Below are 116,029 nucleotides of genomic sequence, written 5' to 3' on the forward strand. Positions count from 1 at the left end.
AACCATAAGATGCTAATGTTTGTTTGTTATGCGCTGTTTTTCAGAAACAGGATGAGAGGAACTCATCGATCTGCACGATTGACTGGAGTACCACCTGAGGATGAGGGCATGAGCGCCCGTCCTCCAGCATTGCCTAGGGCAATGTCTAGCAGGTCAAACAGGGATAGAGTAATGAGAGACCCTAGAAGGTCTTTAGATCTGGGAAGGAGCATATCAGTTAGAGGAACAGTTCAGGGAGGCATGTCAGAGGATGTGGGAGATGTCATGGATGTGGAGCAGAGGAGGGATGGCAGTTTGGGGATGAGCATGTCAGAAGAGGGTATGGGAGAATCCCAAGGAGGCACTCAGGCCTCGGGATTTGTCCAGCCACCACAGTACCCACCCTTTCCACATAATCCCAGATATTCGATGGGAGGTACATCGGATTATCCTAGCTTCACCCCTTATCCCACACAGATGCCATACCCACCATACTACCCACCCTACACACAGTATCCCATGTACCCACCTCCACCATACTATCCAAATCCAGCAAACCCTACCACAGAAAATGTTGCACCTCCTCCGCCACCAGCAGCACCTACTGTCCCAGAAACCCAAATACCTCAACCTAGCTCATCTGGAGGGAGCAAGGTCAGAATGACTGATTATATGAAGTTGGGTGCTCCCCAATATGAAACCGGTGATGACCCGTTTGTGTACCTGGAGAGGGTCAAGACCATTACAGATGAGATAGGGGCGAATGACAGTAGAGCCATTCAGATGGCTGGGTTCACCCTAAAATGCAAGAAGGCCCGTGAGTGGTTCAAGGCCTATGTGAAGCCAAGGGTGGACAGTCTTTCTTGGGAAGAGTTTGCAAACGAGTTTGCAGGATGGGCCTTCCCTGATAGCTCAAGGGAACAGAAGATGATAGAGTTTGACCAGCTGAGGCAAACGGATGAGATGAGTATTGATGAGTACACCGACAGGTTTTTGGAGCTGTTGCCTTTTGCTGGGCAGAATCTGGATACAGACCAGAAAAAGTCAAGGAGGTACATCATGAAGCTCCACTCCAGGTATTCCTCCTTGATACAGTTGGCAGATAGAGAAAGCTTTCACGCCATAGTGGATATGGCTAGGAGGATGGAGGCTAGTGCTATCATTGAGGGCAAAGTTAAACAATCAGTAGCACAGCCTTCTGGTTCCAAGACCCCAGGTGGGGGAAGAGTGGACCCGGCATCCTTGAGTTCAGGCAGCAAGAGGTGGGGTACTACCTCCAGGAAATCAAAGAAGAGTAAATTCTGGAACAAGATCAAATCAGGTCTGGGATTGGGAAGTGGTTCGAGCTCTGGTGCAGATAATGCCGTATGTGCAAGGTGTGGCAAGCAACACTGGGGAGTGTGCCGGTTTGGGACGACAGCCTGCTACAGATGTGGGCAAGAGGGACACCTGTCTCGGGAGTGTCCTAGGGCAGTTCATACGGCACAGCCTCAGCAGACAGCATCAGGTAGTGTGGCGCAGCCAGTAGCTCCAGCTGCTACACAGGCCAGTGGCAGAGGCAGAGGGAGAGGGTCAGCTTCTTCCTCAGCAGGGTTCAGGGGTGAAGGTCCATCAGCTCCAGCCAGGATCTTCACCATGACACAGCAGGAGGCTAACACATCCAACACCGTGGTGTCAGGTAATCTCATCATTGGGTGTTCCGATGTGTATGCATTAATGGACCCGGGTGCATCTCATTCTTTTATTGCACCGAGAGCCGTTCAGAGGTTAGAGTTGATGGTCTCTGGGTTAGAGTGTCCCTTATAGGTCAGTGGACCCAAATGTGACCCGTCAATTGCAGAGTCAGTCTGCCAGTGTAGTCCAGTTTTTATAGAGGGAAGATGCATGTCCGCCGACCTTGTGGTTCTAGAGTTGACAGACTTTGACGTCATTCTAGGGATGGACTGGCTATCTACCCATGGTGCTACCTTGGATTGCAGGGACAAGGTAGTTAAGTTCAGATGTCAGGATGGGTCAGAGGTCGTCTTCAGAGGAGACAAAAGGGGCACACCTAGAGGTCTGATATCAGCTCTTCAGGCTCATAGGTTGCTTAGGAGGGGATGTCAGGGGTATTTGGCTCATGTGAGAGAGCTAGACAGTCAGATTAGAGAGCCCGCCTCAGTGCCAGTGGTCAGAGAGTTCTTAGACGTTTTCCCAGACGAGCTTCCAGGATTACCACCTGCTAGGGAGATAGAGTTTGAAATAGAGTTGATGCCTGGAACTAGGCCTATCTCTATCCCTCCCTACAGGATGGCACCAGCAGAACTGAAAGAGCTAAAGAAGCAGTTGCAAGAGCTGGTGGACAAGGGTTTCATCCGACCGAGTACCTCACCTTGGGGTGCTCCAGTACTCTTTGTGAAGAAAAAGGATGGATCCCTCAGGCTTTGTATCGACTACAGACAGTTGAACAAAGTCACCATCAAGAACAAGTACCTGTTGCCGAGGATCGATGATCTATTTGACCAGCTAGCAGGAGCTGGGTGTTTCTCCAAGATAGATCTACGATCCGGGTACCACCAGCTAAGAATCAGAGAGGAAGATGTACCGAAGACAGCCTTCAGGACCAGATATGGGCATTTTGAGTTCTTTGTAATGCCGTTTGGGTTAACCAACGCCCCTGCAACATTCATGGATCTCATGAACAGAGTATTCAGACAATACCTGGATCACTACGTTATTGTCTTTATAGATGATATCTTAGTGTACTCCAGGAATGCAGAGGAGCATGCCCATCATCTGAGGATAGTTCTGCAGACCTTGAGGGAACACGGCTTGTATGCCAAGTTCTCCAAGTGCGAGTTCTGGTTGAGGAGCATCTCATTCTTGGGGCATATAGTGTCAGAGAATGGAATAGAGGTAGACCCCAAGAAAGTAGAGGCTGTGACTAACTGGCCTGGACCCACTACAGTGACAGAGATCAGAAGTTTCTTGGGTTTGGCTGGTTATTATAGGAGGTTCGTTCAGGACTTCTCAAAAATTGCAGCTCCTCTAACCAGATTGACCAGGAAAAATCAGAGGTTCGAGTGGACCGATCAGTGTGAAGAAAGCTTTGAGGAGCTCAAGAAGAGGTTGACTTCAGCACCGGTGTTAGCTCTGCCGAATAGCAATGAGGACTTCACAGTGTTCTGTGATGCATCCAGAGTAGGCTTGGGTTGTGTGCTAATGCAGAACGGGAGGGTGATAGCTTATGCTTCTAGACAGTTGAAGAGGCATGAGTTGAATTACCCCACACACGACCTTGAAATGGCAGCAGTTATCTTTGCACTCAAGATGTGGAGGCATTACCTCTATGGGGTGAAATGTGAGATCTTCACAGATCATAAGAGCCTGCAGCACATCTTGAGCCAGAGAGAGCTGAATTTGAGACAGAGGAGATGGGTAGAACTGTTGAGTGACTATGATTGCAAGATCCAGTACCATCCGGGTAAGGCTAATGTAGTAGCTGATGCCTTAAGCCGGAAATCACTTGGCAGTCTATCCCACATTACAGCAGAGAGGAGACCGGTGGTGAAGGAGTTTTACAAGCTCATGAATGAAGGTCTACAGTTGGAGTTGTCTGGTACAGGTGCTTTGATTGCACAGATGAAAGTAACACCAGTGTTTCTGGAGCAGGTGGCTCAGAAACAGCATGAGGACCCAGAGTTAGTGAAGATTGCCAGGACTGTTCAGTCAGGCAAAGATAGCGAATTCAGATTCGATGATAAGGGGATCCTCCGCTATGGGAGCAGACTATGTGTACCGGATGACATAGGGCTAAAAGGAGACATTATGAGAGAGGCTTATAATGCGAGATACAGTATTCACCCTGGAGCCACCAAGATGTATCAAGATCTGAAGAGAGTGTATTGGTGGCCAGCTATGAAGAGGGAAGTGGCACAGTTCGTGTCAGCCTGCGAAGTGTGTCAGAGGGTGAAACTGGAACATCAGAAGCCTGCTGGAATGCTTAACCCGCTACCTATTCCAGAGTGGAAATGGGAGAATATAGCTATGGACTTCGTAGTGGGGTTACCGGCAACATCCAACAGACTAGACTCCATATGGGTGATTGTGGACAGACTCACTAAATCTGCTCACTTCATTCCAGTGAGGAGCAACTACTCTGTGGATAAGTTAGCGCAGGTCTACGTGGATGAGGTAGTAAGGCTGCATGGGGTCCCAGTGTCTATAGTATCAGATAGAGGGCCCCAGTTCACCTCCAGGTTTTGGCGGAGTCTGCAGAGTGCTATGGGTACCAGATTGGATTTCAGTACTGCCTTCCATCCCCAGACCGATGGACAGTCAGAGAGGACCATCCAGACAATAGAGGATATGCTCCGAATGTGTGTGCTAGATTTTGGCGGTTCTTGGAGGCAGCATCTACCCTTGGTGGAGTTTGCCTACAATAACAGCTATCATGCTAGCATCGGGATGGCTCCATATGAAGCTTTGTATGGGAGGAAGTGCAGGTCACCTGTTTGCTGGGAAGAGGTTGGAGAGAGGTCCTTAGCAGGGCCCGAGCTAGTAGAGATCACCAGCAGGGTGGTGCCCATGATCAGAGAAAGAATCAAAACTGCTGCAAGCAGACAGAAGAGTTATGCAGACCTTCGCAGAAAACAGGTAGAGTTTCAGGAGGGGGATCTAGTGTTGCTCAAGGTGTCTCCAATGAAAGGGGTGGTTCGGTTTGGGAAGAAAGGTAAGCTAGCTCCACGGTACATCGGACCCTTTGAAGTCTTGCAAAAGATTGGGAGTGTATCGTACAAGCTGGATTTACCTGCATCGATGGAAAGAATCCATCCGGTTTTCCATGTTTCCATGTTGAGAAAGTTTGTGTCAGATCCGGACAAGGTTCTTAGTGAGCCTGATGTGGAGATCCTAGAGGATCTCACTTATGTAGAGCAGCCAGTGCGGATTCTTGACACTCAGATCAGAAAGCTAAGGAACAAGGAAATTCCAATGGTGAAAGTCCTTTGGAACCACCACAATATGGAAGAATGCACTTGGGAGACACGGGAGTCCATGCTCCAACAATATCCCCATCTCTTTTAGAGGTTAGTATTTATGTGTTTTATGTGTTATATGTATGTATGTTATGTGTATGCTATGCGTGTATTAGTTGAGGAACATTCGGGGACGAATGTTCTTAAGGGGGGGAGAATGTAACACCCGGCTAGACTCCGGTATCGGAATTCCTACCGTCCGGTGGAATCTCGGATGTCGGAAACTTCTAGAAGGGTGAAAGCATGTTTTTATGAAATGTTTTCATGTTTTTAATGTTTTTAAGTACAAAATTAAATGAGTTTTGCATGAGTAATCCTTTGAGGAAAACCCAGGTTCGGCCGCCGAAAGTCAAGTTCGGCCGCCGAACATGCATGCGTTTTGGAGGCACGTTAGGCCCCCGAAAGCATGAGTGAGGGGAGTGCAGGTTCGGCCGCCGAACCTCATGTTCGGCCGCCGAACATTGCATGGATGCGGAGGCACATTCGGCCCCCGAACGTGGCCTGGCCAGCCACTATAAAAGGGTCCCTTTGGTCCGCACGGGCGAGCTTTTTCTCCTCCATTGTCGGCCAAGGTGAGTCTCCACCGCTCCTCCCTCAATCTTGAGTGTTTTCTTTAGATCTTTCATGGTTTTCACGGGTTTTAACTTCTATTTTGAAGATTTTCAAAGTTTTGAGCAAGTTTTGAGCTTGGAGACCCAAGGAGCTAAATCTCTCCCAACTCCAAGTTAGATCGCCTCTACTCTCGATCTTCAAGAGGTAAGAGTCGATTTCTGAGTTACATTATGTTTTAAACAAGTTTTATGCAAGATTTATGGGTAGAAATGCATGTTAGGGTATATGTTGAACTTATGGGTCTTTGATGCTTTGATGAACAATGTATGTTGGTTTTGTGTGTTTGAAGTGTTGTAGTCGGGGTATATGATAGTTTGAGACCCCTAGGTGTGATGTATGATGAGTATGCATGTTTTGGTTGAGTCATAGGCATGATTTATGGTTTTGGGAGGCAGGAGGTTCATTTGAACCAAGTTTCTGCCCGTTTGGCAGAAACCAGGTTCGGCAGCCGAAGGAAGTTTCGGCCGCCGAACCCCTCTTGTGGAGGCAGCATTCGGCTGCCGAAGGTGCCCCCGAAAGGAGACTTTCGTCTCTGTCTGGCACTTTCGGCCGCCGAAGGTGCCGCCGAACCTGCCTGACTTTCGTCTCTGGAGGGACTTTCGGCCGCCGAACCTGCCGCCGAAAGTGCCCTGTCCAGCCATTTCATGCATGATTTTCCTATGAGCTTTTCATGATGTTTTAGGGGGTTTTTGGGGAGTATATTAGAGTCTTGTTTAAGTATGTTTGGTCCCTCATTTGAGTCCGCCTGTGTAGGTTCGGACCCGAGGAACCGAGGACCCCAGCAGTGATAGCTGCTTCAGAGTATTGTCAGAGCTAGCCGAGGTGAATAGAATAAACCTAAATTTTTAAATAATGAAATATGAATTTTGAGCATAATCCATGCATCATGAATGCCATGTGAATATAATAGGTTGCTTGCATTAGTTCACGAATATGTTGCATTGCATATTTGATGATGATGATGATGTGGATGGGCATTGAATGATCCTTTAGTCCTTGATATGTTATGATGAGATATGGTATGGTATGTTTGCCGGTTGACCCATTCTACGTCCCGGCCAGAATAAGAGAAAGACCAGGTTGACCCATTCTACGTCCCTGGCATATTGGAATGTTATGTTATGTATGTTATGTAAGAGAAAGACCGGTTGACCCATTCTACGTCCCGGCACTTTGGATTGTAGGGGACTAGAGGTGACAATACCATCCTTATGTGATTTGTTTGTGATGTGTTGCATTTCATGTAAGCATGAAACTTTAATATAATGCTTTCTTTATTCTGCTCACTGGGCTCTTGTAGCTCACCCCCCCTCCCCTAATATCAGATGTGCAGGTACAGGGTAGACCAGGAGGTCAGCCAGAGTTATGAAGTCATAGATAGATTGTGGACATGACAAATGATTATGATGTAATGTAAAGTCTAGTACAGTTATGTATTTTCAAGTTATGATATTGAGGATAGAGTTGTGCTTGACCAATACAGGTTGTTAATCCCACTTGTATGTACATGGTCTTTATGATATGAGATATGAGGTTATGTTTCGACCAAGCTTATGTATGATGAGATACCCCATTGGAGCATTTGATGAGGGCTCCAGTGGAGGTTTATGATATGTTTATGTTTATGTACAGGTTGAGCTTGGTTGTTAAATGAAAATGTTTACAGGTTTATGAGTATTGTTGATCATGTATGGGATTAAACAGGATTACAGGTTATGTCAGGCTTGCTACGGGTCCCGGCGGCCTTATGCTGAACTGGATCCTAGCGCCGGTAGCGGTCCGGATTTCCGGGGCGTTACATAAGGCATTTGATGTCAGGCCGCAAGGCGGATAAGATCCAGGCCATGCGACCGAGAGCGTCAGTCCCATCTCATAAAAAGAGAATCACAGGCATGTGTTGTTGCTCTTATAATTACTTTCGAAAATCTAAAACTTTTTGTGAAGGCCCATTATAGGCGATCGAGACTTTTTGATGATCGACAAATGTAGGATGAGCTACGAAGTAGACAAATGAAGTTTGCAAGAAGCTCGCAAGAGCTAGAAAAATGCCCGAAAGTTCAATAGGCTGAAAAAGGCCAAGGAGCTCGTCAAGACTAGAAAAATACACGAAAGTCCGTTAAGGCTATAAAAAGCCAAGCAGCACATTAGGGCTGAGAAAATGCTTAGAAGCTCGCAGGGCTGAAAAATACACAAAAGCCTGTCAAGGCTGTAAAAGGCCAGGAAGCCCGTCAGCGCTGTAAAAAGCCAAAGAGCTCGCAAAGGCTAGAGAATTCCTGGAAGCTCGTCAGGGCTAGTTGGGGTAAGAAAATGCCTAAAAGAATGCCAAGGCTGAAAAATGCCTGGAAGCTTGATAAGGCTGGAAAAGGGCAAGGGGCACATAAGGGCTAGAAGATGCTCGGATGATTCCCAAGTAGAGGGAGCTCGAAAACTTGTCAAGGAATTACTATATCATTCAGATTAATTTTTGCTAGATAAGATCTTGGACCTAACTAGTCGGCAGGGTAAGTAAGAAGAAATTAAGGATATTATACGCTCAGTAGGCCACATGACCCAAATCATAAAGACAACTGTCATCTTCGAATCTAAAGAATAAAAAACTAGCGGGGGACCTCTGATGCTATATGAAACTCGCCCAAAGTAGGCAGTGAGCTGTCACCATAAGACATGGCCACGTGGCAATGATCTGATAAATCAATACGTAGTCCCACCTATAAAAAGGAAGGCCTGGACCACTATGGTGCCACCAAGAGAAAAAAGACCTTGGCACTTCAGTTAGGTCGGACAAACTTTCCCTCTTAACTTCAGGGCGAGACTCCATAAGGAAGTTACCATTAATAGCTACAAAGCTACAACTAGTAGATCCCCTTTACGCTTGTGATCACGTGATTCTAGATCAATTAGCCGCCGATGATCTCTTATCAATGAACCGGCTACATCATCACCGAATTATCAGGATTGCTATATATATCTCCATCTTCTTATAGTATAAAAGGAGAACGATCATAGAGGCAAAGATACACCATTCTCTCACACCAATACTCTGAATTCTAAAGATTATACTCACCCTTTCCTTCAACTTGCTGACTTGAGTGTCGAAATAGTTGCCTAAATACCAACCATCTCATATTCTCTATCTTGCAAGTGGACCAATCATAACACAACTCTCTTTCAATCACATCATCAATTTATTTTTAACAATATCAGTTAGTTCAATTGATAATAATGATATCCTCTTCTTTATTAATTAGAGTTTGATTTTGCTACAGAACACTTTAACACTATGTTTGTGAGAAATTCTTTTTAAAATAATATGTTTTTATAAAAAGAGCTTTATTTCAGAGATTTTTTAAATGAATATAATGAGTTTTTTTTTTTGCAATGTATGTAATATTTTTATATAGTCGTCAAAACTAAATTGAATCGATTGATTTAACCAAATTCAAAGAATTGATTTTAATTCAGTGTGAACCGACTGATTAATCAATCGGTCGATGAACTATTTGATTTGAATCAGATTTTTTAAATCGAACCAGTTGATTTTAATAAAAAAATAATTGGTAATGTTTGTAGCAAGAATCAAACCCTTACCACTAACATTCAATTTCATTAATTCAACCATTAAGGCTATTAAATTAATTATTATTTTTTTCACAACTAATAATATGTGCAAGTGATATTAATATAAGTAATTGTTGATATATAACTGATTATTTATAAAAAGAAAACTTTTTAAAGTCAAATTTAGAAAATTAATAGTATATAATAATTTGTTTTATTAACTAAAATAAATTATTGTATATTTTTCATTTTATTATCTTTTATAAAGTAAAAGAAAATACATAGTTTTTTTAATTATTTTGTTATAAAATTTCAATATATTTTATTTATTTTTATTAGTTATTACCAAATTTTAATTTTAAGTATTTTATTATATAAAATTGAATATTATTATTTAAAATTTTAAATTATTTTTTAAAAATATTTTAAATCTCAAAATTTAGGTAAATTTATTTTAATAATTAATTATAAGATATATAAAAGAAATAATCAGAATAAAAATATTATATTAATATTATAATATTTATTTAATAACCCTCTAATTTGGGTTTTTTCTATTTTTGGTTTTTTTGGTCTCTTCTTCAATATGCTGCGAGTAAGGCTCCTCTGCCCAGGCAGAGGTACTTGATGTCGGCGTCGATATGTTTACTTCAGTCTCGACAATTTAGCGAATCTGTATTTTTTATTGAGGAGGCTTTTGATTTGAGATCTGTTATGTTGGTTCTGTATGGTGCTGTAACTTAGCCCTCTGTTTTCCATCAATGATTTCTGGAAGTGTTAAAGAACAGTGGACCGGCGCTGGAGTGTGAATGGCTCTTAACAGCTGTTTTATGACTATAATAGACTGAAAATGTCATGTCACTGGATCTGATCTTCAGTTGTCGTTAGTATGGAGCTTGAGAAGTTCGGTTGTGTGCGTGGTGCTTCTTCTGTTTCGGTCTCTTTGTTGGCACTCCAACGATGCCTGGCCATTGGGGGGTCTGATCGTGAAAGTTATTCTGCCGATGTATGGCCTTCATGTGATATGCTTCGTTGTCTTCGATTTCTTTGGACGTGCAAAGTCCGTCTGTGCTTGGATTTCTCCTTTTCAGTTGCTGCCTGCACTAAGTCGGCGGTGCAGATTGGGAGATAGTTTCCAAGTAGTCTATTGGATTTAGTGGGCTTGCACTCTCTACTAGACTTTATTCATTAGTTTGTTTAAATTTACCATAATGTCGTATTTTTGCCCTTTTGAACTTCAATGCAAAGTCATTTGCAAAGGTAAAAAAAAAAAAAAAAAGCAAAAATTTAACAAAATTAATATCACTATATAAATTTATTAATATTTTAATTTTTAAAATTAAAATCAAGCAAGAGAAAATAAATTATATTTAGGCTAATGATAATATAAATTCTCAATTCAAGCTGATCGGACCGGTGAATTACTGTAACCCATTGGTTCGATCAGTTAATAAGAGCAATTTTCTTTTTGCTTTTTGGGGAAATGAATAAAAATTCAAAACCTCTTAAAAGGTATTTAACCCGTGTACAAAATTAATAATTACATTTTTTTTTATTTCATAACAAAATATAATAAATTTTTATAAAATAATTAATAATTAATTTTTATAAAATAAATTAATATTTATTTATAAATAATTAAATGAATTTTTTTTACCAGACTGCTGTTTTATATCTGTTTTGGTAAAAATGTCAGACAGCTGCTATTCAACTAATAGATCTTCTAAAATGCTACAGTTAAATAATTAAAAAATTAAAGTGGTTTATTTATGATTAGCTGCTGCTTTAAAATAAAAATTTTCAATATAACAAATAAATAAATGTATTTTTATTAATCAATTTATATATTGACATTAATAATTACATAAATTTTATAAAAATATTTAGCTTCTATTTATTTAAAAAATATTTTTTATAAAAAATATTTTTTAAAAAAATTTATATGTAAAGACCTTAATAAAAATATTAAGCGTAAAAAATAATTTTATTTTCAAAAAAAATTATTTTTCTTAAATAATTTACTTTTTTATTTGATTAGAAAAATATTTTTTGTTCATTAAATTTTTTAAATATTTTAAATATTAAAAAATATAGAAATAAAAATATTTTTTAAAAATAAATAAATAAAAATATAAATTAATTATTATTTATTATTAATAACAATTAATTTTTTCATTTTATAATTTTTTCTATTTTATGTTTATTATTTTAAAATAATTATCTATTTTTTTATACAATAATAATATATGAATTCATTATTATAATTCTATTTAATTTTATTTTAATTTTTAAAATATTTTTTAATATTTAATAAAATTTAATATTTTTAAAACAATTATAATAAAAAATTATTTTTTAATATAAATAAAATAAATAAAAATTATAAAATAAATAGAGTATTAACTAGCAGTTGTTTTTTATAGTTAAATGAGCAGGCTGTTACTAATTGAGAAAACGGAAATTGATGGACCACTTCCACTCTTTGATATTAAATAAATAAAAATTCAATTGTTCGTATGTGGCGTGGTCTACGTGCTTTTTCATCTTTAAATCTATCAATGTCTGATGCATTAACCCATCAGTCATCTAACCATCCAAGATAAGGTCAAAGGTATTACAGAAAATATGAAGAGCATAAAAGAAGGGAAACAGAAATGCAAATGCATGAATAAAACCAACCAAATATAATAATGGAGAAAAGAGGAGATGTTGCCCTTGGATCAACATCTTCTGCTTTGCTTCTATAAACAAAGCATGGGGTCTCTCCCTCAACAATCCCAAAACACATCAACACTTCTCATATCTCAACAATGTCTGCAACTCTAACAAATCTCTTCCTTCTCTCAATAACCTCCATTTTCTTTCATTCTTGTTCCTCCATTGATGACCAAGGCCAAGCTCTTTTGACATGGAAGAAGACTTTAAACAGCTCAGTAGATGAACTCAGTTCATGGAATCCTTCAGACCCAACTCCATGCAACTGGTTTGGAGTCCATTGCAATTCATATGGCAAAGTTACAGAGATAAGCTTGAAAGAATTAGATTTGCAAGGTCCATTACCTTCAAATTTTCAACCTCTCAAGTCTTTGAAGACTCTTATCCTCTCTTCAACCAATCTCACAGGCAACATTCCAAGAGAGTTGGGTGAATATCAAGAGCTCAGTTTCATTGATTTTAGTGACAATTCTCTCTCAGGTGAAATACCAGTGGAAATATGTAGGCTGCAAAATTTGCAAAGTTTATCTCTCAATACAAATTTTCTTGAAGGTGAGATTCCTTCTGAGATTGGTAATCTCTCAAGTCTTGTGTATTTGACTCTCTATGACAATCAACTCAGCAGTGAAATTCCAAAGAGCATTGGAGAATTAAGCAAGTTACAAATTTTCAGAGCTGGTGGGAATAAAAATCTCAAGGGTGAGCTACCTCAGGAGATTGGGAACTGCACCAACTTGGTTGTTTTAGGCCTGGCTGAAACCAGCATTTCTGGGATTTTGCCTTCTTCAATTGGAAATTTGAATAGACTTCAAACTCTAGCTATTTATACAACTCTTCTGTCAGGGCCTATCCCAGAAGAGATCGGAAACTGCAGTGAGCTGCAGAACTTGTATCTGTATCAGAGTTCTTTGTCTGGGTCGATTCCGAGGCAGATCGGAGAACTTAGCAAGCTTCAGAGTCTACTTCTTTGGCAGAACAGCTTATTGGGTTCAATCCCAGATGAGCTTGGAAGATGCAAAGAGCTTACTGTCATTGATTTATCAGAGAATCTTCTGACTGGAAACGTACCAAGAAGTTTTGGAAACCTTTTGAAGCTTCAAGAGCTTCAGCTGAGTGTTAATCAATTAACAGGAACAATTCCTGTTGAAATGACAAAATGTAAAGCACTCAATCATATTGAAATAGACAACAATGCCATTTCAGGTGAGATTCCTGCTGATTTTGGCAACCTAAAGAGCTTGACTTTATTCTATGCTTGGCAGAACAATCTAACAGGCAATATTCCGGAATCTCTATCGAAATGCCAGAATCTTCAGGCTATTGATCTGTCATACAACTATCTTTTTGGTTCAATACCAAAGAATATTTTTGGATTGCAGAATCTCACCAAGCTACTGCTACTTAACAATGATCTATCTGGCTTCATTCCTCCAGATATAGGAAACTGCACCAACTTGTATAGATTGAGGCTGAGTGGAAATAGCCTGGCGGGTACTATTCCATTAGAAATTGGAAAATTGAAGAATTTGAATTTCATTGACTTGAGCAACAATCATCTCATTGGTGTAATCCCATCATCCATATCCGGATGCAAAAACCTCGAGTTTCTTGATCTCCATTCAAATGGGATTGCTGGTTCTCTGCCAGATGCTCTGCCGAAAAGCCTACAGTTTGTGGATGTTTCAGACAATAGGCTTACAGGTTCACTGACTCATAGCATTGGTTCATTGAATGAGTTAACCAAGCTTATCTTGGCTAAGAATCAACTTTCAGGCAGAATTCCAGCAGAGATATTGTATTGCAGTAAGCTGCAATCACTTGATCTTGGAGACAATGGTTTGTCTGGAGAAATTCCAAAGGAGCTTGGTCAAATTCCAGCACTGGAAATCTCTCTTAATCTTAGCTGCAACCAATTTTCAGGTGTGATCCCATCTGAATTCTCTGGTCTCAGCAAGCTAGGAGTACTTGATATCTCCCACAACATGCTCAAAGGGAACTTAGATGTTCTAGCAGACTTGCAAAATCTTGTTTCTCTTAATGTTTCCTTCAATGACTTCTCTGGTAGATTGCCAAACACCTCCTTCTTCCGAAAGCTCCCGCTTAGTGACCTTGCTTCAAACCGAGGGCTCTTCATTGCCGGAGGAGTGGTCACGGCCACAGACAGCATGGGACGTGCAGCCAGCAATAGATCAGCAATGAAGCTTGTGATGTCCATTCTTCTCAGTGCCAGTGCAGTATTAGTGCTGCTAGCAATCTACATGCTAGTCCATACTCGAATTGCGAATAATATGCTGATGGAAGAAGGAACTTGGGAAATGACTTTGTATCAGAAGCTTGATTTCTCCATCGATGATATTGTTCGAAATCTAACATCATCTAATGTTATAGGCACAGGCAGCTCAGGAGTAGTTTACAAGGTCACAATTCCAAATGGGGATTTTTTAGCAGTGAAGAAAGTGTGGTCATCAGAAGAATCAGGAGCATTCAATTCTGAAATTCAGACACTTGGTTCAATCAGACACCGGAACATTGTCCGGCTTTTAGGCTGGTGTTCTAACTGGAATATGAAGCTGCTTTTGTACGACTACCTTCCAAAAGGAAGCTTGAGCTCACTCCTCCACGGTGCTGGTAAGGGAGGAGCTGAATGGGAAACTAGGTACGATATTGTATTAGGGGTTGCACATGCACTTGCATACTTGCACCATGATTGTTTACCAGCAATTCTTCATGGAGATGTCAAAGCCATGAATGTACTGTTAGGACCAGGCTATGAACCTTATCTAGCTGACTTTGGCCTAGCAAGAGTTGAGAGGAGCAATCCTGATGATGACTTAGCCAAACCAAGCCAGAGACCTCATCTAGCTGGTTCTTATGGATATATGGCTCCAGGTACTTGTTCTTTATTCAGATTTAATTATCTTGTTCAAATTTTCATACTATTAAATCACTAATCATGCTTCCTTTTTTCCTGGATTTGCTTAATTTTGCAGAGCATGCATCGATGCAGCGCATCACTGAGAAAAGCGATGTGTACAGTTTTGGTGTGGTGGTTCTAGAGGTTTTAACAGGAAGACACCCATTAGACCCAACATTGCCTGGTGGTGCACCCTTGGTTCAGTGGGTTAGGGACCACCTGGCAAACAAGAAAGACCCAGTTGACATTCTGGATCAAAAACTTAGAGGGAGGGCTGACCCCACAATGCATGAAATGCTCCAAACACTAGCTGTATCCTTTCTCTGCATCAGCACCAGACCTGATGATCGTCCAACAATGAGGGACATTGTTGCAATGCTAAAGGAGATTCGGCATGTCGACCCTGTAAGACCAGATCCGGACATATCAAAAGGAGGTTTAACGGCGGCTCGATCGCCAGACCCTGCTAGGATTCCAGTGTCACGAGGATCTTCTAACTGCTCCTTTGCTTTCTCTGATGATTCAACTTTTGATGGGTAAACATTTCAAGAATAGTTTTCAGAGATCTTATGATGCGATAATCAAGGTTGTAAAAGGTCCTTGGGTTGTAATTTTAACCATATTTGGCGTTGTAGATTGTCAGAACTAATTTATTTAAGAGTAAACTATGTAGTATATTATGAAAGGTTAAAAAGAATAAAAGAATGTGATTATGGTTTAATATATGCAGAAGCTGGACCAATCATCAGTAGTTTTGGATCTATGTGATTACAACTTAATGCAGGAGATGGGATTCTCTCAGAAGAACACCTTTACAGAAGAAGCTTTTCAGCAGTACTCACATGGGCCCACGTTTCTTACACCACATGTCCATGTGCTGTCTGAGAGAGACTTTCCAGAAATATGCAAAGAAACACATCCAAGTTAACCTTAAATTATTGACCCAAAAAAACAAAACAAAAGTTAACCTTAAATTAGAAGACTGTGTCCTAATTCAGAAGCATATGCGCTAAAACAAGACGATTATCCCTGTTTATGAATAGCAAAACAGTGAATAAGCAACTAGCTCACATGCTTATGTATTGAATTTGAGACCCACATGAAGTCTATAGTAAGGACAGACAACAAAACCAATCTAATCCTCTTGTAAGACTGACAATTCAGCTTAGCTTCCTACATTATTAAGACTCAACTAGATACTTTCAATTACGATGACTATTCAATCTGTATCAAGTAGATTCAGACATCTCTTCAACAGTCAGATCTAGCTGAGATATTTGCACTAGCTGGGTGCATGAATTCTTCCATTCTCGGTAAAAACAATGGTGATCAACCACATCTAGTTGTACCACTTTCTGCTTTGTCTGGGAGGTGTTTCCTAATTAGGATGGACTTTGTTCTGCACAGATTAGATGGCACTAGAGTACCATGACGAAAGATGAAATTAGACACAGTGAACGGATGAAGTGGACAACTTATTGCCAAAGCAGTGTAGTGCTAATGGAGAGAGCAACTGATCCACATTGAGCAATATTTCCTTCAGTGACAGTATGGGCCATTAGCCGAAACTTAGATGGCCCGAATTCCTTGTGCCATGTCAGGAGAGATAGACACTTATCATGCTCTAGGAAGAATACTGAGATTCTAACTTTTTCAATATGAAACTAATAACACCCCAGTTGAAACCACGATACTGAAGCCACCGAATGATTCTTGATTTACGTGTCTCCTCGGGAACATCCTGACCTCGAAGCCATTGTTTCGAAGCCTGAACAAAAAGATGATCCATTGAAAGCTTTGACAAGCCAAGTTTTAACTCTTGACCAGTGCATTCACCATCCTCAAAAACCAGTTTTACCGCCTTCTCTGCGTCTGCATTACTCACTCCTTTCCTGAACAATGCCTGTGCAAACAATTATGCTATAACGTTAGGGGTTGACATTGCTTATTGAAAATAACACATAATAGAATGAAAATTCACCAATTTTCTTTTCTCCCTTTATCTCTTTATCCTTTCTTTTCCAATTTCCAGCTCATGGAATCCACAAACTAGTACTCATCACTAATATCTAATAATCTTCTTAATATCAATATTTTGTGATAGTATAAATGCTAAAGTGAGCACCATAGAGCCATTGCGTTAAGTGACATTTTCCCACCAAAGCATTCCGAGTCTGAGTGGAGTAGTCATTTTACTTAGCATTCTCTACTAAGTTGCTTGCGCGCGCACACACACACATATATATATGAAAAACAAAATAGAACAAGACATTAGCAATGTTCGGTTTAACTTTTGAATGTAGTTGATAGCTGACTAGATCAACCTATTTGGTAAACATCTTCAAACTGCAATTGATGGCTGATAGACTATTTACCAATTGTAGTTCATATCAGCTCCAAATAGGAGCTTTTCTTATCATCTAATAGCTGATTTTATTTTATTTTTATTTTAACTATATTCCCTTTCAAAATTTATTAGCTACACTTACAAAATTTTTTAGTCTCCAAATTAATTTTTTATATCAATAAATTATTTATAATTATAAGAAATAATATAAACATATTGTAAATAAAAATTAAATTAGTTATAAAAATATGTAAATATATATATATATATAAATCATTATATTATAAAAACTATATGTTTTAGATAATAAAGAAAAACTTAATAAAGAAACTCCAAACTCCATGCTATATTAATATTAGCAAAATAGGATATAAGAAACTCAGACTCCCTGCAAAATGTAAGACTAAAGCATATAACAAAGTACCACTTGCTAAAGCTAGAACAAACTCATTGAATATGTATAAATATATTTTTGTTACCTAATATTTTAAAATAATAATTTAAAGTACTATAACAAAAAGTAACTAAAAAAAATTTGACTCTATATGGATAAAATAAATAGACAGATTTTTTAAGCAAAAAATATATATATTAGTAAAACAAATTTTAAATATTAAATTTGACAAAATTATTACTCCCAGATTGGGAGAAAATTTTTTAACAAAAATTTAACAAAATTAGTAACTAATATTAAGATTTTAATCATTTAAATATCCAAAATTATTAAAGCAAGCACTATTGCAGCTTTATATTTAATTTTTCACAAAAAGGAGGACTAGAGGTCATTTATATGCCCCTAATTTTAAATTCTATATTATAATATACCTAATATTAAAAATTTTGGATTAGCAGGGCCACCATGCTTCGGTTCATCCCTGCACTTGTCAACCTTAAGTGAAACTCAAAAAGCTATCCTTTGGTGTTGATGTCAAAAGTCCAGATTTCATTGTAGCTGCTCCTCGCATTACTCTCTCTCACTCTCTTTTTTCTTTCCCAGTGTGCGTGTGTGTGTGTGTGTGTTCTCAAACAGCAACAGCTTATTGACAAGTGTTTCTCAACTAGCATGGATTGTCAAATTTCACCACATAACTAATGAACAGGACAAAATTCTACCAAATGTGTTTCCATAGAAGTTTATTCAAGGAACACATTTAAGAAAAACTAACAATAGGAGAGGACTTCTTACTTGTTTTATCCGTTTGGGTCCCCAGCTTGAGGAAGACCATCTAGATCGAGAAAATGTTTCTGCGTACAAGCTATCATTGATCAACCCTCTACGACAAATGGAGAAAGTCAAAGGTGCATACAGCATCCGCTAGGGTCTATGATTTAATTCTTGTGGAAGAATAAGAATTCCTCAATAAAAAGAACAAATGTTATAACATGTGCAAAATGCACTATCCACATGTAAAATAAGAAAAATATTAGTCTGAAAAGCAATTCTTTTTCATAACAAGTCGTCCATACCTGCTCTGAAAATCGGTTATCAATGTCTCTATGATATCAGGGGGATATCTCTTCACATGTAATTTTTTCCTCAGCTCTACTGCTGTATATGCTCTGTAGGAAAAATAAATTAACATAAAGATAATAGCTGAAGACAAATACACCTCTAAGAATAAAATTAGAGAAGCTAATTATCTCTGGTTGAATTAGAATCATCCAGTTGATTCACGGGTCTTAGGTATCATATTACAATAATCCATGAAGTAGGACACAGATATTTATACAAAAGATATAAATACTTGTTAATATTTTCATTTTGTTTGGATGGTTGGATATGAAGAGATAATAAGAATAGGAAAATGTGAAGGACAAGAGTTATCCCTTGTTTGGGAGTTTAATGGATTCTTAAAAAAAAAAACGGATAAGAAAGGATTAATTATCCCTTCAAACCCCACTTTGCTTTCCCGTCAAAATTGAGGGAATACGATTTTTCCTTTCCCCAACATTAAAAATAATGTTTTTTAAAATATGAAAAATTTACCCTCAAAGTTTAAAATCCTTTTATATCCCTTCCAACTTCAAGCACAAAACTTAGCTAAACCTCTCATTTCTTTTCCTATCCCATGGATTAAAGACAATCCTTTCCTTTCCTATGCAACTAAAACCTCTAAAAATAGTGCAAGTTTTAATCTTAGAGATAAAATAATCCCTTGGATAAGCTTCAAAATAATAAACTAAGTGCTTGTTTAATTGAGCAATTGGGAGCCAAACCTAGACCAACCTTTGGCTTTCAAGGGACCAACTGCTGGCTTGGGGTGATTATTAAATATAAATGGGTGCATATGTGAGAATAAACTTAATAATCATTAAATCAAATATTTATATCAAGATTTTTATGCAGAACTAATTAAAGTATATATAGTGGATGCACAATGTAGATGCAAATATTTAATTTAATGGTTATTCAGATCATCCTCATATGCAGTTGAGATTACCACAGCCGTATCCAATATAGCTCTTGGAGTATGTCTTCATGAGTCAACAATCCAGGGTTCAAAACTATAATTGTATTTGACACTTCAATAACTAGCCTCTAACAGCTAATATTTGATTGTTATCATTTGACTGCCACCAATTTACTGTAGTTGCTGAACCAAACAAGATAAAGTTATTTAAAGAGTATCTAGACTAATGTCCAAACTTTATTAATGTTGAATGTGGATGAGAAGTAGTAAAGATCACAAAGTTATTGCACATTTTGTTGTATCCAAGGTTAATGCTACTCATTTCAAACCTAAATCCAACCAAATCAACATCTTTGTAATACGATTTTTAATTTTTTTTAAATAATCAAACCTAATTCAATGCATACTTTTATACTATTATAAAATATATTCTATTAAAAAACCAAAGAAAGCAAAGCAAATCAAATTAAAATATTTTGGTCCTATTTGGTTTGATTCATCATTCAACTTTGTTCAGCTTTCCATTGAAAACTTTTTAGCTAATTTACTTTTGTTAAATTTCAAACAAAGTTGAACCAAACCTAACCAAGTAATACTTAACCCTACATTCAAAACTAAAATTATTAGCAAATTAGCTCAATATAATGCCAAAGATTCAATAATCAAACTAATTAATTAATAAAATACTATGTTCTAACCTCTTAGCAAGAAGTTCAATAGCCATCTTCTCAGCATCTAGCATAGTTTTACCTACTTGTACATTCTTTTTCGAAGTAGCACTTTCATGTTGAATTGCTGTCTCCTCAATCACCTCCTTAGGTTCTTCCATGAGTTTGCATTCTATCATCTTTACCTTTGGTTTGTGATTGATTTCTTCTTCTAAACCTGAAAATGCTGCAGTTTCTTTGGACCATTATATTTGAATGATAAGCATATAGAAAGAATGATTCACTTAATGAAGGAAGCAATTAAAAAATGTAAAAATCAATGATGTTTGTGAAATGGAATTTTAATATAGATCAACACAAGATTATAAAATCAAATCAAAGTTTGAATAGGGAAGAGGTAGATTTATAAATTCCATATAATAACTTCCAAAAAGTGTAGATATAATTTTTTTAAATCCAAAAAAAAACATTCATAATATATCTTGAACAGAAGCATTCACATATCTTATGCGTTGATATGACAAAAGCCTTCATTTGAATTTTTTTAGTTGCATGCTTTGTTTTTTGAACAAAATTGGATACTTGTATATTTTCAATATAGGGTTTGAAGTACTATTAAGGGTTCATACTTTTACAGTATGAATGAATAAATGGTTGCATGATAACCACATGATCTGGCTCCCACAAAGACAATACCATTGCAAAGGCTATGTTAAGCAAATTGGACCATATTTCTAGTCTAAGCCAAGGTTACCATTTCTTTGGACATGCATGAGAACCATGCAAACAGAAACAGTACAGCTTCAATAGGTTGTATCATGTTCATGTATGTATTCATAAAAGCAACAGAGATCTAGTAGCAAGGCAAATCCTTACAACTCATTAATGCACATGGGATGATAACTTGAATTGCATAAATTAGTCCAAGAACTTAAGTAAGAAAAGTGAAGAACTATAACTCTCTTTTTATATCATTGATAAGCAAGTAGTCAATATGTTCCAGAACAAATTTCAGTTTAGTTTAATGTTGCTTGTGCTAATTCTAGGAACAAGTAGATACTTGACTATCACAATCCCATTGAGTAGTCTTACAATTTTTAACATATCTGACCTTGTTTCGATTTTATGCATGAAGTTAATTGTTCAAGGAAAAGTGAATCAGAAGATTGCAAGATTATTGTAGTTCACTCATGATGCCCACAGAAGCAACACTTGAGGTTTTGACTAACATTGACCAATATTCATATATTAAACAGCACCTGTAAGAAGTATCTCATTCTCTGGAGTTCAACATGACTTCATAATTATATTACTACAAAAGGCCCACAATTGTGGGAAAAGAGGACACAAATAAAGCACGAAGCTATCTGCAGAAGCCTATGAACATAATGAAAGTGTCATTATTTAAAGTTTCATCTAACACGAGAACAAGGCGAAAAAGTTATTTGGAAGTCTGTGATAATTGAAGAATGTGCTGCAGGTCACTGGTGGGTGTATAATGTATTGAACCCCCATTATCCCTTCAGATTATAGAATAAATGGTGAATGAAACAGCCAGAAGCTCATTCATGAACTTCTTCCCATATGTAGTAGATACACTTTCTAAATCATTACTACAACTCAAAATTCAGGTAACAACAGTGCACGTACCAAAACATCAAGAGCCCTTTAGAAGGACAATTACCTTGTTGAGGATCACCAAGTGAAAAACCCTTCTTGTACATTTGGTTTCCATTTTGAGCCTCCTCATTTGAAACAGAAGTTCTTCCATATCCATCCCAACTTTTATCAAACAACCATTTTTCAGAACCATTTGCAGGCAATGATTTCTCAAGTTCATTAACTTCTGAAGAACTCTTAGGAATATATCTAACTGGAACTGATGAGCTGATATGTTCTCTGCCTTTCAAACACAGAATTACCGGACTTCTTTTTACCCTAAAAATTCAATACTTCATTACTACAACATAAAATTTCATATATAAGGAAAAAAAAAATACTCAAAAGCATCTCGAATCATTGAAGCTTTAAATTCTAATCATGATTTAATTACTATAAATATTATCAAATTAGAACTCCTCAGAATCTGTGCCCTAGTTTTCAAAAAATGAATTGGAAAAAATAGAATGTGAAGCTTTAAATCTTAGAGAGCTAACAGGAAGGCAACTAAGTTCCAATTTTTTTCTTTTAATGGGTAAGAAGGCGAATCGTTCAAAATATGAGTTTTGGACTTTTCTTTTTTCCTTCATTTTCTCAGCAACCAAATAGAGGGTTAAGAAAACGTAAAGCAAAATTAAGGGAGACGTCTCACCATGGGATGGAGAATACACGACATTGAAGATGTAAGGAGATTTTAGATGCCAGATTTCCCGCCAGCATAGCCATTTCCAACTTTGAAGTTCAATGCCAAGCTTGGGAGTGGAAGGAGGGTGATTGGCTGAGAGCAGAGGTTTGTTGAAATTCAAATGAATTACTGATTTTGGAAAATTATTATTTTGGTCACTGTGTACAGAAAACTCACTGGTTAGGGTAGGTTGCGACGGATTTCTGTTTTTTATTTTACTTTTTAATTTTTTTTTAAATGCTTGTATAAAATTAAGGGTTTAAATTTTTACATAAGAAAAGTAATAAAATACTTTTTAAAATATCATATTTAATAAAAGAATAAAGATATAAATAATTTATATATAGTGCATATAAAAATAAATAATAAATTATTTTATTAAAGTGTATATTATTATTATTATTATTATTATTATTATTATTATTATTATTATTATTATCATGTAAAACGGCTATTTCATTATATAAATGATCTATTTGCATTTAATTTATTTTCGATGATTATATTTATATTAAAATAATAAATATAATATATTTTTTATTTAAAAAAATTAAAATTATTTGAATACATATTTATTGAAATTCAAGTTTATTTTGAGTTGTAATTTGTTTGTATTTTGAGGTCGAGTGAAAATTTACAGTAGTGGATGTGATTTTAAGCTAAACATTGTTTTTTGTGAGAAAAAAAAATTATAAAAAATAAAAGTTTTAGAGCAAAAAATAAAAGTTTTGCTCTAAAATTATAAGAGTTTTAATTTTCGTTTAAATAAGATTTCATATTAGAGTTGAACTTTCAAGAAGAGAAAGTAGACTTGGAATAGCCGATCATTATCGCTCTTTCTTATTCCATTTTAATTTGTGTTTTTAATTTTTATTTTTTATAAATTCAATACTCTCCGTTGACTGGATTATTAGTTATTTGAGAACACTATAATTTTCTATCATGGTTAATGGTAGCCTAGAAGGGTTTTTTTTCAAGGAGGAAGGGTTTGAGATAGGGAGACCCAGTGTCCCCTTATTGTTTGTGATTGCTATGAAATACATATGTAGGTTTCTAACCATCAAACTGCCTAATAATTTCAGGTTTCATAAGGGTTACAAAGTATTCAAATTAAACCATCTTTGTTTTGTAGATAACTTGTTTTTATTCAGTCACAGGGATAGTGAGAGTGGGTTAGGAGAAGCTTTGAGATATTTTGAACATGTGTTAAGATTACATGTCAATGAGGCTAAAAGCTCTAAGTTCTTTGCTAGGGTGCCAATTTCAAAGAACCAATAAATTTTACAAATGCATAAAATAAGAGAAGGTTCCCTTCCAATCACTTATTTAGCGATACCTTTGGTGTCCACAGGTGTTAAAAAGCAACATTGCTATATTTTGGTGGATAGAATCACTGCTCGAATTGACTCTTGGACAACAAAGCACTTGTCATATGTGGGAAGAGTACAATTGACTAATTCTGTGCTCAGAAGCTTTCATGTATATTGGTGTAGTATTTTTATCCTGCCAAAAGCTATTTTGAAGGAAATTGATAGAAGATGCATATGCTATTTATAGAATGGTGTGTCTAATAGAGAGAAAAGAAGGGTTAAGGCATGGCAAAAGATATGCAAGCCCAGAAGAGAAGGTGGATTGGGCATAAAAGATATTGTTTCTTGGAATACAAAACTGCAGTGAGCAAGCCCATCTGGAGTCTGCTGACTTCTAAGGCATCTTTGTGAGCCACTTGGGTGATTAGAAATAAATTGAAGTAGTTGAATTTTTTGGTATAACCAAACCAATAGAGGCAAATTGGACTTGGAGGCACTTAGTAGGATTAAGGGAATCTTTAAAAGATACTTTCCTATCAAATTAGGAAGGGAGATATGTCATTTTGTTTTGATCCCTGGATGAATGGAGTTCATTTGATTGATAGGTTTCCTATATTAGAGATATCGATGTGCCTAAAAGGACTAAAGTTAAAGGATATTGGAGGGGGGAAAAGATGAGTGTCACTTGACTCGATGAATAGAACAAGAGACGTGGCATGGAGGGAAGTTGAAACTTTTAGAATTAAATAAAAGTTTAAGGATGCTATCAACTGGTAACTCACTAAAACTGGAAAGTACTATATGGCTAGCGCTTGGAAAGAAAGTAGGTGTAGAGGGATGCAGGTTACTTGGTGGAAGCTAATTTGGGAGAGTAGTGTTTTGCCTACACACATTTTATGGCTTGGCTTGCAATACAAGGGAAATTAGCAGTAAAAATGAGGTTGGTTGGATGAGGACTCGTCTCGAATGCTTTATGCAACTTTTTGTCATGCTCAGAAAGAAAATGTGGATCATTTGTTCTTTTAATTGCCTATTTTCCAGTAGCATATGGTCTAGAATATTGCAGAAATGTGAAATAAGAAGGAACTGTTTAAGTTGGAGGAGGGAGGTAAGCTGTTTCTCTAGAAAAGCTACTAGAAAGTCTTTAACTGCTAAGGCTAGAAGGGTAGCTTTTTTAGGTTCTATATATTATATTTGGCAGGAAAGGAATGTTGTGATATTCAAGCAAGAGAGAGCAAACCCAAAAAGAGTTATGCAGAGAATCAGAATGTATGTCAAGCTCAAGCTAGGAAGGGGAGAAAGCTCTTCCAACAATCCAAATATTGCCAGTTGGGAGAAATGGAATTAGATTGGGACTAACTGGTTGAGATTTGTCTGTAAGCTCGTTGCTGGTTTAGTGCAATGATGATTGTGAATTTATTAACAGGTTATGAAAGCTAACGGCGATTCCTCTCGCCCAACCAAAGATTTAACAAATAAAAAATATTATCTTGCTGCAAGAAAAGGAAAATTTGCACCATCAACCTCTCATCTCAACTTTTCCTGTCCGACCCCTCGATTCTTTCATCACAACCTTTTTTTCTCTGTTCAAATCAATTAACACCATCAATCTAAAAATTGACACAGATCTAAGCACCCCCCTTGATCCAAAGCTTTGAACCTCCGCCAACAATAGAGGTAGGCGAGAGAAATTCAAAATGGTCTCAGGCCAAAACAAACCCACTATGGCTCGTAGCATATGGAATTATGCTGAAACTCTTGATTGTGATCAATTTTAATTAGCAGTAGAGAAGATCTAAGGACACAGAAATGTCCTTACCAGTGTTTACATATATAAGATTTCCAAGTTGGTAAATATTAGTAACATAAATTTTCAACTATATATACACTAGGAGATGCTAACTGGTAGTGCAGTTCAAGTGTAGGAAGCCATTGCTTTAAATAATAGCAACGGCTTTTGCACATGTGATCGTACCTCAAGAGATGATGCTCCATGACAAATATGATAAAAAGAAAAAGACAAAATTTGAAATCAAACAACTGTATGCAGCACTCATTTTTGTTTTTGAATATACTGCATTGTGCGACACAGATGTTTGAGAAAAGGCCTGAGAATGACTGTGTGTGGAATTCTTTTGGGTGAAATCAAAGAGGTTATACGAAGAAGGGGGGAGGAAAAAAACAAGTCGTGCAAAAGGGGAAGAAGAAAACGAGGAAAAGTGGGAGTGGGTAGTAAAGTTTCACATAATTCAAGGAATCCTCCACCCCTATCAAAAAAACCAAAAAAGAGAGGGATAGACAAACTTCCTGGTGACTGTCCAGAAGAGCATGACAATGTATGATCAGGTTCTGGAGTCTCAGATTTTCCAGATGTACAGTAGATAGCGTATCAATTGGACTTTCCACCTCAACTTGTCCTAGGCCAATTGAAGACCATGGATGAGGAGGGCTTCAAAATTCAGCCTTCATACACTACACCAACCCAGCTGTCTAGCTAGATACCAAGGTGATCCCCAACAGAATGGCACATCTAAAACCAATCCACAATTGGTAATTAAACCTTTAATTTGTAAAATAGAAATTCTTGCACGCAGCTCTGAGTGTATACACTCATTCAATTTAAATTTGATATATTATCTAAATTAAAAGATATTATTCAAAATATAGTAGAATCTATATATTAATATGATATTTTAATTCTTAATCAATAGACTTTTTAAAATTAAAAAATTAATTAGTGAGTTTTCTATCTTACAGGAACTAAATAGTAATTTTTCCTTATTTTATTAAGATGATATGCTTAATGTACAGTAAGCAGCTTCTGCTAAAGGGTTATGCATGAATAATTCAAGTATTCAAAACTGAATAGTTAATTCAGAATAAACAAATGCAGAAGAATTCTGGATACGTATTAATTCACCTAACAAAAATCATCTCTACATGCATTTGTGTTCTCAGTTTCGTATACAAATTCATCAAAAACCCAAATTAACTAATAATTGAAAAAGAAGAAATATCATTCAGGTCTCAGTGGGCATCTCGAAACGACAGACAGGACAATAGTGGCTATTCTCTAGCCACTTGAGAATGCAGGTTCCATGAAAATGATGACCACAAGGCATGCTCGCTCCAAATTCAACAATCTCATCCATGCATATGCTGCAATTTTCATTCTCACCAACTTTCACACACTTCAGTATCCTTGACTTGCGAGCCGTTGGAACCATCCCATTGTTTCCTTCCATCATTCTTCTCTCATCCAACAGCGTAATCTTTTTGCTCGCTATCTTGAACTCCAGTGCCAAAACCTTGCGTTTCTTGGATATTCGGCAGCTAATCTGGTTAACTTTCTCCATTATATCTAAAACCAGTCTAACATGACAACGCGAGTCGACTCCAAGATGATCCAAAGTTGGCGAAATAGCCTTGAACAAGGCACGCTTGTTCTTGTTCTTGAAGAGGCTAAAATCAAACCAGAAACCAACAGAGGCTGGCTGCTCACGTAACCTGCGAAGAGTCGTTGGTGTGCCATCGGGTGAGAGGCAAATCCATCGGCGGTGGACATGGTAGGAGAGGTTGATGTAGACTTGAAATGATGATGCTCGGCGCAGGCGAAGGAGGTCTGTTTCTGATAGCTCCGATTGTGGGATTAGTCGGAGTGTTGAAAGGTGAATACGCTCCATGTATGAGAAAGGAAGAAACACAAGGAATTTGGATTTTGGAGGACGTTAATTTACTTGCCCTGCAAGTAATGCTTCTTAAAGCCTGACTTGGATTTGGATTTGAAGTCTCCTTTCCCGACGAGGCTTTCTCTGCTTTGCATCAATTAATGCTTCTTAATTTCAATTTATTTTAAATATTATTAACTAAATTGATTAAATAATTGAATAAATTAAATTATTCACTTTAATATACTTATAATATTAAAAGCGAATCCAAATTGTGCTGCTATATTTATAAATATCACGAATTTATTATTAATTATATTTATGAAAAAATATTTTTTAAAAAAATTACAAAATCTCAAATGTTTACCGCTAAATGTTTCTTTGGGCACTTCTGTTAAGCTCATTTTTTGTGCAATATTAGAATATATCAAACTAAGAGAAATTATAAGAGGCTTATCATGTTGAAAATTAAAATTATATATTAAGATTATGTTTATTTCATAGAAAATAATTTATATTTAAAAAATATTTTTTATAAAAAAATATTTTCTGTGAAAAATATATTTTAATGAGATATTTATTTTTTTATTGTTTAATTTTTAATTTAAAAAATAAAATTTATTAAAAAAATTGATATATGGAGATTTTAATAAAAACATAAAGATATGAAAAATTATACACATAATAAATATACACATAATATTACAAATATTATGTTACGAAAATTTCACCATTTATAAATTAATTTTATATTTTAAATATTTTTTAAATATTTTTATAATTTTATATATTAAAATTTTTTTATTATAAATAATTTTTTTATTAATTATTTAAAACTCACATTTTAATTTAATAATATTTTTTAATTTTTAACCTCTCATTAGTATTATATCATTTTAATTAAACGTTGTTTATCAAAACTACTTGACAGAATCTAAACAGAGGATAGTGTATAAATTAGAAATCTCAATCAAACACATATTTCTAGTAGGGGTGAGCAATATTCGGTTCAAATCGAAAAAATCGACCGAACCGAATCGATTTGAAAATTTGGTTCGATTTTTTATATATTTCGGTTCAGTTTGGTTTTTAATTTCAAAAATTTTGGTTATTTCAGTTCGGTTCGATTTTGATAAAAAAAACCAAAAAAATCAAACCGAACCGATTAGTGATAATAATATATTTTTTCAATAATATAGATAAATTAAATCATATTAAAATTAAAATATTTTAATTAAATTTTAAAATATTAAAAATAAAGTATAAAAAATAAAAAATTTATTAAAAATGAAACCGGTCAAACCGAACCGAATCGAACCGAATCAGACCGGTTCGGTTCAGTTCGGTTTTTGACCAAAATCGGTTCGGTTCGATTTTTATAAACACTAAAATTTCGATTTTTGGTTTATTCGGTTTGGTTTGATTTTGAACCGAACCGACCGAATGCTCACCCCTAATTTCTAGTGAACTCAAAAGCCATGTCATCCAAACTCCTGACGTCTTGTCTTTATTTTCATTTAAAATCCTTGTATATTATTTTATAAGCTCTGCATAATCTGCAAGAATCAGTTAAATGAGGCTAACTATTGTTTCTACAATATATAACCCATTAACCCATACTAAACATACCCTTAGTTTGGTGATGTTTAAAGAAAAGAAAATCCCACTAGATCAAAAAAAGAAAAAAAAAATGATAAAAATGCAAGAGAAGAAAACTAACAACAAAAATCAAGTAGGAATGAGTAATCGGTCAATTAGTTCAATTCAAAATCGAATAGAATTAGAAAAATTAAAATTCGAATTTCATGTTTCTTATAAAGTGAATCGAACAGAAATAATAAAAATTGAATTAAAGTGAACTAAAATAATTCAATCTGATTTGATTCAATTAATTAGTTAATCGTACTGATGGAACGATGCCATTTCACTCCAAAAAACTTATAACCCTGTTTACAAGCTTATTCATAGAACTCAACAAACACAATTTTTTACACCCAATTTATAGAGCATAAATTACAATCAACAGTCTAAAAAATTCCATCATCAAATAACTTACCATCAACAGTCAAAATTAAATCTCATATCACATGTATTAACACACACTCAACTGAAGTGAGTCATTGACGAGTCAATATAGCAAGAGACATTAGTAAGGAAAATAATTTTCATTCACATGAGCATGTTTTTAAGACAATAAAGTACGTCTTGCATATCACAAGTCTTTAACCCTAACCCTAACAGAAAGATCTGGAGGAGCTTCACGCAGTGCACATTTGAGTATCAACCTTCGAAGGCATCAATACAGAAACCTTGATAGCCAACATTTCATCATCAATACCTCTATATCTGAGGCTCAACCCTCAAAAGGATAACATGCAAGTTCAAACAACTCGATCAAAATGTAAGATCTAAAAGAGAGATGATTTGTATCTCCAAGAGTAGGGACCAAAGCTAAGGAGAGAAGAAAACTAAATGACATAGAGAAAAACATCAATGAACGGTAACTGCATGAGGGTGGTAACTAGAGCTCCGCTTACTCACCGGTGATTGAGAGTCACTAATAATAGTAGAAAGCCTGATATCGACTCTAAGAGAATAGTCACCACCAAACAAAGTCCTCCTTCCAATTTTTTTTTATCCATCCGGAACAATAGATAAACAAATATAAATAAAATAATACACACCTCCTATTCGAAAGAGGAGAAAAAATCCACAGATTTAGACGAGAAAAAAGAAGACTTTCCCGTCTGAAAAGAGCAGAAAAAGCTGTGATTCCGACTGAGGACTAGTTCCTCAGATAGAAAAAAGATAGAGAGAAGTGGTTAAACTACTCTATATACACTGAGTTAAAGCTTTTTAACACTTAGTATTGTACATTTCATACTTTTATATAGAGAATCTTAGGATGGAAAATTTTTCAATTAATCCCATTGATTTTGTTAATTCAGTTAAAAATAAGAGGGGAGAATTTCTAATAGAATTAGATTGATTTTTTTCTAATAATCGGAGATTTTAAGTTTAAATTTTAAATATGAAACACTTTAATATTTGAAAATGAATATTTTACTCTCTTAATGGATAAGTCGGCACAAATTCAATTGACACAAATTCAATTAGTAATATTTTGCAATTTTAATTATTAATAATTATTCTAATAATAATTAGTCAAATATTATAAAAAAATAATTTTTCATAATTTTTAAATATTAGCATTGCGACTGAGGCTAAATATTTTTATTAAAATTATTATTAAATAGAGATTAAATCAAAAGATTAAATATTATATTTAATTATTAATTTTAAGAAATGATCAACACTTCAATTTTTTCTTTAAAAAAATCTCAACTTATTCTCAGTTTTTCATTTTTTTTTTGATATTATTAACTTCTATTAAAATTTAAATTTAAAATGATTAATCTTAAAAACCACTCAAACATCAATAAATTAAAGCACTTGAATTCTTTTTTCAATAATAAAAGTAAATTTTAAAAGAATTGCTAATAATTAATTCTATTTATAAGCCATACCAATGATTAAGTCCACACAAACCATGTTGGAAAGCACATGGTAGGTTTAGCATAAACAATTCCATTCAACCACCAAACCTTTTGGAAATCCTTTTCAAACAACTCATTCATCTTAAAAAATAAAAAACAATAATGATTGTGATTTCAAAAATTTTTTTCCCACACATATATCAGCAAAAACCAATCATAAAATTTGGGTAAATTATAAAATAATTTATATAAATTATCATAATTAATTACTTAACTTTTATACTTTGAGATTATATTTAAAAAATTCTTACTATTTCATTATGTCATCTATTTTATTTTTTTTATTATAATTTTGATAATATCGATAAGGGATTTAATAGTTCGGTTCAGTTTAAAATTAAATCGAATTAAATAAATTAAAAATTAAAATTTTTGATATTTATAAAAATCAAATCGATTTTAATTAAAAATTAAATCGAATCAAATCAGTCTGATTCGATTTGACTTAATTCAGTTAGATCGATTTGAATTTTTAATACTTTTTTATTTTTTACACATTATTTTTAATATTTTAAAATTTAATGAAAATATTTTAAATTTAATATAATCTAATCTCTCTGTATTATTAAAAATAATATATTATTATTATTAATAAGTTCAGTTCGATTTTTTTAATTTTTTTCTGATCAATACCAAATCGAATCGAAATAACTGAAATTTTTGAAATTAAAAATTAAACTGAACCAAAATGAATAAAAAATCGAATCGAAATTTTAAATGAACTCACTTCGATCGATTTTTTTAATTTAAACCAAATACTGCTTGCCACAAATAATATTTGTTCAAGAAATATTTTCAATTTAAGAAAAAAAAAGAAAATTTAACAATATATTTTTATTTATTTTTAAAAGTTAATTTAAATAAACTACGTGATTGGTGAAACCAAATTATAAAAATTATTTAATCTGATTAACAGTTAACTATTTTATAATTTATCTACCTTCCAAAACAGCAGGTGAGCAGACAACAAAAAAAAAATCATAATGCCAGCTGTATGGGAAACCTTGTCCCCTGCCGCCACCCTGTCTTTGCTTCTCTCTTAACGTTCGCTTTCTCTCTCTTCCTTCTCTCCCCCCATATATAAACCAATCCATAAACCAAACGAGCCCTTGTCATCTCTTCTTCTCTCTACCATTCCTCTTTTCTACACAATCCATCTTAAAGAGGAGTCTTAGACCCTGATTCTCCTTTCAAAATTTTATTTTCCTGCGAAAATATTATTTTCCAAGATATGGAAGCAATGAAGATGAAGGTTTTGGTCATTTTGATGGTTGTGTTGATGGCTTTCTCCGCCATGCAAATGGCAGCAGCAGCAACTGATGCACCAGCACCAAGTCCTACTTCTGATTCCTCTGCTTATATTCCCGCTTTGTTTGCATCTTTGGCTGCTCTTGCTTTTGGGTTCTTCTTTTAAAACTAGCATCATTTAATTTCTTTGTGCTGCTCTTGTTTCTCATATCTATCACTCAATTTTCTTGCTTTTTCTCTTGTTATTAATCCCATTTTGGATATTGAGGGAGGCAAAAGAATGAGAGGAAAGAAATGGGTAGTGCTTGTTTAGAGTTAATCTGGATGATTATTGTTAACTGTGGAATTGGGTTGAGTGATTGATTTATTTTGGTGTCTTCTTGTATTGTATTCATTATGATTTAATTACCGGCAGTAATATTGGATTTAAAATCGATTGAATTAAATTAATTTAAATTTTAATTTAATTTTTTATTTATTTTAATTTAATTTAATTTTTAATTTTAAAAATTTTAATTATTTTGATTTAATTTAATTTTAATAAAAAATTAAAAAAATCAAATCAAATCGATTTTTAATAACATGAAGAAATTAGATTATATTAAAATTAAAATATTTTAATTAAATTTTAAAATATTAAAAATAAAATGTAAAAAATAAAATATTTATTAAAAATTTAAATCGAATCAAATTAAATTGAATTAGAGCAATTCAGTTTGATTAAATTTTTTACTAAAATCGATTCGATTCGATTTTTATAAATATCAAAATTTTTATTTTTATTTTTCCTAAATACCTAATTTCCCAAACTTTTCAAAAAAAAAAAAATCAATTTACCCATCAAAACTTTAGCTTCATCCTAACTTTTAACCTTCAAACTATAAAATAATTTATGTAATTTTTATAATTTATGTATCATAAAAATTAAATTATTTATAAATTAAAAAAGTAAATGAAATAAAATAAAAATTGATGAGAATGGGTGGGTAAATTATATTTCGCTTTTTTCCTTTTCTTTAGGAGGATATGTCGTGTGTAGGGGTGAGCATTAGGTCGGTTCGGTTTAAAATCGAATCGAACTGAATAAACTGAAAATTGAAATTCTAGTGTTTATAAAAATCGAACCGATTTTGATCAGAAAACGAATCGAACCGAACCGGTCTGATTCGGTTCGATTCAGTTCGGTTTGATTGATTTCAATTTTTAATAATTTTTTTAGTTTTTACACTTTATTTTTAATATTTTAAAATTTAATTAAAATATTTTAATCTTAATATAATTTAATTTCTCTATATTATTGAAAAAATATATTATTATTACTAATCGGTTCGGTTCAATTTTTTCTAATTAAAATCAAATCCAATCGAAATAACTAAAATTTTTGAAATTAAAAATCGAACCGAACCAAAATGTATAAAAAAACCGAACCAAATTTTTAAATCAATTCGGTTCGATCAATTTTTTCATTTTGAACCGAATACTGCTCACCCCTAGTAGTGTGGGATTTGAGGATTAGGATAATAAATCCAACCTTATTGATTCCACTGACGATGAAATCGGAGGATTTGATTAATCTGTTAATGTTTTAATATTTGAAGGAAAATGTAAGAAGAATTATATGTTTTTTTAATTTGTATTAAAATAATATTTTATAATATTAATAATTTTTAAATATAATTAAAAAATATAAGTATAGTAAATAAAATATAATTATTAATTAATACTTTTTATAATATTTTTATAAAAAATTATAAAAAAAAATAATTTAATTTCATTGATTTTTCATTTTAAAATTTACTATTTAATTTATATTAAAATAATATTTTATAATATAATTTTTATATTAATATTTTTTAACGGCATCTATGATAAGTACGCCTGATACAAGATTAAGAATATTCCTACAAGCATGTGATCCACTAACTAATAAGCTATATATATTAGCCACGAATCAGTATATTTGGTATTTAATTTGACCGAATTATAATAAGATAAATTTAAATAGTTATAATTAAATTTAAAATAGATTTAATTTTAAAAATTAATATTCTAATTCGGATTAAATTAGAATTTTATTTATAGTTATCCACCGTTAAAATTTATTTATATAAATAATTAATTTAATATAAAAAATAAAAATTATTTTTTAATTTTTAAAATATAGTATAATTAATAAATTTATCTCTCTATTTTTAAAATTTAACACTTTTATTTTTGAGATTTAATTCCGTTAAAATTTAAAATTTTTTCGTAAAAAATTTATGTTAAGTCAATAATTTTTATTTGATGAAAAGAAGAATAATAAATATAATCCTAAAAATATCCAAATCAATAATAAAATGAAAAAATTACTATTTAATCCTTATAATATAGAAAAACTCGCTATTTAGTCTTTTAATTTTGAAAAATTTACATTTTAAAAAGTTTACTAATTAGTTTCTCTATTAATTTTATCATTAAATATTTTACTATTTAGTTTCTATAATTTAGAAAAAAATTATTAGCTGGTCTCTCAAATTATTAAAAAGTTTACTAATTAGTCCCTCCATATTAAGGGTATTTTAGATTTTTTTTTATAATACTTAATGACTATAATTAATTGAAAAACTAACTAGTACATTTTTTAAAATATCAAAGAAGTTTTAATGAATTTTTCAAATAGCGCGCAGTAATTGACAGAGAGCGCATCACAAAAGCAATTCTATTGAGTTTTAAATTTTTTATTTTTAACAATTTAAATTTTATATATTTTAATTTTTATTATCTTTCCTGAATTTAAATTTTAAATTTATTGAAATTTTTATTTGTTTATGGAGATTGAGTTTGAGATTTTTATCCTTAAATTTTGATGAAATTAAATTTTAGGGACTAAAATATTAAATTCAAAAAATAGAAGAATAAATCTGTTAATTATGTAATATGTTAAGGACGAAAATATATTTTTTCTTTAATTTTTTGAGAAAATGACATATAAATTTATAGAAATTAAATTACAGGGATTACAGTGTTGGATTTTATAAATAGTAATTCGGTCATTTTTTTCTATCACTAACAACATTTTTAATGGAGCTGACTTCTAATTTTGACGGAATTAAATCTCAAAAACAAATGTGTTGAATTTTAAAAATAAAAAGACAAATCCATTAATTACGCTATATCTTGGGAACAAAAAGTAATTTTTTCAATTTAAAATGGTTAGAAAGAAAATTTACTTTTTTATTATATATGATAATATACTTTAATAAAAACTTCATTTTATATTTTAAAAATTATAATTTAAATACTATTTTTTTATCCATTATAAAAAATAAATAATTCATTGTTTTATATTCAACAATTATTCTCGAACTATTGTTATTGATCTATATAAAGCAATAATTTACAATCTAGCTACCTTATACTTATTTTTGTAGTAATATCGAAAAATATATATTTTGTCTACATGATTGTATTTTTCCTTTCGTTTCTCTATGGCAACCATATATGCTTAGAAACTTTCTATAATTTCCACTTGTGAAAAAAAAAAAAGAAAAAGAAAAAGAAAAGGGAAATTGTTACAACGATCAGGAAAAATAATAATTTGTATAGTACTAATATCATTCAAAGATTTTTTTTTTATTATTATTATAGTTTGAAAACAAACTTGCTAATTAATCTCTTGGAAAAAAAATTGAAATTTGGAGAAGATTTAGCGAAAATCTTGCACTGATCACTAAAGATGGTTTTTCAATTCAGAGACAGCCATTGGGTTGTTTCACAGCTTCTAAATTTAGCCATCAAACCAGCCTGTAAAATTGATGACAGCAACTGCAGGCAGTTAAATTAATTTAGAATACCAGAAAGGAAGAAAAAAACAACTTATGTTTCAGACACCTGTCTGACAACCTAACCTTAGTTGCAATGAAATCCTCTGAAGTTAATTTCTTCAATATCATTTCATTTCTTAGTATTAGATTCCAGGGAATTTCAAATCTATAATTTCTTTCTCACGCAGAATATTTCTATTCATATGCCTGCAAATTCAATTACATTTCCATTTCATCTGCATATTCTGTGCATTCAATCAACTTTTGGCATTGTTCAAGAAAGCTTGTCACCTTTCAGGTGCCGTATAAAATCCAGGCCAACCCTCTGAGGTTAGTAGGTACCTGAAAATGCATAATCATCTATCGGGAGCCGAACCATTTCCGGTTCCAAGACCGTCGCCGCTGTCATCCGAGAAAGAAACTGAGGATCAATCAACAAACAAAGCTCCTCAAAGTTGTGTCATCCTTACCTATGACGCCAACGTAGCAGAATCCTCTCGCCTCGTAACAGTGACATGGAACAAAAACCTTATGAACTATTCTCTTACAATTAGCGTTGAAAACTTTTCAAATGAAAATCCTTACATTTGCAAGATTGATTTAAAGGGTTGGCAGTTTTGGGGAAGAAAAGGTATAAAATCCTTCCAAGTTGATGGAAAACGAGTAGAAATTTACTGGGATTTTCGACATGCAAAATTTACGAACAATCCTGAGCCTTCCTCGGATTATTATGTGGCTCTAGTTTATGATGAAGAGGTTGTCCTAATGCTCGGAGATTTAAAGAAAGATGCTTACAAAAGAACTAAAAAAAGACCATCGTTGATAGAACCAATATTGTTGTGCAAGAAAGAAAATGTTTATGGGAAGAAAATATTTTGCAGCAAAGCAATGCTACACAATGAGAAGAAAGAACACGACATTGTCATAGAAATGTCATCAGGGATTGGTGATCCTGAGCTGTGGATCAGCATTGACAGCTTTGAGGTAATTCATGTAATGAATTTGAATTGGAGATTTAGAGGGAATGAGAAAGTGACTATGGTGGACGATGTGGTGGTAGAGATTTTCTGGGACGTCCATGATTGGTTGTTTAATAGCTCAGCATCAGCAGCCATGCAGGGCAATGGGTTGTTCATTTTCAAGCCTGGATTGGCAGGTTCTGACTCTAAGATTAATCCAAAAGGAGATGATGGTATTGGTGTGAGGTATGATTCGCCAGCAGAGAGGAGTGCTTCAGAGTTTTTTCATGTGATTTACGCTTGGAGAATTGATTAAGGAAATATTGGGAATTAAGTAGATTACTTGATTTGTCTTTTACCTGATTATATATATGTATACACCTTTCAGCTGCAATTCTATTGATATTTCATACCTAAAAAGCACAAGAGTATATTCTATCTAAAAATTATGGGGTTAAATGAATCCTTGATTCGTTAAAATTATTTCGAACTTGAGTAGAACTCGAATTTTATTTATTTTAAACATGGGCTAAATATCAATTAACTCAGACTTAATTTCATTTAATAAATTAAATGAGTCAAGACAAGTCGAACTCTTATTGAGGCAATCTAGAATGGTTCACAAATGACTTGATTTTTTTTATAATTTTAATAACTTTTTATTTAAACTTAATAAGTTTAAAGCTAAATGAGCTTTAGTTAAATAAGTATATGCATGAGCATGGTTATGAACTTAAAAAAAAACAAGCTCTCGAATTTTAATCAGTCGAACATCTGCATAGGGTGCAATCACCAAGCTAATTCAAGTATTACAAAGCTCAAGCTCCTCATAAAAATACGAAGACTCAAATTTAAGCTTGGTTCTCTTATGATATTATAAATAGGGCTGTGCAATGTCGGTTCGGTTCCGAACCGAATCGAACCGATAAAATCGAAAACTGAATTGTTAAAATTTTAAAAACCGAAAAAACCGATTATGAAGATATAATCGAACCGATAAAAATTGATTCGGTTCGATTCGGTTCAGTTCAAACCGAAATCTGCAAAGGAATTATTAGTTTCTGTAAATTAAATAGCAAGAAATTTCTATACCACCAAATACTGAAGTTGCTAAATTCCTGCAGAAAAAGCTTAAAATTTATACATTGAACCTAATTTTACAACACAACACAAGAATTAAAAAAAAAAAAAAAACAGATCATCTGGGTTCTAACGTTGTTCCTTTTTTCCTACTCTGTCTTGTCTCTTTTGCGCGCTCTCAGCAGAGCGAGGATGCCGACGTGATGATGCCGCCGTGATGCTTAAACTCAGAGACAGCCTCGGCAATCCGTCAAATTTAGGATGGTCTGGTTCTGACCCATGTAGCAGCTGGGCTCATGTGGCGGCGAAACTCAACAAATCAATAGGGAGGGAGGGAGGGAAAGAGATCGATAGGGAGCGATTCGTGAATTTGTTCAGCAGATCGACGGAAAAGAAGACACTGAAAGAGGACAGACAGTCGACGGTCGGCGGCGATACTCAGCAAATCGACGGGAAAGAGGTTGATGGTCGACGGTCGACGAGAAAGAGATTGACGATCACGTGAAAGAGAAAGAGATTGATGGGATTTGATGATTGATTTGTTAGGGATTCGACTATGAGAGTGTGGAGAGGCCAGAGGGAGGAATCGGGAGAATAGGGATTCGGGGGTGGAATCGGGAGATTGGAGAATGTGGAGAACGCTTGGGGCCGAAAGGGATGGAGGGGGTTGGGGTGCTGGGTTGGGTACGAGAGGTCAGGGCTCGGGCTCGGGCCTAGCCACTAAATCGATTTTTTCGGTTTGATCGGTTATTTAACATGTTTAAACCGAATCAAACTGAAAACTGAATAATTTTAAATATATTAATCGAATCAAACCGATCGTTCCGACTAACCGAACCGATAAACCGAAATCAACCGGTTCGGTTCGATTTTTCGGTTTAGATCGAAATATGCTCTCCCCTAATTATAAACTCAACCTCCTCAACAAGTTGGTTTGTAAGCAATTCTATAAGCTAGTTATCGAGTCTATTTATAAACTCGAAAACGAGCTGAGTTCACGAAATTTAACTGCTATTGAATTGAAATTTGGCTTAATTACTAAATAAGCCTAAAAATCGAGTTTAAGTTTAGCTTATTTACAAAACGAGTGAGCCTAATTGAATTTTTATCGATTTGAGTCTCAAATATCTTATAAAAAGTTTTGTTTATTTACACCCTATTAAAAATAACTACAAAATACTATAGAAAGAGATGATTATAATTAAGAGTTTGTCACAAAGAATAAATAAAGATAATAAGTGAATTATAAGGCATTTAAATTTAAGAAAATCACATTAGTCTTATCTTTATCATCTTACCCTTATATATACATCTGTGTCGTGACCAAAATTTTGCACACACAAATTTCGCATATGGAATTTAAAGACAATAAAGCAGTGAACAAATACGAATTTAATAATAAAAGTAGGGTTCGATCACTAATGAATGATTTCTTAAAATAAAGAAATTCAATCCTTTAATTATTTCCTCTGATATGTGTGATTCAAGAGTTTAAAAGGTATCAGTAAAGAAGACCTCTTCGATTTAGAAAAGCAGGACTTGTAGGTTTGGCAGTCTCAATGCTTGGGTGGAAGTTTTGTAGAGTCGTAGTTTATAGCTTTGGCAAAGTTTCTTCGACTTGAGACTTAATTTTTTTTATTATTATTATTGATAAAGGAAAGGGATAAAAGGTAGAGAGATCCCACCGGACGTGCAAAAAATTTATATATGCAAACTATGTGTTTACAATTTAAAGAAAAGAAAACAATCAACAAATATCAATTTAATAAAAAAAGCAAGGCTTCAATCTCTAATGAAGGATTTCTTGAAACTAAGAAATTTAATCCTTCGATATTAAATGTGACACGATAAATAATGCAGAAGGTTCAGTAGGTGAAGCGACGTGAGTGGCAAAGAACCAATCTTGCAGGGCTATGTGTCTTGGACCTCGATAGGAGATATCACCTTCGAATCTGAAGAAACAAAGACTAGTTATGGGGGATCTCTGATGTTACATAACATCTGCGCAAAGTAAGTTATGATATGTCACAACAGAACAGGGGTCACGTGGCAAGAATCTAATAAGTAGAAAACATGGTTTCACTATACGAGGAGGAGACCCGGATACTTTAACACCCGGACTATCGTCAAGACACGCCATCCTCGAATAGGCGAGTCTTGACATAGAATTACCATTATCAGGCATATTCCCATTTCACCGAAGATCGCGGAATTACCAACCTAATTAGCCGATGATATTCATTATCGAGCAACCGGCCAAATCATCGCCAGATTTTCAGGAAACACTATATTTATCTTCATCCTCTCACAGTATGAAAGGAGAACGATCCCAAAAGTAAAGGTATGTTGTTCTCTAACACTAAAATTGTAAGCAATTCGTTGTGTTCTCTCTACTTGTCATGATACTAACTTGAGCGTCGGAGTGGCTGTCGTGACTACCCACCACCACCTCACATTTTCTCCATTGCAAGTTCTAACCAATCATAGCATAGTTCCATTCCGGCCACGTCACCAATCTACTCTCAGCTACATCAATAACTAAACAAATAGAATTTATTTATTTTTTATTTTTATTTATAACTCAATAAAAAATTTTAATTTAATAAATTTAAAATTATATTTTTATTTTTTATTTTCCTCGTGGATCCAAGATATAACAATTTTGATGGGACACAAATGTGAAATAAATCGTTTATGATGAAAGTACCCATGATCTTGGAATGAAAATCTGCAAAATAGATAAAAGGGGCTCGAGGTGTCAAGGTCCGAGAGGATTCAGAGACAAAAACTATAATTTTCCAACAATGGAATTTCTAGGGAACAATATTAGGGAAAATTAGTATAAAATAGTAGGAAGTTGAGGGCTGAGTCAATTCTTTGTAATTACTTTTCATGTATATAATTAGGGAGTGTATTATCTGAGACATTGATGTCTACTCCTGCCATATGTCATTTTGTTCCTAAGGCTTTTTAGAGGGGGTGACTAGTTGACCACTAGTGAGGAATTGGCCCAGCTGGGCATCGTAGGCATATGTGTCTATGTACTTTCCCTTCGCTCCTTATAAATCGTCCACCCTATCTACAAGTAGTGCGAGAATCATTGTTGTGATTGTGTAATTACTATTTTGCCCCTGGAATAAAATAAGTAGTGCATTCATTAAATCTCTAAGCTTGACTGATATGATTGTGGTGTTGTGTTGTTGTACTTAATTACTTATCGACTTACAAGCATTTTAGCTATGTGAAGCTAATAGATGCTTTAGGTTTATGCAAGTAACGTGTAAATACCTCGGCTGACTTGTCTTGATAGAGTTCAAGCCAAGTGTTGCACAATCCCGAACAAGTGTCAAAATACAGGCCCGTGACAGTTGGTATTAGACCGAGAAAGATCTGTGAGCAGTATAAAGAAATGAAAGAATTACATGATTTGATTCCCTAGAAAAAAGGGTTGAGGAGTTGTTTGATTGGGTGAATGAGTGCCCAACCTAAGAAGAGATGTCCCTTGCTTTTGAGCAACGAGATAAGTGAATTGAGGTGCCAGAGAAGAAAAATGCATACTTGGAAGTGAAAAAAGAGTACCTTTTGGCTGTGGTAGCCAAGTTCTTTGGGGGTGAAGGTGAGCATAAAGAGTATAAGGCCACCCAAAATCCTATTAAGAGAAATGGAGATGAGGATGTGCCAAGAGAGCCTGAGGCCATCCAAAACCTTTTCAAGAGGAATAGAGGTGAGGGTGTTTCATAGAGCTTGAGGCCACCCAAAATCCTACTTACCAAACGTTCTCGCGATGCCCGATTAAGTAACTTGGAAAGCAGAGTTGTTGAACTGGAGGCAGTGGCCTCTCATATGGGAGAGATCATGGATTATTTAAGTCCTTTACGACTTCTCATGACAATCTTACAGGAACTGCAGTTGAGTTCAAAGATGGGGTCAAAGAGTCAGTTAATGACATTCATAGCGAGTTGCAACTATTAAAGAGTGAAGTGAAGGTATTAATGAGAATCATCAGCAAGTCGATACTAAAAGCCTATAAGTTGTCTGATCCTAAAGTTTCAGAGCCAAAGGCTTCTGGAGGGGTTCGAGATGCTAAAGAGGTAGAGAACTTCCTCCTTGATATAGATTTATTCTTTAAAGCTTGCAGGAATTGATGATGGGTTCAAAGATGGGGTCAAAGAGTCAATTAATGACATTCGTAGCGAGTTGCAGCTATTAAAGAGTGAAGTGAAGGTGTTAATGAGAGTCACCAGTAAGCCAATACTAAAAGCCTATGAGTTGTCTGCGCCTAAAGTTCCAGTGCCAAAGGCTTTTGGAGGGGTTCGAGATGCTAAAGAGGTAGAAACTTCCTCCTTGATATAGAGTTATTCTTTAATTCTACAAAACGTAATTCTGAGAAAGAAAAGTTAAATATTGTATCCTTATACCTAGTTGACGATGTGAAGCTGTGGTGGAGGAATAGAGTTGAAGATATAAAAGGCGAACAAAGTGTGATTGATTCTTAGGATACCTTTAAGAAGGAATTGAAGGTTCAATTCTACCCTGAGCATGTGTCTCTGAATGCTCGATGGAAACTAGGGGAGTTATAGAAAAGGGGTTCGATTCGAGATTATATAAAGGAGTTCTTAGCACTGATGTTGAACATAAAAACTTAGACAAGGATGATAAGTTTCATAACTTTATGAAAGGGTTGAAACCCTAGGCTCGAAATGAGTTAATGAGGCAGCAAGTGAAAGATGTCAATGCAGCCATAGCGCGATAAAAAGTATGGATGACTTTACTGGCAATGAGTTCAAGAGGAAGTTCAACTCCTTGGTCAATTAGGGTAGTCGCCCGAACAAGTGAACCAAGGCACTAAGTGGGGGAGTGGATCAAAGTGATCTACGTGCCAATGGGACAAACACATACTAGTCACGTAATCTTGGGAAGAGTCAGAACATTAAGGGAACACGGAGTGTCTCAAATAACAACCCAATGGTCCAACATAATCCTATAAAGTGTTTCTTATGTAACAAGCTATATCATTTTGTAGAATGTCCACATAAAAAGGCCCTAAATGTCTTGAGGGTGATTCAAGGAGATGAGGACTATGTAGGAACAGGAGAATCTAATGCCTGAATCGAGGATCTACCCGAGATAGGAGCTTTGTGCTTTAATGGGGCCTTTAAAAAGCAATATATGGGGCCCACAATGGAGAAAGGGTTGATATGCATAGACATATAGATTAATGGAGAAGAAATAAAAGCCTTGGTGGATACAAGAGCTACTGACAACTTTATGGTAGATACCTTAGCGACAAGGTTGAAGTTGATGGTGTAGAAAGATGTTGGGAAGGTAAAGGCAATCAATTCCAAGTTTTTGGACATGGTGGAAGTGGCGTCCGATGTATCTTATCAGCTAGGTTTATGGAAGGGAGTGATGGACTTCACAGTAACTCCTTTTTATGACTTTGAAGTGGTAATTGGAATATAGTTTCTTCGAGTCGCACGAGTGATTCCTATTCCCATTGCAAATTGTCTTGTGATGATGGGGAAGAAACATGCAATATTCCCATAAGGAGAAGTCCTAGGAGTAAGGTTCTGAAGTGAGATTATCTTGAGCACCTTCCACAAAATAACAACTCTCAAGGCTGTAAGATGAGTACTAGTAGGAATAAGTGGATGGATGAGTTAGTTATCATTTATTATTGTTATGATTTCCTTTTGAGAACTATTTGATAATAGCATGTAAATTATGAATGTTATCGTTTTGGTTCTATATTCATTTTTTTTCTTTTATTATAAAGTGTTTTCTCACCATTAGAAAGTAAATGCAGTGAAACTGATGGCATAACTAAGGAGTATACTTCAGCAAACTTCTACGGTTGAATTAATAGAGTGTCCTATTTGCTTCTAGTACAATTTGCCTTATTAGTTATTTTGGTATAACCTTGCTACTGATGGGTTTCTTTCAAGTTTGTCGTAGATTAATCACCTTCAATATCTTACTTGTCATGTGAGTTTTATGAGAGCCTTATGATGGGATAGAGAAATTGAAGTAAAAGAGCAGAAGGGGACCAGAGCCTATGGAGATGGAACAAGGAAACACGTGAAGGAGGAAGCGAGTGTAAGTCGAAGCCACATAACTTGGAGCAACAACGTGTTGAGAGGGGAGTACTAGCCATCAAGGGAGATGTTGAAGAATGATTAATCACTCAAAAGTAGTAGAAAATAGCATGAAGCAAAGGTACATCACCTTAGTGAGCTCAGATGTTGAAGAATGATTAATCACTCAAAAGTAGTAGACAATAGCATGAAGCAAAGGTACATCACCTTAGTGAGCTCGTATAGAAGACTGAATACCAATCTCCAATCACATTTGCAGAAGATTGAAGCTTCAGAAACTCAATCAATAAGACAAATTTTGGCAAGACCAAAAATTTTGAAGATTGAAGACCATTGTGTCAAGAATGATCCTTATAGAAGTCCATCAAAGTTGGAAGACAGAATCAAGCATCTAAGCCGAAGATTGAAGATTTTCATCATGCTCAGTCGAAAAGTTTAAGCGGGGCAATGTCAGAGCCAGTGTTATCAAAGCAAGAGGCGACCTAAGTTGATAGAGGCTCTTATCGCCTTAGGCGAGAGGTAAGAGGCAAGGCGACGCCTTTTTCAAAACGCCTTTTTAAATAAGGCGATGCCTTTTTGAAAAAGGCGAGAAAGCCAAAAATTTTTTATATAGTTTAAATATACATGTACATATAGGTATAATATACCATCAACAATAGTTTATTTAACTAAATATTAATTTCTTAATATTTATAATATTTATTATAGATTAATATTTTCAATATTCATATTTTATTTTCATATTTCTAATACCTAGATAATTTATTATATAAAGCAAGGCAAAAGCAAAAAAGAGAAGAAAAAGTCAAAACATTCTGTCTTTTATTCTTCCAAGAAGAAAAAGTAACTTTTAAATATTATTCAACTATTTTCTCTCCTATCGAGATCTCCTTCCTCTTCTTCTTCTTCTTTTCAAAGATTTTGCACTCTTTTTTTCTCTTTTTCTTCTCATTGTTGAAGCAGAAAAAAGGAGGCATCTCCTGAGCCTGGCGTCTCACCATATGAGGTGCTCGCCTTAACTGGAGGCGTCTCGCCTCGCCTAGCACCTTCCGTCGCCTTTAACAACACTGGTCAAGGCCGAGAGGCTTCAGAGACCAAAACTGTAATTTTTTAATAATAAGATTTTTGAAAAATAATATTATAAAAAATTAGTATAAAATAATACGAAGTTAAAAATTGAGTCGATACTTTATAATCCCTTTTTTATATATTTATTCTGAGACATATTGATGCTCATGTTACATATCATTTTGTTCCTAAGACTCTGTAGATGGTGAGTGACTAGTTGACCACTAACGAGGTTTGAGTCCAACTGGACATCATAGGCTTATATGTCCCTATACTGCGTCTCCACTCCTCGTAAATCGTCCCTTCTATTTATAAATAGTATAAAGATTATTGTTGTGATTGTGCAATGACTATTTTGCTCTTAAAATAAAATAATAGTACATCTATTAAATCTCTAAGCTTGATTGATATGATTGCGATGTTGTGTTGCTGTGCTTAAATACTTATCGTCTTACAAGCATTTTAGCTATGTGAAGCTAGTAGATGCTTTTGGTTTATGCATGTGACGTACCTCGTTTGACTTGTTTTGATAGAGTTCAAACCAAGTGCTGCAAGGTCCCAAACAAGTGCCAAATTATGGGATGTAACACAAGGTCTATCGAGATGCCCTAGCGAACACTCTCCAATACTCAAGTCAAATCTAAAATTCTTAGAGTGAAAGTTTCTCTCATAAAAAGTTGCAAAAAAGAGAGGAGAGGAAGAAGAAAGAGGATCAAGAAAGAGCTGGAAAAAGTCTTCTTTTTGCCCTACCAAGTATCTTTTGTGAAAAGGTGTGAGAATATGCCTTAACATATTATTTAGATTGGCCCATTCTTTAACTTAAATAAATTTATAATTTTTGTATGTTATGAGTTTATATATAATTTCACAACATACTGAAACAATCCTCAAATTCAAATGTTTATAACATGATGGCTGCTTATAATAAATGCTATAGCATTTCATAGATCCAATATGGAAACAAAATGTCAGTATCCTGTGTAATGCTCTATAGGAAATACAGATAAATTAAACACACATATCACAAGAAAGATTTCCCTTTGTGTACACAAAAGGGCAGTTTCCTTACTAACATCCTCGAACTCCTCTGAACGAGCTTTGCAACCAGAAAGCAAACAAGACCAGTCACTATACAAAATTTTAAAATATCAATGGCTGTGTATATATAATTATTAATTCTCAAGGTAAAATCAAAAACTTCCCTCTAGGGGTAGATCGACTCCTCCTGAATTCAGGAGTAGATGTGTTGCCAACTTCCTTGGCATTCCGAATTGCATTATTTGGAAGCTTGTTTTCAAGCTTCCCAGCCAATAAGGGCTCCACAGCATGCACAACTCCTCTGCATATGGAGATTATTAGTTAAATATGCAAAGGAAATAACAAAGAATTTCTCTTCATTAAGGATTCAAAGAAGGAAGATTTAATCATACCTTGGTTCAAGATTTTGAGAGTTCCTTGAGAAGCTCTTTTGAAGCTTCTTCAACTTCAAAGCACCCAGTACTGGAGATTCAGGAAGCAAATGATCATTTTCCGGCTCTGAAAAGTCGCTCTTTCTTGGCTCCTCATTCTTTTCAATAGCATCCATGTCAGAAAGCATATCGGACTTCTGAATCTTTGCAGGTAATTGATGTTTTGCCTTAACTTTACTTTCATTTTTGTTTTTTCTAATGCCACCTTGTCTTATATTAAGAGCTTGCCTAAACTGCTCCTCTTCGTGTTCTGGGAATACTTTCCTGGAGCTAATCTTTTGGAGGTTAAACAATGTATCAGAGATGTTATTCTGCTTAGATGCTTCTTGTGGACTTATATATGGAACCTTTGAGCTGTTATCAGTTGATGTGATTACTGGCATTGCAACAATAGATTTACTGACAGGTACTCTAGCTGGAAAGGGTACTTTTGCAACTGGTTGATTGTCAAATATCTCAGCTTTGGTCCTGCCCCTAATGAGAGATCCTCTATCTGTGGAGATTGACCTCCTAACAGGAGGAGATGGTGATGTCCTCAGCTTTGCAGAGCTTGATAGACTCTCTTCAACTGCAGAAGCAATCTTTGGCCCTGCAGTTTCCTTGTCTGTGAGTGCTGAAGGAAATCTTGACCTCCGTTGCTTACCTGAAGAACAACTTCTTGGCTGCAAATAAAATCCAACACTGAATTAAATGCCTGAAAACTTAAAAGAATAGAGCAAAGAATATCCCTTGGTCCAGTCAAATTTTATCTTTTACCTCAGAACTTCTAACTTCATCATTTTCTCGTCGGCAAGTTTCAGTTTTTAAGTTGGCATTTGCACCATATCTTGGCATATAGAATGGAGAAACAGGTCTTGCTCTTTGAGATTCTGCTGTGGTTCTAGTATTTCCCACTTTTACTTGTTCTAGCTCAGCTTCCTTCCTTTCCAACATCTCTTTAAGATTTGAAATCTGTACAAAAATAATCAACAAAAATTGTTTTCAATATCATTAAGTTAAGAACAAGATTGTAAGCACATGCCAACAGAAATAACCTCTTCTTTAAGTTCTCGAATTTCGCCAGATTCTTTGTTTGATCGAGCTGCCCCAAGTTCTATAGAAGCGACTCTCTCTGCAAATTTGAGAGTGCTAATTGTCTCCCCAATAGCATTAACTTCAGGGTTTATGTGCACAAACATCAATGTTTTAGCTTGTCCACCTAAACATTAAAGGAAAAGTTAAGAAGAGAGAAAAAACTTTGAGAGGAAAAAAAAATCATATTGTAACTAGACGGGCACCTAAAGAATCCTGCAAGACTTGTGTAAGCTTGCTGTTTCTATACGGAACATGCGCGCTCTTCTGTGCAAGAGCAGAGATCACATCTCCAAGTGCAGAAAGAGATCGATTAATATGTTGAGCTTCTCTCAATCTCTCACCTACAGCTTCAGATTTATCTACTCTTTCACTTCCTGCCAAATCCACTAAATGAAGGCAACCCCTAAGGATGGAACCAGAAACTAACTCTTTTCCATGAACATGAACTGTCAAAACACTGCAGTTTACACAATAATCATTACTGAGCATTTCTTGAAAGAAAGAATACCATTATAATGAAAAATTATAGTTACTCAATAATCTACCTATGTGAACGACTACTTCGTTCATTTAGAGCAGTTGCACCGACTGCGCGATTTCTCTGACCAATCACCATCACATCAAGGACATCTTGAGTACTTGAAACTGGAATCCAACTTGCATCAGGTACATTAAGTCCATTTAATTGAGAATTGTTACGTATATCTAATGTACATGTCATTAAGGCAAATCAAGTCCATTTAGCTGAAATGTAATCAAAATTTTTTAACTGCAAACAAGTTATAAAAGGTGCATTTTTCGTAGGATATCTTCTGCTTGATCCATCACTAACTAATAGGTCTCTCACTTGTTCATTATATATTTCAATCATTTGAACTCCAACTTCATACTTCATGAAATCTGCTCTTGCCTTTGTAATCTGAAACAAGTCGCGAAGAGCTCGGTAGTTCACACCCCATGTTTCCTCACTGGTCAAATCAGGACCGCTCTGGCAAAATTAGAAAATGAAATTACATGTTATGGTGAAATCTATTAGAAGCTATAGCTAACTTTTTAAGCCCCCAAGTAGTCGATATGCAAGACTAGGTCTACAACTAGTTGCTAAGAAGAAATATCATTGGTATACCATTGTATATGTCTTCCCTGATCCAGTTTGCCCATATGCAAAGATACAAACATTATAACCATCTAGGACAGATCTGACCAATGGTTGAGTATCAATATATATTTGCTCTGCAACAGAAAAATGAAAGTGACCCTTGTTAGAGAAAGCTAGTTGATGCATAAAAATGAAAGTCTACGAGGTTACAGATTACATGAATGTTATAGAATAATGAAGAAAAAAAAAAGAAAGAAAAAAAGAATAACTATTACATAAATATGATTGCAAATTTCATTTGCATTGAAGATAACGAGGATATCCTTAATTTTCAGACTAGAAATCAGTTCATAGGCCCTTCTTTGAATTCACTATATAAGTTAGAAAAAGAAGAATATCTCTGCTAGAATAACTGCAATATTCTTTAAAGGAAAATGTCCTTTATAGGAAAAAAAAACTTGAGAACATTATCACCACTGTCACCTGATGTTTCTAGCTGAATTTTAAAATTTTCTACTGCCAGAGAGAGTTCATACCTTGTGTCACACTTGTTCCAAACACTTTGTTGAAAGAAAATATCCTTCTTGCATCTTTGCCATGCTTAAGAGGATTGACAATCATGATATTACCATTTTCTCCGATGTAATCTACAGTTGACTGTACATTTGATTGCGCTGATAAGAAGGGCCTCACTCTACAATAGACCCTGATCGTTCCTATTGAGAAACAAATGTTACCAACTTCTCAAACTGCAGTAGTTAAACAGCAATACAGACTACAAAATGTTTACCTTTTAGGTCTTGGACTTGATTGTAAAGTTGACGATTTTCCTCCAAAACTTGGTGGTAACAGGTGGATGCAACTTCAAGACCCTTGATATGGTGCTCTGACCAAGAAAAAAAGGAAAAAAAGATTATAAGTTGTTTTGTAGGCCAGAAACAATTCTTGCCAAAAGAAAAAATATATAATATTCTCACCAAGCCTACTGAGTTCTTCTTTCCAATCTGCTTGCATATGTTTTACTTCTCGTCTTGTCAGTTTATAATACATTCTTAGCTCCTAAAAAAACAGTAATAACATTATCAAACTTGCTATACTAAGAATTAAATACTAAATAAACAATGTAATAAACCATTGTTGAAAAGAAAAAGTACACTTGCAATGAGCTTAATTCAAACCTCAAGCTGCTTCTGATGAAGATCAGTTTGCTCTGTCTGAACAAAAGGGTGACTAACAGTATGACAAACAGCTTCTTGTTTGCCACCACAGACACAAAATTTGGAGAAATCACTTGATACCATTTTAGTTCTTTGTCTAAGATATTGTGAGATGGCTTCTATAAATTCAGACTTCGATAGGAAACCAATGTCACCCTTAAGTATTTTCTTCAGAAATAGGCCAAGCTGCAAGTAGTTGTAGGAGTGCATTACACTAATTTAATGCATTAAGGAAAGTGCAGAACTTTTGACTTATCGAAACATTGTGCTGTGGAAGCAATTTACCCCAAACCAGAGAAAATAAACAAGGATATTCGGAAGAAGTACCTGTGTGCCTTGAGAAACAAGCAATGCTGAGAAATCTTTAACTACCTTACTGAGTAAAGCATCTATCACCTGAAATTTCACCCATATAATCATATAAGATTCCTTACTCATTGCACCCACTTCATGTAACTTACCAATCTACACTGCAAAACTCAAAGTTTTCCTGCCTTGAAAATGGAAGTCAGCACAAACAGAATATGTGCAAATTAAATTTGAACGGGCCTTACCTACCATTGCATTCAAAGGCAGCTCTTCAATCCCATTGCTCTCTCTAAGGTAAGCTTGTAGAAGACCAAGTCCAAAGTGATCAAAAAGAAAAGCCAAAGCATTGGCAATTTTTGATTCTTCCATTGAAACTTCATTAGAAAGATGGAGAAAATCTAATAGTTGTTCATATTGTGAACATTCAGATCCATCAACTGACTCATCAGCACTTTCACTGCCAACCAAGGAAGATGGAGACTCCTTTGGCAAGGATACAATCTTCACAAGCCCTCCATATCTCCATACCCCAAGTCCCCCAGCCTGCTTCCACTCATAATATCCTTTCAGACACAGAATACAATCCACAACCTTGCTTGATGAGCCTCCCTGTGTATCCAAGTTTTAGAATCAAGGAACGGTTTAACTAACATAGACATCATCTGATAAATGTTAGAGAAAATTACTAGTGAATTCTTATGTCTTAATGAACTAACAAATTGGTTTTCTATTTTTAGAAACATATTATTTAATCCATTTTTTTTTTTAAAGAGTTAACTGTTTGGACTCTCCTATTAATTGCAGGGACTAAATACTTTGTAATTTTGAAGTTACAAGAACTAAATAGTTGTGACACTAAAATTGGAAGAATTGAATAATTGTAATTTTGAAATTGATAGGGACTAAATAGTTGTGTTTTAATATTACAGGGACAAATTATAGAAAATGTCATTTTAGTTATCTCAAATATTACTAATGGCTGGATTAAATAGTTAAAGTTTTGAAAAGTCAAAAACTAAATAGTTAACGGTTTTAAAAAGCCAAATACTATTAATGTGTTTTTGGAAAAAGAGGGACTAAAGAGTTAGTTTTACTAAGCAAATTTCCTTAAATGTTAATCATAACAACCACAAATACACATTTTAATCAATGTGAAGAAAGTGAGAGATAAAATTCCACCTCTTTCCAATGTCATATAGACAATAGAGAACTGTATAGAAGTATATTGGAAGTGAAATTCAAAAGCTGTGCAAATAGTTACAGTCCCCAAAAAAAACAAACGCAGACCAAGAAAAAGTTTAGAAATATTGTCATCTTCCGCTCATAATAGAAATCAAACATGTGAAACACCTAGAGCTATTAATATGAATATGTGTGTGCGTGTGAGCGCAAGCAAATGCAATACTTGAATTGCCCTTGTGAAACTATTGCATTATTAATAATTGCAAGTGAAAAAAAAGCATATTTGTAACCTTCTCCAAGTCTGATGCTTCAAAAGTCAAGAGCTTCATGTCTTTAACAGCCACCAAAAAATTTCTCATGTTTTCAAAATACTGAATTGCAGACTGTGCTGCTCCTTCTGTTGACTGCACTGCAAGTATTGGATTTTCCACCACCTATACAATTAACGCATGGCTTATTAGAGATCCAAAATGCAAAGTGTACTGAGAAATACAGAGGTAAAAAAAGTCGTAATACCTTGAGGACAGCACCAGGATTGACTTTGTTGAGAACATTGCAAAGAATGAGACCATTTCTTAATGCAAGGCAGAACTCTTCCTCAGAGGGATTTTTGGGCAGCGTTGCTGATGCACCTTGGTCCATCTGCCTTAACCATTCTGCTGCTTGAGACCTCCTTGAAGCTGAGACACACAAAGGAAATTGATGTTGCAGTTTAATTCTCTGCCTTTTCTTTTTCATTTTTTTGGAAATTAATCTTGCTGCAATAACTCTTCAAACCTTTTTTAATTTTTGTTCAAACTTTATTAGGATAGCAAATTAATGACATTTTTTTTCTGTTCTGTACATTCACAATTTATTTGGAGGGAAAGATTGAATTTCTGAGCTTTTTTATCACGAGATAATACTCAAATTATTAACGATTTATTTATTCACGATTTTAACTATTCACTACCCCAGTATTTCGAATAAATAATTTAAGATACTCTTCAATGTATTTATCCTTGGTTGATGAGAAGTGAAAGCTCCTATTCTTCCTCCTTTTGTTTAGAATGATATTTTGTAATAAAGTAAGTTTAAATTAATTATTATAAAATCGGAATTATTTTAAAATGAAAATTTTTAAGTTTATTTTTTAAGAAAAATCGATAAATAAATCAATTAAATTATATTTTTACAAAATTTTAATTTAAAACTAAAATATTAACTAGATTAAGTCTATGATGAAATTCTTCTTTTCTTTTAGTATAAAATCAGGATATTTATAATTCACTGGATTGAAATTAAATTTTATTCGCACCAGATTCTGTCAAGAGCTAAAAGTGTTCGTAATATATATTTACTCTAAATATGGAATGAAACTCTAAATCTCACATGCTAAACTAGTTATCTCAATACTTATTTAGCGGAAAAGTTATATATATATATATATTTTTTTTTTTTTTTTTTTTTTGATCTTTTGAACCTGGAAGACTTAAATTGAAAAGGAAATTTGCAATTAATGACTAGGATGGTGTTGTTTATTCTAACCAACCCAAACCCTTCATTTATGGTCCTGGTTATAAAAACAGGGACCATACCCCACTTTGACTAAAGAGGATGGTGTTATTTCAGCAACCAATGCTAAATTGCTGAGGTGCGGTTGGTGAAAAAACGGAAGCCGTCTGAATATATTCTATGGAAACGATTTCTTAGTGTTTTCAATAAATAATGCTATAATTGGTCATCATCAATTTTCCAACGAAAATCTCCAATGCAATCATGCCATTTCTTTTTTGATTGAAATACAAAATCATGCTTTTATTTATATATAAATCATTCTGTCTTTAAAATTTTAGTTTTTCCAAAATTAACATGTTTTATTATCTACAATCTCCATTAATATTGCAATTCAGAATAAAAAAACAATATTATAAGTTAAGAAGTATTATTAAATATCACTTTTGAAAAATTATTTTAGTATTTTATAGATAAAGTCAAATTTAATTTCAAATTATTTTAAATATTTAATTAATATATTTAAAAATTTATAAATAATAACTCTAATAATAATTCCAAAATATCTCAATAAATGTTTTTTTGTTTTTAAAGTATTTAAGAGGGGTAATACTTTTGTTCATCAGTTTGATATGATAAAAAAATAAAAGTTAATTGTTAAATATTCTTTCAGATGGAAAATCAATAAGAAAAATTAAAAACTTTAATTTTTTTTTTTTAAAAAAACCACATTAATCAAACGATTTTTGGCAAAAATTTGAGAGTTGCTTTAGGCTAGAACAAATAAAAGAGGGTTTGTATTGGGCCCACCTCTCCAAGCCCAAGGGGAGCCCACTTCCACTTTCACATCTCAAATTGCTTTCAGCTTTCGGGATCACCCGCATTCTCCGCAACATCATGATTTTCATTGCCTTTAACAAAATTCACTTTTCCTCTTTTGTTTTTCCCCTCGACTAAAATAGTTAACTCTCATTTTCCCACTCAAAAAATTTAAAATTAATCCTAAAAATTAAAAATATAGATAAATAATTTTAAGTTCGTTAAAACTTATGAGATATTAGAGGAAGATCCTACTGGAAAATTCCCTTTTTTTTATTTATCTGGATTTTGATGTTGGAAGTATCCTAGTTTTAACAATAAACATTGAAGAAGCTGTATTATATACCTGCTTCTTCAGCTTTTCTTTGAGCCAGTTCATAATCGTTGATGATCTCTTCAGAAAAGGAAGCCTCATTATTGGAAACGGAAGTCTTTAATCCTCTCAAGTTCTTGCAAGGAGAGGTGAAAATTGAACCACAGTTTGTTTCTTGTGGCATTTTCTTATTAATCCCTGAAAAACCCCACATAATTAACCAATCAGCATTATATACAAGCAACCCATCATCAGAATACGAGCATTACAAGACCTTAGGGCTTCAAAATTGGGAAGAAAATAGAGAAATGCTGGAGAGAGATACAGATGTAGATGAAGAACAAATGATACCTCCGAAGGGTTCTCAGGCAACGGATGAAGGGAATGGCAGATTATGAGGAGAAAGATGAAGGAGAAGAGAGATTAATTAAAGAGTTTTTAGTGAAGAATGAAGAACAGCAGATCCAATAGTGAAACCACAAATTAATGGCGGATGAAGGAAACAAGCTTCTCGTGTGAAGTGAACGAGCGTCTTATTAAATGATCTCTTTGCTACACATGGAGAGAGACAGAGAGATGAATGCACCTTCAAATTTAAAACGGTTTTGCCTTCTGGCTTATGGACTCCTTCAAAATAATAATAATAAAAATAATTACTGTCACTGTGTTTTTTATAAAAAAAAATAAAATAAAATTAAATAATAGAAAATGAGTCTAGTTGCACTCCGAGACTTAGCCTGGTGTAAAGTGCATCATCTATTTCAAAAAAAACAAAAAAGAAAATGAGTCTAGTTACTCTATTATACGTTATATGAAATATTTAAATTTAAATTTATATAAAAATAATTAAAATATATAAATATAAATATTTAATACGATTTTTGTTATAGTCTCCAGCTTATTTTTAAAAGTAGAGATTAGTAACTTTATCTAATTAAAACACTAATATTTAAAGCTTAAAAGGGTAAAATATAAATAATTACTCATTTTAACTTTTGATTAATCACTGTTAAAATAATTAATAATTATTAAAATATGTAATAGTTAGACATGAGATACTATTTAACTCCTGAACTATATATAAAATTTCATTTAAATTTTTAAAATTTTTAAAAATACAAATGAATTTTTGAATAAATATAAATTACAAAATTGACGGAAAGATAAACCACGTTTATGTCAAAAATTCTGGAATGCAATAGACCTTTATCTGTTTATTTATATTTAAATTTCTTTTATTTATTTATATTTTTTTCATTATCTGTTCAGTTTAATAAAATACATTACACCACTTATAACAAAATTAGATTTTTCAGTACACGTGTTAATAACAACGGTATAGACCACTTATAATAAAATTAAATTTTCCAATAAATTAAATTTTTCAATAAATATATCAATAACAACCGTATAAATTCTTATGAACATCGACCATCCTTTAATTTCAAATAATATACTTTGTATATTATCCATAATTTTTTCTGTTATAAATAATGCTAACAAATTTAAGCATTAACAGATATAGTTTCTCATATTTATTCTTATTCAATACGTCTTCTTTTATCTTTTTCACATTTTTACTTGAAACTTCTATTCATTCACATCTTCATTTAAAGCTTCTATTTCATTAACGATACAGTAGGCCTTGTACATCTTTTTCAGCTCCGTTACCTCAACTTCAAACTTTTTATTTTAAAAGAACAGTTCGTTAATTAAATTATTTGCCTAAATTTAAGCTCTTGAGACTATTCATTCAAAGTATCTACACCCTCTGAAATCTGCATTCGAACCAATATTTTTATAAACATAAAAAAATTAAGAAAGTAAGAAGGAAACCTTTTATCCATTCAACTAGATCCAATAATATAATACATAAAGTAACTCACATGAAATTTTGAGTAGCAGTAGAATCTACATCCAGCATTGGTATTCTTCTATGTTGTACACATTTTTAGAGAAACATGATAGTAGCATTTCACCAATATATTATCATCTTCAATTCGACTTATTCTTTGCGAACGACCTCTTCCAAATCGAATTAAACTCACAGCTGAAGGTAATGGTTCCATATTCTAGCTTCAATCAAATAAATACCTAAATTATTTTCAATTTTTTCATTCACTCAAAATCGCGAAATTCTTAATTTTTCTAATTCTAAAATGTTATAACAACTTAAGATAACAACTATTTTCTAGTCATAGTCTCATAGACGCCCGTTAATGACATGTTGTATATATGGCCAACAATTATATATATATATTAATTTCAGACTTTATTTTATGCAATTTATATTTTAATAAAAGAATTTATAATTTATTGCTGTGCAGTTATCTTTAGAATTATCTTCTTTTTTTTTTTAATCAAATCTTTAGAATTATCTAAAATTTAAAATTTAAATCCAATTAATATAAAATAATTTGAAAGGAAATTTCCATCTTGAAAATTAATATTTTAGAATAGAACTAGATTAGCCCACCGACTTGATAAAATAGATAATTAAATCGAAGATTAATTCCAAATTTTTATTTTTTTTTAAATTAATAAAGATTTAACTTTTAAAATTCAAAATTATACATAATCCAATCAAACCGTTTTAAACACAGTCAAAACGTCATACAACGGCGTCAACGACTGGTTCTCCTCAGTCCTCCCCCAAAGTGGGCAACGTTTTGACTTGAGATGACCTTCCACGTGGCATGTAAAATTAGGTGAAGACAAGAGTGGGGAGTGCTGTGGGTCCCTTTGATTGTCGGACTGGACAGCAAGATTTGGCCAAAATGATTGCATGGGTCCTTTATACTTTTTATTGTATCTCAACTAATTAATTAATAATTAATCTCCCAATTTTAAAAATATATTAAATATTTTTAATATTTTTAAAAAATATTAATTAATTTATTTATTGTAATAGTATTTCAGCCTTTTCTTCATATTTACTAATTAAAATTAATAAATTAATTAGTAATTTTTTTAAAATTTAAAAGATACTTTTAATGTATTTTTAACAAAAAAACGAAGAAGTAAATATTTTCGCTAAATAACGGTGTTTCTTCTAAAGTGGCCATCATGATATACAAAATTTGCTCTCCATCATAATTGATACTGCTGAGTGGATCAGACCGTTGGATGGTGGTCACTAATTGATGCTGTGGTGTACGTTCACTTAAATCATAGCCCATTTTTCATGGTATATTTTTTTCTAAATAAAATACTTGTAAAGCTTTTGATTTCAAAGCGAGAGTAAAGGAAAAGTAAGGGTATTAATGTAATTTAATGAAGTGCGACATTAATTTAGGGTACATTTTATTATAATAATGACCCCAAGGCAGGCCTGTATTGCTTAGATTTTTATTTGAGTGACGTCAGTATTAAAGTAATAAGACAGCTTTGTTTAACTATAAATTTTATAGGAAAAATTATTTTTTAGTCTCTGAGATATAGTATAATTAACGGATTCGTTTCTCTATTTTTAGAACCCAATACTTTTGTTCTTGAGATTTAATTCCGTCAAAATTCAAGGTCCCTCCGTCAAAAATTTCTGTTAAATCAATGATTTTCATCTGATCAAAGGAAAGAGAATAAATATAATTTCAAAAATACCCTTATCAATAATAAAATAAAATAAAAACTATTTAGTCCCTATAGTATGGAAAAACTCGCTATTTAGTCCCTCAATTTTGAAAAATATATTAAAATGTCCCTAACATTTTAAAAAGTCTACTAGTTAGTTCCTCTATTAATTTTATCACTAAATATTTTACTGTTTAGTCCCTATAGTTTAGAAAAAAAAATTAATTAGTCCCTCAAATTATTAAAAAATTTACTAATTAGTCACTCCATATCATGGAAATTTTAGATTTTTTTTATAACACTTAACGGCTAAAACTAACGGAAAGACTAACTAGTAAATTTTTTAAAATATCAGAGACATTTTAATGAATTTTTAAAATGGCGAGCAGTGATCGATGACGAACAGCATCACAAAAAATATTTATATTGAGTTTTAACTTTTTATTTTTAATAATTTAAATTTTATATATTTTTATTTTTATTATTTTTACTGAATTTGAATCTTAAATTTATTAAAATTTTTATTTGTTTATGAAAATTGAGTTTGAGATTTTCTTCCTTGAATTTTGACGAAATTAAACTTTAGGGACTAAAATATTGAATTCAAAAAATAGAGGGACAAATATGTTAATTATGTAATATCTTAGGGACAAAAATGTATTTTTCCTTCAATTCTTTGAGAGATGGACCTATAAATTTGTAGGAATTAAATTTCAGAGATTAAAGTATTGAGTTCTAGAAAGGGTAATTCGGTCATTTTTCCTATCACTAACGGCATTTTTGACAGAGAGACCTCTAATTTTGACGGAATTAAACCTCAGGGACGAAAGCGTTGGGTTCTAAAAATAGAGTGACAAATATGTTAATTACGCTATACCTCAGGAACTAAAAAGTCATTTTCTCTAATTTATATTTTATTGTTTAAATTCTGTTTATTAAAAAATATTTTTATATTTTTTTGATATTCGGTATATTTAGTAAATTTAGTTAATAAAAAAATTTTAATTAAAAGAAAATACAAATTATTTTTTAAAAAATAATTTATTTTAAAAAATTATTTTTCACAAATTTTTATTTATAAATTTATCAATAAATTTTATTTTTTAAATTAAAATTAATTAATAAATAATAAAACATATTTTATATATAAATTATTTTTCACAAATAATTCCAACCGAATCAACTGAAGAAAGAAACAAAACAGGTAGGAAATGGCAGTAGATTCTCCTCGAAAATTTAAAGCAACTGGTCCCATTTTTTTAAAAAAAATATTTATTTTCTTTTCTTTTAATTATGTAACATCGCATCCTTCCAAAAAAACGAAAAGAACATGAAAATTTATTATTTAATTTTTATAGTATTGAAAAAAATTATTAATTAAATATTTTTAAAATATTGAAAAAATTTATTAAATTTTTTATTAATAATTAAATATTATATTATTTAATTTTTATAATATAAAAAAGTTTATTAGTTATAAAAATATCCATTAGTAAGTTTTTTATATTAAAAATATTTCAAATTTTTATAATATTTAACCATTTAAATTAATGAAAAATTAAATAATATAGTTTTTAAAAATTTTAATGTATTTTTTAATTTAGAGATTTAGAGATTAAATAGTATTTGTATATGGTTTATTAAATTAATTTTTATTTTAAATGAAGAAAGGAGGGGAAGAGGAACGTTGGATCCCATAATTCAAATGATTGCGTAGCCGAACGTTTTACAATTTGTATTCCATTTATTGGACCACATCAGAGAAGGTTCCCTCCTTTCTCTTTCTCTTTCTCTCAAAACATTAACAGTTGATTTCTCTTACCTTTGCTTTACTATAGCTCTGCTTTATTGGATTATCTCAAGAGAAGACTTCTTTTCTAAGCATGTACATTAGTCAAAAGCCCTTGAAAGGAATATTGCCCCCAACAGTCAAAGCCCAATCACATTGATTTTATCTTTATATATGCATATATTGGTTTGTCTTTAATTCAGCATACACAAATGTTTTTTTCTATCACTCCGTTTGCAGTGAAATTCTTGCAAAAAAAAAACTATTGATGTGAATTAGTCCGATATTATATAAAAGAGGCTATTTATGCTAGTCTATAAACCTAACTCACCTGCAATACACGTTCCAAAAGAATTCATAAAAGAAAATAAGATAAGAATCTTTAAAGTATTCAAGTTAAACTAATCTAATTTAAACAAAATTCATTTACAAAATAATATTTAAAACAATACAACTCAGTTAATCAAATCGTCATATTGATCATTAAAACCTGCATCTATTACTAAATTATGAAATTGTCTTGTCGTCAATCTGGATATTAGGTAATATCATATCGGTCGTAGGACATTAGGTCTGTTTATCAGTTAATCAAGTTGTCAGGTCGGTCATCAGGATTTGCGTATTAAATCATAAGGTTGTCTGGTTGTCAATCTGATCATTAGGCGATATCAAATCGGTCACTAGATCGGTCGTCAGGACATTAAGTCGATCACCAAATTGTTAGGTCATTTAGTCATCAATCAATCATTAAGTAACATTAAATCAATCAATAAATCGTCTAACCGTTTGTAAACTATCCGGTCGTCCGATCGTCAGTCAGCATATTATCATTTATATTATATTATGTCATTTAGTCGATAAATCTTCGGTCAACAGATTGTCATTTATATTATGTTGGTTTAGTCGATACATCATTAATCATTATCAACAGTTAGTCATCATCTCGTCGTTACATAGTCATTCATATCCTTTTACAATTTTAAATACATTTTAAAGTAATAGAATTCAATTTAAATTCTTCTATTTTAAATAAGTTAATAATAAATTTAAATTAATATTCACTTCATTATTCTTATTATTTTTAAATTATACATAAATATTTATTCTTATAAATAATAATCATTCTTATTATTGCATTGAGAAAATTTTCAAAAAAATCATTATTAATATTGAGAAAAAAATTAAAGTTAAGATAAATAAAAAATAAAGAAATAAAGAAAAAAAAAGTTCTCAAAGTTAAATAAATAGTTTTCTTATAAATAATTTTAAGTGAAATAATTTTTTTTTTAAAATCTTAACATTTTTAACAAGATTTAGTTTTAAATTAAAATCAATTCCTACAAGAATTCAATGGAATTAAATTTTCACAATATTAGTTTTACCAAATATAAAAATTTTAAAAAAAATTATTTCTTTTAATTTTTTTTTAAATTAGTCATTCCTAACAAAGGCTATATATATTTTGATTAACAATTTCATAAAAAGAATGTGATTCTCTCTTTAATTCTTTAGAGAGAAACTCACTCTATGACTCTTCTTTTTGTCTCTAAGTATGTCTACGTCCATGGGTTTTGCATTCTCCACCATCCAAGTGGTATGAATTTTCTTTTTTCTTTTTATTTTTTTGTGTTTAAGTAAATCTAGGCTTCTTTATGTGAGACTGATCTTTCTATTCCTCTTTGTTTCTATTTCTTACCTTTTTTTTTCTTTTGTAAACATGCAAGTTCTCTTTATGGGCATCAAGGAGAAATCTTCAACTTGGAGTATGGCAGTTCAGTTAGTAGATTTCTTATTCTTCTTTGAGATTCCACTAGGCATAGAGAACTCAAAACTATTTTGGTGTGTCTTTTTTTGGCGAAAGTGCAAATGGCATAGTTGCTAAAGGTAACACATGGGACCTTGATGATGTAAAATCATCTAGAATGCACAAGTGAATTCATCAAAGAGCTCATATTCTCCACTGCTAGCTGATGGTTTTGTTTGAACTGCTCAAATTGCTCTTCTTGCATGTTGGCTTTCAACTCTTTTAGTTTTCAACTCTTTTAACTCAGCCGAAGACTTATTTAAAGGTGGCCCTTTGCTTATAACCGGCGATGCAGTCTTTGTATAGATGACGATATTTACTGCTGAATTAAAAATTTCCTATTGGAGAGAGCGAGTTTAATTATCCAGTCCAATTTATTTGTTGTCTTTAAGACTTGGACCTATTATGTATGGGCTGGGTTCTTGGGCTTAAATGAAAATTTTATATTGGTCAGACCTGTGTTTTAAATGAAACTAAATCAATTTTATGCGAGCACTAGAAAGAATGCACTAATTACTGCCGGAAGATTTCATCGCTAGTTGTCTATTATTTCGTCAGTGATGTAAATTATCAATGAGATATCGATAATCATTGTTAAATTTGTTTTAAAAACTTGTATAGATGACATATGTGGTGATCAGTAATTTTAGCAATGAAATTGTAATAGAGTAAGATAATTGGTACAGAATTTGAAATTTTACCCAATAATTTTTAGTTAAGATAAAATAATATAAATGAGAGATTAAAAAAAAATTTATCGAAATTTTTAAAAGATTAGAAAGTATATAAAATAAAAAGAAAATATTATTTATAATAAAAAATTTAATATATAAAATTATAAAATATTTAAAAAATAATTAAAATATAAAGTTTTTATTTCAAATTTTGTGATAAATTTTTTATTCTCATCACATTTTTAAAAGTAGTATATCTCAAAATTTTCTTTTCGAATAACTATTGTGATTAGGGGTGAGCAGTATTTGGTTTAAACTGAAAAAATCGATCGAATCGAATTAATTTAAAAATTTAATTCGGTTTTTTATTCAATTCGGTTCGGTTTGATTTTTAATTTCAAAAATTTTGGTTCGGTTATGTTTTAATAAAAAAAATTGAACCGAATCGATTAGTGATAATAATATGTTATTTTCAATAATACAGAGAACTTAAATTATATTAAAATTAAAATATTTTAATTAAATTTTAAAATACTAAAAATAAAGTATAAAAAATAAAAAATTTATTAAAAATCGAAATCAATTAAATTGAACCGAATCAGACCGGTTCAATTTGATTCGATTTCTGACTAAAATCGATTTGATTTTTATAAATACTAAAATTTTAATTTTCGATTTATTCGATTCGGTCTGAACCGACCGAATGCTCACCCGTAATCGTGATCTCTATCAGAACTCTACAATAAAAATTAAGCCCAATATACAATTAATTACTCTGTATAAATAATAATAATAATAATAATAATAGATGTTTTAGTGCTTCATAATTCATTGCATTTCCAACATGAAAAGATTAGTGAATGTGGGAAATCAAAAGATATAAAAAGCAAAGTAACGGGTGAAATTGATTGCTTTGGTTCCCTTAGCATCACATCACACGTGTGGTATCTTTATATGCTGATCCAAATAATTAATGCTCAGCCAAAAATTATAATTCTCTTTATTTATATCAAAATTATATATAATCTATTAATTTTTAAAAGTCTATAGTTTATTTATTTGTTTTTTTATTCTCTTAAAATTATGCCCTCTACGCCTATTATGTTTAGAAATATCCTTTCTGGAGCATGAAAAGACCATATTGCCCTTGAGTAAATTTGTGATCATTTAATCAAAGTTAATTTCCTAATAACTTTGTTTTTTACACTAATTTAATAATATTATACTCTCTCCCTCCTATAATTTTTATGTGCTTTGTTTTTTCATATATATTAAAAAAATAATTTTTTTATTAATTTTCTAATTATATTCATTTTAAAAGTATTAAATTTTTATTAAAATATTTTAAGAGATTTTTTAAAATTAAATTAAAATTAAATAGAATTATAATAATTAATTTATATATTATTATAGTAAAAAAAGTAAATAATAATTTTAAAATAATAAAAACATAAATAAAAACTATAGGATAGAGAAATATATAATAAAAAAATAGATAATAATAAGCGACATGGAAATGAGAACTATTAGGCATTATAAAAGGAAGGGAAATGATGAATATTAATGTGTGTATAAATGGGTAATTTACATAGAACGTACGCTATGGTTGTAAGTAGTGCGTACTTTCGTCAGTTGAGTTTAAGATTAAATTAAATTAAATAAATTAAAAAATTATAATTTAATTAAATAAAAATTAATTTAAATTAAATTGATTTAATTCAGTTGAATTTAATTAGTTGAATTTTTAATAGATTTTTTATTTTTTATATTTTAAAATTTAATTAAAATATTTAAATCTTAATTGAAATATTTTCTCATCTACCATTCATATATCAGTTTCATTCTGAGCCCAAAGAGGAAAAATATCGGTAGAAGAGACATTGATGCAAATGATTCTAATTATTATAATTTTTCCATTTTGGAATCAAAAAATTTTGTAGGAATTCAATTTAATTGAATTTTTTTATTTAAAATTTTTTATTTGTAATTAATACAAAAATGAAAATTTTTTAATTTAAAATTTTTTTATTATAAATAAAAATGAAATTAAGAATAATTTTATAAAAATTTATTATTCATAAAAATTTATTTAAATTTTTTTCTTGCAGAATTATTCATGTTAAACGAGAGCAATATAAATCTCTTCTCAATTTAGAACTTCATGTAGATCTGCTGCAAAAAAATAATTATAAAAATTTTTAGAAAATGTGATTTTATAAGAAAGAAGGATTTTTATCTTATTTTATTGTATATCCTACCGGATATCTAAATTTAAGAGTAAAAAATATGAGAGCCGAATCTGAAATAACCCACAAAACTTATGCCTTCGCTGCTTGACTGATAGGTAGCAGGCGACTGGTCATCTTTACATATTGTAACATATATATATGTCCCTTCTACTGTAAATAGGGGTTTGCATGCAGCTAAAGGGGACTCATTTTCACAAGTGAAACCTCCTTCCTTCATTTATGAATTGAATATGCTCTTTTTAAATCTTTTGACTCTCTTTAAATTCAAATTTCTTATACCCTTACTCTTACTTTAATCAGGATCTTGTGTCAAAAAGTATGGATCATTAGTTATTATTTTTTATCTCTCTAAATTAATGAATTATGATATAGTTAGGGTCAACATTCAGTCGGTTTAATTTAAAATCAAACCGAACTTAATAAATTAAAAATTAAAATTTTAGTATTTATGAAAATCGAATCAAATTGATTTTGATTGGAAATCAATTTGAATTGAACCGATTTAATTCGATTTAATTTGATCGGTTGAACTTTTTCATAGATTTTTTTATAAAAAAATTTTCATCTTATTTTTAATATTGTAAAATTTAATCAAAAAATAATATACTATTGTCATTAATCAATTTGGTTTGGTTTTATCATCTTTTTTATTAAAATCAAACTGAACTAAAATAATTGAATTTTTTGAAAATAAAATCGAATCAAATTTAAAAAAAAATTAAATTAAATTTTAAAATTAATAAAATTAATTTCAATTTTTCTATTTGAATTGAATATTGCACCTGTACATAGAGTCATATGAAAGGCCTATGCCTTTTTTTTATAAATACAGTGGATGGCTTGTGTATAGGTGCTTCAGATGAGTATCATTGTGAATTCTTAGGTCTTGCTTGATTGGAGTAACTCAGATAGAGAATTTAAATTATTTCTGTTTAGTTTATATTTTTTATTAACTCTTAGGAAAATCAAGGGTTTTTCTTTTTTTAATGAAACGAGAAATAACTTATTTACCCTAATTTAGTTAAGCTTTTTGAAAAGTGACTTTTCAAAAAGTAATACAATTGAATCAGAGCCAAAGTAATACAATTGAATCAGAGTATTAGTTTAAAGAGCTCTTGGAATAGATTATATCGGCATCTTATTAAGAATCAGAGTGCACAAGAAATGTATGAATAGCTAGGGTAGAGAGAGATTTACTAGATATCACATCTTCAACATCATGCCTTCACCTAATGACCTAGTAAAATTTACACCTCTTTCTCTTCCTCATTGATGTTCCAGTTCCATAGCTTCAAAATTGAAAATCTTGTAGAATATTCTTATGTACAAGAAGGAGCTTAAATTTTTGGAGTTCAATGGCTCTTTTATATTCTTACGGGCTCCGTTTGGAAAATAATTCATTCACGTTATATAATTCCACTATTGTCCTTCTTTTCTTTGCCTCCCTAGTATGTGCATTAGTAACCAAATCAAATCAAGTATCTTATTTGATAAATTATAAATTCAAGATATACAAATATGAGTTTCAAGTTCAGCTTATCGAGGAGTTTTGTCATGCTGACTGGTTTTGCCCTGCTTTGGGCTTATCAGGGGAGCGGCTCCAGCCCCTAACCAGGGTGTGCAGGAATGATGATCCACACACAACGGCCCTTCGAACAACTCCCCACTCAATTTTCATGGCAACGTCTTCCCCAGCATGGTGCAGCACATCTCCAAGAATTATGGACATGACAATTCTCCTCCACTCAAACCATGCTCGCCCTCTTTGATCCCAACATCGTTTCTCCGAAGTAACTCCTCCACTCAAGCTACAAGCGCAACAAGCCAAAGGGGACGTTCCTATCCGGTCGGAACGCATGCTTCACATGCCTTGCCCCATCCTCTGAGGCATTCGAGGAACCCTATCCTCACTCACGCAGTTGCCCTGCAATACTTACTCTGGACACCACCTTCACTTAGTGAGTCCGATATAGCACCTCGGTATGCGCAGCATCGATCCTTACTCCCCTCCACCAAGGAAGCTCAATTCAACTACGCGCATTCACTCTGTTGGTTCCTACACCAAGAAAGACAACTACTCTTCTCCTCTATTCTTCTAGGATCTTCATTCGCTCTAATACCACGTACATCGATCCTTACTCCCCTCCACCAAGAAAGCTCAATTCAACTACGCGCATTCACTCTGTTGGTTCCTACACCAAGAAAGACAACTCCTCTTCTCCTCTATTCTTCTAGGATCTTCAGGCGGGATGGCAGTGCATGCCATGCGGAAGCCCACATTCGCTCTGATACCACGTATCACAGGACGCAATTGAGCACTGCGCCTATGCGGCACTTGGACAGGCCTCAACGAGGTTACAGCCCGCCAAGTTCAGCCTATCGAGGAGTTTTCCCGACCAGGGTGTACAGGAATGGTGATTCCACACACAACGGCCCTAGCAACTCCCCACCCAATCTTCACAGCAACATCTTCCCAGTATGATATAGCACATCCCCAAGAATTATGGACGTGACATAAGAATGGTTAAGAGATAGTGGCTGAGACCGGCAGCTGGTAGCTTCCAAAATTGGCCTTTGTTCAGTTTCGATATGGACTTGCAGCTTTTCCAACATTTGTAGGGAGCAAGTGGATGAGGGAGGCTGCATGGATTTACTTTTCCACAGAATTGGTTCCGTAGAGATAAACTGCAGAGAGATAGAGTGCCACTTGGCTAACATGGTGATCACTCATTTCTTTATCCGAGGATGATAATCTGTTGGGCTACTCTGCTGACACGTGTCAAACTAATGGTGCTTGGTAGGTTCTGTGTTTATAAAATTTTTATATAACCATTCTTCTTGGTTTGGCTTTGCATTTCGTCCACTCTATAGTCCTTATTTTTCTAATATCCTTCTCGTAAGATTTAGCCATGTCGGCCTTTGTTGGAAAATATGCTGGTAATCTTCGTCTATTTGACATTATTTGATTTTTCAATGATAGTTCAAAAATAAATTTAGATTAAATAATAAAATTTGACCATTTGAAGAAAATTTGGTCTTTTTGCCTATAAAAATTCATGATACAAACATTTCATTATATGCAACATTTAGTATTGATAGCCATATCAAACTTCTAAAAAAAGTGTATCTTCAGATGAGCTGATAAAGACTGCCAAGTACATTGCCACTCCAGGGAAGGGCATTTTGGCAGCAGATGAGAGCACAGGCACCATTGGCAAGCGTCTCGCAAGCATAAGCGTTGAGAATATTGAGTCCAATCGCCAAGCCCTCCGCGAGCTCCTCTTTACTTCCCCTAATGCTCTCTCCCACCTCTCGGGTGTCATCCTCTTCGAAGAAACTCTCTACCAGAAAACCTCAGATGGGAAACCATTCGTTGATGTTCTCCAAGAAAACAACGTCGTTCCAGGGATCAAAGTTGACAAGGGCACTGTTGAATTAGCAGGCACTAATGGTGAAACTACAACCCAAGGCTTTGACTCATTGGGTGCTCGTTGCCAACAGTATTATAAAGCAGGTGCTAGATTTGCAAAATGGCGAGCAGTACTGAAGATTGGTCCAACTGAGCCATCTGAATTGGCAATCCAACAGAATGCACAATTGCACAGGGCTTGGCTCGTTATGCTATCATTTGTCAGGAGAATGGGCTTGTGCCCATTGTCGAACCAGAGGTCTTGACTGATGGTTCTCATGACATCAAGAAGTGTGCTTATGTGACTGAGATTGTTCTTGCTGCAGTTTATAAGGCACTCAATGACCAGCATGTTCTTCTTGAAGGCACACTCCTTAAACCCAACATGGTTACTCCTGGCTCAGATAGCCCTAAGGTAAAAGCTGACAAATTCATCAATTCACTGTAATTTTACAAGATTGCAATAAATTTCTTTTTTAACAAAAGAATTTAATTTTTTTAATTTAAAAAAGTTGATATTTTTCTTTTGAGAAAGCTCAAAAATCCTCGCATCAAATTAGCAGCTCTGAATTTTATTTTCTTTATTTGTTTATTTATTTTGCCAGTAAACTTTATCCTTGCATTAAAGTGTAGGTAGCAGCAGAGGTGATAGCTGAGTACACAGTGACTGCACTACGCCGAACTGTTCCGCCGGCAGTTCCAGGCATTGTATTCTTGTCCGGTGGACAAAGTGAGGAGGAGGCAACGTTGAACCTGAATGCAATGAATAAGCTTGCAGTATTAAAGCCATGGACACTATCCTTCTCCTTTGGGAGAGCTTTGCAACAAAGCACACTAAAAATATGGGCTGGAAAGAAGGAGAACGTTGAGAAAGCTCAAGAAGCATTCTTGGCAAGATGCAGAGCCAATTCTGAGGCAACCCTTGGCAAGTATACTGGAGGAGGTGCCGGTGGGTTGGCTTCTGAAAGCTTGTTTGTTAAGGGCTACAAGTATTAGCTATTGAGGTCTCTCTCTCACTGTACTTATAAAATTTGCAATCTCTATCTCTCTCTCTATGCTAATTGCTTTTTTTTGGTAAAACCCTTTGCACATCCATTATTCAAATCAATGAAAGCATTTTTTTTTTGAATTTATAAATTTAAATTAAAAGATTAAATTTAGAATTTTTTGGCCCAGGAGCAAGTTTGAACTTTTAGATATTCACAAATGTGTTTGATATGCAAGTACTAGCATCTGCAGCAAAAAAAAAAAAAAAATGTGTAAATTACTTGAGCTTTACATTTGGCATAGTGTGTTAGAGAACAGATGGAGACTCAAACCTGAAACCTGCGCAGCAGATGCTAAAAAGCAATGAGGAATTGAGTGCTAATGCTGAATGCGGTGAATCTGTATCATCTCAAAGATTGAAGAGCTTGATGAGGGTAATGTGATGAAGATGCAACTGAGTCACTACCGCCTAGCGAACCTTGTGTGCTTCAGTTCTTACAATTCCTCAATAAGCATCCTTGTTTACTGTAAATTAATCATCACACCATCTTCTTGAAACTCAATGTTGAAGTCTATCAAAACTATGAAACTTTGCAATAAATACAGAGAAGTGCCCATGAACTATCTAATAGAATCATCATGAAAGGAATCAAATTTGAAATCTAAATTAATGGATCAGATCAAACAAATTCATGCTCTTATTCTAATTCAAATAATTCAATTCCCATTTTCTAAGATTTGGACAAAAGCATTTCTATACTGTCAAGAAAGCTAACATCCTTATCTCTATCTTCCTTTTTCACATATTCTTTAGCATTGTTTTGGCTGTACTCACTTAACCCAATTCTTCCTCTCTTCTCCCAGAGCCTCTCGCCGAAACTCCTATGCGCATAATACGCTTCTGCCTCCGATAAAACGATGTCGCTTCCTTCTCCTTTGTTTTCTGTTTTTGTTACCTGAATCGGGAGCCTCTCGTAGTGTCCGTTACTCGTTCCCTCAAACTCATCGAGTCTGGCCAATCCCCTAGTCGACACGCAGTAGAGCTCGCCATTAACATGGTGACCGGCGCCAGGAAGCTTAATTAGGAAGGGGATGCCGTGAGGACCAATAACGAGAGGATGTGATTGGTGGGTGATGCAAGTGCCAATATAAGCGGCGTCATTCTGGAGAATTAGATCTTGAATAAGAGTGTAATTGGGGAAATCCCGTTTGAGAGTTCCGTATGTGAAAACTATGGTTTCTTTGGTTTGCGTATCAGCCATTGCCATAGCCATAGTCAGAGAGAGAGAGAGAGAGAGAGAGAGAGAGAGAGAGAGAGAATTGAACTCCAAGAAGATATTGCTCAGATTTCTTTAAGCAATCCATGGCTGGAAAATGGGAGCAAATATGGTGGCCTATAATTGAAGGGGAAAATTACTTTCAAGTCCCTATATTTTTATGACATTAATTAATCAATTCTTATAATTCATAGAATATACTAACAATAGACTGAAAATAAATAAAATTTACATCTATTAATAGCTATAATAATTCCATATATCGGCTGATACCAATGCAGACTAGTTTGAGTTGAGGAACTAATAACAAAGCTGAAATTGGTTCTACCTCTACCAAAATACGTACAAGTTAGTTTGCATTCCCAACCAACAAAAAAATCAAAATAAACTCAAATCACCTTTGAGACCAAAAACTTGTGAAATTGCTTTCATCCATGCTTACCATAAAGCAAAACTAAACTTTTTAGCTCTGCTGACCTGCCATTCATCGACTCACCATTGAAGGTTCTTCTTGGAATGCCTAAGACAGACCTTTCGAAGTCGGATGTCCATGTTTCAACTGAACGGTGACCATACAACATCCACTGTCTCCCTGTCTCTTCCAAGGGTCTTCCTTGGGCGCTTACGACGGACCTTCCAATGTCAACCATCCATTTTGAAATCTGACCATACATCACTTGTCTCCATGTTTCTTCGGAGGAGTAATTTAGGTTGATACTTGTCTGAGGATCCATATGACAATATGAAGTAGGCTGATGATGCTGCATTTTGTTTGAAGTACCCTGAAATGGATGAGATCTAATAATAGCTCTCTCATTTCTAGCTGAAGCATGATTGAAGTGACTATGCAAGATATTAGCGCTTGTGGCTCTGAAAGCTAGAGGTGACTGCCTATGTTCTACACTGTCATCCATCTGCCAATATTGTGTTAAATTATCCTGATATAGCATAGGCCTTTCTTGAGCAAAGTTCGAGTAACTCGGTACTTTGAGATTCTTCTTAAGAGCAGGGGCGAACCTAAATTTGAAGGTACTGCACTCTCTCAGAGGGAAGGGCTCGTCACATCTAATACTGTCACCTCTTTTGTTGTTATAACCTGGATAGTCTTCCAGCTTGAAACTGACACATTCAATCAATGATAAAGAACATCTCCAAGCAAGTTCCTCAATGTTCCAATGGCTAAATGGGGCTGATGTTTTGTGGGTTATATGGATTTCGCCATACCCTCGTAGCATACCGCTTGCATTCTTGAAAAATCCGAGCACAAGTCTCTTATGCTTCCTACAACATAATAGTAGGAGGACAGGTAACTGTAACTGTAACAAGCACGAGTCTCTCTGATGTTTTGCTGTAGTTAAATTTTTTTTCCCAAAAAGGACTAAGCTATCATGTTTAAAATACTAATTCATGCAAGTATTAAACCTGGAACAGCTTAAAAACTGAAGTAAAGCTATCTTGGGTTTGCTCTAGAAGAATGGAAAGCCTTTTTTTTTTAAATATAAAAAAGTGAGTATTCCATAATAAAATAAGCACGGTGAAAGAGCTTACTCAATCAGGAGAATATCATCTTCCTTTCCATGAAAACCAGCATGAGGAAAGTTGAAGACAATACGATCAAACCTCTTCATCTTCAAATCTGAGTGTAGTCTCATCTTGGTTGCATCCACACCATGTAATGTAGATGCTCCTAACTTCACAAGATTTTCCAGATTTGATTTTGCATTCTTGTAACTCTTAACCAGAATATCTAATTGATCAAAAAATAGTGTTTGCGTAAGAAAAAGAAGCAAAAAGGAAAACAAAAAAAAAAAAAAAAGAGAACAAGAACAATGATTAAAGAAGTCACAAACTTGAATGCTAAAGCAATAAAATATACCCAGCTAAGTGCTGCAAGACATACTGAAGCCATTAGTCTCAAAACCCAATCTTCAATGGAAGTTCAAAAAAGATATATGTATATATAAAAAAAAAAACTAATACAGATGTTAGGCATAATTCATGAAGACAGGATTCATCAAACTTCAATTCAGTCAACCAAACAAAGATGTCCATGGAAAGCTATACAGCTTATCACAATTATTCAAAACAAGCTCATGCAATCAAATAGGTAAGATCAAAAGGAGAGAATTTTTGGGAATTCATCAACCTGAATATGAAAGGTTGCATCTCAACCTCAAATTCATGTGGAATTCATCAACAATGTAGGGCGGACCCACAAACATACATCCTTTTGTTTTAAATTTTTTTACCATGCCCCAACTAGGAAACAGAGACGAGATCTAACTTGATCCCGAAATGCCTTTTAAGCCACCCACATAAATCTATATAAAGCTGTATGTTCACTAACTATTTTTTAATACTGAACAAATCATTATTCTTTAAAGATTTAGGAGGAATGAAAAAATTATGGGATTTGAGGGGGAAAAAAAGAAAGAAAAAGACAAGATTGCCACTTGACATTTATTCTAGTTGAAGGAACCACCCACACACTTAAAAATGAGAGAAGGGGACTCGAGCTTTGAGTCCCTTGCCAAGTGAAGGAACTTGCCTCAATCTGACAGGTTTTAGCCCTGATGGAACAAGGGAATTTTCTAAAGAAAACGACATTTCCTTGCAATAAATTAGGATTATTATGAAAGTAAGAACACAAATCAAAATCAAAATGGTCCAAAGTTGCAGGGCATCCATAGTTACAAATAAATAATAATATTATTCACCTAAACCCTAAATCCCATTTGCCACAGGAAAAAATTACAAGTTACTGTGAGTTCTTCTCATATTCTAATGGAAGAACTACCATTTCAATAAACCCTGAATCAAACAAGAAGAGAACTTTATTTTTCACCACCCATAAACAGAACCAAGTTCCAACGATCTTCTCATGCAATAGCGAACTCAATAGAAAAATAAATAGTTGTGTTTAGAAGTAGACATGCAAATTTACCATATGGATCGAGGGAGGTAGCAACAATGTTGGAAGCAGAGCCAAAAGCTCGAGCTAAACTTGAAGAAAAGGAGAAATCTCCTTCTCCAACTAACAAAATATGGTGATTTGATGAATAATGTTTAACCCAAATCTCTTTAGTTTCCTCTTCTTCAAATTTCATCATCATCATTTTCTCTTCCTCTTCTTCGCCAATGACTAGGGTCTTAATCTCTGCTATATATAAATACCTGCGGTTCGTGGCGTCCTTCCGTATGCAAAAGAAGTATTTTAAATTTTTTTGCTCAAAAAGAACCTGTATTATTCGATTATAATTAAACTAAACGTAAAATTCAATTATTTTAGTACTCAACTTATTTCTGTAATAAGCTTATTTAAATAAATTTGAATGATTTTATATTTTATTTTTTTAATTTTTATTTTTATTTTAAAAAGAAAATTTTAATTATTTTAATAAAAATATATTTAATTTAAATATCAATTAATAATTTATAAAAAATTTTAATTTATATTTATAAATTTAATTTAATAATAAATATATTTAAATAATTTTGAGAGGCAAGAAATTTTATTCTCTTAATTTTCAATTTTTATTTTTAAAAAAATTTTAATTTTTTATTTTAATTTTAATTATTTTTAATTTCATATCCGATATAATTAAAATAATCAAATTATGTATTAACTACTACCTTTAATTATAATTTTATTGATAAAACATTGTTTATAATTATTTTTTTATAATTTTATTAATTTTATAATCATTATTTTACTAAAATAAGTTATATTTATTAATTTTATAAATAAAAGATTATTATTATAATTTTCATTTATACAATTAATTAATTAATAATATAAAAAGTAATTTTTATTTTATTTCGATTAATTAGTTTATAACCACTAACTAATTAAATATTTAATTAATTTCAATTAAATTTATTTTTTTTTAATTTGAATTTGATTCGATTAATATTTTAAATACGCTAAAATTTTAATTCAATTGATTCCTTAATTTCTAGTTAGGTCTTATTTTCATGAATTTTTCTTTTGTAAGAAAAAAAATAAATGAATTCATTTTAAATCATACATATTTTTTAAATAAAGTATTTTTAAGTTAAAAAAAAATTCCATTCTAAAACAAAAAATAATAATTTGAGAAAAATCAATTAAATTGAATTTTATAACTTTATTTGTATTTTAAATAGGAAAATGAGTTTGCCTTAGAAAAAAAATATTTTGCAATTTTCCCTAACAGGTCAATATCCTTTTTGGCATACATGCAGTGAAATTTTTAATTTTTAAATAAAAGCAGGTGAAATGTGAGTTTATTTTTAATAAATTATTATTATTATAGATTTTTTTTTATTGATGTAACATAATAAAAATTTAATAATTTTTTATCAAGTACTAATTTAAAATTTAATAAATTAGAATCATAATTTTACTAAAAATTAATATTAATTGAATAAAATTAGTGTATTATAAATATATTAAATTTAACTATAATGTATAGGTCGCTATATGCATAAATAATTGTTAGCAATGAGCTCGTCAGCATTTATATTTTTTATATATGTATTTTTGAAAAATGCTATGCTATAATTTTTGAAAAAATAAATTATTAATATCAATATTACTGATTATACTAACTATATAACAATAAAAAAAATATATCAAAATTGAATTAATGGAGATATATGGTCTCGTGCATATTAATTGTAATTTTATGGTAAGTGACCGTGTTCGAGTTTTCTGTTTTTTTATATTAATTGTAATTTTATGGTAAGTGACCGTGTTCGAGTTTTCGTTTTTTTTTTATATAGCTGAATATCAACTTATCATATTCTCGCCACGTAGGTATATTTTGAGATAGATAACTAGAGTTGTGCAATCGGTCGGTTCGGTTTTGAACCGAACCAAACCGAAAAAATTAAAAACCAAAGTATAAAAATATTAAAAACTGAAAAAACCGATTATAAAAATATAACCAAATCGAACAGATAAAAATCGATTCGGTTCGATTCGATTCAAATTGAAATCTGTAATTTTTTTTAATTTTTTGCTTTTAATTTCAGTAGAATAATTTAATAAATATTTTACATAAATTTATCAATAAATATTATTTGAATACATAATAATAATACTTAAAAAATTCATAAAAATCCATATAAAATTTAAAAAATATATAAAATCAGTATTTCTATGTATAAAATCGGTTTTTCGGTTATTTAACACGTTTAAACCGAACCGAATAGAAAATCGAATAAATTGAAAAATACTAACCGAATCGAACCGAACATTCTGATTAACCGAACCATTAAACCGAAATTGATCGATTCGATTCGATTTTTCGGTTCAGACCGATTTATGCTCTCCCCTATAGACAACTCATAACACACTTTGAGTGACTCTTGTATAACATTACTCGCCATTTTCATTTATTTTCTATTTTGCATGATTTATTTTACAAGAAAATAATTTAAATAAATTATAATAAAATCATTCATGATTTTATTTTTTTTAAATAAAAATTTTATAAATTAAAAAAAATTCCTTCATTTCAAACAAAAATTTATTAAAAAATAAATGAATTGAATTGTATTTTATTTAAAGAAAAAGTGCAATTTTAAAATTATTGTGAAAAGGTTTATAATCTTTAATTTAAAAGAGTTGATGATTTTTTAATAGAAATTTTGATATTTCATTCATATGTATTAAAAAATACAACACAATTTTTTTAACAGAAAAATTTATTGAATAAAAAAGTATAAAATTTTTTAAATTTTCATATTTATATTTTAAGTTTAAAATATTAGACAATAAAATTAATTTTTTTATATTTTCTTCAATTTTACTTATTGATGATATGAGATCCAGAGAAATAGGGTTTTTACAATGTGCTCTGTAAAACTTAGAAAAAGCTTAAACATAGAGAGGAGTATTTCTCCTTTTATATATTTCTTTTTGTCTGCTAGTGACGTGCCAACAGAACGAGTATCATTAGACCACCTGTCCCTGCTACGCTGATACGGACGTACGAGGGAATCAGATCTCTGCCCCATGCGTAACGGCCTCTGATTCTCTCTGTGCGCGTGTAGGCGGGTCTACGAGGCGGATGGATGAATCCTACTTCGGGTTCCGGGCTGGGCCGGAGGATAGGAACAAAGCTAGGCCCAAATGGGATCGGCCCGAGGTGCAGTGAAGACGAGGCCGGCCTGGTGGAGAAAGCCAGATGAAGCCCGGTTGTGAGGCTGAGCGGACTCGACCCAGTTCGTGTGAGTGGCTTGAGGATTTCTAAGTAATGGGCTATTGTCATGGGCCTGGCCCTAGACTGAGGTGAGGTGAGCCCAGAGGTCATCAATTGCCCCTTTACCTTCTCGGCAGTTATTGCCCCAACTGTCGAGGGGGTAAACCCCTAGAATCATTATGACCGCGCCTGTTTGTATTCAGCTTGCCCTTTCATCTTATCGTGACTTGTAGCTTTAAATATTCTCTGTCTTTTTTTTCTATTTTTAGCTTTCCTCTGCTCTTTGTGCACACTGTTATCTTCACTTTCCTGCTTTTATCTTCCCGGTATGCTTTCTTTCCTTTCTGGTGGATAGCCTTTAAGGATTCTGATGCCGCTAGCCTAGGGTATAAAGTCGCCCTGTTTCACATTAAAAGCTCAGCCTCTGGCTATATATTACTAACATTTCCTTCTCATCCTTGGGATCCTTAACGGAACAGCGAGATCTCTCTTTTCGATCTTCCTTCCTCTTGTTCAACCGATCTCCTGAAAGATGCGGGTTTAGTTTTCTTTGTTGTGTGGAAGGGGTATGGTTTGCCCTTCCCTTGCTCTAGCTCGGGCTTCCATGCCGAGCTCTCGAGGTTCCGAATCTTCAAGGTTGTACATCAGTGTCAAGTCAGTCTCATCTGCTCTAATTGTTCGAACTCTCAGGTCCTCTCGGACTTTGAGATCAATCGAGGACTTCAGGTCGACAGGAACAAAGCCTGCCCCACCTCCTGATGATGCCTTTCCACATATGTTTCAGGATATTGAAAGTTTAACTTGTTCCATTGCTCTTCAGAATGCCTCGCTGGTTTTCCTGGGTGTGCACGAGTGTATCGTGCATCACACTTGGGCGTAGGTTTGCAACATTCACTTGCTCTCTTGCTCTTCAGAATGCCTACCTATGACGGAACAGTGAGGGATGCTTATGGGGATCGGCTTATTCAGTTCCCCTATAATAACGAGACAGAGCTTAGCCGGCCTGTGAAGCTCATCTTCCGAACTATGAGAATTCTTCTGAATCGAAGGTTAAGATGGTGGGATAGGTGTCAGTGATGTAAACATAGATGATGATGTATCCGGGCATGTAAATCCTTTAGGGATAGCTTTTTATCCTGTAATGTAGGTATTTGTAACATGCTGTAATGTATTTTTCTTTTAATGAAATTTTTGCCTTTCGTTCATACTCAAGTTGTTCTTTCCTTATCATGAGTGAAGTATTTAGACTGCGTGCTTCATAATTTTTCCTAGGGAATTCGCTGTATCATTTTTTCCTTCTCGCCTTCTAGCCAATCAGAACTAGAGTTGGTTTAGCCAACTTCGCTTTTGGTTTACTCTTTCCGAGCTGGACTAATCGCTTTTGGTTTACTCTTTCCGAGCTGGACTAATCGCTTTTGGTTTACTCTTTCCGAGCTGGACTAACCGCTTTTGGTTTACTCTTTCCGAGCTGGACTAACCGCTGTTGGTTTACTCTTTCCGAGCTGGACTAGCCGTACTCGCGAGCTCTGTTTTTAAACCGTGAGCTGAGCTCTTGACCTTCTTAGGTGATGAGCAGGTCTGGTCTTTATCGTGCTTCCATCTGCTTGCGTCTTTGAGCTTTTTATTTAGCTAATTTGTCCTGGCTGGACTAGTCGTACCCGCGAGCTCTGTTTTTAACCAGTGAGCTGAGCTCTTGACCTTTTTAGGTGATGAGCAGGTCTGGTCTTTATCACTGGGTGAGAGGTCCAAGTGGAGCCCGGTTTTAAGGTTTGGGCGAGTTGGGTTTGTTTTAGGCAGATAGCATGTGGGCTTTCGGGTGATGGGCTATTGCCGTGGGCCCAACCCTTGACAGGGGTGGCGAAGTCTAGCGGTCGTCAATTGCCCCTTTACCTTCTCGTCAGTTATTGTCCAACTGATGAGGGGGTAAACTTCGAGAGTAATTAATGACCGCGCCGCTCCAAGACAAAATTGTTCAGAGCGACACTTCGTCTCATTATTGCCTTTCATTTCGAATTCTCTCTGTCTCCTGAAGAAACTTGTTCTCGTCTGCTCTCTGTTTTCCTCCGACTTCTTCTACTTTCTCAACCTTATTGCGTTTCAGGTACGCTCTCTTATCCCTCCATGGAGAGTCCTAAACTTCCCGATGTTGCTAATCTCGAGTCACACATTACTCCTTCTTCCATAACTAAGTATATTTCTCGGAGGTATTTAGACACTCCGCTCTACCTTATTCGAGCTCTTCTCCGAAATGAAAGGATAGTTCTTCCCAACCCTTCTCCTCCTGGTTTGATAGATCCCCAAAGGGGTCATCGTATAGTTTTCTTCCTTAAGCAAAGGGACTTTGGTCTGACTTTCCCTTTTACCCCTTTCTTCATCGAGGTTTTCCAATACTTTGGGATAACCCCCCGGATGTTGTCCCCAAATTCGATTTTGTTCATGTGTTGTTTTGAATCTATCTGCTTGAGTTGGGGTTTTACACTCACGGCGTGTTTATTCGTCACCTTCTTCCGCCTCATTAGGGCGATGCAGAATTTTTACTATTTTCCCCCCCGTGGTGGATTGTCTCTTTTCACGGGCTACAAGGACTCAATAAAGGGATGGGTAGAGAATTTCCTTGTGGCGGAGCTGAGAAAAGAGACCGACTTATCGTGGGGAGTGGGGCTAGACTGGGAGGATGTCCCCCCGGGCATTAACGACCTGCCCCAACTAAGTCTCACCGAGCAGGTGGGGTATCTTCGACTGACTTCTATTGACAAGAAGTATGACATCGAGAAGTGTATGTTCGTGTCTAATCTTAGGGATATCCGGGACACGGGTATAGTGCCTTGCTTAGCAATTCTGCTTTTCCTCGTGAGTGATATTAGAAAGTATGCTAACTCTTTCTGGTTTTGTGCTTTTTGGCAGCTTCCAACGTTAAAATGGATGAGATCAAGCCCCCGAAGAACTTAGTTCTGTCACGGGAGAGTATGCACGCCGCCTTAGATGCTCTTCGGGCTGGACGCCGCGTGTCTGAGGTCGCTACAGAAGTGGCTCAGACTGTTTCTGCTAAGAAGGTTAGCCGGCCTCTTGTTAGAGCTTCTTCTAAGGCTCCTAAGCCGAGCTCCCACGGCGCCAGATCCTCTCGGCCATCCGGTCGCGGGAGGTCGACCTTTGCTTTGAGACCTGTTCAGGAGGCTAAGTCTGATCAGGGTTCTACAGAGAATGTGCTGGAAACTTCTCTGATTGTTGTGGAGCAAGCAGGGGGCGTTGAGCAAGCGAAGTCGGATCTTGCTCTCCCTTCTGAAGGGGTGTCAAGGGGGGAGCTTGAGTCCCCCGCTATTGAAGAGGAGGCTCCTGGGAGGGGAATGGAGGTCATCCTTGTGGAGGACGATGTCCCGGAGGCTCCTACCAGGGATGCCCCTGAAGAGGGGGGGTCTAACCGTGCCAAGGACGAGGATGTCATAGAGAAGGTAGGGGACAAACGTCCTGCCCCCCTCGAAATGCCAGCCCCAGCTCCAGCTCGGAAGAAGTCCAAAGCTTCCAAGGGATCAGCTCCAGCTCTCCCTCCTATTGGAAAGGAGAAAGAGGTCCCCGTGATACCACTGCTGTCCGCTCCTGACAACGACATTCTGAACGCAGAGGATATCACTCATCAATCCCCAGCGAGTGTGGTTGCTGAGATTGTCAAGGAACGGATGTTCGGTGGCGCCTTGGAGGCTTCGGATCCACGCTTGTTTGCTCTCACTGGTCTCTTAGCCAGCTCTACTAGGGAGCAAGCAGCGTTCCGTTCCCGACCCCGTGGGGAGCTCGGAGACACAATCAGGGAGATGCTTCTGATGGTAAGCTAGGCTACCTCCTTTGTTTTCATTCTAGTTTTCTTTGTTTTAACAGTTTTTCCTTTGTATTAACCCTACATCCTGAAGGGTAATGGTCATTTTTCCTTCGGAAAATATAAACGTATGGGTCTCTGGTCGCCACCGCTCCACCGGGGCACTAATTAGATGCCAATCTAATGCAAAAAATCCTAACTGTATAACCCCATAAAATCCAGTTCGTCGTAGGTAAGGTATTATTTGATCCGAAATGTCATCCAGATATAAAATTATTCCTGTCCTTCTGCAAGCAATTGCCCCAACTTCCATACTTCCTTGCCATATAGCATCAGACCGATGATTGGCTTGTGCATATAGCAAGGATGGATCGTTTGGACCTGGTAAAATATAATTACAGCGGTCACGGCGATTGCGTCTTTCCTCCATACCTAATTATGTAAAATTATATATAACATTCAAACACCAATTATTCACTAAATAACACTACTTAATTTAATAATACAATTATATACATATTTAAAAATATTATATCAAAAAATCAAAAAATAATTACTACTAATTCAAAGGTATTCTATCCAAATATCCCGAAAAATACTATATCCAATAATCACAACAAATATTATATTAAAAATCACAATAATTAACCTATCTAAAATCACAGCACATATTCAATCTAAAAATCACAACAAATATTTTATCTAAAAACAACAACAAATCTAACACCAAATTAAAAAAAAAATTAATAATATATTGATGTTATTATTTAAGAAATTATTTAATATTTTTTTAAATATTTTAATTTAATATTTTCAAAAAAATTAAAATTTATTAATTAATTTAATGAAATTTTATTAAATTTTTTAATTTAATAAATTAATAAAATTTAATATTAATATTTCAAAAATAAATAAATAAATAATTTTTAATTAATCTAAAAAATTTAAATACGGATGACATGTTTTGAAATCTTTAATTATTATATTTTTTATAAATTAATAAATTATATTAACTTTTTATTTATATTAATTTTGAAATATTACAATTTATTACATATTTACAAAATATTTATAAATACCTCAATTAATTAAAAACAAAATAAAAAACGATGACATATTCAAGAAAATTATATTATTTTTTTTTGAAGTCAAGAAAATTATATTATTATATTTTTTATAATTTATTATATTTCATTCAATTTTTATTTATATATTATTATAATAAAAAAATAACTTATAATTTTCAATTAATTAAAAAAACAGCGGATGACATGTTTAATAAAATTAAACATGTCAAAAATAAAATTTTTAAAAATTAATAAATTTTATTAACTTCTTATTCATAATTATTTTATACATTAAATTTAATTAGATTTTACAAAATATTTATAAATACTCGATTATATAATATATTTAATTCTAATAAATTTATATATTATTATAATTCAAAAAAAAATACAATTTTCAACTAATTAAAAAATAATAATAATCGGATGACATGTTTAAAATAAAATTAATTCTACACAATTTATATATTATTATAATACAAAATAAAATTTTAAAAAATTAATAAAAATTTCAACGGATTAAATATTTTACAAAATTAAATTATTTTATTTTTACAAAATTATTATATTTTATTATCATTTCAATTATAATTACATTTAAAAATATTAAATTTTATTAAATATTAAAAAATAATTTCAAAAAAATTAAACAAAATATATAATTAAAACAAATCAATTTATATATTATCATAATAAATATAATAATAAAATTATTAATAATAAATTTATAAATTATTATAATATTTAAATTTAAATTATTATATTTTTTAAAAAATAAAAATTTTTTAAATAAAGTTTTACAAGTTTCTCCACACATTCCTTTACAAAAATAAAAGGGTATTACTAATTTTTATTTTACTTTATTTCAATTTTAATTAATATTTTACAGATAATATTAATTAGTTAATTTTTAAATATTTTACAAATTTTTTAATAAAATTTTTAAAATTAAAAAAATTATATACAAAATTATATTAATAATTTTATTTAAACTAAAAAATATAAATATATTTAAATTTAAAGAAAAGTTTAACGAAAAATTTGGAGAGAGGAAGAAGAAAAGAGAAGAAAATGGTGGAGAGAAATCTGCAGAGGAAGAAGAGAAAATGAGAAGAAGGAAGAAGGTGATGCGGAAAAGGAGAGGAAGAGCTCGGGCTGTTTATTAAATGGTTCACGGACCTGTACAGGTCCGCATGGCTCTGCATGCATGCAGAGCCACGTGGCGTTAACAGAAAATTGTTCGCCACTTACACTTTTCTTCAGTCAAGCCTCATCAGGAAGTTTTCTGTACGTGTTCGCCACCTTGGATGGCGAACACGCCACGCAGGTGCCACGGGAGTAGATTACACTGCTCCCGTGGCACGGATGAGTCCCGAAAACTACTCCCGTGGCACGGATGAGCTTGTTCGGCACTCATAGTGCCAAACAAGCTCTCCAGAATGGAGTTCGACACCCATGGTGTCAAATAACCGTGTTTGGCTGTATAACTGCTGAACACAGTCCGTTGACACACAGGATTCGAAAATATTTTTGAAAATATTTTTTCATTTTTGCATTATTTGAAAAATTGCTCGGAATTGAGTGCTAATGCTGAATGCGGTGAATCTGTATCATCTCAAAGATTGAAGAGCTTGATGAGGGTAATGTGCTGAAGATGCAACTGAGTCACTACCGCCTAGTGAACCTTGTGTGCTTCAGTTCTTACAATTCCTCAATAAGCATCCTTGTTTACTGTAAATTAATCATCACACCATCTTCTTGAAACTCAATGTTGAAGTCTATCAAAAATATGAAACTTTTCAATAAATACAGAGAAGTGCCCATGAACTATCTAATAGAATCATCATGAAAGGAATCAAATTTGAAATCTAAATTAATGGATCAGATCAAACAAATTCATGCTCTTATTCTAATTCAAATAATTCAATTCCCATTTTCTAAGATTTGGACAAAAGCATTTCTATATTGTCAAGAAAGCTCACATCCTTATCTCTATCTTCCTTTTTCACATATTCTTTAGCATTGTTTTGGCTGTACTCACTTAACCCAATTCTTCCTCTCTTCTCCCAGAGCCTCTTGCCGAAACTCCTATGCGCATAATACGCTTCTGCCTCCAATAAAACGATGTCGCTTCCTTCTCCTTTGTTTTCTGTTTTTGTTACCTGAATCGGGAGCCTCTCGTAGTGTCCGTTACTCGTTCCCTCAAACTCATCGAGTCTGGCCAATCCCCTAGTCGACACGCAGTAGAGCTCGCCATTAACATGGTGACCGGCGCCAGGAAGCTTAATTAGGAAGGGGATGCCGTGAGGACCAATAACGAGAGGATGTGATTGGTGGGTGATGCAAGTGCCAATATAAGCGGCGGCATTCTGGAGAATTAGATCTTGAATAAGAGTGTAATTGGGGAAATCCCGTTTGAGAGTTCCGTATGTGAAAACTATGGTTTCTTTGGTTTGCGTATCAGCCATTGCCATAGCCATAGCCAGAGAGAGAGAGAGAGAGAGAGAGAGAGAATTGAACTTCAAGAAGATATTGCTCAGATTTCTTTAAGCAATCCATGGCTGGAAAATGGGAGCAAATATGGTGGCCTATAATTGAAGGGAAAATTACTTTCAAGTCCCTATATTTTTATGACATTAATTAATCAATTCTTATAATTCATAGATCTAATCAAAATATCTCTCGATTTAGTCCTTCAGTTAGTATTCCATTAATTTTATGTGAAAAGTCATAATTGCCCTTTTTAATGGATTGTAATTGTTCCACCTATGGAACACTCACCTCTAGCAATTTCTATGTTTAATGCAGATGGGTTGCAATACAATTTCTAAGTCCCTCTAAATTTTGTTTCCTCTCTAAATTTCGAACTCACTCCAAAGTATCCAGCAGTTGGTATCATCAATCAAATACCATTTAATATTTATCTACATGTTAAAATTTTTATGGTTTGCATTTGATGACGTGAAATCACCGGTTTACAATCTAATTGTTCATAGTTTACAAGATAAAGGGAAGTTTGGAGAGAGAATATACTAACAATAGACTGAAAATAAATAAAATTTACATCTATTAATAGCTATAATAATTCCATATATCGGCTGATACCAATGCAGACTAGTTTGAGTTGAGGAACTAATAACAAAGCTGAAATTGGTTCTACCTCTACCAAAATACGCTTTCATCCATGCTTACCATAAAGCAAAACTAAACTTTTTAGCTCTGCTGACCTGCCATTCATCGACTCACCATGGAAGGTTCTTCTTGGAATGCCTAAGACAGACCTTTCGAAGTCGGATGTCCATGTTTCAACTGAACGCTGACCATACAACATCCACTGTCTCCCTGTCTCTTCCAAGGGTCTTCCTTGGGCACTTACGACGGACCTTCCAATGTCAACCATCCATTTTCTTACTGAAATCTGACCATACATCACTTGTCTCCATGTTTCTTCAGAGGAGTAATTTAGGTTGACACTTGTCTGAGGATCCATATGACAATATGAAGTAGGCTGATGATGCTGCTGCATTTTGTTTGAAGTACCCTGAAATGGATGAGATCTAATAATAGCTCTCTCATTTCTAGCTGAAGCATGATTGAAGTGACTATGCAAGATATTAGCGCTTGTGGCTCTGAAAGCTAGAGGTGACTGCCTATGTTCTAAACTGTCATTCATACATGGTTGAAGATCATGTCCATGGCAGAATGAAGTCTGCCAATATTGTGTTAAATTATCCTGATATAGCATAGGCCTTTCTTGAGCAAAGTTCGAGTTACTCGGTGCTTTGAGATTCTTCTTAAGAGCAGGGGCGAACCTAAATTTGAAGGTACTGCACTCTCTCAGAGGGAAGGGCTCGTCACATCTAACACCGTCACCTCTTTTGTTTTTATAACCTGGATAGTCTTCCAGCTTGAAACTGACACATTCAATCAATGATAAAGAACATCTCCAAGCAAGTTCCTCAATGTTCCAATGGCTAAATGGGGCTGATGTTTTGTGGGTTATATGGATTTCGCCATACCCTCGTAGCAAACCGCTTGCATTGTTGAAAAATCCGAGCACGAGTCTCTTATGCTTCCTACAGCATAATAGTAGGAGGACAGGTAACTGTAACTGTAACAAGCACGAGTCTCTCTGATGTTTTGCTGTAGTTAAATTTTTTTCCCAAAAAGGACTAAGCTATCATGTTTAAAATACTAATTCATGCAAGTATTAAACCTGGAACAGCTTAAAAACTGAAGTAAAGCTATCTTGGGTTTGCTCTAGAAGAATGGAAAGCCTTTTTTTTTTAAATATAAAAAAGTGAGTATTCCATAATAAAATAAGCACGGTGAAAGAGCTTACTCAATCAGGCGAATATCATCTTCCTTTCCATGAAAACCAGCATGAGGAAAGTTGAAGACAATACGATCAAACCACTTCATCTTCAAATCTGAGTGTAGTCTCATCTTGATTGCATCCACACCATGTAATGTAGATGCTCCTAACTTCACAAGATTTTCCAGATTTGATTTTGCATTCTTGTAACTCTTAACCAGAATATCTAATTGATCAAAAAATAGTGTTTGCGTAAGAAAAAGAAGCAAAAAGGAAAACAAAAAAAAAAAAGAGAACAAGAACAATGATTAAAGAAGTCACAAACTTGAATGCTAAAGCAATAAAATATACCCAGCTAAGTGCTGCAAGACATACTGAAGCCATTAGTCTCAAAACCCAATCTTCAATGGAAGTTCAAAAAAGATATATATATATATATATATATAAAACTAATACAGATGTTAGGCATAATTCATGAAGACAGGATTCATCAAACTTCAATTCAGTCAACCAAACAAAGATGTCCATGGAAAGCTATACAGCTTATCACAATTATTCAAAACAAGCTCATGCAATCAAATAGGTAAGATCAAAAGGAGAGAATTTTTGGGAATTCATCAACCTGAATATGAAAGGTTGCATCTCAACCTCAAATTCATGTGGAATTCATCAACAATGTAGGGCGGACCCACCCACATACATCCTTTTGTTTTAAATTTTTTTACCATGCCCCAACTAGGCAACAGAGACGAGATCTAACTTGATCCCGAAATGCCTTTAACTGAGCAGGCTAAGCGTTTTAAGCCACCCACATAAATCTATATAAAGCTGTATGTTCACTAACTATTTTTTAATACTGAACAAATCATTATTCTTTAAAGATTTAGGAGGAATGAAAAAATTATGGGATTTGAGGGGAAAAAAATAAAGAAAAAGACAAGATTGCCACCTGACATTTATTCTAGTTGGTGGAACCACCCACACACTTAAAAATGAGAGCAGGGGACTCGAGTTTTGAGTCCCTTGCCAAGTGAAGGAACTTGCCTCAATCTGACAGGTTTTAGCCCTGATGGAACAAGGGAATTTTCTAAAGAAAACGACATTTCCTTGCAATAAATTAGGATTATTATGAAAGTAAGAACACAAATCAAAATCAAAATGGTCCAAAGTTGCAGGGCATCCATAGTTACAAATAAATAATAATATTATTCACCTAAACCCTAAATCCCATTTGCCACAGGAAAAAATTACAAGTTGCTGTGAGTTCTCATATTCTAATAGAAGAACTACCATTTCAATAAACCCTGAATCAAACAAGAAGAGAACTTTATTTTTCACCACCCATAAACAGAACCAAGTTCCAACGATCTTCTCATGCAATAGCGAACTCAATAGAAAAATAAATAGTTGTGTTTAGAAGTAGACATGCAAATTTACCATATGGATCGAGGGAGGTAGCAACAATGTTGGAAGCAGAGCCAAAAGCTCGAGCTAAACTTGAAGAAAAGGAGAAATCTCCTTCTCCAACTAACAAAATATGGTGATTTGATGAATAATGTTTAACCCAAATCTCTTCATTTTTCTCTTTTCCAAATTTCATCATCATCATTTTCTCTTCCTCTTCTTCGCCAATGACTAGGGTCTTAATCTCTGCTATATATAAATACCTGCGGTTCGTGGCGTCCTTTCGTATGCAAAAGAAGTATTTTAAATGTTTTTTGCTCGAAAAGAATTATAATTGAACTAAACGTAAAATTCAATTATTTTAGTACTCAACTTATTTCTGTAATAAGCTTATTTAAATAAATTTGAATGATTTTAGAATTTGTAATTCAATTTGAATTAAAATAATAATTATAATATTATGTTATTAGTAAATAACAAGTAGTTAGTAAATAGCAACAAGTTTTAAATATTGTAAAAAATGTTGATATAAAAATTATATCACGATACAAATTAAAATATAAATTTTAAAATAAAAATCAATTAAATCATATTATATTTTTTTAAATTTTATTTTTTAATTAATAAATATATTTTGTTTACTATATTAATATTTTTTAACGATATTAAAAAATTACTTTCATTTATTAACTGTACGATCTGATAGTACGCTTATTATTTTGATATAAAATAAACTATAAACTTTAAAATTAAAAATAGTAAAAATAATATTTTATTTTTACATATATACATAAAAAGTAACGCATTAATTAAATAAGCAATGCTTTAATAGAGAGAACGCAACATATTAATTAGTGAGAAACAAAGAAGGCAAGACATTAATTAGGTTAAGTATAATTAAAATATAATTAATTAATTAATTTATAATTTCTATTTATTTAAAAAAATAATTATGAAAAATATTTTTCCCTATGAAATTTTTTTAAAGAAAACAACTTATTTTCAATTTATTATTTTTTATTATAATTCAAAAAATAAAAAATATCAAAAATCTATATACAATAATATTAATGAGATCATTAAAGTTTAGAAAATGATTTTCTCATTTTTTATGAAAAAAATTTTAAATGTCATAAAAAGATTTTTTTAAGAAAAAAAATCTTAAAAAACAACTTATCATCCTATCTTTTTTTTTTTTTAAAGAAATCATATTAACACTTTTTTATTGTAAGCATTCATTTTTTTAAGAAAAATTTTATCAACATGGTTCTCTCATTAATGCATTTATCATCTTATTCACATGGTCGTCCAATATGTACAATTGGAGAATTAATATCACTAATTGCCAGAATTTGGTGCTTACAGCTTTTTCTATATAATAGATTGTAGCCCATTTGAGTTCTTCAGGCTAAGTTGTTTGCTCCGATGAACACCGTTGAGTCTCCAATGAACCATACAAAATATAATGATATCATTTCAACCCTTCCTCGTCAAGAAAATGTCTTTGGGCCACTACTCGATCAATACATCCATGAATACCAAGGCTTTTGGTTCCGTACAACTTTGCTGGAAAACATCATGTCAGTGCAGGAAAACTTAATTCCTCACCATTAATCTATTAATAAAAAATAGAATAATTAAGAGAGAGGAAAAGTAATAATAAGATATGTTTTAGGAAATTATATAAATATTATTGCACTTAATAGAGACAAAAATAAGCTTTGAAAAAAAAAATTAATCTACATTTTTCATTGACTGTTTGTAAATTCAGTGAGTAAAACCTCTGAATTGAACATGAATTTATTTTTTGGCAGAAGATCATTAAACACATCGCTCTTTTATTTTTTTTTATTTTTTCAGAAATATAGAAATAAAAATTAAGGGTAAATATTAATATAATTTTGAGTTTGGAGTAATTAAGTGAGATATAAAATAATTAAAAATGAGCATTATTCGGTTTAAATTGAAAAAATTAATTGAATTGAATTAATTTAAAATTTTAGTTTGATTTTTTATTTATTTTAATTCAATTCGATTTAATTTTTAATTTTAAAAATTTTAATTATATCGATTCAGTTCAATTTTGATAAAAAAATTAAAAAAATAGAATCGATTAGTGATAATAGTATATTATTTTTAATAATATAGTGAGGTTATATCATATTAAAATTAAAATATTTTAATTAAATTTTAATAAAATATAAAAAATAAAAAATTTATTAAAAACTCAAATTGATTAAATCGATTTGATTCAAATCAAATTAGATCGATTCAGTTCGATTCGATTTCTGATTAAAATAGATTCGATTCAATTTTTATAAATATCAAAATTTTAATTTTTAATTTATTTTATTTAGTTTAATTTTGAACTAAACTAATCGAATGATGAGCTAAAGTAATTTAGTCAAATTAAGGGTATTTTGCTATAATTTAGGAGATTTAATAATTATTCTTTTAGGCAAAGGGAATAATTATTTTTTTTTTTCAAAATGACTTTTGTGCAAAATATTTTATATGTTAAGAAAAAATATTTTTTAAGAAAATAACTTATGTTGTATATTTTATTTAAATTTAAAAGTAAAAATTATTAATAAATTAATATAATAGTATTCAATATTATCAATTTTTTTAAATAATTTTCTTTAAAAATGAGTTAAAATTTTCTTTTACCAAAATAATATCCATTAATCAAAATTTTCAAGTAATTCAAATGTTAAAATATATGAAAAATATTTTTTTAAAAAATATTTTTATGAAACAAGCGAAGACTATTTCATTTCGGTATGCTGGTTTACATCTCTATTAATGCAGGCAGACGTGCAAGGGCAATATTACAACTTAGAAGACGACTAGGATGGGAAGCGCACCGGCACAAATTCCGACCAGCTTTGGCCATGAACTTAGGGCTTGTCTTCGTTGCCGCCTCGTTAAAACCTACGATCAGGTTAATTTCCTCTTTTCCTTTCTCCTAACTTCCCTCTCTATCTTCTAAGCTTAAGCAAAATTGTTGATTTAGGAATTACAGATTTTCTGTTTACTTTTTTAATGTCAAACAAGTGTTTTCGTTTCTGTTGCAGTTCAGAGAGTCCGGGTGCGAGAATTGTCCCTTCTTTAAGATGGATGAAGATCATGAGCGTGTCGTTGATTGCACCACTCCTAATTTCAATGGGTATTTTCTTATTCTTTCTTATTCATTTCTTTTTTCCTCTCTCACTCTGGCGAAGCATTGCATTAACTGAAATGATAATCAAATGTGGGTAGTTGATATTCTTCAAAAACATTCAATTTCCGAGCTCAACAAGTCCGTCACAGCAAATTGATTGTTAAAGTTTGGTTGCTGCTTTTCTCCATTACTGAATGCTTTGCTTATTTCTCATATCTTCGTAGGATAATTTCAGTCATGGACCCAAGTAGAAGCTGGGCCGCTCGCTGGTTGAGAATCGGTATGTTCAATAATTCAATTGCTTACAACCTCTTGTTATCGTACATTTTCCCCTTCATTCCCTTCTCTCTTTGAGATGCATCTAGCTAATTCTTGTTCATTTTTCTACCTTATTTTTTGCCTATGTGAACTTCCTGTATATTAGCACACTGTTGTATTCTGGTCTTGAATAGAGGATGTAATCGAGTGGAGCTACTCAAATTTAACTGGAAACATAATCAAATTTGACTTGTATCACATATAGGAGGAGAAGGAGAAGCAGAAAGAAAGGAAATAGTGAAATATTAGTTGCTGAGTAAGGGAAGTAGTGGCTGAGAATAGTGGTTACACTTGAAATAAAGAGTGAAAGGGAGCTTGGAGTTGACTAGAAGGGAATAAGAAATGAGGAGGGAAATAAATATAAGGTTATTAGTGGAGTAGTTTTACAATTTTGGTGGGAAACCTTTAGTGGCAGTATAAATAAGAGAATAACTGTAACTAGAGGGCGATTCTGAAAACTAGTCGAGAATATTCTCTTTCTATCTCTTCTGAATTCCCTCTCAATCTCAATTTTTTCTCTCTATTCTTCTTCACTTCCTAACTTTTTTCTTCTAATTTCCAATTTCTAGATATGATAACCTGTTTTAGGATCAAAACTCAGAAGTAAGAAATTGGTGTCAGAGCCCTGTTTCAATTGGGCTTTGCTCTTCCTATTTCTGCAGTTGGACCTGCAATCATGGTTTTAAAGAACGACCATTATGTAATGGATTTTGGAGGGCCATTACCCGCTATGGCCCTCCCTGCAGGCGTAACAGCGGTTATGACTGTTACCAATAATTGAAATTCTTTTATATCCTTCCTCTTCTACCTCTATTCTCATTTTTGTCAATTTCCACACTTTTCTAGCGGCTTCAAAGGCAATATATTTCAAGTTTTCTCTTTCTTTTTTCTTTCAAATTCTAAACTTTCCTACATATTTCTCATACAAGTTTAGATCAATTATAAACTATTGCATTTTCGAGCTTATTTCTTCTAAAATATTAGTTCAATTTTTTGTATCTTTGTTTTTAGTTGCTATATTTTCCCTTTTTTAATTTTTTTTTATTTTTTTGTGAATTAGGTGTTAATTTTGGGTTAAAATTGTATTTTAAGCTATTAGTTTGCTCGAGCTAAAAAGATTGCATTGATTTTTCTTATTTTAAACTATATGATGCTTAATTTAAGTTAAATAGTCTATATTTGATATATTTATATTTATTATACATTTGTATATATTGTTCTAAATTAAATCTAACAATATCGTTTCATTTTATGAACTTTGCAAATTGATTTGAAAATTTTGTATAGTGCTAGGCCGTTACCATTACGTTACAGGCATGCTTCCGACCGCGACTGCAAACGTGGCTAGGATCGCGATTTAAAACCATGCCTTCAATATGGTCATATCAACGGTTGTTAGTCAGGAAGGTGAGAAGGTTGCAGAATTGGAGGAGCAAGTAAAGAATTTTCAAGGAGAAACTAACTGAGCCATGGAGGAATTCAAAGCAGAGATGCAGCAAAGTGCAACTAACTCCAGGACTGTTATCCTGGATGATTTGCAATCTCTGTTAGCTGGAATTTTGAGTGATATGAGCAAGAGTGTGAATACAGGAGAAGGGGAGACTTGCTGGATCTGGTGGCAGAGGAATTCTGCCTGCTCCAAGGGAGTTTCTCTCTTCTCTAGTTCCTCAATGGAATTGGATGAGACTCAAAGAATCTTGCCCAAGATTGAGCTGGTAACTTTTGAAGGGAAGGAACCTTGAGCATGATTGAGAAAGTATGAGATGTATTTTGAGATTGACAAGATTCCAAAAGAACAAAGGATGAAATTGCTAGCCTTTTATTAATGGAATGAGCTGATGCTTAGTTCCATAATTGGAACAAGGGAATCACATTCTTGGGCAGATTTTGAGAGAGTCGGTGAAGTAGGTTTTGTGATCAGACATTAGATAATGTAATGGAGGAATTTATGAAGATTAGACAAGAAAAATATTGGGAGGAGTACAAAGATAGGTTTGAGGATTCAAGGATAAGAATGGAAATGGTTATGCTTGATGGGTGAGGCTTACTTTCTCTCCAGTTTTTCTAGGGGTTTGAGAGATGAAGTATGGCCTATAGTGAGGATGATGAGGCTTACAACACTATTTCATGCATTTGAGGTTGCTGGATCTCACAAACAGCACCTTAATAGCCATAGGAGGGGACCTGCATCCTTATGCTAGCATTTGTGAACCGAATCCATTTCCTAACTCTTCCATGCTGCCATCTAAAACTTCCCAACGACACTAAGATTTCCCTTATTTACCAAAGAGCAATTCCACCCTGAAACCCACTCTTCCCAGTCTAGTAGCCAAATTCAGAGTTTGGTGAAACAGACATCTTGTTTGCACAACCTGCACTCTACTCAAAACATTATAAGGCAACCAAGGCCTCATTTTAGGTTTTGGAGAGGTTTATCCTGGCCACCAATGTAGACAGAAGACTGTGATGGCCTTATCTGCAGTTCTGCACCTGATCATAATGGAGAAGGTAGGTTGCTGCAACAGTAGGAGGGGGAGGAATTGCAACAGTAGGAGGTGGAGGAATTGCAGGAAGAATGCCATGAATTGGATGAGGCAAGTGTTATGAATAGGGGATACTAGAAGGAGATAAGCTAACTGTAATAGGCATGAAGTGGCAGAACAATCATTCTGTTGCAACTAACAAATGGGAATTAGTATAAATAGGAGGGTTGTCCTTGTGTTGGATACTCCAAAAGTTAAATCAAATGCAAAATTCCTTGTAACTATTCTTCTATTCCTTCTCTCCTTCCTTTCTCTATCTCCTCCCTAATTTTTTTTCTTTTCTGTAAGCAAGAACCTGGTTTCATAACAGATGGTATCAGAGCCAACGATATGGAGGCCTAAATTCCAGGTTTTTCTTCTGTTCTTATTCCTATCTCTTTCTTTCTATTCCTCTTCTTTCTAAGATTTCTTTCTCCTTCTCTCTCATTTTCTTCTTCCTTCTCTCCCTCTAACTTCTTCCCATTCTCCTTGAAATTTCCTTCTTTTCTGTTTCCCTGCTTTTCTGTATCAAATCTTGTCGCTTTCTTCTTGGCAGAATTTGTCCTCTTTTCTTCTTCTTCTTGAAATCTAAATTTCTTCAGCTCTTCTTCCTACGATTCTTTTACTATTCCTTCTTGAATATCTTTCTTTTCTTGAATTTCTTGGAAATTCAAGAAATATCAAGATTCTGATCATTTTCCCTCTCTAATTCTCTCTGATTCTCTCTGATTCTCATATTTCCTCTGTTTCTTTGTATCTTCATCTCTTTCTTTCTATTTCTTCTATCTTCTCTATTTTTCCTCATATTCCTGTTTCTCTTCTCAACTAATTTCTCCCTCACATTTATCTTTTAGGGTTTATATTCCATTTCTTGCTTCATGTCTAGTTCAGATCTGTTTCTTGTCCCAGTTGACAAATTCTAGAAAATATTAAGGAAATATCTTATTCTTTTTCCCTCAAATTCCTTTCTTCCTCAAATCTCTGATTCCTTCTTGAAATTCTTTCATTATTTCCTTGAAATTTCAGTTTCTTGAACTGAATCAATTTTCAGTTCTTTGGAATTGAAATTATGGCTAGTACAATGATGGTAAGGGTTGCAAATTGGAAGAACAGATGAAGATTCTCCAAGAAAAGGTGCAGAAGGATGCTGAAGAGATGAATGGACTAAAAAGGGAAATCAGGCAATCCACCAAAGACAATGATGCATTAAGGGAGGAATTGTGAGCCTTCATGAAAATTATGATGGGGATTACTTTGGAAGAAGAAATAAGGCAGCCCACCAATGACAACGATTAAGGGAGGAATTGCTAGCTTTTATGGATATTATGATGAGTGGTAAGTGCAAGGAAATCTGTAGCAGTGAAGAAGGAATGCTCAAAACTGAAAATAGAGGAATGGAAGATGGAGAATCTGAGAGTAGAGAACTATCACCCATTTTAAGGGAATTCTTTAACCCCCATTGAAGGGATCAAGATAGTTCTGGAAACTCTTGGCATACTGTTGGTACTAATAAAATATTGCCTAAGAATGACTAAGTTACTCTTTGGGGCAAAGAACCTAATGATGTCAATGGTGCAAATGATTTGAACATTCAGGGTTTTGAACATGAAATCATCTTTGGAGCTTCCATTGTAAATTCAAGATATCAAGAAGTGGAGCTTGGAAATATTTCCAAAGAAAAACAGGAGAAGAGGTTGAGACTTGCTAATTGCAACACTTGGAAGAAGGTGTCTTCTCCTGTAGAAATATAATATTTGATGTTGTATTTCATAATAAAGATTACAACCTATTTATATATAAAAAAACGGTATCTAAACAGGAAAGAAAATTAAGTCTATAATTATACAATCCCTAAGATTAAGCAACTAACACATCTATCAATATTTACTTCCTATATTAATATATTTACTTCCTATAATCTATAACACTCCCCCTCAAGTTGTAGTATAAATGTTAATCATATCCAACTTGTTACATATATAATCAACTCATCCCATACAACTTAACAGATACCGAATTTGTAAACCCAACTTCTTTCAATAATTGACGTACCCACAAAACTTCACAAACGGTTTTTGCCATGACTCGACATTTAGATTCAACACTAGAACTGGAGACCACATTTTCTCAGCTTGGTAAAACGCCTTACTGTGAATAGAATTTCGAATCCGTGAATAGTACTCGTGACTCGTGAACAGTACCCGAGGAACAGTACTCGTGAATAGTACCCGAGAAACAGTACTCGTGAACAGTATCCCGATGAACAGTACCCGATGAATAATTTCCGTGAACAATACTTGATGAATAATTCCCATGAACAATACCTGATGAACAGAGCCCTAAGTCTCCAAGTGTTACCCTTTATGGATAACCCAAATGAACATAGACCTAAGTCTCCAAATGTTACCCTTTATGAGTAACCCAAATGAATAGAGCCCTAAGTCTCCAAATGTTACCCTTTATGAGTAACCCAAAATGAACAGAGCCCTAAGTCTCTAAATGTTACCCTTTGTGAATAACCCAAATGAACAGAACCCTAAGTCTCAAAAAAAAATTTTAAAACTTTATAAGAGAGAAAAGAGAAAAAAAATCTCTATGAGAAAGGCTCTGATACCATATAGAAATATAATATTTGATGTTGTATTTCATAATACAGATTACAACCTATTTATATATAAAAGACGGTATCTAAACAGGAAAGAAAATTAAGTCTATAATTATACAATCCTTAAGATTAAACAACTAACCCATCTATCAATATTTACTTCCTATATTAATATATTTACTTCCTATAATCTATAACATCTCCAAAGAAAAAAGTAGGGTCTTGTTCTCTAACTGAAGAAGATATTGAACGTAGTCGAAGTGTTTGAACATAAGAATGGTGTTTTTATTGAGAATATTTCAAATCAAGAAGACGATGTGGAAGTTTTTGGCTACAAAAAATAGTGTTGGAATTTTGGGATTAGTATAATTGAGCTAGGATCATGTAGGCATATAATACTCAAAGAGAATGCATTTGAAATGTGGAGGAGGCAGAAGAAAAAGTTCTATTCTTGTCAAGGGAGAATTTCTGCATTAAAATGTTGAAAAATACAAACAAGAGTGACAATAATGCCTCTATTTCCAATTTTCTGTTCATAAATTGGGGCAGCTGGTCAGATTTAACAAGCATGGTCAGTTCCTCTACTCATTCTTGAGGACAAGAATGGTTTCAAGAGGTAGGAAATGTTATGAATAGGGGATACTAGAAGGAGATAAGCTGACTGTAATAGGCATGAAGTGGCAGAACAGTCATTCTGTTACAACTAACAAATAGGAGGGTTTGTCCTTGTATTGGATATTCCAAAAGTTAATACAAATGCAGATTTTGTTTTCTCTATTCTTCTATTCCTTCTCTCCTTTTTTTTCTCTGTGGCAAGCATGGAACATGCAGCTTATCATTTTAATTGGCAGCGAGAGTATCCATGGTTTCGTGGATGCTATAGTGGCTAAGGAATTGAAGCTACCACTTGTTAAAGCTACTGAAATTTCTATTTCAGTAGCTGATGGAAGAAGGATCCATAGTGTGAGCTTTTTTCCTCGGTTTCATAGGAAAATTCAATGTCAGAATTCTTGATTGGCTTGAATTTTGGAGTTAGAAAGTTCTGACATGATGTTTGATTGGATGAAAGAATTTAATCCTATACTATTTGACTATTATTTTGAAAAGGTGTCTTTCAGCAGAGATGGGAATCTGGTGACTTTGCAAGGAATGACTGACACTTGTAGTCTCTAATTTCTTCCTTATAACAGTTATCGCCATCTGTTACAGAGGCAGGGTAAAAATTTTCAAACACCTCTTTTTTGTGTCAGTGTAATTGGTGACTCAGAATGCTGCGACTGCAAATTCAGGTATTGCTGCACCTGGTATTCAACAATTGTTGGATAAGTATCACTCTCCCTTTGAAGGACCAAAAAACTTCTCCATTTTAGAACACATAATCACTCCATTCCTTTGCAGCCCTCAGCTCAGACTATAAGTGTTAGACCAATAAAATAGCAGTTGCTGAGGAAGGAAGAAGTAGCTGTGAATAGTGTGACATTAGTGTAACACTTGAAATAAAGTGTAAAATGGAGCTGGGAGTTGACTGAGAAGGGGATAAGAATTTGGAAGGGAAATGAATAGATATTTTAGTAAGATTATTAGCAGTGTAGTTGCTGTTTTGGAGGGACATTGATAGTGGCATTTAAGGAGGAATAACTGTAACAAGAGGGAGATCTGAAAACTAAAAAATAATATTCTTTTTCTTTCTCTTGTAAATTCTGTCTCAGTCTCTCTCAATTCTTTCTCGTTCTTATCTCTTCTCTTCTAATTTCCAATTCTGGATCTGACACTCTGTTTTAGGGTTTCAGAAGTGACAACTTGTTCTTAATTGAATTGAATCAAGCACCAGGATTATGTGCTTTAGTTGAGAGGCTCGACAGTTCAGTTGGAGCACTTATAATTTCTGTATAATTTTAAGATATTAAATAATAATTCATGGGTTTGAGCTAACTTGATTTTGTTCAAACTTCAATTCAACATTAGTATACACGTGTACCAAAAATTTTAATGTACTCAAGGCCAAGGTTTAAGTATTCCTTACATCCCTCTGAGTTGATTTCAAGTATGAAATATTATACTTAATGGAGATCAATTTAGTTCTAGTATAGCAATTTGAAAATTTAGAATTTGATTATAGGTCTACGCCATCAAAGTCCGACTTTCATTGTATTTCTCGCTTCTGTGCTTCCCTATCTATTTGTGCCACAAGGCACAAACTACAAATATTAGGGCATTCTATTATCTGGAACAGGGCAACCATTTGTCTGGTCACATGCAAAAATAAAGATATGCGCACGGTAATTAGAACTTCTGAAGCCATATTTTAATACCAGATCAGGGGCTGGTACTTCAGCACTTTGAATACTCTTCCTTGTCTTGGAATGCTGTATCATTTTGATGTGTTGGATTTGTGTGCACTTCTGTTTTATTAGGCCATTAATCCTTTTTGCTCAGATTTTGTTTCAAATTTCTTTCAGGACGATTTGTTCCTGGTTGTTACACTCTTGCTGTCTCAGAGGCACTGCCAGAGGACTTGCAGGTTTGTAGTCATATTTCATATAACATGCAATTTATGTAACTTAGTACCAAAACAATTTTCCACTTGAAATAGTTATATCATGTACTTGATTTAGTATGACCATTTTCCACTTAAATTTAAGAGGATTAACCAAGCACTGAGACTGAATTTTGCATGCTAAGCATATATTCAGTTGTCCATCCTCATCACTTCCTGTGAACATATTCTCGCTGATATGATATTTTCGAGCAACCATAAGTATTGATCAGTCTAGATGTTCTTTATTGACCAGGAATTGTCTTTGAGAATAATTAGAATGGTGCATGTCATTCTAACTTATCAATATTACTGGTAGTTCTTTTTTGTTTGTTTTTATTTTTGTTAAAGTTTGAAACCTCCTTTAGTGGCCTCTTTATATTGTGTAAACAAATGGAACATAGAATTCCAAGGGTTAACAGGAATGCAGTGCTACAGCAAAGCTTAGTGCTAATTCAAGAACACATTTGTTTGCACCATTTGGTCTTATTTTAATGTTTATGCTAATCACTGCATATTTCTCTCAAGAGGTTGAACTTCTATCCCCACCACCTTCTCTCTCTTTTTCTCTCAAGTTAAATATGACGAATGAGGATTTCGTTTTACATGACAATTGGAGGTAGAAATCCATCTCTTAAACTGGGTCCATGGTAACTGGTGGATCTTTCATTTGTTTCATGAGACAATGCTGTCCACTTGGCAGCAAAGAATCTGTATATATATTTTTCTTATGACTCTATGGTGACAGATAGGTAGAGAGATTAGATTCATAAGTAAACACCGACTTTGGTGCTTCTATTGTATTGATTCCTCTCTCATTCATGCTTATTTAACTTTACATAGTGAATCATTTATGCAAATTGTTTGATTCATGTTTTGTGCATCATTGGGGTTTGATGATTGTATGGGGCTTCTTGCAGAATCTATGTGAAGATGAACGAGTCCAATACATTCCACCAAAACGTGTGTAAGTGACCATTTGGCATAGTTTTGCCCCTCATGTTTCAAGGTCTCAAGAAGAACGTGTACAACTTTGTGAGACATGGTTGTGCAAACTGAATGCCTATAGGGTATCTTTGCGTAAGGCTTGTCTGGTTACTAATGGATACTTGTAAGACAGATCCTAAATATGTCTAGTGTTGAAGCTTGAGATTTGACAGGATATTGACTTGCTAAGAACACTTTACTTAGAAGGAGCTCCGACTGAGAGGAAGTGGAGGAGCTAGAGTAAAGTAAGCTTTCTAAAATATGATTTACAAGTAAAGTTTTTTAAGGTAATAGAAGATTTTAATGAGAAAATCTTTTCAATCCGCCAAATAGATGGCGAGAAAATGAAAGTTTTTAAAAATTTCTGGAAATCTTGCTTTAAAAAAGCACAATCTCTCTCAATCACATGTTTAGGATTTTTAAATTTTGAAAAAGTCTCCCATTACTTTAACAAACTTCTTGCCAAACAAAGGGCAAACGATTTTCTAAAGTTGTCTTCTACAAAGTTAACATTTGATATTTTATAAAATTTAATTTTTTAATTTTTCTTTATAAAAAAATCGTTAGTAAATATATTTTAGTTTCAATTAAGAAATTAAATAATATAAATATTTAAAATTATAAACTAAATAATATGTTAACAATATAGATATTTAAGATGACTATTTTTTTTATTAAAATGATTAAAAAATTTATATATATATGATCTAGTAATTAAATGTTTTAAAAATTTAGGGATATTACAGTAATTTAATTCATTTTATTACTATTTTTTAATTAAAATTAAATAAATTATTTAATTGAAAAATATTTTCTTATAATGAATAAAAAAATTTTAATATTTATAATAATTTATATTTATATTCAACTCTTTAAATTATAGATAATAAAATTAAATTTTAAATTAATAATAAATTATAATATAATTTATAAAATTTTATTTGAATAATAAAATAATTTTTAAATATATATTTTTATTATAATATTATTATTTTTATTAATTTTATCATTTATTCTATTTTTATAATGAAAACTTAAAATATAAAAAAATAAATTTTAGAATTTAAAACATATTTCATTTTATTTAGAATATTATTATTAATAAAAGTAAAGTTTTTTAAATATAAAATATATATATGTAATTTATAATATTAAATATAAACATTTAATAAAATATTTTAATATATATTATTCTGATAAATTTACTATTTAATTTTTGAATATTGTTATTAGTAACAATTAGATTTTTATATTTTTAAAAATTTATTAAAATATTTTTTTCCTCTGTTAACTTTTAATTTTTTTTATTAAAAATAAATAAAAAAATGAGAAAGAAAATTTTTAAATTTTAATTTTATTTTCAAATATAATTTTTATTTAATTTTTAGATATTATTATTGTTAGATGAGTTTTTATATTTTCAAAAATTTATTAGAATGTGATTATTTTTTTAAAAATTTATTAAAATATTATTATTTTTTATTAAATTTATTAAAATATCATTATTTTTTTAAATATATTAAAATATTTTTATTTTTTATTTTCTGAAGTAATTCTTCATCCTCCTTCTAAACAATTAAAGGAGGAGGAGAGGAGGAGAAAGAGGTAATTTAATTTTTTATTATATTTTTAATAATAAAAATAAAAAAAATTATTTTTTTTATGAAAATAAAATATAAAAATATTTTAATAAATTTTTGAAGATAAAAAAAATTGACTTATTAACAGTAAAAACAATGTTCAAGAAATTTTTCTATTATTTATAGGTAATATTTCATATAATATGAATTTATTTATAATAAATATTTATAATTATTTAATATTATATATAATAAATATAAAATATATTTAATTTTAATATAAAATTTAAATTAAAAGATTATATAATTATTAATAATATAAATTTTAAAAACTATTGCAATTTATCATTAATTTTTTTAAATTTAATTTAATTTTCGTGAAAAATCAGAAAAGTTTGGATTTAACTTTAAATCTTAAAGGTGTGATATGAATATGGAATTATTGTAAATGTATGGTTTTTTTCTTCTGTACACTTTCTAAAAACAAAGGAGTTAAATCTAAAATCTAAAAACCTCAGGTCCAATTCCAAGGTTCCACCTTTCACAGCTGAAAACCTTCGGTCCCCAGTCAGGCTCCGAACCTCACCATTCATCGGCTCTCGCATTCAGAGGCATCCCAAATCTGAACGCCCCAGGATTTTCCGTTCATGACGCCTGAAAATCTCCTCCACTATCCATTCCCCTCCCAGAAATGCACCCTTGGTTGCCCCATCCTTGACCGCTGTCTTAATGGCGGCATCCCTTGCAATTCAATCACCGAAATTTTTGCCGAAAGCGGCTCCGGCAAGACACAGCTCTGCCTACAACTTTCCCTCTGCGCTCAACTCCCAGTCTCCCTAGGCGGCCTTTCTGCTTCCGCTCTCTACTTCCACACCGAATTCTCTTTTCCCTTTCGCCGCCTCCACCAGCTCTCCCATTGTTTCCAATCTTTATACTCTCAAGCTGTTATTGATGAGGCAAATTGTAGTAGTAACTATAATAATTATAATCCGTGTGACAATATATATGTACAAAGCGTACACTCTGCAGATCAACTGCTCGATATAATGCCCAAGATAGAATCATTTCTGGTAAATTCTAAAACCCATTTCCCTGTTAGGCTGATTGTGATTGATTCAGTTGCAGCGCTTTTTAGGTCTGAATTCGATAATACAAGCAGCGATCTAAGGAGGAGGTCCTTGCTCTTTTTCAAAATATCTGGGAAATTGAAGGAGCTGGCGAAGAGATTTAATTTGGCAGTGGTGGTGACTAACCAGGTGGTGGATTTTGTGGGATCGGGGGAGGGCGTAAACGGGGTGAGGATTGGAAATTTGGCTAGCTTGTATTCTTCTGGGAGGAGGGTTTGTCCGGCATTGGGGTTGGCCTGGGCCAGTTGTGTGAATTCAAGGCTTTTCTTGGCGAGGGACGAGAATGGAATGGTGGATGGGGATGAAGGTAGTTCTCCGTGTGGGCAAACAAAGAGGCGGCTTCACGTTGTCTTTGCGCCTCACTTGCCCTATTCTTCGTGTGAATTAGTCATCAAGAGAGAAGGGGTTTTTGGTGTTGACAGATAATAGCCAGTTTTTGTGCAGGATTATACCTTTTCAAGGTAATAGCTTTTTGTGATCCTTTTCTTGGTTGATTCCTTATCTTCTTATTTATTATTTCATCATAATGGGCTGATGTGGCTTCATGGTAAATTTGGAGAATATATATATAATTTAAGAGTTAATTAGTAACCATTGCAAGTGCTTGGAAAGCCTTCAGAGGTACTAGTGCTAAAGTGTTTTGGTGGAAATTGATCTGGGGTTAGAGTGATACCAAGCACAAGGCACAGCTTTATTGGCTAGCTGGCTATTCAGTGAAAACTAGATTGGCTAGATGGAGATTAGTGAGTGATGCTTGGTGTTGCATCTGCAATGCTCATGAAGAGACTGTGGAACACTTATTCTTTGTCTCCTCTTTATCCAGTGTGGCTTGGAATGCCATATTGCAGAGATGTGATATTAGTAGGCACATTTTCAGCCGGAGAAAGGGAAGTGAGCTGGTTTTCTAAGAAGGGTAACAGTAAAGTCGATGCTTGCCACAGTAAGCAGAGTTGCCGTTGCTGCTGCAGTTTATTATATATGGCTGGAAAGAAATCAAGTGATCTTTCAACAATCTTGCGCCGACAAATATATGGTGGTGCAAAATATTCAGCTTTGTGTCAAACTGAAGCTGATGAGGGCGGAGGCAGCTCAAATGCTCCTAGTACTGTTGCTGTCGGTTCTGCAGTTCGGTAGTAAGGGGAGATCTGGTTGTTTGTATAGATTGGTTTAGGTTGTGTCTTTTTGTTTCTCGAGGGCGTAGCCCTGGTTGTCTGTAGTTGGTACCTAATGGGACCTGCTCCGTGTACAGTTTGCAACTCTGATTCTTTGGGTTCTTTGGCAATAAGGCAAATATTCTTTGAAAAAAAAAAAGTAGTATGAGATGGAATTTTAAAAATTATATTATATATTATGTAAAATATATTATCTAAAGTTTTGTATTGTTAAATAATAATTTCAAAATAATAAATTTATTTATATATTAAAAATATATTTTGATATATTAAAAAATAATACTAAATATAGAAAATTTTGGTTATTTAAAATTTATGAAATTTTAATATAGTTAAAATGCTAATAAATTAAATGATTAATTATTCATATTATAAATTAATAAAATAAATAAATAGTTATAATTTAAAAAAAATTGTCATAACTTTCGATTATTATTTATTTTATAATATAATTTTAGTACGTGCTATTGGTTTACAAGGGTCAACCTCAATATCTACTGCTGAAAGAGATTTTTTACCTAAGTTGAACTGAGTGTTAGTTTGCTATAATCGAATTAAATTAAAAGAATCTGTTATTAGATATATTTAATCCGATTCAATTATCAACTATCTTTAATTTTGATAATTAAACCATTCAAAATTATTGAATTTTTATTAAATAATTTGATTGAATTATCGATTATCTTTAATTTTGATAATTGAACTATTCAAAATTATTGAATTTTTTTTAGAACCTAGATGATGTACAGCCTGACGAGTCCCTAACCAGGGAGCAATTATTAGTAAAATTGAGATTAATGCAAGTTGAACTCAAACACCCATGAAATTTAGAAAATCCTAGTAAGAGCCAAAAGTTGAGAGAAATCAAGGATCTTGATAGCACATAGCACAATGAAAAGTTAACAAAGAGTAGAGGTTTGACTCTTAGGCATACCTTTGCCATCGAAGAGCATGCTTAATTAGATGCTTAACTTATGGAGACAGTTAGAAGGATTCATAAGGAATACCAAGATGACGATTTTGGCATTAGAGATGCTTCCCTCTTATTAGCTGAGATTCTAACAGAACTCTTTCCACCCAAATTTAAAAAACTTTGAAACCTACAAAAAGTATAACAATACATCTGAACCCAGAAGTCATCTAGTCAATTTTCAAACTACAATGTTGATATAAAACATTAGTGACTCCATCCTTTATTGTGTCTTCTCCTCCACTCTAATTGGCTTAGCCTAAAAGTGGTATCAACGTTTACCTCCTTATTTCATAAACCAGCAGTTTATTATATGCATTTCTTTGAAAAAGTTATCTTCATATTTACAAAAAGTCAAACAGGAGGAACATGAATCCCTTCAAGAGTTACATTGAAAAATTCAATGCCGAAACCGTTCAGGTTGAAAATCTGATGTTGAGAGTGCTTATGAAGCAATTAAGAAGAGGTATCACAACGCTATATTCATAGAATCCTTAATTAAAAACCCAACAAAATATTATTTTTAGCTGATGGAAATGACACAAAAATATATCAGATTAGAGAGAGGTAGATCATAAAAACTGAAATGAAAGAGAAGAAAGTTTAGCTCTAAAAAAAATGGAGGAACCTCAATTGAGAAAGATAAGAGATCTGGTGGCAAGGATAAACAAAACACAACACATTCGGTGGTAAGGATAAACAAAACACAACACTTGGAACATTTCCTACTTAAGGATATTTTATTAGTAGTATGTATACAAACTCTTAATTATAGATTTTTATTTCAAGCCTTGAGCATACTCCTCCAAGCATTGAAACACCAATGAGATCCGTTACTAAGGCGATTCATCGCCAAGGATCCCATAAGGCAACAAGTTTGTCAAAAAAGTACTACTAAGGCGATTCATCACTAAAAATCTCACAAGGCGATAAGTTCTTCATGGAAGTATTAAGGCAATTTATCGCCAAGAATCCCATAAGGCGATAAGTGCATAAAAGGGAATCACTAAAGCAAATTCATCATTAACAATCTCATAAGGCGATAAGTTTATCAGGGAAGTTTTAAGGTGATTTATCACCAAGAATCCCATAGGATGACAAATTCATTAAAGAGAACCACCAAGACGATCCATCGCCAAGAATTCCACAAGGCGACAAGTTCATTAGAAAAGTATTAAAGCAATTTATTGCTAAGAATTCCAAGGCAACAAGTTCGTAAAAAAAAAAAACCACTAAGGTGAATCGTTGTCAAGAATTTCATAAAGCGACAAATTTGTCAAGCAAAACCTAAAATGCAATTTGTTGTCCAAATTTCCACAAGACGACAAGTTCATCAATGATAACATGAAATGCAATTTACTATTAAAATTTTTTTAAAAAGAGGCGATAATTACATCAAAGAAAAAAGTGAACCTAATGATTTGCACATGAAATTGGGGACTAATAATATAACCCAAATACCAAAATAACGTACCAGAAATTAAAAAACTCGCTTCACGGTTAACAATAAAAGGTTTTTAGACAATACCCCTAGAGTTTCAATATCTAGTTTCGAAACCCAAGGAATTGACCACCTAGTGTCGAAACCTAAAGGGTTCGGCATATGAGATGTCAGATTAATGAAGCTACCTTATATTGAGTATTACGCTCGGCATATAAGTAATTTATTCACTTGAGCATTGAAATAGTTGTCAGCAAGACATCAACCACCTTATACTTTTTCTTTTGTAGATTATCATTCAATCAAATGGTCAAAACGATTTTATTCAAGCGACATCACTATCTCTACAAATATATTAAAATTATCTTAAATTAATAATGTTGTACTATTCAATTCACAAAAGATAATATAAATAAAAAAAGATAACCAAATATGTCATACAATGCAACGGTATACACATCTAATAAAATGTCCAAAAAAGTATATAAAAATCCACAAAATATGTCCGAGATGCTGCCAATAATGTGTCCGAAATATTGTAAAAAAGGCTTTATAAAGAGTCTCCAAAAAGCTGATTTCATAGTGTGTTGGCTAGTGGCTACCACTTAGTCCATTTTAACTATCTACTATTCCTGCATTTCCTACATTTTATCTCTCGTTTCCACTATTTTTCTACAAATTCCAAAATGAAAGAGTATGTTAAGTTATATAAAATTAAGCACTTAATAAAGCATTAAAAACAAACAATCTTACTTGAACAGGTCCATATTGATAGGTTTTCTTATTATGGCCCAACTGATGGCACCTTGCACATACAACTATTACATTTCTCCTTCATTTAGCTGTTGGTCTGTCTTATTCTTTTCCCTTCTCTTAGCTTTTTGAGGTTTGTCAGGTTACTCTTTTAAGTGATGGTGGCTTAAATGGTGGGTGTTCATCATCTGCTTCTAAAGTTCTGGATAGAATGAGATATACTATATGCTTGCAAACCTTCATATAACTTGCAATACTAAATGCTTCATCCTAATATTTTTCAATATCCACTCTATACCCTATAACTTTAGTAATAAGTTTATATGGTAGCTTAAAAATAGTCTACCATTCACAAAAGCATGTTCTCTTCTCTAAAAAGAGAACAAATTTACTTGGTCCTTCATAAATTTCATACTCATCATTTCTCCCAAGAATGAGTTTTATGAACTTACTTTGGCTGATGACTTTTCTCAATATTTTTTTGTAGGGCTGTAACGACCCGGAAACCGGATCGCTACCGGCGCTAGGATCCAGATCGACTTAAGGTCACCGGGACCCGTAGCAAGCCTACTGTACATCCTGTCATACCTGATACATCCTATACATGATCATACATTTTCATAAAAAACTTAAAACTTTTTCATACACCAAGCTTGACCTGCATGCACTATAACTGAAAACATACAAACCCCATACTAGAGCCCTCATCAAATGCTCTAGTTGGGTCAACATATCATATGTCAAGTTTGGTTCAACATAAGTCGGCATTAAAACATTTCATATAGATCATGTACAAAAAGGGATTAACCATACATTAGGGCCAAGCACAATTCTAATTTTCATTACAACACTGTACAAAACCTTACATTACATTACATTATTTTACATACCATGTCCACTACTAATCTATTACATAACCAAAACTTTTACCCTTGACGACTTTCCGGTCTATCCTGAACCTGCAAACCTGGGGGGTTAGGGAAAAGGGGTGAACTACAAGAGCCCAGTGAGCATAACAATAAAAACAGTTTATAAACATATGCCATCATGAAATGCATCACATCACAAATAGTTCACATCACGGATTGATTTGTCACCAATAGCCCTCTACATAGTCCAATTGTGCCAGGGGCGTAGAATGGGCCTCACTGGTCTTTCTCTTAACATCACATAACATAACATAACATATCCAATGTGCTAGGGGTGTAGAATGGGCCTCACTGGTCTTTCTCTCACATCGTGCCAGGGGCGTAGAATGGACCTCACTGGACTTCCATACCGTATCATAACATATCATATTGAGGGCTAGTGGGTCATCCAATATCCATCCACAACAACATCATATTATGCAATGCACCATATTCGTGGATTTCTAATGCAAACAACCTAGTACATATCATGACATTCATGATGCATAAACATGCTAAAAAATTTCATTTACTTTAAAACATAGTTTAGTCTACTCACCTCTGGCTAACTCTGAAACAGCTAACATTGTTGGCCTCCTCGGTTCCTCGGGTCTGATCCTACACAGGTGGACTAAAATGAGGGACCAAACAAACTCTAACAAGACTCTAAACAACTCCCCAAAAACCCCCTAAAACATCACCAAAACATGCATATAAAACATGCAAAGGAAGGCTGGATAGGGCACTTTCGGAGGCAAGTTCGGCGGCCGAAAGTCCTTCCAGAGCCGAAAGTCACCCACTTTTGGGGCAGGTTCGGCGGCCGAAACTCCCCTTCAGAGCCAAAAGTACAAACTTTCAGGGGCAAGTTTAGGCGGCCAAACTACCTCCACAGACAGGTTCGGCGGCCGAAACTGATTTCAGAGGCCGAACCTGGGCTCTCCCAAAGGGCAGAACTTGATTCTGCCTTTCAATTCTAGCCACCCACAACAACCCAACATGCATCAAAATTATACTAAAATATGCATAAACACATTTCCAAGCATATAGGGGCATAAAACTAGCCTATACCCCAAAAACATCACATTAAGCATACATTCAGCATTTAACTAACATAAACCCTAACATTTTACCCCTAGCCTAAACATGCATCAAAACCCCTTAACCCTTCATAAAACTTACTTAAAACATAAAAGAAGATAGGATCTACATTTACCTCTTGAAGATCGAGAGGAAAGGTGATCCAAACTTGGAGATTGGGAGAAATCGAGCTCCGGGGGTCTCCAATCCTCAAAACTTTAATCTCAGCTCAAAAATCTTCAAAACAACGTAAAACTCATCAAAAACTTGAAAAGATTGAAGGAAAACAACAAATCGACCATGGAATGGCGAAATCTCACCTATGCCCGAAAATAGAGAGAGAAAACTCGTCCATTTTCGGACAAGTGACCTTTTATAGGTGGCTGGCCAGACCACCTTCGGGGGCCAAAGGTGCTTCCGCAAACTCCCCATGTTCAGCAGCCGAACCAGGATTTTCTTCCTTGGTCTTTTTCTTTCAAAACTCAATTTCTTTTTTTATTAAAACCATAAAAACACATGAAAACACTTTAGAAAACCATATTCTATCCTTCTAGAGGGTTCCGACATCCAAGAAATTCCGGATTCCAACGGAGATTCCGCCGGAAGGTGGGAATTCCGGTGTCGGGGTCTAGCCAGGTATTACAAGGGCTGTACAATCGGTCGGTTCGGTTTCGAATCGAACCGAATTGAAAAAACTGAAAATCGAATTGTAAAAATATTAAAAACTGAAAAAACCGATCATGAAGATATAACCGAACCGATAAAAATCGGTTCGGTTACTTCAAACCAAAATTTGTAATTTTTTTTTATTTTTTGCTTCTAATTTTAGTAGAATAATTCAATAAATATTTCACATAAATTTACCAATAAATATTGTTTAAATACATAATGATAATATTTAAAAAATCCATATAAATCCATGTAAAATTTAAAAGTACGTAAAAAATCAGTGTTCCACATAATAAAAGTATGTATAAAATCGGTTATTCAGTTTTTCGATCATTTAACACGTTTAAACCGAACCGAACTGAAAACTAAATAAGCTGAAAAATGCTAACCAATTCGAACCGAATATTTCGATTAATCGAACTAATAAACTGAAATTGATCGGTTCGGTTCAGTTTTTCGATTCAAACTGATATATGCTCTCCCCTATTTTTTTGGGCCTAAGAGTAACTTTGTCTTCTAAGTATATGTTTCCTTATACCTTTGATAAAACCTAAGCATGCATCTTTTTCTTATTTGATCATGATTTGAATTATTAGCAATCCCTTTCAAATTCCTAACCCATCCGTTAAAAGACTCAATGAAGTTATTAGTATAGTTACCACATTTGGCAGTTTCCTAAAAAGCATGTCTAGACATTGTGATAGAGGTATCTTTATAAGCCAATCATATGGCTTATCATCCTTCTTTGGTTTTACATTTCTCACATGCAGGCAAAACTCATAGCCTTGAGTAACTTTGGTTATATTTTAGAAATTATATTTTAGAAATTATATTTCAGTGTCATGTTTGAAAACTCTTTGAAATTTGTATATAAATGCTTATAATAAAATTTATAACCAACATTTGGGGAAAATACTAAAAACGGCCTCCTTTAATAAATGTTAATTGAGATCTATCACATAATTACAAATAAATGTAGTTACCCGAGGAAAAGAAATTAGAAATTCATTTTTTTTATCAATTAGATATTATAATCCATGGTTTATCTTTATTTTTTAACCAATGCCTTCCTCTAGCATTTACAGGAACCATCACCAACTATCCCACGCTCAAATTCAACAATGACAAATGCTAATGAAATTACACCTCTATTTCCATCAAGAATGATTGCATATAGAAAAATAACTCTATAAAGACCCTTTAAATAATAATCGTCTAAGCCTATAAAAGGCTTACGTCCTTCTAAGAATCCTAATCTAATGGCTTCAAACATCACAAATACTCTCTTGAAAACCCTTAGTTCATTAGGGCTTTTTTACTCATCATTTTAAATGTTAACTTCATTACTAGAGTTTAATGTCTTCAAGTAGTGCACATATCTATGTAGTTGCCTATAACCATTTTCATCAACTTAATGGTTTTATGTTTAGCCTTGAATTTAGTTATATATAATTGCTATATTTGAGGCTCAACACCCATTTCTATCTCATATGAGCTAACGACCCGGAAACCGGACCGCTACCGGCGCTAGGATCCAGATCGGCTTAAGGCCGCCGGGACCCGTAGCAAGCCTAACATACATCCTGTAAACTTGTTTAATCCCATACATGATCAACGATTATATAAAAATTTAAAACTTTCTCATTTATCCATTCATTCATTCATTCATTCGTTCGTTCACCAAGCTTAATCTGAACATGCACAAATCATATACATAAAACCTCTCACTGGAGTCCTCATCAAATACTCCAATGGGGTAATATAACATACAATAAGCTTGGTTTACAATAATCATCATTAAACATTTAAGATCATGTACTAAAAAGGGATTAACAACATACTATGATCAAGCACAACTTTAAACTTCCATAAGCATCATTGCATTACATTACATTTCTATACTATACTTTTACATTTCATCATATTCATGTCCACATCTAGCTATTACATACAACATGACTCTACTCCTGCTGACCTCCTAGTCTACCCTGTACCAGCAAACCTGGGGGTTAAGGGAGAGGGGTGAGCTATAAAGCCCAGTGAGCAGAATAAATAAACATTCAATTTAAATTTCATGCTTTCATGAAATGCAACACATCACAAACAAATCACATTAAGGATGGACTTGTCACCAATAGTCCTCTACATTCCAAAGTGCCGGGACGTAGAATGGGTCAACCGGACTTTCTCTTAAATATAACATATCATAACATTCCAACGTGCCGGGACGTAGAATGGGTCAACCAGACTTCCATACCATACCATGCCATATCATATTACATCGTATCATTTTGAGGACTAAGGATCATCCAACCTCCATCCACATCATCATCAAATTATACAGTGCAACATATTCGTGAATTCTAATGCAAACAACCTAGAATATCACATGGCATTCATGATGCATGAACATGCTCAAATCTATATTTATTTGCTTTAAAACATAAGTGTTTATTCTACTCACCTCTGGCTGAAGCTCTAATGACTCTAAAGCAGCTATCTCACTGCTGAGGTCCTCGGTTCCTCGGGTCCGAACCTACACAAGTGGACTCAAATGAGGGACCAAACATCAATGAACATGACTCTAAAATACTCCCCAAAAACCCCCTAAAATACCTCAAAACAATCATAGAAAACATGCAAAGGAGGGCTGCACAGGGCACTTTCGGCGGCAGGTTCGGCGGCCGAAAGGCCCTCCAGAGCCGAAAGTCATGCACCTTCGGCGGCACTTTCGGCGGCCGAAGGTTCCCTCCAGAGACGAAACTCATGCAGGTTCGGCGGCACCTTCGACGGCCGAAACTTTCCTCCAGAGCCGAAAGTCCACTTTCGGGGGTAGGATTCGGCAGCCAAAGGCTGGCCTCCACAGGCAGGTTCGGCAGCCGAAAGTCTCTTCGGTTGCCGAACCTGAGTTCTTCCAAAGGGCAGAACTTAGCCTCTTTCATGCAGAAATGCCTCCCAATCCATTCCATCATGCATTTACCTAGTCTACAACATGCAAACTCAAGCCAACAAGCACATAGGGGTCTCAAACTAACTTAAACCCCAACCAAAACACATCAAACAACCCATATTGCTAAAAAACTCAACATAAACCATAAAACCAACAATAACTTAAACATGCATTTCTACCCCACAAAACTCATAAAACTTGTTTAAAACATACTAGAATGGCAGGATCGAAGCTTACCTCTTGAAGATCTAGAGGAGAAACGATCCTAACTTGGAGATGGGGGAGATCTCAACTCTTTGGTCTCCAAGCTCCAAAACTTGCTCTTTTGCTCAAATATCTTCAAATCAAGGTAAAACTCGTTAAAACTCTAACGATCGGAGGAAAAACATTAAAAACGAACCATGGGAGAGCAAGGACTCACCGTGGCCGAAAATGGGGAGAAAACTCGCCCGTTTCGGCCATGGAGCCCTTTTATAGGGGCTGCCAGACCACCTTTCGGCAGCTTAAAGTGCCTCCAAAACTCATGCAAGTTCGGCAGCCGAACATGAGGTTCGGCGGCCGAATCTTTGAAACTTTCGGAAGCCTAACTTGCCCCCCTAAACTATCCAATGTTCGGCGGCCGAACTTGAGGTTCGGCGGCCGAACCTGAGAATGCCTCCTTGATCTTTTTTTCATTCAAAACTCAATTTCTTTCTTACTTAAAATCATAAAATACATTAAAACATTTTATAAAAACATGATTTTACCCTTCTAGAGGTTTTCGACATCCGAGATTCCATCGGACGGTAGGAATTTCGATACTGGAGTCTAGCCGGGTATTACATTCTTCCCCCCTTAAGAACATTCATCCCCGAATGTTCACCAACAAACATGGCATGGCATAAAACATGAACATACAAAGCATAAAAGATAACCACACAACAACACAAAACACTCACCTTAGAAGAGATTAGGATACTGCTGGAGCATGGACTCCCGGGTCTCCCAGGTACACTCTTCAATGTTGTGGTGATTCCAAAGGACTTTCACCATCAGAATTTTCTTGTTTCTCAATTTTCTGATCTGGGTGTCCAAGATCCGTACTGGCTGCTCAACATAGGTGAGATCTTCTTGGATCTCCATATCAGGCTCACTAAGAACCTTGCCCGAATCTGACACGAATTTCCTTAACATGGAAACATGGAAAACCAGATGGATTCTCTCCATTGAAGCAGGCAAGTCCAGCTTGTACGATACACTCCCAATCTTTTGCAAGATTTCAAAGGGTCCGATGTACCGTGGAGCTAGCTTACCTTTCTTCTCAAACCGAATCACCCCTTTCATTGTAGACACCTTGAGCAATACCAAATCCCCCTCCTGAAACTCCACTTGCCTTCTGCGGACATCTGCATAACTCTTTTGTCTGCTTGCAGCAGTCTTGATCCTTTCTCTGATCATGGGCACCACTCTGCTGGTGATCTCTACAAGCTCAGGCCCTGCCAAGGCCCTTTCCCCAACTTCTTCCCAGCATACAGGTGACCTGCACTTCCTTCCATACAAAGCTTCATATGGAGCCATCCCTATGCTAGCATGATGACTGTTATTGTAAGCAAACTCCACCAAAGGTAGATGCTGCCTCCAAGAACTGCCAAAATCTAGCACACACATTCTGAGCATATCCTCTATTGTCTGGATGGTCCTCTCTGACTGTCCGTCCGTCTATGGATGGAAAGCAGTGCTAAAATCCAACCTGGTACCCATAGCATTCTGCAGACTCCGCCAAAACCTGGAGGTGAACTGGGGTCCTCTATCAGACACTATTGAAACAGGAACCCCATGCAACCTAACAACCTCATCAACATACACCTGCGCCAACTTGTCCACAGAGTAGTTACTCCTGACAGGAATGAAGTGAGCAGATTTGGTCAGTCTGTCCACAATCACCCATATGGAGTCTAATTAGTTGGACGCTGCCGGTAGCCCCACCACGAAGTCCATAGCTATATTCTCCCATTTCCACTCTGGAATAGGTAGTGGGTTAAGCATTCCAGCCGGCTTCTAATGTTCCAGCTTCACCCTCTGACATGCTTCACCCTCTGATGTACTTCGCAGGCTGACACAAACTGTGCCACTTCTCTCTTCATAGCTGGCCACCAATACACTCTCTTAAGATCTTGATACATTTTGGTGGCTCCAGGGTGAACACTGTATCTGGCATTATGAGCTTCCCTCATAATGTCTACCTTCAGTCCCACGCCATCTGGTACACACAATCTATTCCCATAGCGGAGGATCCCCTTGCTGTCAAATCTGAACTCATCATTTTTGCCTGACTGAACAGTCTTGGCAATCTTCACTAACTCTGGGTCCTCATGCTGTTTCTGAGCCACCTGCTCCAGAAACACAGGTGCCAGTCTCATCTGGGCTATCAAAGCACCTGTACCAGACAACTCCAACTGTAGACCTTCATTAATGAGCTCGAAGAACTCCCTCACTACTGGCCTCCTCTCTACTGAAATATGGGACAAACTGCCAAGTGATTTCCGGCTTAAGGCGTCTGCCACAATATTCGCCTTACTCGGATGGTACTGGATCTTGCAATCATAGTCACTAAGCAGTTCTACCCACCTCCTCTGCCTCAGATTCAGCTCTCTCTGACTCAGGATGTACTGCAGGCTCTTATGATCGGTGAAGATCTCACATTTTACCCCATAAAGGTAGTGCCTCCACATCTTGAGTGCAAAGATTACAGCTGCCATTTCTAGGTCATGTGTAGGGTAATTCAACTCGTGCTTCTTCAGCTGCCTAGAAGCATAAGCAACCACCCTTTCATTCTGCATTAGCACACAACCCAGTCCCACACGAGACGCATCACAATACACTACAAAGTCTTCATTACTCGCTGGCAGAGCTAACACCGGTGCTGAAGTCAACCTCTTCTTTAGCTCCTTAAAGCTCTCCTCACACTGGTCAGTCCACACAAACCTCTGGTTCTTCTTAGTCAGTCTGGTCATAGGAGCTGCAATTTTAGAGAAGTCCTGAACGAACCTCCTGTAGTAACCTGCTAAGCCCAAGAAGCTCTTGATCTCTGTCACTGTAGTGGGTCTAGGCCAGTTAGCTACAGCTTTCACTTTCTTAGGATCTACCTCGATTCCATTTTCTGACACCACATGCCCCAAGAATGAAATGCTCCTCAGCCAAAACTCACATTTGGAGAACTTGGCATACAAGCCATATTCCCTCAAGGTCTGCAGAAATAACCTCAGATGATGGGAATGCTCCTCTGCATTCCTGGAATACACTAAGATATCATCTATGAAGACAATAATGAAGTGATCCAGGTATTGACTGAAAACTCTGTTCATGAGATCCATGAATGCTGCAGGGACATTGGTTAACCCGAACGGCGTCACAAGGAACTCATAGTGCCCATATCTGGTCTTGAATGCTGTCTTCGGCACGTCCTCTTCTCTTATCCTCAGCTGATGGTACCCAGATCTCAGATCTATTTTGGAGAAACAACCTGCTCCTGCAAGCTGGTCGAATATATCGTCGATCCTTGGCAAAGGGTACTTATTCTTGGTAGTGACCTTGTTCAACTGCCTGTAGTCGATACAAAGTCTGAGGGATCCATCCTTCTTTTTCACAAATAGCACTGGAGCACCCCAAGGTGAGGTACTCGGTCGGATGAAGCCTCTATCTACCAACTCTTGCAACTGCTCCTTAAGCTCCTTCAATTCTGCTGGTGCCATCCTGTAGGGAGGGATAGAGATCGGTCTGGTTCCAGGCATCAATTCAATTTCAAACTCTATCTCCCTAGCAGGTGGTAAACCTGGCAGCTCGTCTGGGAAAACATCTAAAAACTCACTGACCACGGGCACTGAGGCGGGCTCTCTGACATGACTATCCAGCTCTCTCACATGAGCTAGAAAACCCTGACAACCCCTCCTGAGTAGCCTACGAGCCTGTAGGGCTGATATCAAACCTCTAGGTGTACTCCCCCTGTCTCCTCTGAAGACAACCTCTGACCCATCCTGACATCTGAACCTGACTACCTTGTCTCTGCAATCCAAGGTAGCACCATGGGTAGATAGCCAATCCATCCCTAGAATGACGTCAAAATCTGTCAAATCTAGAACCACAAGGTCGGCAGAAAGGCATCTTCCCTCAACAAAAACTGGACTATAGTGGCAGACTGACTCTGCCACTGACGGGTCACACTTGGGTCCACTGACCCATAGGGGACACTCCAACCCAGAGACCATCAATCCTAACCTCTCGACGGCTCTCGGAGCAATAAAAGAATGCGATGCACCAGGGTCCATTAAGGCATAAACATCAGAACAACCAAAGATGAGATTACCTGACACCACGGTGTTTGATGCATTTGCCTCCTGCTGT

At 33.8% G+C, this 116,029-nt stretch overlaps 11 protein-coding genes and 1 pseudogene across 14 annotated transcripts; 6 read left to right on the forward strand and 6 right to left on the reverse strand.

Moving 5' to 3' along the window:
* Nucleotides 1-11,842: 11,842 nt before the first annotated feature.
* LOC110629986 (LRR receptor-like serine/threonine-protein kinase RGI3) lies at nucleotides 11,843-15,636 on the forward strand. Its single transcript, XM_021777251.2, has 2 exons — nucleotides 11,843-14,768; nucleotides 14,870-15,636. Exons 1-2 carry the CDS (start codon nucleotides 11,975-11,977, stop codon nucleotides 15,331-15,333), a joined length of 3,258 nt encoding a protein of 1,085 aa, XP_021632943.1. The 5' UTR covers nucleotides 11,843-11,974; the 3' UTR covers nucleotides 15,334-15,636.
* Nucleotides 15,637-15,734: 98 nt separating this feature from the next.
* On the reverse strand, nucleotides 15,735-22,721 carry LOC110629992 (regulatory protein RecX). Of its 2 annotated transcripts, none has more exons than XM_021777274.2 (6): nucleotides 22,531-22,721; nucleotides 21,904-22,157; nucleotides 20,250-20,436; nucleotides 18,608-18,700; nucleotides 18,327-18,414; nucleotides 15,735-16,696 (listed from the first exon to the last, which is right to left on the reverse strand). In XM_021777274.2, the coding sequence occupies exons 1-6, from the start codon at nucleotides 22,602-22,604 to the stop codon at nucleotides 16,418-16,420; spliced, it is 975 nt and encodes a 324-aa protein (XP_021632966.1). In that variant the 5' UTR covers nucleotides 22,605-22,721; the 3' UTR covers nucleotides 15,735-16,417. The 2 variants fall into 2 exon arrangements, with proteins under 2 accessions (XP_021632966.1, XP_021632957.1); XM_021777265.2 differs by having other exon boundaries at nucleotides 20,250-20,445; nucleotides 22,531-22,717.
* Nucleotides 22,722-26,771: 4,050 nt separating this feature from the next.
* Nucleotides 26,772-27,574, reverse strand: LOC110621047. Its single transcript, XM_021765484.2, has one exon. It carries the CDS (start codon nucleotides 27,554-27,556, stop codon nucleotides 26,894-26,896), a length of 663 nt encoding a protein of 220 aa, XP_021621176.1. The 5' UTR covers nucleotides 27,557-27,574; the 3' UTR covers nucleotides 26,772-26,893.
* Nucleotides 27,575-32,205: 4,631 nt separating this feature from the next.
* LOC110629453 (arabinogalactan protein 12) lies at nucleotides 32,206-32,813 on the forward strand. Its single transcript, XM_021776428.2, has one exon. The coding sequence runs from the start codon at nucleotides 32,330-32,332 to the stop codon at nucleotides 32,510-32,512; it is 183 nt and encodes a 60-aa protein (XP_021632120.1). The 5' UTR covers nucleotides 32,206-32,329; the 3' UTR covers nucleotides 32,513-32,813.
* A 3,687-nt stretch (nucleotides 32,814-36,500) lies between these two features.
* Nucleotides 36,501-37,427, forward strand: LOC110623952. Its single transcript, XM_021768989.2, has one exon. It carries the CDS (start codon nucleotides 36,501-36,503, stop codon nucleotides 37,425-37,427), a length of 927 nt encoding a protein of 308 aa, XP_021624681.2.
* Nucleotides 37,428-46,271: 8,844 nt separating this feature from the next.
* LOC110619499 (kinesin-like protein KIN-14F) lies at nucleotides 46,272-54,942 on the reverse strand. Its single transcript, XM_021763004.2, has 18 exons — nucleotides 54,682-54,942; nucleotides 54,364-54,528; nucleotides 52,221-52,384; nucleotides 51,995-52,138; nucleotides 50,772-51,131; nucleotides 50,541-50,609; nucleotides 50,175-50,399; nucleotides 49,974-50,055; nucleotides 49,787-49,882; nucleotides 49,533-49,712; nucleotides 49,024-49,130; nucleotides 48,707-48,885; nucleotides 48,443-48,607; nucleotides 48,101-48,354; nucleotides 47,858-48,021; nucleotides 47,580-47,774; nucleotides 46,785-47,485; nucleotides 46,272-46,693 (listed from the first exon to the last, which is right to left on the reverse strand). Exons 2-18 carry the CDS (start codon nucleotides 54,512-54,514, stop codon nucleotides 46,534-46,536), a joined length of 3,396 nt encoding a protein of 1,131 aa, XP_021618696.2. The 5' UTR covers nucleotides 54,515-54,528; nucleotides 54,682-54,942; the 3' UTR covers nucleotides 46,272-46,533.
* Nucleotides 54,943-67,213: 12,271 nt separating this feature from the next.
* Nucleotides 67,214-68,956, forward strand: LOC110623959 (annotated as a pseudogene).
* A 482-nt stretch (nucleotides 68,957-69,438) lies between these two features.
* LOC122721992 (putative gamma-glutamylcyclotransferase At3g02910) lies at nucleotides 69,439-70,230 on the reverse strand. Its single transcript, XM_043951499.1, has one exon. The coding sequence runs from the start codon at nucleotides 70,084-70,086 to the stop codon at nucleotides 69,544-69,546; it is 543 nt and encodes a 180-aa protein (XP_043807434.1). The 5' UTR covers nucleotides 70,087-70,230; the 3' UTR covers nucleotides 69,439-69,543.
* A 71-nt stretch (nucleotides 70,231-70,301) lies between these two features.
* On the reverse strand, nucleotides 70,302-87,161 carry LOC110616904 (heavy metal-associated isoprenylated plant protein 41). 3 transcript variants are annotated; one of them, XM_043951432.1, is made up of 4 exons: nucleotides 86,905-87,161; nucleotides 85,495-85,693; nucleotides 84,803-85,228; nucleotides 70,302-70,980 (listed from the first exon to the last, which is right to left on the reverse strand). In XM_043951432.1, the coding sequence occupies exons 1-4, from the start codon at nucleotides 87,074-87,076 to the stop codon at nucleotides 70,518-70,520; spliced, it is 1,260 nt and encodes a 419-aa protein (XP_043807367.1). In that variant the 5' UTR covers nucleotides 87,077-87,161; the 3' UTR covers nucleotides 70,302-70,517. The 3 variants fall into 3 exon arrangements, with proteins under 3 accessions (XP_043807367.1, XP_021615120.2, XP_043807344.1); XM_021759428.2 differs by lacking the exons at nucleotides 84,803-85,228; nucleotides 85,495-85,693; nucleotides 86,905-87,161 and adding exons at nucleotides 71,638-71,836; nucleotides 73,034-73,272 and having other exon boundaries at nucleotides 70,302-71,370; XM_043951409.1 differs by lacking the exon at nucleotides 70,302-70,980 and having other exon boundaries at nucleotides 84,197-85,228.
* On the reverse strand, nucleotides 82,985-83,773 carry LOC122721998 (putative gamma-glutamylcyclotransferase At3g02910). The gene has a single exon (XM_043951518.1). It carries the CDS (start codon nucleotides 83,630-83,632, stop codon nucleotides 83,090-83,092), a length of 543 nt encoding a protein of 180 aa, XP_043807453.1. The 5' UTR covers nucleotides 83,633-83,773; the 3' UTR covers nucleotides 82,985-83,089.
* Nucleotides 87,162-89,654: 2,493 nt separating the features above from the next.
* Nucleotides 89,655-99,177, forward strand: LOC110621236 (transcription elongation factor SPT4 homolog 2). The gene is made up of 5 exons (XM_021765433.1): nucleotides 89,655-89,815; nucleotides 89,949-90,040; nucleotides 90,259-90,314; nucleotides 97,939-98,000; nucleotides 98,936-99,177. Exons 1-5 carry the CDS (start codon nucleotides 89,726-89,728, stop codon nucleotides 98,984-98,986), a joined length of 351 nt encoding a protein of 116 aa, XP_021621125.1. The 5' UTR covers nucleotides 89,655-89,725; the 3' UTR covers nucleotides 98,987-99,177.
* Nucleotides 99,178-100,959: 1,782 nt separating this feature from the next.
* Nucleotides 100,960-103,011, forward strand: LOC110619248 (DNA repair protein XRCC3 homolog). Its single transcript, XM_021762559.2, has one exon. The coding sequence runs from the start codon at nucleotides 101,230-101,232 to the stop codon at nucleotides 102,133-102,135; it is 906 nt and encodes a 301-aa protein (XP_021618251.1). The 5' UTR covers nucleotides 100,960-101,229; the 3' UTR covers nucleotides 102,136-103,011.
* Nucleotides 103,012-116,029: the final 13,018 nt, after the last annotated feature.

The sequence above is a fragment of the Manihot esculenta genome, chromosome 1 (assembly GCF_001659605.2).
Source record: "Manihot esculenta cultivar AM560-2 chromosome 1, M.esculenta_v8, whole genome shotgun sequence".
Lineage (NCBI taxonomy): Eukaryota > Viridiplantae > Streptophyta > Magnoliopsida > Malpighiales > Euphorbiaceae > Manihot > Manihot esculenta.

Coding starts and splice junctions, on each gene's coding strand:
- LOC110629986 (XM_021777251.2), top strand. CDS start 11,975: ATGTCTGCAACTCTAACAAATCTCTTCCTTCTCTCAATAACCTCCATT. Junction 14,769..14,869: donor TTATGGATATATGGCTCCAG/GTACTTGTTCTT, acceptor TTAATTTTGCAG/AGCATGCATCGATGCAGCGC.
- LOC110629992 (XM_021777265.2), bottom strand. CDS start 22,604: ATGGCTATGCTGGCGGGAAATCTGGCATCTAAAATCTCCTTACATCTT. Junction 20,446..21,903: donor ACTTGGTGATCCTCAACAAG/GTAATTGTCCTT, acceptor AAGAAACTGCAG/CATTTTCAGGTTTAGAAGAA. Junction 18,701..20,249: donor ATTGAACTTCTTGCTAAGAG/GTTAGAACATAG, acceptor TTTTTCCTACAG/AGCATATACAGCAGTAGAGC.
- LOC110621047 (XM_021765484.2), bottom strand. CDS start 27,556: ATGGAGCGTATTCACCTTTCAACACTCCGACTAATCCCACAATCGGAG.
- LOC110629453 (XM_021776428.2), top strand. CDS start 32,330: ATGGAAGCAATGAAGATGAAGGTTTTGGTCATTTTGATGGTTGTGTTG.
- LOC110623952 (XM_021768989.2), top strand. CDS start 36,501: ATGCATAATCATCTATCGGGAGCCGAACCATTTCCGGTTCCAAGACCG.
- LOC110619499 (XM_021763004.2), bottom strand. CDS start 54,514: ATGCCACAAGAAACAAACTGTGGTTCAATTTTCACCTCTCCTTGCAAG. Junction 52,385..54,363: donor AAGAAAAGCTGAAGAAGCAG/GTATATAATACA, acceptor TGTGTGTCTCAG/CTTCAAGGAGGTCTCAAGCA. Junction 49,713..49,786: donor TCAAGTCCAAGACCTAAAAG/GTAAACATTTTG, acceptor GTTTCTCAATAG/GAACGATCAGGGTCTATTGT.
- LOC122721992 (XM_043951499.1), bottom strand. CDS start 70,086: ATGGCTATGGCAATGGCTGATACGCAAACCAAAGAAACCATAGTTTTC.
- LOC122721998 (XM_043951518.1), bottom strand. CDS start 83,632: ATGGCTATGGCAATGGCTGATACGCAAACCAAAGAAACCATAGTTTTC.
- LOC110616904 (XM_043951409.1), bottom strand. CDS start 87,076: ATGATGATGATGAAATTTGGAAAAGAGAAAAATGAAGAGATTTGGGTT. Junction 85,694..86,904: donor TACCTCCCTCGATCCATATG/GTAAATTTGCAT, acceptor TTGATCAATTAG/ATATTCTGGTTAAGAGTTAC. Junction 85,229..85,494: donor GATGATATTCGCCTGATTGA/GTAAGCTCTTTC, acceptor ATTATGCTGTAG/GAAGCATAAGAGACTCGTGC.
- LOC110621236 (XM_021765433.1), top strand. CDS start 89,726: ATGGGAAGCGCACCGGCACAAATTCCGACCAGCTTTGGCCATGAACTT. Junction 89,816..89,948: donor TCGTTAAAACCTACGATCAG/GTTAATTTCCTC, acceptor TTTCTGTTGCAG/TTCAGAGAGTCCGGGTGCGA. Junction 90,041..90,258: donor ACCACTCCTAATTTCAATGG/GTATTTTCTTAT, acceptor ATATCTTCGTAG/GATAATTTCAGTCATGGACC.
- LOC110619248 (XM_021762559.2), top strand. CDS start 101,230: ATGACGCCTGAAAATCTCCTCCACTATCCATTCCCCTCCCAGAAATGC.